The sequence below is a fragment of the Macaca fascicularis genome, chromosome 3 (assembly GCF_037993035.2).
Source record: "Macaca fascicularis isolate 582-1 chromosome 3, T2T-MFA8v1.1".
Classification (NCBI taxonomy): domain Eukaryota; kingdom Metazoa; phylum Chordata; class Mammalia; order Primates; family Cercopithecidae; genus Macaca; species Macaca fascicularis.
In genome coordinates, this window is record NC_088377.1 from 39264425 (window position 1) to 39395507 (window position 131083).

Sequence of the window (131083 nt, forward strand, 5' to 3'; positions counted from 1 at the left end):
GAATGGGCGGCAGGCTTGACCAAGAGAGATAAAGGCCTCTTCTGGGAGGCCAGTCCCCCTGGGTCCCAGGCGAGCCCCTGAGCGGTGAGCAGCGTCCCTCTGGGCCTGACACCTGGCACCTCCCTGTCTGGCTGGGACTTGGGAGACCACAGGGACCACTTCTGACCACCAGGTGTCGCCAGCACTGGGCAGAGGCCTCCCGGGCAGCCCCAGGCCTGCGGTGGGGGAAACGGGGCGGGGTCTTAGGGCTCCCGCAGCTCCCCATGTTGTTCTAAGGCCGCCAAGATCTCGGCCCCTGGACTGGAGCGCCCTGGCCCCTCAGCCCATAAGGAGCACTGACGCGGCGCCGGTGCGATGCTGAGGGGGAGCGGTGCCTGCTGGGCAGAGGGGTGGAGACACCCCAGGTCTGAGTCTGCCAGTCCCAGCTCTCCACCCCTGCAGGGCTGGGGGCAGAGGGAGCACAGCACCTTCCCTCGAGACAGACCCGACCCAGCAAGGCCTCAGCCTGGCTGGCTGGGGCCCCGCCCCACTGCACCTGCCCTGAGCTGGGGTTTCCCTGTCTGTGAACCCAATGGTAAGACACTGGGGTCCCACCCCACCCTTCCTGGGTGGTGTGAAGATTCAAGGTGTCTCGGGACTCCAGGAAGGAGTTGCTCAGTGCAGGCTGGCACCCTGGGCAGGCTTCCTAGAGGAGGTGCCAGGATTTGATCTTGCAACGTGGATTCAATGTGAGGATGATGCCGTCCTCCGAAATGTCCTTCTCCCAACCCTGTTTTCTTTGTTAAATGCAACTTGACACTTGACTGTCAAGACTCAGCTTTGGTGTCACCTCCTCCAGGAGGGCCCCCCTGACTACAATCCCCCTTCTTTACTCGGAGGCCACCATTGCACACTCATGTGTCAGCCTCCCTGGCTGAGACTGAGTTCCTGAGGGTGGGGCCTGGCCATCTTGGGAGCTGGGTTGTATCTGCTAAGCTTGCCGGCTCCTCCAGCTGGGTACAGAGCTTCAGGAGGCCACTGGGCCATTCCTAAGGAAGGCTGGAACCCAGGCCTCTGGGGTCTGGGTGGAGATCTCACTCCAAGGGGGCCGGGAACACCCCAAGCCCTGCCCCTCCTACCCACCTTCAGGTCGTAGAAGATGATGTCACCGAGCACCAGGTACACCTTCACGTAGTAGAGGGTCTCCTCGTCAAACTCCAGGGGCAAGTTGCAGAGCTACAGGGCCTTGAGGTAGAAGTGCTCCGCCAGCTTGCCATGGCCCAACCGGTGGTGCAGGGCTGCCAGCCGGTGGTAGTCCACGCGTTCGTTCAGCCGGTCCCCTGGGGTGCAGGCCAAAGGGGCAGGTGTGAGGACGCGGCTCCCTGGGGCAGGGAGGGCACAGGCCCCTCAGGAGCAGGTATGCAGACCCCGGGCAGCACATCTGGCTTGCCTCCAGGCACCTGTGGTCACCTGGGCAGCTCTGGCCATTCCCTTCCAGGTTCCCAGACTCACTTTCCCATCTGCAAAGCAGAACTAATAAGGCCTGCCCCTGTCTACTGTGAGGCTTTGGCAAAGTCGGACTTGGATGGCCCAGCTCTGTGCCTACACATAGCCACCTGCCTTTGCTCACTGGTTTTATGTCTTTTTTTTTTTTTTTTCCTTTTTGTGGAGAACGGGGTCTCGCTATATTACCCAGGCAGGTCTCGAACTCCTGGGCTCAAGCTATCCTCCCGCCTCTGCCTCCCTGAGAGCTGGGATTACAGGCGTGAGCCACCGCGCCCTTCTGCTCACTGGTTTTAACCAGGGGAGCCCAAAAGCCATGCAGTCCAGGTGCTCCCGGGACCCCGGCTCCAGGCAACCCAACGACGTGACATCTGACTCCTCCTGGGTGTGTCACGATCAGAACCCCTACCTTGGGGAGTCAGCTGCACACCTACTGTGTACTGGGCCACGGGGCACAAGGCGCTGGGGCATGTGGCCTGCCTAGGGTTCCCTGTCTCTGGAGGGGGACAGACGACCCTGGCACAGCACCAGGGGATACCTGGCCTTAAGGGGCAGACTGCTGGAAGGGGAACTGGGATTTTATCAGCCAGAGAGCCATGTGGTTGATAAGGGTGGGAAGGGCACAAGAGAAAGGGAATGTGCCACTCAGCCTGACACATACAGGAACCAACGAGATGCCTGGCATGTCTGGAAGGCAGAGGGCACACTGGGCGGCCCTTGTGGTCAGCAGCAGGAACAGGCAGAGGAAGCAGAGCTCAGTCAGGCAGGGAGCTCTGTACTGCGTGAGAGACCTCGGGCTGTGCCCCACAGCCAGACGGGGAAGCCAGTTGGGCAGATCTGCCTGCCTGGACAGGAGACCAGGGAAATCCAGCAGCTGTTTCAGCTCCTGGCCTGCAGACCTGGAGGCTGGGTTCTGGCAAAATGTGGGTCCTGGCAGGGTGGGGGCTCAGGGGACTTACCCAGAGTGATGCTGAGTGCTAGGGCCATGTAGGCAAACTCCAAGACCTCCTGGGGCTTCTCCAGCGTGGCCAGGAGTGCCACCAGCTTGTTGCACAGCTGTAGCTGCAGCTCCGCCTCGCGGTTGCCCGTAGTCACTGCCAGGGGCAGGGCCTGGTCCTACCACACAGGCAGGTGGGGTCAGGTTTCCCGCAGCACCCACCTTGCCCACAGCCCTCCTCAGAGCTCAAACATGTACTTGGAGCTTCCCACGCCCCAGCTACCCCTGCACCTCGACACAGCTCTGTGCTCTGGGATAACACACAGTTCAGACACCCAAGTTGGGGGCTGAAGAGTCACCTGAGGCCCATCCAGCTACACTCGACAGCCTCAGACCAGCCTCTCCCACCTGGGCACCGGGGGTCTGACTGGGGGGAGCCAGCACTCCTCTCTGCTCTAAAAACACCACATTTATCTGTGCCCAGGGCTGAGCCACACTGTGAGCTCAGAGGAAGGGAGAAGCCATCCCACTTCGGGGTACATGCAGACCTGGGCCTCCCACTGATGCTGTGTGTCCTTTGACATGTCCCTGTGCCTCTCTGAGCCTCAGTTTCCTCATCTGGAAGATGGGGACAGGACTTCCCACTCATGGTTGCTTGAGGTCATCAGGTACAAAGGTACAGCCATTGTCACGTCCAGAGCCCGAGCGTTTGTCCCGGGCAGGGGCACGGTCAATATCATTCCGGTGAGACCACTTGGAAACTCATCATGTGCATGGGTGGCCCTGCCTCCAGGTGGGAGACCTCTACCGTGCCACACCTGTACCTCAGCCTCCAGGTGCCCCACTGAGGCCCACCCACATCAGCCCACAGGCCAGCTCACCCGGTAGAAGGACATGCCTTCCTCCCGCTCCCAGGCCCCATTGAAGATGTCTCCAGCTGCCTCAAACAGCTCCAGCCCCAGGTTGGGGTCGCCTGTGTACAGGTCCACATTCTGTGCCACCTGAAAGGAGACAGAAGTTCCCTCAAGACCCACACCTAGCGAGGTGGCTACGCGCACCTTTGCCAGCCTCCTTCCTCTCACACACTACAGGTACACCTGAGCATTTTTCAAACCCTGTGCATGAGGGCTGCCCCCACCACTGGCATGAGGACAATGAACTGATGCACCTGAGTGCCAGGAGGTGACTGAGCAGCTGCAGCCCAGGAGCCCGATACCTGTGAATCCTACCAACAAGGCTAGCCCTAGCCCACTCCCCCTGCACTCAAAACAGTCTCCGTGGCCCCCAGATTGCTGGGAGCCCAGCCCCTGGCACCTTTCTGCGTTGCCACATCCCTGCCACATCAGCAGTGTTTGTGGGTGGGCCTGGTCCTCTCTTGGCCATGAGCTCTTGATCCCTCTCCTCAGCTCAAGGAGATATACAGCAGGTGCTCAATAATGAAAGCTTCACCAGGCTCGTGGGCTTCACAATTTGTTCCAGATCACACTGTGTTTGGAAAAGCCTCTGAAAACAGCCACTATGATAGATTCATTTTGTAAGGAGATGTGCCACGTGTCACTTGGAGCAAGCTCTTCTGTGTGTTAACTGAGTGGTCACATTATTTGAGCATGTGCTGTATACCAGCAGGTGCTGTGCACTGTGAGGGGCCACGCCTCTGCCCTCAGGGAGAAGATGCTGGCCACTGGGGGAGGATGTGAGGGAACCAGTTGGAGGGAGGGAAAAGGCACACAACAGGTGCTCAGCAGTGGTTTAGGAATGAGTGGATGGATGGATGAATGGATGAGGAGATGTAGACACATGGATGGATGGATGGGTGTGCGGATAGATGAATGCTTGGATGGATGGATGGATGGATGGGTGGATGGGTGGGTGGATGGATGGATGGGTGGGTGGGTGGGTGGAATTTTGTGTGTATGTCTGTATGTATGTATGGGTGGGTAGATAATGTATGGATGGGTGGAGGGTAGATGATGTATGTACATGTGGATGGATAGATGGTGGATAGACGAATGTGTGGATAAACAAATGGACAGATAGATGAATGGAGGGATGGATTAATAGGTAGATTGGTGGGTGGATGGATGAATGATGGATGGATGGACGAACGGTGGATGGATGGACGAACGGTGAATGGATGGATGGGAGAAAGGATGGATGATGGAAGGATGGAAGGATGAACAGGTGGATGGATGGATGATGGAAGCATGGATGGATGATGGAAGCATGGATAGATGATGGATGGATGGATGGATGGATAAGCAGATATGTGGATGGATGATGGATGGATGGAAGGATGAACAGGTGAATGGATGGATGATGGAAGGATGAATGGACACATGGATGGAACAACAGGTGAATGGATGGATAGACGGGTGAATGGATGGATAAAAGAATGGATGAATGATGGATGGATGAATGGACTGATGGATGAATGGACAGATGGATGGATGATGGATGGATGGATGATGGATGGATGGATGGATGATGGATGGATGGATGAACAGATGAATGGATGGATGATGGAAGGATGGATGGATGAATGGATAAATGGATAGATGGATGAATGATGGATGGATGGAAGGATGAACAGGAGGTGAGTAGATGGTTGATGGAAGGATGGATGGATGATGGATGGATATATGGACGAATGGATAAATGGATGGATAAATGGATGGATGGATGAATGATGGATGGATGAATGGTGGATGGATGAATGGTGGATGGATGGAAGGATGAACAGGTGGATGGATGGAAGGATGGAAGGATGAACAGGTGAATGGATGGTTGATGGAAGGATGAATGGACGGATGGATGGATGAACAGGTGAATGGATGGATAGACGGGTGAATGGATGGATGATAAATGGATGAAGGATGGATGATAAAAGGATGGATGGATGAATGGACAGATGGATGGATGATGGCTGGATGGATGATGGATGGATGGAAGGATGAATGGATGAATGGATGGATGATGGAAGGATGGATGATGGAAAGATGGATGGATGATGGAAGGATGGAAGGATGGATGGATGAATGAATGGATAAATGGATGGATGGAAGGATGAACAGGAGGTGAGTAGATGGATGATGGAAGGATAGATGGATGATAGATGGATTGATGGATATATGGATGAATGGATAAATGGATGGATGGATGAAGGATGGATGGATGGAAGGATGAACAGGTGAATGGACGGATGATGGAAGGATGGATGGATGAATGGATGAACAGGTGGATGGATGGTGGCTGAATGAATGAATGATGGATGGACGAATGGATGGATGGATGGATGATGGATGGATGAATGGAAGGATGAACAGATGAATGGAACGATTAACAGATGAATGGATGGATGATAGAAGGATGGATGGATGGATGGAAGGATGAGCAGACGAGTGGATGAATGATGGAAGGATGGATGGATGATGGATGGATGGAAGAATGAACAGGTGAATGGATGATGGAAGGATGGAAGAATGGATGGAGGGATGGATGAACAGGTGAATGGATGGATGGATGATAAAAGGATGGATGATGAATGAATGGATGGATGGATGGACAGGTGAATGGATGGATCATGGATGGATGGAAGATGGTTGGATGGATAATGGAAAGATGGATGGAAGGATGGATGGAAGGATGGATGGACAGAAGAATGGATGGATGGATGGATGGAAGGATGGATGGACGGACGAAGAGGTGAATGGATGGACGAAGAGGTGAACAGAAGAATGATGGATGGATAGATGGATAGAAGGATGAACAGTTGGATGGATGATGGAAAGATAGATGGAAGGATGGATAGATGGACGAACAGGTGAATGGATGGACGAACAGGTGAATGGATGGATGGATGGACAGGTGAATGAATGGATGATAAAAGGATGGATGGATGATAGATGGATGGACGGAGGGATGGATGATGGATGGATGGATGGATTCGTGGAAAGACGAACAGATGAATGGATGGATGATGGAAGGATGGAAGGATGGATGGATGGATGGATGATGGATGGATGGATGGAAGGACCCACAGGTGTATGGGAAGATGATGGAAGAATGGATGGATGGATGGATGATGGATTGATGGATAGAAGGATGAGCAGGTAAACAGATAGATGATGGAAGGATGATTGGATGGGTGGATGGACAGGTGAATGGATGGATAGACGGGTGAATAAATGGATGATAAAAGGATGGATGAATGGTGGATGGATGGATGATGGATGGATGGACAGAAGAATGGATGGATGGATGGAAGGATGAACAGGTAAATAAATGATGGAAGGATGAATGGATGGGTGGATGGACAGAGAGTGAACAGCACAGGGGTCCTCCTGCATCCCTTGCCACTCACCTGGATGTACAGGTCACCAGCTCGCTCTGCCGCAAGATGTAATAGATCTTCCCTGCTTGCAGCCAGGCATACGCCTCCTTCTCTTTCCTCTGGAGGTCAATGAAAATCCCCAGACTTCGTTTGGTGTAGTCCAGAGCAGATTTGTAGGCCCTGGAATCAGACACAGGTGTCAGAACAAGGGCTCTCATCCTCCTGGAACCAGTCTGCCTCCACCCGTGGGTGTGGTGACAGATGAACCTGGAATGTGGGGACTGGGAACGGCCCTCTCGTGTGTGCAGTGTTCTGCCCTTCCCAGGCTGCTGGGAGGGCCAGGGTGAACACACACGGCATGGAAAAGATGAAGGACATCCTTCTGAGGGAATCGAGCATCATGCTGCCCTGTGGCAGGAGGAGTGTGCTAGTCCATCTCCCCTGCCTCCCAGACATGGCCTGTGTCTTCTCCAGATGCACCAGGAGCCGTTAGTGTTCAGAGGCTATCTGGGCCGATGGTTCCCAAGGTGTGCAGGCATCACAGTCACCCGGAGGCCGGTCTGTACAGACTGCTGGCCCTGCCCCCAGAGCTTCTGGTTCCACAGGCCTGGGGCAGGCCCTAGAACTCCCACTTGCCACAAACTCCTAGGTGACATGGATGCTGCTCTACTGGTCGAGGGACTACACTTTGAGAAGCATGGCTCTAGCACACTGGCCCATTTCCTTCTGTGAACCTGAGGCCAAGACTGGAGCCAGTCTCCTGGGTCGCCATGGAATCTGGCTCCTTCCCTGCTCTCTCAGTAAGTCCAACACTCGAGGGGGTGTGACTGCAGCAATGTCACTGGGCCCTATGGGTGGGGTGGCCAGGGCCATGGTTACCCCACCAGGTCAGGATGCTTGGGGGAAGCCGAGTAGGCCACTTATGGGACGTGAGACCTTGGAAACCGTGCCCCAGGGAAGCAGGTGACACAACTGGCTCTGTCTTCTGTGGGAGAGAAGCCACAGGTGGCTGCTGTGGTCACATTTAAGGGGACAGATGAAGGCCAGGAGGGAAGATTCGGGGCAGGCAGAGGTCAGACGACAAAAGCCACCACAGTAGGAAGAACAGCCCAGAGTGCACGTACTGCCTCTGCTGGGGTTGAGATGACCTTTGACCTAACAAGGGAGGCTCAAGCTGGGACTCACGGGCCAGCAGCAGCCCTGGAACGACCCCAGGCCCACCAGCTCAAAGCATCTGATGCCAAAGAACCAAATGATCAAAAGGAGAGGGGCTGCTGGCGCCCTGGGCCAGCTTCCCTGTGCCCCTTTCCCTGCCCTGCCTGCCCCCACCTCCACCACTGCAAAGCCAGCCCTTACTGCTCCATGCCCAGGGACAGGTAGAGCTGACTGATGGTCTTCAGGATGTGCCCCTCCAGTACCTTGTCGGCCACCTTGCGGGCCAGGGAGAGCTGGAGCTCATGGTAGATGACACACTGGGCCTCGCTGGGCATGACGGCGCTGTAGAAGTAGCACAGCCGCTAGACGGCCTGCAGCTGGCCTGGGCAGAGGACAAAATGGAAGACGTTAGTCTCCCAGCATCGAAGCGAGGCTGGCTGGGGTCGGAGACCCCGGTGCCGTGCTTGCCTCTTTCATACCTCTGTGAGCCTGGGCCCCATAGGCGGGGAGCCTGAGTGCAGGCCGGCCATGTCTGCCAGGGCAGACACCGAGCACACCGTGACATGGGCACAGCTTGATGCAGATGCTCATGGTACAGGCCGGCCTTCTTTACAACTCCCAGGGCCGAGGTCCTGGCCAGGCTCGGCCCCTGCACCAGGCCATCTATTTCTGCTTCACAAAGCCCCTCTGGCCAGGAGCAGGGCCGCCTTCAGCCTGAGCTGATGAGGCCAGGGGCACAAGTAGCCCCTGTCGCAGATGGAACCCTGAGAGAGCAAAGCCAAGCGTCATGTCTGCCACACACGGCATCATGTTGGGGGAATGGGGTTCAAAGCCGGCCCCTGGCGTTCCCACACATGCTTCTCTCATGGCACCAGGCTCCAAACCCACAGGTTCACTGGCCTCTCCCAAAGCCAGGGCACTGGGAACGGTCAAAAGCTTCTGATTTTCTAGTGTCAGAAACATTCCGCAGATTAACACCGGAAACCAGGTACGCCGAATGGACATCTGTCACACACGCCACCCAACAACAGCTGAATACACCGTCCTCTCGAGCACCCATGGGACATTCCCCATGACAGACCATGTGCCAGGCCACAAAATGAGCCTCAGTGAATGGAGAAGGACTGAGACCAAAGCAGAGGTGTTCTTCAGCTGTACTGGCACGAAACTGGAAATCAACAGTGAAGGAAATGTGGGAGATTCAAAAATACGTGGAAATTACACACTGCTAAACAACCAGTGAGTCAAAGAGACCATCAGGGAAACCGAAAACTAATTTGAGAAGAATGCAAACAAATGCACAGCCCGGGCCAGCGCAGTGGCTCACGCCTCTCATCCCAGCACTGTGGGAGGTCGAGGCGGGAGGATCTCTTGAGTCCAGGAGTTTGAGATCAGCCTGGGAAACATGGTGAAATCCCGTCTCGCTCTATTAAAAAAAAAAAAAAAAAAAAATTAGCCAGGTGGTGTGGTGCACATCTGTAATTCCAGCTACTCGGGAGGCTGAGGCATGAGAATGGCTTGAACCTGGGTAGAAGGTGCAGCGAGCCAAGATTGCACCACTGCACCCCAGCCTGGGCAATAGAGCACAACTCTGTCTTTAAAACAAAAAAAAAATAGCGCAGCGTATCAAAAATTCCAAGATGCAGCTAAGGCAGCACTGAAAGGGAAATTTATAACTGTAAATGTCTACATTCAAAGAAAGAAGAAAAATCTCAAGTCAATAACTTAACCTTCCACCTTGAGAAACTAGAAAAAGAACTAAACCCAAAGTGAATAAAAGGAAGAAAATAATAAATGTGAGAGTGGAAATGGGAAGTAAAAATACAGAGAATGGAAAAACAAAAGAGATAATCAACAGAACCGAAGGTGGGTTTTTTGAAGATACTAACAAAATTGACGAATATTTCTCCAGACTGACCAAGAAAAGAAAGACGGGACACAAATGACTAAAATCAGAGACTGAGCACCATGGCTCACGCCTGTCATCCCAGCGCTTTGTGAGGCGGAAGTGGAAGGATCGCTGAGGCCAGCATTCAAGACCAGCCTGGGGGAACATGATGAGACCCCATCCCTAATAAAAATAAATAAATAAAAACCCAAGTTTCTAAAATCAGAAATGAAAGAGGAAACATTATTGCCGACCTGACAGAAATAAAAGGATTCCATGAAAACACTACGAACAATTGTACACCAAGAAATCAGACCATCCAGACACAACAGCCACACTCCTAGAAGGACACAAACTACCGAAAGTGACTCAAAAATGACCCCAAGGAAGCATGTGGGGTATCAGCGGCACCCTCGGTCTCCTCGACTGTTCAGCTCAGGGTGGGGAGACAGGGAAGCATGATCCCCGTTCCCTGGCCTGCATTTCCAAGTCTGAATCCCCCAGCACGCCGGGGAGGGCCTCGTAGGAGGAGGTGCCACAGGCTGTTGTGCCAGGAGCCACCGGAGGCTGCAGTGGGGGCTGGGGCGCTGGGTTCCTGGAGGGTCTCCTTCCAGTCAGAGAATGCCCCTGGGGAAGAAGCCTGGGTCAGAACCCCCCACCCCTCCTTGGGCAGATATATGGGACCAGGGCCCCTTCACATGGTCCTTTCCAAAATCTCATCCCTCCTGGGGCCAGGAGTGGGTGCCAGGCCTGTGCTGGGAAATGGGCAGGTTTGGTCACAGCCCCTGGGGCTCTGGCCCAGGCCACAGGAGGCACCTCTGAGTGGTCTCACGATGCCATGACAAAGCGCTGCAAGACAGAGGGGACTCAACAGTATCCCTCGACTCAGCCATTTTCCTGGACTCAACTTCCTCATCTATCCTCTGCGGCCTAGATTTCAGACAGCCCTGCCCACCTACTGTCCGTTCACTGCTCAGTCTGCAGTGACTGTTCGATAGCACCCCATGGCTCCCCAGTGCTCTTGGGGAAAAGGCCAAGCCACAGCCTGAGGCCCCAGGCCCTGCTTAGCTCTCCAGAAGAGCTTCTCACCATCCAGCACCCAACCCACCCGCTCCCAACTCTGCACCTCCCTGCATAAGCCCTGCTCACTCACCCCCGCTCATACCCCACTCATCCCTGCTCACACTCCCGCTCACTCACCCCACTCACTCATCCCCGCTCACACCCCACTCATCCCCGCTCACACTCCTGTTCACTCACACCCCATTCACTCACCCCCACTCACACCCCACTCATCCCCGCTCACACTCCCGCTCACTCACCCCCACTCACACCCCACTCATCCCCGCTCACACTCCCACTCACTCACCCCCACTCACGCACCGCTGCTCACAACCCACTCATCCCCGCTCACACTCCCGCTCACTCACCCCCATCTCACCTCCGCTCACTCACCCCAACTCACTCATCCCTGCTCACACTCCCGCTCACTCACCCCCACTCGCACATCCCTGGTGCTTCACACAGGCTACACCACCAGCCCCTCCCCCACCACCTATTACTTGACTAAATCCTCTCAACCCTCTGGTCCCACACTAAAGAGGCTTCCCTAACCCGGGGCCAACTGGTGCCCCGCCATCACGCCACTCACACTTTTGTGGCTTCTCTGGCCTGAAGCTCCCATTCCCACACTCAGTCCCTGCCACCCGAGGACTCCACAAGCCCCATTTGTGGGTGGGGCCTGACACACTCTGCATGAACTGCTCTGCGGCTTTGGGCAATCACCCACCCCCTGTCCCCTGTGAAGTGGGATGACAGGTGCGCAGGCTGCCAACATACCAAGCAGATCACACGGGCACAAGAACCGGTGTCAGGGCCTGGCTCATGGAGGGGCCCCAAGTCCCAGCACAGCAGAGCCTGCCTTGATCCCAGGGTTATGTCTAGGGATTCCCAGCAAGCAGGACTTTCCATGCTCAAGGCAGGATGGTCCCTGGGCAAACCAGGAAGAGCTGGCTGCCTCAGTAGGGCACAGAGGACCTGGCCCTGCATGGGAACCGCCTGTCTCCAGGGCGCTTGCCAACATCTGCTGCTGGCCATGACTCAGCACTTTTGATGGTGGAAAAACCACCACTTGTTTCCGAATCACAAACCCCAGGTGTGCCCTGACCTGAGTGGCCCCGGAAGGCGCACAGGGGGAACTGGGGCACTCACTCTCCACATGGCCCATCTCCACGGCGACCAGAAGGGCCCACTCATAGTAGCCCTTGTCCTGCTGGGCTGGGCCCTGGTGGGTGCAGAGGTGGCCCAGCTACAGGAGCACGTGGGTGAAGTCCTGGCCACACTCCCTGCAGGGCAGCCTCGGAACAGCCGCACGGCCTCCAGGAGGTAGTGCTGGGCCAGCCTTCTGGCACCCCAGAGCAGGCACAGGGTCCCGAAGTTGGCCAGCACCACTGCCTGGTTCCTCCGCTGGCCCAGGTACCAAGCCGCCCGTAGGGCGCAGTAGTAGCCCTCGGCTGCCTGCCTCGTCAGGCCTGTCCTCTTCAGAGCCACGGCCACCATGTTGGCAATCACACCCTCCTGGTCCTCGCTGGCCACCACTGCATCCTGGATAGACTGCAGGATGTTCAGGGCCACCGGGCTCTGTCCATGAAGCACGTGCAGCCAGGCCAGGGCCACCAGGGGGTCCACGATGGCACAGACTCCGGCAACAGCACTGGCTTCCACCGCCTGTGTCATGAAGGTGATGGCTGGGCCGTGATAGCCACGGTGGCTGTACAGTTGGGCCAGGCTGGCGTGGAGAAGGCCGCGCAGCACGTGGCCTGTGCCCGGGGTTAGGGAGGCCAGCGCTCGCCTGAGGTAGTGGGAAGTCTGGGTGGGGCGGCTGTGGGGCTGGAGGGCGTTCTGGAGCAGCAGGTTCACGCTTCTTAGTGAGCCGGCCAGCGAGTCCTGTGTCCTCAATGAGGCCACCATGACACAGGCTCAGCACGAGGTGGGGCAGGCACTTGCGGCCAGGAGTAGGAGCCAGGAGTAGATGTCAGCCAGCAGTAGGGAGCAGTCTGAGAGCCACGCAGCCTCTGGGGCTCCCGAGTCCCTGTGCAAAAGCAGCAGCAGCTCTAGGAAGGGCAGGGCCTCCTCGAGCTGCTTGAGGTGCACATGGTGCCTGGCCAGCAGGAAGCAGGCCCGGGCCGCGGCCTGCAGGCTCTGGCCACCCACCATCTGCTGCAGGGCCAGCTGCAGGAGCTCTCCCTCCACCTCGGTGCTGCAGATGTGACCCAGCGTCCCCAGGAGCAGGGCCATGGCTTTGGGAACCACCTGTGTACACTTCTCCGTTCTGCTTCCGGTAAATGCTGGCCAGGTTGGCGTACACAGCCACCACCAGGAACAGGTCCCCAAAGCTGCCCTCCAGGGACCCCAGTGCTTCCTCCAAGTACACCCGGGCCCGGGACAGCTTGAGCCTCCTGCTGCACAGCCGCCCCAGGAGGAAGCAGAGTCTGGCCAGGGCCATGAAGAGGCCAGCTTTCTTGGCCACCCCTCGGGCCTGTGCCAGGCGCCCAGTCAGCTCCTCCTCGTCGCTAAAGCTGCAGAACATGCCGCTCAGCCATGGCCATGCCACACCGTACAGGCCACAGAAGCTGGCCTTGTACCCGGGGGCGTTCAGGAACACAGCAGTGAGGTCAGGGCCTCTGGGTCCTCCCAGTCGTCCTCAGCTTCCAAGAAGAAGGAAGGCTCCTCGGGGTCCTGCAAGCTCATGTTGCTGGATGCCGCACAGAGACCCCAGGATGCTGGCTCCTGGGGGCAGCCTGGGCAGGTCTTGCATTGTTCTAGAACATTCTTCACCTTCGGCAGGGTCGCCTGTGGCTCCAGGCCCAGGCAAGGTGGAGGTATTTCTGCAAGTCACAAAAACACCTAGACAGATTAGAGTTCAGCATTGAGTCCTTGGTCCACTGGGGACAAGGTCCCCACATCCCCCCTCTCTGTGTCCCTGGCACAGCTTGCCATGAGCCCTTGAGAATTATGTGCAATGCAAACCCGGGCCTGGAGCACATAGGAACTCCGGCACTATGGGGACAGAGAGAACACGCAGGCCCGTGGCCCGACTCTCCTACAAAATCACCCTCCTGTCCTGCTTTGTCGCCCACCTCACAGCATGGTTTTAGGAGACTATGTCAGCTCAGTGATCCCTCAGAGATGCCTTTCCCTTTAGAAAGAATCAAAGCCTTCTAACTGGACCCATGTATATGCAGCACTACAACTACAAATGTAACTTTTGTCAGCATATTGGGCCCCCCGGTGGGGTACAGGAATCCATGAAATCCTCAACAGCCAATCAGAGCTATTGATCAGCTCAAAAGCTGCTATGCAAAATTGGTAAAGCCACTGACGGCACAGGACAGGGCTGTTGTACCCATGTACCCATCTCCGTGCAGGGAAACGGACCATCGCTGCAGGAAGGATGGGAAAGCTTCCAGGCCCCTGTGGCCACCTTCACCTTCAATGGTCTGAAAACCTGAAGCCCACAGTTCCTAAAGGGTTAACAAAGGCCAGCGTGCTCCAGCAGCCCACTGGTGCCTGCTGGCTTTGGTGGATTCCTAGCCAAAGCCCCCTCCTAGAGGTGAGCAAACAAGCGCATTTCCTGTTGGAAAACCTGGGATGAAAGGAGGCATTACTGGGAAGGAAAAAACTAGATTTAAACAGACTCTCTGTTTCAAGCTCACATGTAAAAAATATTTTCAGTACAAACTGCCTCCTTATTCATCTGTAAAGCCTTGGAATTAAAAAAATAAATATGATTTAGAGGCAAATGTCTGACTTGACTACACTAGATTAGCTAAGAAATCTCCCCAATCCGGCAGAGGCACACAGCCCCTCCCAGCCACTACCCTGGCCTCCGGGGCAGCTGGAGAGCCACGTGCCTTTGCTCCAGTGACTTTGGCAGAGGGTGGAACCACCCCCTCCCTGAGGCAAACCTACAACAGCCTTCCCTTCCCCACTGGCTCCCCTCAGGAAGGAGCAGACCCTTCAGGGACCTCAGTTGAGGCCCCTGCAACCTAAAGCTCTGCATTCTGCTACCCGCTGAGGGCAGTGTGGCCTCCCATCTCTGAGGCGGAGCACAGGGTGAACTGCAGCTTCTCCAGGTCATGAAGAAGGAACCCACAGCTACATGTGGTCTCCAGCAGTGGAAAGGATGTCCCACCTCGGTCGGTGACCAGGCAGGGGTCAGCATGTTCATTGGAAGAAGTGTGGGACCCCACGGCCTCCAGTGCCAGAGTAGACGGGAGGTTCAGGCCCACCTCAGGCGATGTCCCTCAAGTCCCCGGCCCACACCACAGAGGGGTGACAGCCACATCCAATGCCCACTGTACTCAGCTCTGTCCCCTCCCCCGGTGTTACTCCAAGACCCAGCTCATAACCAGAGGAAGCCTGAGCCACGGGCAAAACCTACCTTGTTCCTGCGGCTGCTCGGTCTCAGCTTCCTCTACTGAGTCTGGCAAGGGAGAAAAGAGAAGCAATGAACACCCCCAGCCAGCACCTCTCGTCCCATGTCAGATTGAGCTGGTGTCGGTGTTGCAGGGTGAGAGCATTGCAGGGTGCAGGGGTTGAAAGTCATATCATCCTCTTCCCTCCTGGATCATGGGAACAACATCACTGGGGGGTGTACACTTTCTGCGATATTGGGAGTAACATCGTCTTCTGTGCCTTGGAATATTAAGGACAATATCATGGGGGGGCGTGTACATCTTCTGCAATATTGGGAATAATATTATCCTCTCTCCCTCTGCATATTAGGAAAGATATCACAAAGTGGGTGTTCACCTCCTGCGATATGGGGATTAATACCATCTTCTCCCCTTCCAGATATCAGGAAGAATATCACATGGGGGTGTACGGTGTCTGCGATACTGGGAGTAGTATCAACCTCTCAGCCTTGGAATATTAAGAAGAATATCACAGGGTGGATGTACACCCCCTGCCATATTGGGAGTAACATCAGCCTCTCCTCTCCATGGATATTAGGAACAATATCCCAGGCTGGGTGTACGCCTCCTGCTCTATGGGGAATCATATCATCCTCTCCCTTCCAGAATATTAATAACAATATCACAGGGCGGGTGAACACAGCCTGTGATACTGGAATTATTATCATCCTCTCCCCCTCCAGATACTAGGAACCATATCACAGAGGAGCTGTACCCTCCCTGGGATATTGGGAGTAATATCATACGCTTCTTCTGTGTATATTAGGAGTAATATCACCAGGTGGCTGTCCATTCATTGCTATGTTGGGAGTCATGTCATATTCTACCCCCCTGGATATTAGGATCAGTTTCACATGGTGAGTGTACACCTACTGTGATATTAAAACTAAAATCATGCTCTCTGTCCCTGGATATTAGGAACAACATCACAGGTAGGTATACACCCCCTGCAGTATTAGGAGCAATAATATGATTAATTAGTAAACATCAATGATCGATTTTAATAATTATCAGGCTGGTCTCGAACTCTTGACCTCAGGTGATCTGCCCGCCTCAGCCTCCCAAAGTGCTGGAATTACAGGCGTGAGGCACCGCGCCCAGCCAACACTTCTTGATATCCCTTTTTGGACCTCAAATTTAGCATGCCGAAAACACACTTTTGATTCCCCCTGCTATAACCCACTCCTCCCATAGTCTTCCCGATCCCAATAACAGCATCTCTAGTCTTCCAGTTACTCAGGCCAAAATCCTTGACATCATCCTTAAAACTTCTTTTTCTCTCTCTTGTCATCCAACCCATTTAAACTCTCCTTTCAAAATATATGCCAGACCTAACCACTTCTCACCTTTCTCATCATTTCCAACCAGGTCCAGCCCTCATCATAGCGCTCTGGGTTACTGCAAAAGCCTCCCAATCGCCAGCCACAGTGGCTCACGCCTGTAATCCCAGCACTTTGGTAGGCCAAGGCAGGTGGATCATCAGAGGTCAGGAGCTCAAGACCAGCCTGACCAAAATGGTGAAATGCCCCTACTAAAAATACAAAAAATTAGGCAAGCATGGTGGTGGGCGCCTGTAATCCCAGCTATCCCAGAGGCTGAAGCAGGAGAATCACTTGAACTCAGAAGACAGAGGTTACAGTGAGCCAAGATCGTGCCATTGCACTCCAGCCTGGGTGACAAGAGTGAAACGCCATCTCAGAAGGTCAAAAAAAAAAAAAAGCCTCCCAACCCACCTCTCTCCTTCCGCCTTTCACCCTGCCTGCATGCTACCTTCCACTCTCAAACATTTCAGAAAAAAAAATTATATCCACAGAGAAAGAAAGTACAAATGGGGTGAAATGTTTGGGGAATCTGAGGGAAGAGTATATGGGAATTCTCTGTACTATTTTTGCAACTTTTCCATAAGTCTGGATTATTTCGAATTCAAGAGTTAAACAAAGGAAAAAAAACACACTATCTCCCTTTGTGAATCCATCCTGTCTTTCCCCTGGCAACTTAAGGACGCTCTCAACTAACACATCTATTTTTTCATGAACACTAAAAGAACTCTTGCCTAGTATTGACTTTCTGTGCTTGGCAGTAGAAGTGTGTGTGTGTGTGTGTGTGTGTGTGTGTGTGTGTGTGTATTTCATATATATGTGTGTATATATATGTGTGTGGTGTGTATGTATATATAGAGAGGGAGAAATATATATATGAGTATATATATAAATATATAGTATATTTACAATGGTAATGTGTATATATATAAATATATGTGTGTGTGTAGATATATATAATACATACCCCATAGCCTGTCCTTAACCAGTTCTAAACATAGTCAGAAAAACACATACCTAAGCAGAGAATTTCAAAATAATATGATGAATATTTTGATAGAGGGATGGGTTGCTATGGAACACGCTGCTAAGACACAAAACCTCCTAGATGGGACAATGAATGAACAAAGTTTTGTACCTATAGGCACCCCTCTGATATCCCCTCAAACGTTTATAGTTATATGCATTTGCTTCCCCCAGGACCCCTATTTCATAAGGGTTAGTCCTAGAGCCTAGCAAGTTCCTACTACAGCTGGCACACATATGCCATTCAAGAAACAGTGGCGGAGTGAATGATGAGTTAAGAACCATTTGTCAGCCAGTGCTCAGTAATACAACATGCACTGGTATGCAAATTATATTTTTGTTGAAAGCAACAGCAGGATCACAAATTATCTTTCCAGAGAAAGCAAATCTCAAAAGCTTCTTTACCCTACTAAAGCACATTATAAGAAGCTCCCCTTATATAAAAGAAAACCTCCTCATTTGTTATCAATGGCGTGTAACCCTAGTAAGCCTCCGACTCTGATGACACCTCTTCCGTCCCCAGGGCTAGATAAAGGAGGTTCCGGAAACCCTGGTAGTTGTGAAGGTGGCTCCCAGCTCTGACACTCTTGAACCCTGCGGGCACGGAGGTCACACAGCAGAAGAACAACCGAGGGAAGCATCATCAGGCTTCGAATATGTTTGAACCAGAGACGGCAAATAGGCTGCAGCCAACTGAAAACACCAGAGATTCATGGTGGCCACCTAAGGGGTTATGCTCTTAAAAAACAAAAATAAAAAATAAAAATTAAAAAATTAAGAAAGGAAGGGGTCAAGAATCCATCAGGTCTGACTGAGACGTGTATCAGTGACTAACACCCCGTATGGCAAAAGTACTCCAGTGCGCTTTGGGTACTCACAGCTTCAGCAGTATTCAAAGGCGTGTGCTGCCCGAAGACTAAGCCACGGGAATACCCCCAGCAACACTGCCAGGAGAAACGTCTCACATGGATTTGGCTAGAAATACAGTTGTCTTTAACAAATTAACACTGAATAAATCCTGACTTATTAGAGCCTGTGAGAATGACATTCTCAATGATAACAGTTATCACTAAAATCTCCAAACATCTGGGATCCTGCAGGGAGGAACTGTGACAGCGCAGGCCACATGTCCAGAATGCTTCCCAGACTGCTTGTTAAAGAATAAAAAAAATGAAACCCCCTCTAAGAATGTCTTCTCTCACATTTAGCCAGTTGTTCCTTTGTGTGCATCTCTGTGCTAAAATGGCCATTCTTCCCCACAGCCTGAAGTCATATGCTACAATAAATGAGACTCACATGAAGCCAGAAACGTGCAGATGCGAGGAAACCAACACAAACGAAATGGGCTGGAGAGTGTGGCCAGGAGGATGGTACTTCCCAGGAAGCAATTACTTCATCTCTGCCCATGAAGCAGGCAGTTGTCACTGTTCCCCAGGCCCACGCCAGCCACTCGAAGTACGTTCTAACCAAACTACCTCCAACAATCAACGTCAATACACCACACAATTGGCTTCTGAAAGGACACCTTGCAACCAACAAGAAACTGTTAGCACAACTTTGACAAACTGTGCAACTAAAAACCTTGGAAAGGGATAAACACTGCCACATTTTGACTCCAGTACTGTTACGGGGTAGCACTGCAATAATTCACTGAAACAAAAGAATGAATGAGGAATACGTTTATATAGGAATCAGAGGAAGCATGACTAATCATTTAAAGAAATAGGTCAAGAAACTGCTAGGTTCAAATGCTACCGTGAGACACTGTCAGGGCCTTAGGCAAATTCACTTCTCTTGGTCCTGTTTCTAGGTTCATCAAAAACCAGCTTTGGACTAGGGAATCTGTTGCTTCCCAAACCTTCCTTCTGTGATTCCAGCCCAGATTTTAGGACTGCTCTCCCGCTTGGTATATGAAAGCCCTTTCTATGTATAATAGCAAGAGTATATTTCTGTGTTGAATGCGGTTTGGGACCTACTCTATGAGGCAGAATATCATCATGTAACTTTAAGCATGACAAGGCGCACTCTAGATAAGGATGACACATAAGATGTGGCCATACACCTGTGCATGCCTGGCAGGGAGGTGGGGAAGTCTCATTTAATGAAGCCGGGGTGCCTGTTGCACCTGAACATCCTCAGTCCACATCAAGTTCACAACGTCCTTCTGACATCAAACCACAGGCATCACATACTTTTCCATACTTTCTACCCAAGATTAAAATATGCAGAGCACCGTGATAAAGACACCTCCATTCCCAGCATGTTGGCTCTCGTTCTGTAGAATTACGTACTTTCGGTGCAAAATGGTGACCAGGTTCCCGCCGCAAGCAAGACTGGGCTCCGTGGGGACAGCGGGCCCTGCAGGAGCCACCACTCCTGTCGCCACAGTCTGATGCAGCTGCAGAGAAGCTGTGGCTGAGGCCATTCACTTTGTGAGAGAACCGCACAGGAGGGAAAAGGTAGGGAAGGTCGGGAAGAGGGCAATGTCATGCTTCTGAGCCCAAGCCAAGCCATCGCATCCCCTGTGACTTGCAGGTATATGCCCAGATGGCCTGAAGTAACTGAAGAATCACAAAAGAAGTGCAAATGCCCTGTCCCACCTTAACTGATGACATTCTACCACAAAAGAAGTGAAAATGACGGGTCCTTGCCTTAAGTGATTATATTATCTTGTGAAATTCCTTTTCCTGGCTCATCCTGGCTCAAAAAGCTCCCACACTGAGCACCTTGTGACCCTCACTCCTGCCCGCCACAGAACCCCCTTTTGACTGTAATTTTCCTTTACCTACCCAAACCCTATAAAACGGCCCCACCCTTATAACCCTTTGCTGACTCTCTTTTTTGGACTCAGCCCGCCTGCACCCAGATGATTAAAAAGCTTTATTGCTCACACAAAGCCTGTTTGGTGGTCTCTTCGCGCGGACGCGCATGACAGGCAGGTGCAGAGCCAGGAAAGGACCAGTGATGAGAACAGAAAGGAATGCGTCTCCCTGTACACACACTCGGATTTTATGACAATGTGCGCAGGGGGCTGAACTGGATGCCTGAGAACATTCCTCCAAGTTCTTTTGCTGATTTTCTAAATATTGGTGTAAAATCTGAACTCAGAAAAAATTTTTTTAAATCGCTTCAATCAACATCTTTGTCTAGTGCTCAGCATCATATCTACGTGATCATCTAGAAAACCAACTTTTGTTCTAAGGCTCACATACTCCTATAAAGTCCCAGAGATTTTACAAGGGAATGCACCTCTCATTCGCATCAAGAACACACACAACTACCATTACAGAAATGCTTAATTTGCTTACATAATTTTTTAAACACCCAGATTTGAAATACAACAGAGAAGACAACTTTTTGATAGCTCTGCTTTTCAACTGCGAACTGCGGGTGGAGAAAATAACCTGCCATGATTTCTAACCAGTCAACAACCTGTCTTCCCTGGCTGCAGTAGGAGCAATCTTTCTGAGCTCAGGATGAAAAAGACCCCAGCTGTTCAGGGGACAGATAGTCATCAGTTCTCAGCGGGCTTCCCGAGTCCCAAATCCCCATGTGATACGTGGAAGTAAAAAGCTATCAATGACCAAGCATCTGAACGCTTATCCCACCTCACCATCTGATTCTCCTGCCATGCAAATTTAAAATTCTTAAGCCTACTATCAGAGAATAGAGTTGGTGCTGCATCTGTCTTCCTAAAATTACGGATAATTACCAGCCCACAATGGCTTCTAATCAGATTTGAGTAGTCCCTTAGACAGGAAGCTAAAGTGCCTCAGCCCTAAACTGAGAAGAAAACAGAAACTGGAATGTTCTAGATTTGATTTTTTCCCCCTTGTTCTAAAGTGGCTGTTCACGAATCTCCTTCTACTGTCTTGTTTATAAAATGTATGAGAAAGAGGGAAATTCAAAGATATGATAGAAATGGCCACGTTTTCTAGGTACAAACTTCGTGAACATTATTTTAGGTGCTGGGCTTTTTCTCCACAAATTGTGAGCCTGGAGGACATTTTCCCCCTCGTGGTTACACATTCAGAGTCAGGGAAAGTGGCTTTAGCAGTAAAGAGGGGAGTGCACTGAGAAGCGACCGGACACTGAGAAGGATAGACAGGGACTCTACCTCGGTGGCCTACAGCATTCCTGGGCCTCCACCTTTACTTTTCTATCTGTACAAGGGATCTAAAGGCCCGTGATTCTAGGCCACGACAGCTCTTCATACACACATACACTAACATCACACGCCTATGTGAAAAGTTGTGACACCTGGCTGATTTCCTGAAGAAGTTATCTTGTATCATTTCTACTCATGTACTCCACCTCCTTCCAGACAAGTATCTGAGGATGATGGGCTATCCCACAGCCACGTGTATAACCTCTGCTGCTTACGATCCCTGTTCACATAGCATTTTCCAAAAGCATTTGGTGTGAAGTGACAGAAGAAAGAATAAGGTTCTTTCAGCCCATTCATTCATTCATTCATTCAACAAATATTGACTGACTATCTACGTGCCAGGCACTGGTGATATAACAGCGAACATATATTTTTGTAGGTAGAGACAGATAACAAAAAAGTATGTTAAAGAGTGATCAACGCTGTAGAGGAAAATACACCAGGAAACAGGAAAGAAGAATACCCCTAGCCACCCTACACTGGGGTGACGCTAGTGTTTACAAAATGGAAACAGCGGCCGGGCGCGGTGGCTCACACCTGTATTCTCAGCTCTTTGGGAGCCTGAGGCAGGCAGATCACCTGAGTTCAGGAGTTCAAGATCAGCCTGACCAATGCGGCGAAACCTTGTCTCTACTAAAAACATAAAAATTAGCTGGACGTGGTGGCACACGCCTGTAATCTCAGTTACTCAGGAAGCTGAGGCACAAGAATCACTTGAACCTGGGAGGCAGAGGTTGGAGTGAGCTGAGAGCGTGCCACTGCACTCCAGCCTGGGTGACAGAGCAAGACTCTGTCTCAAAAAATGTAAAAATTAAAAAAAAATGTAAACAGAGAATAAGATACCAAAAGAAAGAACATGAACGATTAATTGTAACAAAAGCCTTTGTAAACTAATACTTTCCTTCCTGGATCCTTGTCCCTTACAAATGGAAAAAAAGGGCAGAGAGGGGGTAGCATCCAAATGATGTTTTAAGATGGCTTGGGGTTTCAGATGTCTGACAGTCATACTCACGTACTTCAAGGAAAAAGCTCTAGCTCTATAAGCCATCTGGGCAATGGTTTAATGTCTTTTTTTTTTTTTCCAGAGAGTTTTAAAATACAGGAAAACTTGTGTGTTTATTTGGCTGCTCTGTGCCTGCACACGTGCAAACTCTGCTAACAGGTTTTTCCATGTTTTGCTGAATTTACCAGCTTGCCATAAACAGGCTTCCAAGTCTTAATTGTCTATAAATAGCACAAACACCCAAAAATGCAAATCAAGACAAGCTGTCCCTTCAACTGCTGCTGCCATGATGATGGCGAGCGACCATTGGCCAAATCAATACGCGGAGACTGAAGCTGTCCGGCAGAGAGCACAAGGTCGAGTGCTTTCCCCATAACATTTAAAGAAACAAGCGGAAACGGCTCTCCACACAGGACAGACACATCCTTTGTTCTTTGAATAAATACTGCCAATGCCGAAAATACTTTCTCCATCACACTATCTATATGGAATTCAACTTCCTTCCAATACCATGAGTAACGCCAGTGATAGACTATGTTTAGCCATAGTGACCCATTAGCATTCTTTTTCCTCTAAAATGTTGAAATAATAACATTGAGTGTGCACTCACGAGGTGCCAGGCTCTGAGTTTGATCTCGTCTAGTTCTCATTGAAATCCTGTAAGATCAGTACCATATTCTCTCATTTTTCATAGATGAGGAAACTGAGGCATAGAAAGGCTAAGTAAGTTGTCCATGGTCACAGGTTATTTAGAAACTTTTCTTCAAACTTTCAAAAGTTAACTACTGCCACTATTACAAATGAATTTTTGTTTGTTTGTTTGTTTTTTTGGGGACAAGGTCTTGCTCTGACCAGACTGGAGTGCAGTGGCGTGATGATGGTTCACTGCAGCCTCGACTTCCCAGGCTCAAGTGATTCTCGAACCTCAGCCTCTCCAGTAGCTGGGATTACAGGCAGGAGCCACCACATCTGGCTAATTTTTTAATTTTTATTTTTTGTAGGAATGGGGTTTCACCATGTTGCCCAGACTGGTTCCAAACTCTGGGCTCAAGAGATCCTCCCAGGTCGGCCTCCCAAAGTGCTGGGATTACAGGTGTAAGCCGCTGTGCACAGCCCTACAAATGTGACTCATACAAAGTCAGAGCAGTGAGCAGGAAGAGAACAGAGACTTCAGCGAGCCTCCTGGCTGTGGCAACACCATATCCCTCCTCCATACCGTAATGTGTCTACACCCACCAAGCTCCTAGACATTGAAGGCAGGCCAGCTCAGAGACGAAACAGCAGTCAAGAAAGAGAAGATGCAGACACGCGTCTTGATTTCAGCTCGAGCGTGCCTCTCTGCCCTGCAGCTGCACAGGCAGAAACCAGGGGCTGTGAGTCTCAGGCAGTGTGTTTGGTTCCTGGCAGGTAATCTTTTGGGAGACCATCCCATACAATTAGTGTTACACTTCTCAAAAAGGAAGTGTGACTTTTATAGAAAAATCGATTGCATTTGGGAGAAAGGCCTAACAAAACCACAAAAGGATAATACATTCATACAACAACAAATTCAATTCATCTGTCACAAACTGAAATCCCAAATCCCTCTGGGCACACAGCTGCTTTTCTGAGCTGAAATTCAACTCCAGTTGAGAAACAGGTCAACTTTTCCAAAAAGATTTCTTTTTCACATGCCTTCAATAAAAATTCCTTTCCCTCACTTGTCATTTTCCAGATTTAATGGCTCTGTTGGCCTTCCTCTCATTCAGGCCGTGAACACTGACTGCATGTCTACTACCGCCCGAACTCCAAGGGAGGCACCCTAGGGAACACAGATGACCGCAGCACAGCGACACCCTCAAGGAGCACACACGGGGAAGGCAAGATGATACAATCGCAGACTTCACACAGAAAAGAACGTGGCATCCATACCCCGTCCCATTTCTAGAAAACAACGATGCTGACTTAGTAACATTTACCAAACAGCTTGCAGTGTGGAGGCAGGCACGAGGGGGCCCCGGGGCGTGCAAGCAACGTGGAGACAGGAGACGCCCCCACGCACAAGGGCCAGCCTGGGGGCCTGCAGAAATGCCCATGCATCTGGGAAGAGGGAGAGAGGACAAGATACTTAAATGCTCCAAAATGAATAGAAGCCTCCCAAGAACTTCCCCCGAAATGGGGCAAGGATTTACAAAAGACCAAACCGAGCATGTGCAGTTACCTGAGCACAGCGCCACCAGAGCAAGCTATCAAGGAAGAAACAGGGTCCCTAGAAGCCTGAGCCTCTACTCCCAGCTCTGCAACTCATTCACCCTATGACCTTGGTGAAGGCTCTTAGCTTCTGTGAGCCACAAGAGAATCATGGAAAAACAGAAGATATGAAAGTGCTCTACCTTTTTCACAGAACTGCTGAGGGAATAAAATCAGATAACAGATTTTAAAATTCTCTGTGAATTACAAAGCAAAATGCAAACGTATGAAATCATTCTTACCATTAATAACAGCACTGTAAAATTAAGAGCAGAGTTAAGACCACAGCATTTTCCACCCCCCGACTCCCGAGAGAAATAGTGAGTCCAGCTGATGTATTTGGGCAACCCCAGTATCTAGACTTTGAGAGCCTCAAACCGCTCATGAACTCTGACAGTATCACTCCAGTCCAGTGCTCATTAAGTTCTCCAAGACAGCCAACTGACATAGAATACTACAGCTTTTTCAGCTGGGCTTGAAGCCCTCCAAGCTCACAGCACAGCTAAACAATGAAGAGGTTTTCTGCCACTAGACTCAAAAGCTGGCTTTTGTAAATTCCCATAGAAAGAACATTCAAGGCCAGGCATCGCGGCACATGCCTGTAATCCCAGCAATTTGGGAAGCCGAGGCAGGAGGATCACCTGAGGTCAGAAGTTCAAGAACAGCCTGGCCAATATGGCAAAGCCTCATCTGTACTAAAAATACAAAAATTAGCCAGGCATGCTGGTGGGCACCTGTAATCCCAGCTACTCGGGAGGCTGAGGCAGGAAAATCGCTTGAACTCAGGAGGCCAAGGTTGCAGTGAGCTGAGATCACGCCACTGCACTCCAGCCTGGGCGACAAGAACGAAACTCCATCTCAAAGGAAAAAAAAAGAAAGAGCATTCTTTTTTGCTGATGTTAAATTTCCTGTGCTTAACACAGAGAAATCATACAACACTGAAATCCTGAAAAACATATCATAAAAAGCATTTAGTGACTGAAAAGACATTCAATATAACCTGTAACAGTGAGTTCCCCTCCTCTTTCCAGCCAGCTCCACTAACGCTGTGACCCTTAACAATGCTTTCACTAACACAGAGGAAAATTAATAGGACCGCTTACCCCTCTCAGCTGACAGCTAAACCACTGTTTCTCCCTGGGCTCACTAAAGATGACCTTACCCAAAACCAGGCTGCAATGACCCTGTAGATGTTGACTAACGATTTCAAAATTCCCATATTCTTTGTCCACTCCTAAGGAAGATGAACGGAAGCCAGGTGTCTCCAAGTCAGAACTAACAGAGGCCTTAAACATCAGATGGCCCATTCCCTTCTTTGACAACCGGGGAATCTAAAGCTGAGATTATGGAATAAAACAGCCCGTTTAATAACAAAGCGAAAACCAAAGCCTAGTCACCCAACCTCTGGTCCAAAACTCCTGCAACAACCCAGCACCCATACAGGATGAGTCTCCCTAACCAGAAACTCCGAAATCCTCAACTTTTGAGTGTCGAGGTGATGCTCAATGAAATGTTCATTGGAACAGCTCAGACTCTGGATTTTTGAATTCAGGATGCTCAACCAGCAGGTATAATGCAAATATTCAAAAATCCAAAAAAGGAAAAAAATCTGAGACACTTCTGATTCCAAGAAGTTTGGATGAGGGATATTCAACCTGCATTTTTTTTTTCTCTCTAATGAAGGAAATTAAAAACGAGGCCCGAGCAAAGTCATTCAATCCATACTAAAGTCATTCAATAGTTTAATTAGTACCCATTTAAAGTTAAATGCTACCCGCAGATATTTAAAAGGATGAATACATACATGACTATAATCCCAGAACTTTGGAAGACCGAGGCGGGAGGATCACCTGATGTCAGGAGTCCAAGACCAGCCCAGCCAGCATGGTGAAACTCCATCTCTACTATAAATGCAAAAATTAGCCAGGCGTGGTGGCGCACACCTGTTATCCCAGCTACTCGGGAGGCTGAGGTACGAGAATCGCTTGAACCTGGGGGGAGCACGTTGCAGTGAGCCGAGATCACACCACTGTACTCCAGCCTGGACCACAGAGCAAGACTCTGTCTCAAAAAAAAAAAAAAAAAAAAAAAGAAAGAAAAAAGAGAATTTAAATTGTGTTTTCACATGGAGCCCATGTTCCCAGAACACAAGCCCTGCTCTATGCTCCAAGGGCACACAGGGTGCCCCTTTATCTAATACTCACCGTATTCCATGGCAGCCATTAGCACGCATCTGTCCATCGCACTAGACTTCCTGCACATGAGGCAGGGATCATATATTATTACCTTTCTGTCCCCAATGTCTGGCCTAGAAGACACTCAGCAAATGATTCCTGAACTAAGTCAGTTACTAAGATATGTTAAACTTGTATTAACAAAATTGATTTACTAAGTTTGCCAATGCAGCCTTCATACCACACAGCTTAAATCTCAACCTGCGGATTTATCTTGTGTACTGCTAGATTATCACCTATTAACATTCAGGAGGCACCTAGTATGTGCTAGGCATTACTAATTGCTGGGGACCTAGCAGTGACAAAACAACATTCCTTGTTCAAAGAGAAGTTCTAATATAAAGAGGAATAGAAGGAACATGCTAGATTGATGAGAGAGATAAGAAAAGGACAGGCTGCCCTGGGAAGCACCTGGTCTTGTCTGGATGGTACATAGTTAACGAAGTCTGAGTGCTTCATACAGCATAAGGTCATCTCCTCCAAAAAGCGAATGAAGCTTTGATTCCCCAGTACCAAAAGTCATCATAAAGATGTGCACAGCCATATGCTTAGTGTAGGAAGTGAAACCAAACAAACAAAGCTCCAACTTCCAGAGGCAACGGTCCAATTATGAAATCCTCTGGTTACGTTCAATTGAAATTCAAGGTATTCAAGAGGCCAATATTTAAGTGATAAATTAACCCAACCACTTAAAACTAAAGTAGTCTTTGGTTCAAGGGGTAAGGGTATACTACCTTTTACAAATTTATTAGCTCTTAATATTTACATTTAAATATGATGATGATGGTGTAATAATAACTTTACTGAGTAGTTACTATGTGTTAGGCACCAAACTAAGCACTTTACACACACATTTGCATGATCCTGTGAGATGATCATGACCCCCTGTCATCCCATTTCATAGATGAAAGTCAGGTTTATATAAGCTTAAAAAGTTGCCCCAAATGACACAGCTAGTTAGCAAAACCCAGGCAGCCTGACTCCATAGGCCTTGTTTAAAGAAGTAATATTTATAAACTGTCCAGCACAGCGGTGGTACAAACAAGAGTTCAATAAATGCCTAAAGAGTACTTCCTACCATGAAGAAAAGGTGGAATGGGTAGAGATCAGAGTAGAGTGAGTAACCGGTAAATATACTTCATGACAGGTAGTAACAGGATGTGACATTTAGGCTGTTTCCACATTTGTTTGCATAACACTTTTTCACAGTTCTAAAGCACAAGAACCATTCTAAGCTGGTGAAAGCATAAGGCATGTCTATGATCCAGGACTCCAATTCACTGTGGATCAGGGCATCTCAACCTTTACTCAACCTTTACAGTATATCAGAACCACCTGGGGGTTTTTAACAGCACTATACCTGCCCAGGCTCCATTCCTGCAGATTCTATTTCAACTGGTCGGGAGTAAGCACACATGCTTTTTTCACAGCCCCCCAGACGCAGCTAGGTTTGCAAACCACTGTCCAAGATGCTCTCACACTTCCGCTCAGTTCAACACACACTCACTGAGATTCTAAGCACTATGAATTGGGCTAAGTTAACAAGTCAGGCTCCACTCCCTAATAATATAGACAAAGAAACCAAGATCAGAGATTTATTCCAGTCCAAACCAAACAAATTGCCGGGTGAAAAAAATGCCCTGGCATAGTTTGTCATACAAAACAACTTCCTGCATCTTCCCAGTCAGTAGCCTAGAGACTGACTCTGAGCCATGAGAATTCAGAATCAGGGGGAAATGCCAGTCTGAGGCATCTGCCACACTCCTAGCACACCCCCAAAAGCACCCAGCTACATTTCACATCCACTGTCCTAACAGGGGTCGAAATAGAGAAGAGCAGTGCAATACAGAAAACAGAGCCTGCTGGGCGCCAAAAGGCTGGGGAATTCCAGTCCTAGCCCTGCTACCAATCGGTCTACTCACGTCTCTCTGGTTCTGGTGTGGCCAACAGTTACGCGAGAGGTTGAGACATAAAAGCACAGATGTCAGGCACGCTCCAACATCCAAAATACATAGAAATTAAAAAGCATTAAGGTGATATCAAGGAATGTATAGCATCAACCAGAAAAGTATCTGAAGTATTCGTTTTCCCATTCTTAAGAAATCAAAAGTGGAAGCAGAAAATTGAGCAATCAGCCTACCAGGTTGACTGGGGCAACAGAATACACTCACGGATTCTGCTCACAACAGCGGGGGTGACAGACCAAAAGGAGAACTGCAGAGCGTCCCTCTCTCCTCTGTCCACCCATGCCACCAGTACGTGAGTGCGTCCACACGCAGCGCCCAGTCTCCTGTTCCACTGACGCCAGCGTCCACTCACCACAAGCCTACTAAGTGCCACATGTGCTACGATGCTCCCTCATCTCATCACCATAGACATCCCTGCTGGAGGTGAGTATGTGACAGACGAAAATCACGGAGGCCTAGGGAGGTTGAGACCCGCGTTCCCACTGCAGTGAGGGTGTGCTTGAGAGGGACCCCACGGCTGGGCCCTCCATGCCGCTCTACTCACTAATCACTCCCAGACCAGAGCAGCGAGGGTGAATTTTCTTCCTCTCACTATTTTCAGCCCCTTGGCTGACCCAGCATTCCCCAGAAAGCTATCGAGTTCTGGCAGCTCTGAGACCACAAAGCCATAAACGCAAGGGACACACAGCCCATCTGTCTCTAATGGGTCTTTTACTTGTCATGCTGGTCATTTCTAAGAGCAGATGGGTTAAGAAAGACTTGGCAAGTTACCACGAAATGACCCCTCCACTCTTCCCTGGGGGAAGGCTGACTAGCGAGCAGTCAGGCCGGCTTTCTTCCCCCACTCCCTGCATTCCTGTCCCCAAGGAGCCACAGACAATCCCACCAAATATAAGCAGGAGACAGCCGCCTCCTTCCTACAGCTGGAGGGGGGAAGGGTCCTCTCGGGCCTTTCTAACTGCATGAAAACCAAACTGTGAGCTGTACTGACCTGGGCCTCACCCATGTTGCAGGCGTGTACAACCCAGGTGCCCAGTGGTATCATCAGACAGAACAACGAATGTGCTTTCCATCGTTTTCATACAATGATTCCAGAACCGCTATCCACACAGCTCCACTTCTCACACATACGACGTGCTTCACGGATTACACAGCATGTTCACCATGGCCCTCATCTGCTCCTCCCAGCAGCCTTGTGTGATCCCTTGAGGATGCTTCCTCATACTGAGGTTTGAAACCAAAACTTTCCCAAGAACATCCAGCTAGTGTTAGAACCAGGATATGAGGGCTTCTGATTCAAGAACCAGTATTTGTGCCACTATTCCACATGGGCCCCTCCAGGGATTTCTGCCTGATCTTAAAATGCAGACAGCAAATCTGTCTCTCTACAGTCCTGGGGTTCCCTATAGACAAGACGTCAAACTTCTAACAGAAAGCTTATACTTATTTGGAAGGCTACCTGGGATATTTCTTTTAAGTTAGTTTGTTCATGTTTTGGAAAGATTGTTCCAATGGCAATGCGGGGCATGAAGTGTAGAAAGGATTCCATGATGAGGCAGAGAAACAATTCGGTGGCTCTTACAATGGTTCCAATGAGGCATGAGGCTCAAGCAGAAAGGACAGAGGGAAAATGCATTAGAAAGAAATGCAAAATGAAGTCCACTCAGACCCAGGATGGAAAAAAGGGGATTAAGCATGATGGTGGTTTCGAGGTTGAAAGACTGATGAACAAGGACGTCATTAACTACTGCAGAGTGGTATCTGGGGCCTGGGTGCACCAGTTTGTTTAACCATTCACCTGCTGAGCAGTCTCCGGGCTGTGTCCAGTTTCTAGACTTTATAAATAATGCTGCTATGAACAGATACATATAGGTTTTTGTGTGAACATAAGTCCTCATTTCTCTGGGATAACTGCCCATGAATGTGAGTGCTGCCTCCTACAGCAATTGCACGTTTAGTTTTTTAAGAAACTGTCAAGCTGTTTTCCAGAATGGCTGTACCATCTTCCATTCCCACCAGCCAAGTGTGAGTGATTCCGTTTCCCCGCATCCTCACCAGCATTGCTCTTGTTACTACTTTTTATTTTAGGCATTCTGATAGGTGTGTAGTGACGTGGCTTTAGTGTGCATTTTTCTGATGGCTCATGATGTTGAACATCTTTTCATGTGCTTATATGTTATCTGAAATGTCTCTTCAGGTTTTTTATTCATTTTCAAACTAGATGACTTGGTTTCACTGCTGAATTTGGATAGTTGTTTATATATTATAGATATGAGTCCTTCATCAGACATGTGGTTTGCAAATAGTTTCTCCCAGTCTCTAGCTCCTCTTTTCATCTTTATTTTGCATTTTACATTTTAGTCCATGATCCATTTTGAGTTAAATTTTGTACAAGGTATGAGGTTTCGATCAGAGTTCAGGTTTTTTTCCTATGAATAATCAGGTAGCCAGTAACTTTTTTTTAAGAGACAAGGTCTACTCTGTCACCCAGGCTGGAGTGCAATGACAGGATCAGAGCTCACTGCAGCCTCGACTCCTAGGCTCAAGTTATCCTCCAGCCTCGACTCCTGGGCTCAAGTTATCCTCCTGCCTCAGCCTCCTGGAGTAGCTGAGACCACAGGCAGGTGCCACCATGACCAGTTAATTTTGTTAGTTTTTGTAGAGACAGGGTCTTGTGCCATGTTCCCCAGGCTGGTCTGGAACTCCTAGGCTCAAGTCATCATCCCACTTATATGGGGCCAGGCAGTGGCACATGCCTGTAATCACAGCACTTTGGGAGGATGAAGCAGGAGAATCACTTGAATCCAGGAATTCCAGACCAGCCTGAGCAACAGACGGAGGCCCTATCTCTGCAAAAAATTTTAAACATTAGCTGGGCATGGTGTTGTACACCTGTGGTCCCAGTTACTTGGGAGGCTGAGGTGGGAGGATCTCTCAAGCCTATGGGGCTGAGGCTGCAGTGAGCCGTGATCGCACCACTACACTCCAGCCTGGGAGAAAGTGAGACCCTGTCTCCAAAAAAAAAAAAAAAAAAAAAAAAAAAAAAAAAAAAAAAATAGAGCATCACCCATATTAAAGACACACATTGTCTTTTTGAAAATTTAATTACAGTTATATAATGGACATGTAAAATGTCCAGTTTGAAAGGTTGAAACATATATAACTCTAAGTATTCTTACCTTAAAATTCTGATTCCTGCCTAAGGTATCGCATACTGTTTACATAAGTATCACAATCCCTGGACAACAACTAAAAATGTGTACGAGGGAGAAAAATGATCATATATGCCTATTAATTAAGGTACATTTCCCCCTTATTACATAAAAAAGTCATCACGGCAAACCCCTGTGACTGTATCTAAAGCAAGCCTACAGTTTTACTTCTCCGTATTATAAAATGCAAGGCTACAATTCAAATACTAAGCACTTCCTGAAGCCAACTGTAGTTTACTTAAAATAAATGCCTAGGGTCTATATCAAAAATACGAAAAAGCTAGCTACTTCATAGCCATTCCAATCTAAGTTCAGCTTTTCTTTTTTAATTGACACATAATTGTGTACTGTACATATGTATGAAGTACACATAGTGATGTTATAATACATGTAATGTATGTGATCAGCATAATTAGCATATCCACCATCTCAAACATTTATCATTTCTTTGTGTTGGAACGTTCAATTCCCTTTCTCCAATTATCTGGAACTATATATATATATATTTTTTTTTTTTGAGACAAAGTCTGGCTCTGTTGCCCAGGCTGCAGTGCAGTGGTGTGATCTCAGCTCACTGCAACATCTGCTTCCTAGGTTGAAGCTATTCTCCTGCCTCGGCCTCCTTGGTAACTGGGGTTACAAGGCACCCACCACTATGCCTGGCTAATTTTTGCATTTTTAGTAGAGACGGGGTTTCTCTACACATTGGCCAGGCTTGTCTCAAACTCCTGACCTCAGGTGATCCACCCACCTCAGCCTCCCAAAGTGCTAGGATTACAGGTATGAGCCACCACACCCAGCCTGAAACTATATATTCTTGTTAACTATAGTCATCCTATGTTATAGAACACTAGAACTTTTTCCTATCCAGCTATAATTTTGTATTCTTTAACAAATTTCTCCCTATCTGCCTCTTCCCCGACCCTTCTCACCCTCTAGGATCCTCTGTCTACTTTCAAATTCCATGAGATCCACTCCTTTTTGCCTTCCACATAAGTGAACATGTGCTGTGTAACTTTCTGTCCCTGGCTTATTTCATAATATCTTCCAGTTCCATCCACGTTGCTGAGAATAACAGGACTTCTTCCCGTGTTATGGCTGAATAGTACTCCACTGTGTATAAAGACCACATTTTCTCTATCCATCATCTGCTGTTGGACACCGAGGCTGATTCCTTATCTTGGCTATGGTGAACAGTGCTGTAGGAATAGAGGTGCGGATGCCCCTCCGACACTGATTTCCTTTTCTTTGGGTATCTACACTGTAGTGGGACTGCTGGATCACACTGTAAATTCATTTGCAGTTTTCTGAGGAACCTCCATACTGTTTGCCATAGTGGGTGCCGTAGCTTACTCTTACTCTTTTTCTTTTTTTCTCTTCGAGACAGAGTCTCACTGTTGCCCAGGCTGGAACACAGTGGTGCAATCTCGGCTTGCTCACTGTAGCATCCGCCTCCAGGGTTCCAGTAGTTCTCATGCCTCAGCCTCCTGAGTAGCTGGGATTATGGGCGCCCACCACTGCACCTGGTAAATTTTTGTATTTTTTAGTAAAGATGGGGTTTCACCACGTTGGCCAGGCTGGTCTTGAACTCCTGGTCTCAAGTGACCCACCCACCTCAGCTGCCCAACGGTGCTGGGATTACAGGTATGATCCACCGCTCCCAGCTAATTTTTGTGTTTTTAGTAGAGACGGGGTTTCACCATGTTGGCCAGGCTGGTTCAAACTCCTGACATCAGGTGATCTGCCCGCCTCGGCCTCCCAAAGTGCTGAGATGTCAGCGTGCGCCCCGCGCCCAGCCAGCTGCTCTAGTGTACAGCCCCCTACAATGTGTAAGAGCTCCTTTGTCTCCATATCCTCACCAGTACTGGTTATTTTTTGTCTTTTTAATAATACCCATCCTAACAGGTGAGATGATACCTCAGTGTGGTTTTGCGTTTCTCTGATTATAAGTGATACTGAGTATTTTTTCCACATATTTTTTGACCATTTGTATGTCTTCTTTAAAGAAATGTCTGTTCAGTTGGGTGTGGTGACACAGACCTGTAAGCCCAGCACTCAGAACGCTAAGGCAGGAGGACAACTTGAGCCTAGACCAGCCTAGGCAGCATAGCAAAACCCTAGCTCAAAAAAAAAAAAAAAAAAAAGAGAAGAAGAAAAAAGAAATATATGTGTCTGTTCAGCTTTTTAACCTCCAAAAATTAAGAGCCCATATTGGAATCTGACTACCTGCCTGATTCAGAGACAATCTGTGTTTGGTTCTACTCTGCTACTTCCTATGTGACTTGGGAAGTTCCCTTGGCCACTTTGAGTTCAACTTCCCCAACATTAACCAGGAATAAGTACCGCCTGCCTCTGCTGGTTAATGCTGAGGACTGAAAGGAGAACCTCCACAACGCCACTTGACAATGCCGCCTGGCGGAAGCCCTTCAATGCGGGGCTGGTAGGATCATCTGAAGCTAAGTACAACTTTCCTTTCCACTGTCCCAGGCTCACTCTGCGTACGATTAGCAAGGAATAGCGAATAAAGGAAACCAAAATAGTTGCTTAATTTTTAATAAGAAATTTTTCAAAAGTGGGGGTGGTGGCAAAATAGGACGGAGAGGAGGGGAAGGAAAAGCAGCCGGTCACAAGTTCTAGTCCAGGGCTCATCCCCGGCCTCCTCACTCAGGCAATCACCAGTCCCCACCTCCTGGGGTGGGGTACTTTCTCGGCTGGCTTCACCCACATGGAAGGCACTGCCACAGGTGTTCAGAAACCAGGAGCACCTTGAAATGGGCAATGTGCTTTGGGTAGGAGACCTACAATTTCCCCAAAGAAACCACGGCACAAAAGTGACCCACACAGGAGGTACCAACGGCTGTAAATACTTGGTGGCAAAAACTGATGTCATACCTTCTGTAAAGGAGACACACACACAAATAAAACTTGCCAAAATAGCAGAGAAAAAAATACAGCAGACAGCCAGTGCCATTCTGTTACAGAAATATTTATATCCCAAAGCCAGGGACCTCTCTGGAACACTGTCTTTATTTCCACGTTTCATGGAAGATGTTTGAGTGCACTCACGTGTGTCTCAACAAACTTCCAGTCCCTGCTCTAAACCCTGTGGCTCCTCAGCAAAACCCAAAAACAAGTATCAGTTTTCCTTCTAAATGGGAAATTTCCTGACCTAGCGAACCCAGCATCAAATCCACTTATTATGAGATAGCTGATTACAGGCGAAGCCCTCTAGTCCCAGGATGACTCCCCTCCTGCAGGAGCGGGAGGGATGGGCATAGCACTGGCCTGCCAGACCACATCTCCAGGCAGTTTGCAACCATGGCTGCTCAGCTGAGCCATGATAAAAATCAAAACCAAGTATCTCTGAAAAGTGTACATGTCAAGAACCAGACCTCGGACCAGACTCAGCAGAAATGGATGTTGCAAGGTTTGTTCAGAGACCTCCTCTCCATGCCCCCTCTCCCCGGAACCTCCCTCCTTGCACTAGGAGCCCAGGGCCAATGGATCGCTCCCTTACCTCTAGCGCAGAGCATTTTCAGAAACAGCTCCCAGACTGTACCAGACCCTGAAATGTATTCACTGAATGCACTATTTCTTGAAATGATGATAAATCAACTGACTATAACAACAACTGTTTTAAAAGTGTTCTCTCTCTCTCTCTCAGGAATCGTGCCATGAGTTTGAGCAAGCAGCTTTGCTTCTCTCTACTGCAATTCTATCATTTGCAAAATGTTAACAATTACTGTGTTCACCCATAGCATTGTTGTAAAAAGCCTTAAGACCCACTTCATGTAGCCTGCCTGGAGCACAGACCCTGTCACATGGTAAATGCCCACTGAAGGTGAGTTATCTGTAGCTATTATTACCTGCCACTCCAGCGAACAAAAGGAGTCGATCAGGCCTCATCGTATCACCATGAAAGGATGTCCATGTCGACTACGCAGTGAGAATAGGGGAACTCAATGTTGATCAGGTACTATTTTGTTTTTTATAGTGTGTACATACATATTTGTAGGCACACTGGAAAAGATCTGGAAGGAAATACACCCAGTGTTAATAGTGACTACCCCAAAGACACATTCATCCAAACACACAACAGAAAAACACTCACTATCTTTCTGACTTCCATATCATTTGAACTATTTTCAATAAGCGTCTATGGCTTTTGTAAAGTTTTTGAAAGGAATTTATTGCATTTTTTTCTGGAGAAACAAGCAGGAGCATGAAAAAGGTGGAAACAGAAGGTTAAATGGAATGGGACTCAATGGAATTGAGTCCCAGCCAGGTTCAGCAGGTACAGGAACCACGCACCTCTCACTACAACTCAACACCAGCTCTCTCTTCTCTTGGTCCAACGGCCCAAGACTTAGAGATAAAATGTTTATTGTGATCACATCAATCACACCAAGGAGCTTGGAACCACCCTTCCAAACTCCTCTGGTTCTGTGTACCTGCCCGGGGCTGTTAGCTTTCCTCCTGTGTCTTGGGCTGGCCTGTAATCCCCTAGTGGTGGAAATGCACCCTGACACTTAGCCATCATCCCCACAACACTCAGCACCGCATAGAGACCAGGGCAGTGATGCCCACTCGGACTGTGATTCTACTTATAAAGAAAAGGACCAGGGGCCAGATGCGAATTGTCTTTGGTAACTCACCAGCTGTTGCTTGAACCAGAACAAAGCCAGGTCTCCTGATGCCCAGAAAAGAGCTAGTGCCTGTCCCACTGGAAACGTGGTGAAAATGTTTTGCTTGCTGTGAAAAGATGCACTACTGGAGAAGATGGGTGCAACTTCTCATGGAGACACTCAGCCCAGATCACCAGGAAACAGGGCTGCTGGATGAGACACTTGGCCCAGATCACCAGGAAACAGGGCTGCCGGAGGAGACACTCGGCCCAGATCACCAGGAAACAGGGCTGTTGGATGAGACATGGGGCCCAGATCACCAGGAAACAGGGCTGCCGAAAGAGACACTCAGCCCAGATCACCAGGAAACAGGGCTGCCGAATGAGACACTCGGCCCAGGTCACTAGGAAACAGGGCTGCCAGATTAGACACTAAGCCCGCCCACCGGAAAGGAAATCTGGATGGGCAATGGAGGGAAATTCACACAGCCCAATGACAGCAACAGCATGAACAAAACAAAAAATACCTGACTGGAAATCCATAGCCTGGCTAGCAGATTCGAAACAGAGCCACAATCCTAGCAGCACATATCACTGCAACACAGAGCTTCAATCAGTGTATGCACACTTTAAGTAGATATGTAAAATGTCCATGTTTTTGGAACAAGGGGTATTTGTGTGTGTGTGATGTCAAAGAAAACAGCTGAGAAGAAACTGTGGCAAGGAAATAGAAATAGTCGCCCTTACACATTGACAGTGAGATAACGGTATGGCCCCAACGGAAGGGAATCCAGCAACACCCATCAAAATTTAAAATGCGCAGAACCCTGGATCCCTCAATTCCATTTCTAGCAATGCATCCTATGAACATATTCACGCAAATATGCAAGAATTATGTACAACTCAGCATTGATTAATCCAAACGGTTGGGAACAACCTAAATACTTACCGGCGGACAACCGTGTTTATCTTATGCCAACATCTGTGTTTTTAAAAACAAGACACATAGGCTCGGCGCAGTGGCTCACGCCTGTAATCCCAGCACTTTGAGAGGCTGAGGCAGGTGGCTCACGAGGCCAAGATATCCAGACCATCCTGGCCAACATGGTGAAACCCCATCTCTTCGAAAAATACAAAAATTATCTGGGCGTGGTGGCGCACGCCTGTAGTCCCAGCTACTCAGGAGGTTGAGGCAGGAGAATCCCTTGAAACCGGGAGGCAGAGGTTGCAGAGATCTGAGATCACGCCAGCCTGGTGACAGAGCAAGACTCTGCCTTGGAAAAACAAACAAACAAACAAAAACTGGCAACAGTGGTCACAGGGCAGTGATGGGAGTAGGACTGCCTTTCACTCTCCAGGACCTTTTGAATGTCACTCACATTACATATTCAAAATACATGACTACAGCAAATATTTTCAAAGAAACTATGAAAAACTGGGAGAATAAGAATATCTAACACACAGGACTGCTGTATAATTAAAGAATGAAAAATACTAAGCACTATCAGAGTTCAAAGGAAGAAAGATTAATTCTAGCTTGGATGTCAGAGTAGGGATCATGTAAAGGAAATGAGTATTTCAAGTCTTGAAGGATAGAGAAGATTTAAAGAGGCGGAAGTGTGGAGATGATGTCCCAGATGGAGATAAGAACATAGGCGAAGACGATGTCCCAGATAGAGATTAGAACATAGGCGAAGACGATGAAGAGATGAGAAGGTATAAATTCTAAGTGCAGCTCTGAGGCTGGGCTTCAGAACAGAGCTTAGGAAAGAAGCTGGAACGCAAGGCTGATGGTGGGAATGGAAACACTGAAACCCAAACTTGCATATCACGCCCTGATCATGAGCCTTGAATGCCAAGCCAGGGAACCCGTCCTTGATCTTAATAATGAAAAATCAGGCCGGGCGCGGTGGCTCACGCCTGTAATCCCTGCACTTTGGGAGGCCGAGGCGGGCGGATCACGAGGTCAGTAGATCGAGACCATCCTGGCTAACACGGTGAAACCCCGTCTCTACTAAAATACAAAAAATTAGCCGGGCGCGGTGGCGGGCGCCTGTAGTCCCAGCTACTCCGGAGGCTGAGGCAGGAGAATGGCGCGAACCCGGGAGGTGGAGCTTGCAGTGAGCCGAGATGGTGCCACTGCACTCCAGCCTGGGTGACAGAGTGAAGACTCCGCCTCAAAAAAAAAAAAAAAAAAAAAAAATGAAAAATCACTGGGCTGGGTGTGGCGGCTCATGCCTGTAATCCAGTGCTTTGAGAGGCTGAGGCGAGAGGACTGCTAAGGATAGCACACCTGTAGTCCCAGCTACTCAGGAGGCTGAGGCGGGAGGATCACTTGAGCCCAGGAATTTAGGGTTACAGTGAGCTGTGATGGTACGCCTGCATTCCAGCCTGAGCAACAGAGCAAGGGCATGTCTCAAAAATCAAATCAAATGAAATAAAATCACTAAAAGTTTGTATAGACATGAAGTATAAAATCATACCATATATGAATTAATTCAGATATATAATATAAATTAGAGGGGGAAAAGAGAATTTAGGAAGCTATTATAAGAAAACAAGACTCAACTAAGACATGAGCAAAGGCCCTGGGCTCACAGCGCTATCTTCATATAAAGGAATGAACTACCACATTTATTTTCATGGTATCACCAACTTAGATACAGGCTACAGTATTCTGGAACCATCTCTGTATCAGTCAAATCAGATGGCCATAATACCATAGGGAAATACCATAAAAAACGCCATAGGCTGTGTGGTTTAAACATTAGTTTATTTCTCACAGCTCTGGAGGCTGGAAGTCCAAGATCAAAGTGTTGGCCAACTCAGTTCCGGGACAGGGACCTCTTCCTGGCTTGCAGACAGCCACCTTTCTTCTTGTTTCCTCACACCAGGGCAGTGGGAGCTGCCTGCTTTCTCTTTCTTTTTTTTTGAGACAGAGTCTCGCCCTGTCACCAGGCTGGAGTGTAGTGGCACAATCTCAGCTCACTGCAACCTCTGACTCTCTGGTTCAAGCAACTCTCCTGCCTCAGCCGCCCGAGTAGCTGGGATTACAGGCACGTGTCACCAAACCCAACTAATTTTTGTATTTTTAGTAGAAACAGGGTTTCAGGATGGTCTCAATCTCCTGACCTCGTGATCTGCCCACCTCGGCCTCCCAAAGTGCTGGGATTACAGGTGTGAGCCACCACACCCGGCCTGGTTTCTCTTCTTCTAAGGGCACTAATCCTGTGAGACAAGGGCCCACGCTCATGACCTCCTCTAACCCTTATCACCTCCCAAAGGTCCTACTCCCTAATACCATCACACTGGCAGTTAGGGCTCCAGTACAAGAATCTGGGGGAGACATAAACATTCAGTTTAGAACAATGTCTTTTCAATCCTGTTGAAAAAAACAACCAAATGAGTAGGCAAAGAAGTACCTTATATGTAAACAAGTCAGGACTTTTCATATTTCTGCTAACACATTAAGGTCAATTTAAAATGTCTGATAACAAGAGTCAGAAGCAGAGATAAATGAAAGTTAGTTACTCTGAATTTTAGACCCACATTGAGCTGTCTTTCAATGACATTGTGGCACAAAGAACACTGCTTTCTATTCCTGGTTTTGCCACCAAAAAAGCTGGAACATTTCCCTGTATTTCCGTTTATCTTGAAAATCACTGGGCTGACCTAGCGGACCTCCAAGGTCCCTTCCATTCACAAATTCCACAAATAACTTCCTACCAACAGATGCTACACAAATAAACTACACTGACGAAGGGGAAAGCTAACACTAGCAAACAATGAGATGCACACAAGACAAGACGTATAGAGAACTGGATCAACCACAAACTGGTGGACGATGAGCCGGGGGTGGGTAAAAACACATTCCCTAAAGACAGACAGAGAGGCAATGGCGCCGAGGTAGTATTGTGGAAGATTTCCTATTTTAAATCTTAAGATAAATGCCCAATTGTTTATATTCATTCTGATTAAATGTGAACATGAAAACTTCCTCCAGGGGACACAGACATCTAAAAAGTTCCCAATGTATCCAATTTGTCATTTGATATTTTTACTGACAAGAAAAATGAGGGACTGAATATACAAACAGACCATGCCTGATCATATGTATAAAGACAGAACTCAGACCACAACCTGTAGCTGCCCACCCAGGAAACCAATCCCCTATCTACAGTCAACAGCCAGGAGGCCAGCCAGGCTAGCACATCAGGCAGGAAGCCAGACTGCTCTCTCTCCACAACCCAGAAACTAAACCACAACTCTGTCCATGTGGCCAGGACTTGACTCAAAACTGACAGCTACCCTAATTTTGGCCCCTGTTTCCAGTTAGGATCATTCAGAGAAAGCCAAATACGCCCCTAACCAATCACATAGGACAACCCACTTCTGCACAGCCACCTCCAGTCCCCACAACAGCCTCCACTGGGAGCCGTTCTTTTCCATCCTGAAATTTCCCCACTCTTCATCAGCCACTCACTTGCATGTCAGTCTCTGCCACACGCAAGTAATGGTGCTGACTCTCTTGCCACAGCAGTTCTGAGAAAATCACCTCTGCCTGTCTCATGCGGGCGGCCTTCCTTTATTTCCCCCAAAGAATAAGTCTTAAATGAGGGGCTTCTCTCTATATGGCCAAGCTATACAATTCAGAAGCCCAGCATGGCAGATTCCAAGCCTGGAAAGACCATACACCCCTCAGGTCTTCTTTCCACAAAACACAGCTTCCTTGAGTTCTTCAGTCACTCCCACCAACCAGGGAAGGAACCACGTGTTATGGAAAGATGAAGGGCCTTGAAGTCAAACTTCTGAGTTCATCAAGTACTTCATCTTTCCACTTAACAAATTACATGGCCTCGGCCAGGTGTGGTGGCTCACACCTGTAATCCCAGCAGTTGGGGAGTCCGAGTTGGGCAGATCACTCATGGTTGGGAGTTCAAGGCCAGCCTAACCAACATGAAAAAACCCCGTCCCTACTAAAAATACAAAATCAGCCTGGCGTGGTGGTGCATGCCTGTCATCCCAGCTACTCAGGAGGCTGAGGCAGGAGAATCACTTGAACCAGGGAAGTAGAGGTTGTGGTGAGCCGAGATCGTGCCATTGCACTCCAGCCTGGGCAAGAAGAGCAAAACTCTGCCTCAAAACAAAACAAAACAAAACAAATGACGTGACATTGAACAATTTTCTTAACTTCTCTAAGCCTCTATCTTCATCTTCAATAAAATCATTTTACCTCCAAGATTGCATTAAATGGAATCCCACATGTAAACCAGCTGACAAATATTAGGGACCCAACAGCTGTGCGCTCCTACTGCCGCCCCACTTTACCCCAAGGGAGAAGCACAAGATGTCCAGAAAAAGCCTGTTGGTCCCTACACCTCAGCATCCTGTCTTCACACAAGGCGCAGTGGCATCCAGACTTACCGGGGTCACCCAAATACAAGACATGTTTTGATTTTTCAACTTAGGTACATATGGCTTCTAACGTTCACCATATATCATCCATAATTTAGAAGAGATTTTCCTACTCTACCCCGTGGTTCTATTTTAGCAGACTTAGATGTGCCATAATAGCTCACTCTCTTAAGCCCTCTTCAGTATCAAAAACAAAACTTTAATCTGTAACACAGTTATCAGCAGTGAAAGTGGAAAAGGTACCTATGAGTCAAAATGACCCTCTGCCCCGCCCCGCCCCACCCTACAAAAAGCTGTTCAGGAGTATTTGGGCTGCTTATGAGAATGCTGTCTGTATTCCCAGGGACAGACAAACGCCTACCCTGGTTGGAAGCTGCGCTGCTCAGCCTCCAGGGTAGAAAGCTCCCCACACCCTCTACCCAAGGAGAAGAGAAGCAAATGGGGTGGCCAGGCTCCAGGATGTGGATATTTAGTGTGGTTTCTGCAGTCCAGGTCACCGCCATGGGTGAAGCTCTTCCTTCCTTCTTTTCCACCCAAGTGGCCAAGGTCCTACGGCCGCTCTAGGGCCTCTACCCTATGAGTTAGCCCAGCCATTCTCCTTCCCCCTTCTTCTTCTTCTTCTTTTTTTTTTTTTTTTTTTTTTGAAATGGAGTCTCACTCTGTCACCTAAGCTGGATGCAGTGGCGTAATCTTAGCTCACTACCACCTCTGTAAACCGGGTTAAAGCAATACTCCTGCCTCAGTCTCCCAAGTACCTGGGATTACAGACACCCGATACCACGCCCAGCTAATTTTTATATTTTTAGTAGAGACGGAGTTTCAACTTGTTGGCCAGGCTGCTCTCGAACACCCGACCTCAGGTAATCCACCTGCTTTGGCCTCCCAAATTGCTGGGATTACAGGCATGAGCCACTGCATCTGGCCGAGTCAGCCCAGCCATCCTGACATTTTGTTCTGGCAAAATTACTCTCTTCTACATCTACCTTCCAAGTAGCTAAATCAGAGATCTGGCCCCTGGGGCAGGCTTGAAGAATCCCTGTTTTTGGTCCTCAAGAGGTCCTTCCAGGGTCTGGGACAATTTCAAGGCTTGTGTTCTTAAAGAGGAAAGAAACCTCACGTACACGGCTCTCGCAGAGCTCAGGCGAGCCCGTATCGGAGGCAAGGCTTGGGAGGTGGCCCTAAGGTTTGGGTGTGCCATCTATGATAACAGCTAAGAGATCTGAAGCCAGCTGTCTGGGTTCAAACCTCAATTCCAACAGCACTGGCTGTGTGATGTTAGACAACGTCCCCAGCCTCTCTGTGGTTCAGTTTCCTCACTGTAAAAGGGCCACAATAATAGAGCTGCTCTAAAAATTAAGTGAATTGGTGCATATAAGGTATTCAGAACAATGCTTGGCACATGGGGAGTTCAATAGACACGTATTGAACAGAGTAACTTAGCAATTAGTAAATATACTCATGCAGGCCAGGCGCTGTGGCTCACGCCTGTAATTCCAAAACTTTGGGAGACTAAGGCGAGAGGGTCCCTTGAGCCCAGGAGTTTGAGACTAGCATGGGCAACACAGCAATATTCCATCTCTAAAAATGTGTGTAACATACATGTATATATACACTCAAATGTTCACAGTGTATTTATAATATACAAAATAGCTGGAATACAGAGTTAACTATTCACAATGGTTACTTCTAGAGAAGGGGGAATGCAAATTTCAGCTTTTTACACCACACATATATTCTTGTATCATCTGAAATATTTAAGCAAATTGTATGCATAAATCTGCCCCGAAACACATACCAGAACAATGTAGTTTTGACTCCCAAATCTTCAAATCATGATGGAATTGTCCTGTGAAAGCAAATTTATAGAGATGAAAAGTCTCCCTGCAGCCTAAATGCTCTTCCATGTGACCTATATTACACAAACCAATGCAGAGGCCCAATCCTTGTCCCACTGTCATATGAATTTTTCAGTGAACTGCATTCCCCTTTACAAACTAGATGATAATTAGAGTTACCAGGCAAGAACGTGGATCCAGTTCTGCTTTTTCAAAGCCCAATGTTCCTCACATAATAACAATGCATTCTTCAACCGGTCAACTGCCCCCAACACCTGAGCTCTCTGTTGTACACAACTCAGCAAGGCCTGGGAGAAAGCAGGTGCAAATTTCACTTACTCAGTAGCAACACATCCCGCCTGATTCTTCTGCTGGGCTAGTTCTCAAGTCATCTTTTTCTAAGCTTTCATTTGGCTCTGCCACACGTACCTAGGCTGGGTAAAACACTTTACCAGATTTTTTTTTTTTTTCGAGACAGAGTTTCACTCTGTCGCCCAGGCTGGAGTGCAGTGACGCCATCTCGGCTCACTATAACCTCTGCCTCCTGGGTTCAAATGATTCTCCTGTTTCAACCTCCCAAGTACTTGGGAATACAGGCATGCCACCACACCCAGCTAGTTTTTGTATTCTTAGTAAAGATGGGGTTTCACCATATTGGTCAGGCTGGTCTCAAACTCCTGACCTCATGATCCACCTGCCTCGGCCTCCCAAAGTGCTGGGATTACAGGCGTGAGTCACTGCACCTGGCCTACTTTACCGGTTTTGTTCCTGAATGAAACCTGTTATTACTATCAATAATGTCAATCAGTGCCATTTCATTCACCGTGTGACACACACACAAAGCACTTCATACTCGCTCCACCTATCTGCTTTTCTGCAATGGTCGCAGTGTTCCCCATCTTACATGAGAGGCACAGAGAAAGACAATGACTTCTCCAAGGTTTTGTAATTCACAATCAGTGGCAGAACCAACATATCCAACCAGGTCTGGCCAAGGCCTGTGTTTCAGCCACACCACTTGGTTGCTGCCCCTAAGGCTCAATGGGCAAGTGACAGATCACTCCAATTGCAGAGGCTGCAGAAATGCCTTCCGCCATAGTACAATGGACGGTTCGCTCTCAGGAGGGGAGGCAGGGGTGGGAATCAGCACACGGTTCTGCTCGGTTTCTCATGCAGGGCACAGACTATGTATTTTGTGCCTTGCTTTGGAGGTGAAATGTCTCCTGCCCCCTGTACCACAGCTTTCTTTGGCCTCTCCACATAAAAGTACAACTGAGTTCCTCAGGGGCAGGCAGTGATCACTGCCCTGTGCCACACCTGACTGCTGTCCCAATAGGTGGACACACAGGCTCTTCTCTTATGGCCCAGGCTGCCCCCATCTGCTAAGCATCGAAAACTACACACAGGATTTGCAGAACATTAATGACATGGAGGTGACTGCTTCATCTCTGTTGAAAACTTACTGCAGTGTTGTAAAGAAGAGAATTCAGGAAAAGCTGAACATTTGAGGCTGGCTGGCTGTAATCTTCAGCTGCTGAGAAAGCCTCAGCTGCTCGGTTCCACTGTGGAAATGCAACTCCTCCCTCAAAGTCCAACTCAAGTACACCTCCTCTGCGGTGCCTGCCCCTTCCTCCCTTTCACAAGCACGTGCTCCCTCTGCAGTCCCAGAGCATTCTATCGCCACCTCTGGAGCCACACTGTCCCAGCCGACAGCCAGCTCAGTGCACAGCTGCCTCTCCCTGTGTGTACCTGCAGGCCCCACCTGGGCTGGAAGGCTGCCTCCTTCTCCTCCACACGGAGGCGGCACTCAGGACCTACTGAATGAGGGAGGCAGTGGATGAGCAAGATCAGCCAAGGGCCACAGGGAATGAATGGCCTGCGGCTCCCAGCAGGAACAGCCCCTGCCCTGCCAATCCGGAGGTGCTGGCTCTGTTCTCAGCAGGGCTGCTAAAAGCTCCCTTATAACAGCTCTAGGCCACAACGACCAACTTGGTGTCAGGCCCTAAAGACACCAAAAATCCTAACAAATAAAGAGGCGGCTATGCAGCATGCTGGTTAAAAGCACAGGCTTTGGAGTCAGAGCTTGAATTCCACTTATTATGTGACCTTGAGCAAGTTACTCAAGGCATCAATCTCATTTTGTCACCAGCAAAATGAGGACATTATCCGCCACACAGTGTTGCTGAAAAAGTAAGAGAGGTGACAGACGCAAAGTGCTTGGCACTTACTTACTCTTACTGGTTTATTACAAAGAAGAGAACACACGAGCAGCCAAATGCAAGAGATGCACAGGGCACACCACGGGGCAGAGAGGTCAGGGCTCCCATGCCGTCCCTGGAAGTGCCACCTCCCCAGCACCAAATGAGTTCACCAAACCAGAAGCTCTCCAAACCCAGTATTTAGAGGGTTTTATGGAGTTTTCATAACATAGACATGATGAAGCCATTGGCCACCCATGACTAGCTCAATCTCCAGCCTGTCTCGTCTCCCCTCCCAGAGGTAGGGGTGGGGCTGGTATGTCCAACTCTTTACTCATGACTCATCTTTCTGGCAACCAGCCCCAATCCTGAACCTGTCCAGGGGCCCGAAGCCACCTGTCATCTCATTATCATACAAAAGACACTCCTATCACCCCAGAGATTCCAAAAGTCTTAGAAGCTCTTGTGTCAGGTATTGAAACCTAAGACCAAATATTATAACCAATGATGTTCCTATCACTCAGGAAATTACAAGGGTTTTAGAAGCTCTGGGCCAAAAACCAGGAAGAACACTAAATATATACACTATTGTACTATGTATCCCACTATCACGCTACTTTTTTTTTGAGACAGCGTCGACCTCTGTTGCCCAGGTTGGAGTACAGTGGCGTGTACAGCTTATGATGCGATCTCAGCTCACTGCAACCTCCACCTCCCAGGTTCAAGCAATTCTTGTGCCTCACGCTCCTGAGTAGCGGGACTACAGGTGTGCGACACTACAACTGACGAATTTTTGTATTTTTTAGTAGGACAGGGTTTCACTGTGTTGGCCAGGCTGGCCTTCAACTCCTGGCCTCAAGTGATTTGCCTGCCTCGGCCTCCCAAAAATCTGGGATAAGTCACAAGCCACCATGCCTGGCCTCACTATCACAATAATTATACTGAGAGGATGGGGGAGAAAAACGTGGGCAACAGGAGGAGGGGAGAGGGTAAGCAACCTGAATCCTTGTCTTCCACACAATCTAGAAGAACCAGCTAAAACATAAACATAGTAACCTCCAAGGAGCAGGGATCAGGGTGGAGAAGGGTAAGGTGGGGGATTGCTGGGTTTTATTGTAAGCCTTGTTAATTTCTGACTCTTAGAGCTGTATGCCTGTACAACTTTGCAAAAATGAGTATTTACCTGTAATCCCAGCACTTTGGGAAGCCAAGGTGGGCGGATCACGAGGTCAGGAGATCGAGACCATCCTGGCTAACACGGTGAAACTCCATCTCTACTAAAAATACAAAATATTAGCCAGGCATGGTGGTGGGCACCTGTAATCCCAGCTACTCAGGAGGCTCAGGCAGGAGAATGGTGCGAACCCAGGAGGCAGAGCTTGCAGTGAGCTCAGACCATGCCACTGCAATCCAGCCTGGGCGACACAGCGAGACTCCATCTCAAAAAAAAAGACAGAGTATTTAATTTTTAAACAAAATCTGATACTTGACCAACAACAATAGTATATTAAGTGATATAGTTTTTTGTTTTTGTTTGAGAGGGTCTTGCTCTGTTGCCCAGGGAGGAGTGCCATGGTGTAATTCTAACTCACCACAGCCTCAGATTATTGGGATCAGGTGATCAACCTCCCGAGCAGCTAGAACCGCAGGTATGCACCCCCACGCCCAGCATTTTTTTTTTTTTTTGGTAGAGGTGGAGGTCTCGTTATGTTGCTGGTCTTAAACTCCTGATCTCAGTGGATCTTACTGCCTCAGCCTCCCTAAGTGCTGGGATTACAGATGTGAGTCACCACACCAGACCCAAGTGGCGTATTCTAAAATTTTTTGGAATCCAACCACTTTGAAAATGTATGGAGAGCTATAAATCGTCTCCCCATAAACACACATGGATGCATATACACAAAATTGTTGCACAGGATTTTGGGGACTTCATACATTTCTGAAAGCCAGGTTAAAAACGTTAGGATTATAGATTCTGGTTTCTTTTTTTTTCTTTTTTTTTTTTTGAGACAGAGTCTCGCTTTGTCGTCCAGGCTGGAGTGCAGTGGCGTGATCTCGGCTCACTGCAAGCTCCGCCTCATGGGTTTACACCATTCTCCTGCCTCAGCCTCCTGAGTAGCTGGGACTACCACCACCATGCCCGGCTAATTTTTTGTATTTTTAATAGAGGCAGGGTTTCACCATAGCCAGGTTGGTCTCAATCTCCTGACCTCGTGATCTGCCCTCCTCGGCCTCCCAAAGTCTGGGATTACAGGCGTAGCCACCGCGCCCAGCCCTAGATTCTGGTTTATTAAAGGAAATGTATTTCAAGTCAGAGCTTGTCATTTATTGCACAGGAAAATAAAAACTTCATTTAAAAAATCAAAAACACCCACATGATAAAATGAGGTCCTGCTTGGTTTTAAACTACTTGGCCACCATCAGTTGTTTTCTTGACCACAGGATGCACCTAAGTCCTAACTATGAATAAAGGTACAAACATTGTTTATCGGGCTTTTGGCTTCAGCCTTGAAATAGTCAGATTCTCTCAAACTCAGGAATGTGAATCGCTGTTGGGCTGATGCAGCTGTTTCCATTCTAGAAATGGACCTGGAATCACGTACTTTTCACTCATAGAGAGTCCTTTGTGTAAAACTTGAAAAGGCAAGGTCCCAAATTCCCCATATGGGTGTTTCTTCCAGTAGAGGAATGACTCTAATGACTTCTTAGCAAAACTTACATAATCAGGGCAGGCCATCAAAATACTCCAAAACACAAAGTTTAGCTCCATTTCTAATGGACCTGTCTCCATTGCTATCAATCTCACCAACAGCCTCACATCAAGTCAGAGGAACGGTTTTTTCACTTAAGAAGGATCTTCATGGCTGGGTGTGGTGGCTCACGCCTGTAATCCCAGCACTTTGGGAGGCCAAGGTGGGCAAATCACAAGTTAACGAGTTTGTGACCAGCCCGGCCAACATAGTGAAACCCTGTCTCTACTAAAAATACAAAAATTAGCCGGGCCTGGTGGCACATGTCTGTAGTCCCAGCTACTCATGAGGCTGAGGCAGGAGAACTGCTTGAACCCGGGAGGTGGAAATTGTGGTGAGCCAAGATTGCACCACTGCACTCCAGCCTGGGCAAGAGAATGAGACTCCGTCTGGAAAAAAAAAAAAAAAAAAAAAAAGAGGGATCTTCATGTTCTTGCCAATTTGCAAAAATGAAAAAAAAAATTGGTATCTGTTAACCAGAGGCAATGAAAAGCACCTCCCAGGCTGCTGTAGTAACTGGATCAGTAACTGTGATGGGAGATTCCAACCCCCCCGAGACCTGTGACTATGTCACACAGCAAAAGGGCTTTGCCACAGGCCTTAGGAGGAGTATCCTGGGCTATCCAGGGAGGTCCAGTCTAATCCCATGAGCCTCTAAGAGCATAGAACTGGCCAGGCATGGTGGCTCTTGCCTGTAATCTCCACACATTGGGAGGCTAAGGCAGGCGGATCACGAGATCAAGAGATGGAAACCATCCTGGCTAAAATGGTGAAACCCCATCTCTACTAAAAATACAAAAATTAGTCGGGTGTTGTGGCGGGCACCTGTAGTTCCAGCTACTCAGGAGGCTGAAGCAGGAGAATCACTTGAACCTAGGAAGTAGAGGTTGCAGTGAGCTGAGATCACGCCACTGCACTCCAGCCTGGGCAACAGTGTGAGACTCCATCTCAAAAAAAATTTTAAAATAGGGCATAGAACTTTCTCCGAGTGGAAGAAGAGAAAGGCACACAGGGGAACTGGAGAGGCTGACCAGGTCCCTGGCCTAGCTAGTCCTGAGCTGATGGGACCACGTGCAAAGACCAGATAGAGGTCTCAGGAGCTGTGGGCAGCCCCCAACAGATGGCCAGCAAGGGAACAGACACCTCAGTCCTGCAACCACAAAGAACTATGTTTGGCCAAAAGTGCTTGGAAACAATTCTCCAATGAGGAATGCAGCCCAGCCCACATGGTGATTTTTGCCCAGTGACACCCACGTCAGACTTCTGTCCCACAGAACTGTGAGATGATACAATTTCAATTGTTTTAAGCCCCGAAATTTGTGGAAATGTGGTAAAGCAGCAACAGAAATGAATACAGTGATTTACATGGAAACCCCTAGAAGAGTGTCTGGCACGGTGTTGACACCTGACAGGCGTTTCCGGACTTCCTTACATCGCAAGACAGGGCTGGCCACACTCCATCCAAAACAATAGATGATAGACTTGTTCTGACAAAACAGATTCAGTGAATTATAAATGGCCCAGAACACCTACAAATTTCAGGTTTCAGGTAAGTGATTGCCTTTCCTTTCACTTAGAAACCTCCCAATGCTCATCTTACTGATAAACTCTAAGTACCAAGCAGGAGACTAAACACCAGACAAACCCAGCCCCAGATGCCCCGAGGGAGCCCATCCCAGCACTCACTCCGCTGCACTGAAATGATGTCCAGGTCAGTTTATCCCACTAGACCAAGAACTCCAGCTCTCCATGTGTGAGTCACCAGTGCTGCCTCTGCATCTCTGCTTCCAGGATGGTGCTTCTGCACTTCACAGGAAATCTGTATCAATGTCTGTCAACACTATATATGACAGTGTAACTTAATGTCTGCACCGAAAACATCAATTCTTTGAGGACCAGGGCCGGGTTTATTAGCCTTTGTCCTCCCACTGCCACTGTCTGGGACACCAGAGGCACTCGGTAGAAGTTGGTGAAGAGAAGGAAAAGGCAGAGGAGAGACAGGAAAGCAGGACCAACACTGCAGACACAGATTCCGAGGTGGTTGGAGGAGAGGCAGGGCAGAGAAACTTCCTGGATGCTGGAATGGGGTTCACTGTGATACCTGCTGCTGAATTTCAAATGTCAAAGGTGGTGCTTTGCTGACCTTGACCTCTGACTGCCCTTTAGCTTTCCCGACCTCAACACAGGGCACTTAGAAACTGCAATGTCAAGAAATTATGCTTCATTAAAGCATGGGAATGTTATTTACATGGACGTCCATTACTGCATTTTTTTACATGGGAATGTAAATAATTGAAGAGATTGGTAAAGACTAAATCATGCACATTCAATAACTTTGTAAAATATTAATGATAACTGAAACACAAATTTTGATGTTCCCCAAAAATGCTAAAATATAAAACAATACTGGCCAGTTAAAGATAGAAAACAATCCTAATGAAGCTCCCCAACAGACACATTAAAACTTCTCTGTACATTAAACATTTGGGATTTCAAAGGAAAACCCAGATTCATTCCATTCTTAATAGGGCATTAAAAAAAAATTCTTAGGTAATACAATATTTCATTTAAAATTTACAAAATTCCATCACATTCATGATTTCATTTGATCCTCAAAACAATCTCCTGAGTTAGGCAGAACAGGTATTACTAACAACTAACTCCATTCTACAGGTAAGGGAATTGAAGTTCAGAAAGCACTTGGACTTAACAAAAGCTTTAATAGGGCCACATGTAGAAACCAAATCTTCTGCTCAAAAGAACTAGAAGAAGTTATCTTTTACATATTATTCATACTTATATCCTGTCAATATCCAAAAACGTTTTGAGGTAGCCTGCAATAATAGACACCTATCCAATAAAAACATTAAAATGAAAAACGGGGGGAAAAACAGCAGGTAACATGGGAGACAGACAAAGGTACATAGCAAAGACTGAGACTTACAATCTAAGAAAACTTCATCTCTGACCTTCCAGTTCCAGGCAGATAATACTAAAGGAAACAACATGGTTCATAGACTCATCAACTGACAAAAGAGAGGTTGCATCAGTTCTTAACTATGAAACACTCCTAGTAGCCACAGCAAATCTCTAGGACAACATATCAATGGTATCAAAGCAAGAGAATACTTCAGTGATAGAGTGAATTAAGTTCCCTGCTTGGGACCCAGGCCAGGGCTAGAGAAAAGAACTCTGAAATGTAGAGCTCAAAAATATATCCTCTGTCGGCCAGGCACAGTGGCTCACACCTGTAGTCCCCAGCGCTCTGGAAGGCCGAGGCAGGCAGATCACGAAGTCAGGAGATGGAGACCATCCTGGCTAGTAAAGTGAAATCCTGTTTCTACTAAAAATACAAAAAATTAGCCGGGCGTGGTGGCAGGCGCCTATAGTCCCAGCTGCTTGGGAGGCTGAGGTAGGAGAACAGAGTGAATCCAGGAGGCGGAGCTTGCAGTGAGCCTAGATCCTGCCACTACACTCCAGCCTGGGCAACAGAGCAAAACTCTGTCTCCAAAAAAAAAAAAAAAAAACCCCAAAAAACATATATACACACACACACACACACACACACATATATACACACACACATATTTATATATATATACACACACATATTTATATATATATATATATATATATATATACACCCTCTGTCTTCTCCATACCCATGTGTTCCCTTCTGTGAGAGAATTCCTTACACCATTACGGGGAAGAGAATTTTTCTCTGCTCTATTTGCTTGAAAGAATTAAAGGTGTAGGGCAAAAATCTTGGAAATTATGTAGTTTACGATCCTCAAAAGTGAGAAAAATGAAGCCCAGAAGAGAAGGCCTTCCAGGAAAATTCCAGAGCCGGAGGTAGACCCCGTACATTGTTTTTGTTTTTGTTTAGAGAGAAAGTCTCACTCTATGGCCCAGGCTGGAGTGCAGTGGAGCCATTTCACTCGCTGCAACCTCCGCCTCCTGGGTTCAAGCTATTCTCCTGCCTCAGCCTCCTGAGTAGCTGCAATTACAGACGCCCACCACCACGCCCAACTCATTTTTGTATTTTTAGTAGAGACAGGGTTTCACCATGTTGGCCATGTTGGTCTCGAACTCCTGATCTCAAGTGATCAGCCTGCCTAGACCTCCCAAAGTCCTCGGATTACAGGCGTGAGCCCCCGTGCCCGGCCGACCTGGTAAGTTTTAATCAAGTACTCTGAATTATGCAACAAACACTAGGGAGTAACAGAAAAAAGAATTAATCTAAAAATCCTCTGGAGAGTCAAAGAATTGCAGACTTAAAATAGCATGAATACTTGGATTCATGGTTTTGAAAAAGGACCTCGCATTTACCCGCATGTACAAACTGCCTGCCCACCTCTATCAGAGCATTTTTCAAGCTGTGCTACAGTTAACTATGTACTGCCCAAATCCAATCTGTCCCTGCAGATCATAAGCTCTTCAAGACCAGGACTTCAGGAGAAAGAGCAAAACTTCAGAGAGAAGAGAGCCACCGAAACAGAGTTCATAGCAATGGGTCGGCAGGAGCTGATGACTGGAGGTGCGCGGTAGCGTTGGGGTCTGGGACAGCGGAGGGAAGAGAAGGCAAAAGGGCCTGCATGACACGCTACAGGGCTAGGAGCCACAGCTGCGGTGATTAGTTCAGGTTTGTCTCCTATGCCTGTTACTTATACACCATCTCTTGTTCAGAAAGAACTTCAGGTTGAGTATTTGGACTCCTTGAGCCTTCTGCTGTTTGTCTCCGGGACGTTTAACACTCTTAAAAGGGGAAAACTGTCCAGTTCGATTTTCCTTCCTGGAACATTACAGGTTTTTCAAAAGTCTGATGAAAGCATTCACTAAGGAGTGATTCCACTTTCTCTGGTGCCTGAGAAATAGGCGTCTGAGGGGCAGCATCACGTCTTCCCATCAAGCTGAGGTCAGAATCTCCCCACCCACGGACCTCACCCTCGCTCTCCCCTCATAAATCTGACCTCTAACTGTAACTGCCTTGGCCTCATTCCATGGGTGTGGATGCTCCTGCTTGAAACGCATTTTCCAGCGCGCCAAATTCTTGGGAGAGCTTCTTCCACTCTCCAAGCGCTGAGAGTTACAAAGTTCAATCTGGCTTTCCAGATTTTTTTTTCTTCCCATTACTAACGGAAGAAATCAAGAAGCGCCCGGCAGAAGGGCCCTGCTCCCTCCAATCAGAGCCCAGCTCGGGGCCAGAGCAGGAAGTGCGGCGGTGGGACGCCTGGTGGGACGCCTGGTGACAGCCCCTCGCCCCCCGGGACCCGCCGGCCGGGACACAGGTCGGTGCGGCCGCTGTGCGACAGCTCCGGGCCCGCGCCTCTCGCTTCCTCCCTCCGGGCAAGTGAGAGGACAAACCATGCGGCGGGGGCGGTGCGACCCCACCAACCGCGACCCTCGCGCACGGACCCCCACTACACGCGTCCCAGGCGGGGTCGACCTAGACGAGCCACGGGGGGGCGCACAGCCCCACTAGCAGGGCGGCCAGGACCCAAGCGCGTGGGTCCACGCAGCCACCTATATAGGTGACAAAACACTCAGGAAACTGTCATGCGGGGCCAGGAAAAAGCCCCCACCCAGAGTCACGGACTCCCTCGTCCGAGGGTCCGCGCAGTCCCCTCGGTGAGTCTAGCGAAGCAGTCTCGCTGAGAGGGAAGGCGGGGAGGGTGGCGGAGTCTCCCACTCGCGGTGACCCGGGCCCCGCCCCACGAGTGGGTTCTCGCAGGGCCCCCTCTGCGCACGCGGGGACCAGCCACGCCGCGGAGGACCGGGCAGAAGCCAGCGCCCGGGTCCATGAAGTCCCCTCCGCGGCAGGCGCGGGGAGCTGGGGAGCAGTGGGGACCGGCCCCCACCCGCAGGGCGACCGGCACCGCCGCGCGGGCCCACGCATTATCGCAGCAGGGGCGAAGCCCCCGGTGCCACACGAGGCCGAGACAAAGCCCAGGCGCAAGGACTCCGGATCCCGAACTCGGACCCTGCGGAGCCCAGCTCGGAGCCGCCACGCCCGGGGCAGAGACCCCCGCCCGGTCCGGAGAACCCGTCGCCCGTCGCGCCCTCTCACCTAAGGCCGCCGCCTCGCATCGCTCGCTCCTGGCCGCGGAGCCTGGGCCCACTGGAGCGCAGCTGAGCAGCCGACAGAGACGCGGCAGCCTCAACAATGGAGCCCCGGGGCGGGGCAGCCGCGCCGCTTCAGCCCGTGTTCCCCGTTCAGGATCCGGCTCGGATCAAGGAGCTGCAGCTGGCGCGGGGCTGCGGCCAGGAAACACACCGTGCAGGTGCACACGGACCCGCCCACCGCCCGCCGCCCGCCGCCCGCCGCCCCGCCCCCAGCGGAGCCGGGCGCCTAGGGCCCCCTCCGGCCAATGGGGAGCAAGCCGCGCGGAGAGGGCGGGGCCTGGGGGAACAAAGGCAGGTTGGGCGGGGCGGCGCTGGGATTGGGCGTGCGGGGTCCCGCGGGAGGACCGGACCCAAGAGCTGGCCGGATCCTGGCCCCCTAGAAGACCCAGCTCAACGTCCACCTGCAGTCTGCTCTACAGGACGCGCTCATCTCAAGGCCAGAACTCAGGCTTTTAGGGCAGACAGCGAGAGACAGGCTTGCTTTACAAAAAGTGAAACTGAGGTCCAAGGAATAGGATTGCCTGTTGCCCGAAGTCACGTAGTCCCATTCACTCGTTCACCTTCTCATTCAGCAAACATTTGGAAGCACTTATGGTGGGCGTTAGGAGTGAAGTAGGGCCGGGCGCGGTGGCTCCCGCCTGTAATCCCAGCACTTTGTGGGGCCGAGGCAGGTGGATCACTTGAGGCCAAGAGTTCGAAACCAGCCTGGCCAACAAGATGAAACCCCATCTCTGCTAAAAATACAAAAACTTAGCCGATCGTGGTGGCGCGTACCTGTGGTCCCAGCTACTGGGAAGGCTGAGGCAGGAGAATCGTTTGAACCCTGGATGTGGAGGTTGCAGTGAGCTGAGATGGTGCCACTGCATGCGCTCCAGCCTGGGCGACAGAGTGAGACTCTGTCTCCAAAAAAAAAAAATTAATAGATGGGAAGTAGAAGCGAACTTAGGCCTTCCCTGAAGGAGCTCGGCCAAGGAGTACCTGAAATGTCTCTGCATCTCTTTAAGGTCTGATAAAGGAACCAGGAGCGAGCACTAATCACTTCCCTTTCCTGCCTCAGAGCTTTCATATGTTTGCTGTTCCCCGCCTGAAATGCCAAGTACCAATGGAATTTATTTATTTATAGAAATGGGGTCTCCCTATGTTGCCCAGGGTGGTCTCAAACTCCTGGCCTCAAGGTATCCTCTCGTCTCAGCCTCCCAAACTGTTGGGATTACAGGCATGAAGCACTGTCCCCAGCCCTGATCGTCTTTAAAACCTCTTTCCTCATCTTATTTGAGCTTCCTGATTCATGTGCCCCCACACCCTTGGTTTTCCTGTACTTCCATAGCTGCTCTGCCAAACTTGTATATGTCTGGGCTCAGGCCAAATGCCCTTCCATTTGCAGTGGGCACTGCCACAGGAAATCTCATGCCCTTCCGGGCTTCACAAACCATCCACATGCTCTGCTGCCTGCCAGAGACATCCATCCCAGTCAGATGCCCAGCCCTGACCTTTCCCAAAGCCCCAGCTGGACACAGGGAAGCATCTCAAATTGTCCGCGGCCAAAACAGAGTGGTTTATTAGTGCCCTAACCTGCTCATCCACATTCTCGTGATTCTCTGTAAACAGCCCCTCCATCCACCCAGTTGCTCAGGTGAAAATCTCAAATCCTCCTCCAGTCCTTCCTCCCCGAACCTCTCATGCAGCCCTCTGCCTTCCTAGGACGCTGGGCACCCCTCACTCCCAGCACCAGCTGGGGTGCTGTCTGAGTCGCTGCCACCCACTTGGCATGAAGTGTGACCTCTCGCCCGGTGTGGTGGCTTACGCCTGTAGTCACAGCACTTTGGGAGGCTGAGGTGGGCAGATCGCTTGAGGCCAGGAGACTGGGACCAGCCTGGTCAATATGGTGAAACTAAAATACAACAATTAGCCAGGCATGGTAATGCGTGCATATCATCCCAGCTACCCTACCCAGGAGGCCGAGGCAGGAAAATTGCTTGAACCTGGGAGGCAGAGGTGGCAGTGAGCCAACATCACAGCACTGCATTCCAGGCTGGGCAACAGAGTGAGACTCTGTTGCAAATTAAAAAAAAAAAAAAAAGAAGAAGAAGTGTGACCTCTCTAAGGCAAGGCAGTGTCCCACTCTGATTCACTTCCATGTGCAAAACAGGACCTGCACCCTGAAGGCATTCACTCAGGGAGGCTGCTGGGATGGGTGGATGCACGGTTAAGGTCTTCATGGTGGCTGGGGCTGACCCCATCCCCATCGCTCTTCCCACACACACCTGCACACTCATCACTCCCACGCTCGCACCCACCACTGAAAGCCTGGCCCCTAATCTGATTTGCCTAACAAGGTCCCCGGATGAACAACACAGGCTTCCCTACCTCTCCCCTGCTAGGGCCCCACCGTGTTCTGGGATGTACTCAGGGATCAGGAGAACAAAACCTCAGGGAGTGAAAGGACATTCCAGGGTGCAGGCCTCTGCATCCCCCTCCATGCCCTCACCCCTGCCTGACACACCCTCCCCCCTGTACCTGGCCAGCTCCTACCAACCCTTAAAGTCTCACCAAGTTCTGTGGTGACAGCCACACCCTAAAGTGACTGACCCCCCAATGACCTATGCCCTTGCATAGTCTTCCTGACCTTAGATACGAGCAAAACCGGTGACTGGCTTCTAAGCCATAGGCCCTGGCAAAAGCAATGGGATGTCACTGTCACAGTGCATCACCTTCGCACACTAGAGAGAAATGTTCCACCTGCAGGTGCTGCTGGAGGGAGATGCTGTGCTGAGAAAGACCTTTGGAGGGGCCCCGTAGGCAAGGAAGCAAAAAGCTGGGCCCTTGCCAAGCGGGTCTGAGGAAATGAATTCTGCCAGTAACCTCAGCGGACCTGAAAATGGATTCTGCCCTGGGGGAGCCTCAGATGAGGATGCAGCCCAGCTGCTTAGCATGAGATCCCAAGCACAGGACCCACTTAAATAGGCTCAACTCCTAGCTTGCCAAAATTGGCTTGTGTTGTTTTAAGCTTCTACATTTTTAGTTATTGCCTATGAAAGTGTTAAAATGTGAGACAATAACTTAGGTCCCCTCCCCATCACACACATTCTTCCTTCTGGCATTCATCACAATTCTACTTATTGATTTAAAATCTCCCTCTTGACTGGGTGCAGTGGCTCAGGAGTTCCAGACCAGCCTGGCCAACATGGTGAAACCCCATCTCTACTAAAAATACAAAAATTAGCTAGATGTGGTGGTGCAATCCTGTAATCCCAGCTACTCCGAAGGCTGAGGCAGGAGAATTGCTTGAATCCAGGAGGCAGAGGTTTCAGTGAGCCATGATGACACCATTGCACTCCAGCCTGAGTGACAAGAACAAAACTCTGTCTCAAAAAAAAAAAAAAAAAAGTCTCTTGCCACTAGTATGAAGGTCCCATGAGAAGAAAAATGGAAACTCTTGCTCATAACAGTGTCCCAAATGCCCAGCACGGTGTAGTTCTAGGGCAGTTGGTCGATGGTGGACGCTGCTGGTTGGAGGGCCCAGCTGGCCCTCCCAGCTGCCTTCTCCCTGGTCAGGTTCCATTATAGAAAACAGAACAGTTTCATGCCTTTCCGGAGTCCCTCTTAGTGGGGATTGGCCAAGTGACATTGTCCTGCCCCGGGAGACATAAGTGGAAGTTGGCTGAAAGGTTTGTAGCCGTGGTGTGCTGGGGCGATTTGAACCAGGACATGAGAGCTGACCGTCCATTGTTCAGGAATTCTGCAAGTTGATTGTTCAACACATTCAGTACTTAAAAATATCAAATAATATAAACTCGCAAATTAAAAAATGCATTAAACCAGATGCAGTGGCCCACGTCTAACACATTGGAAGCCTGAGGCAGGAAGATCACTTGAGCCCAGGAGTTCAAGACCAGCTTAGGCAAAAAAGGAAGAGCCTGTCTCCACAAAAAATTTAAAATTAGCTAGGCATGGTGGTGTGTGCATGCAATCCTAGCCACTCAGGAGGAGCCACTCAGGAGGCTGAGGTGGGAGGATCGCTTGAGCCACCTGTTAAAGGCTCCAATGAGCTATGATAGTGCCACTGCACTCCAGTCTGGGTGACAGAACCAGACCCTGTCTCAGAACTAAACACATTTCATATATTAACAAATTTATAATAAATGTATATTTACATATACATGTATGTATTATAATTATATATTTAGACATAAATATATATTTCTTGTTTTATTTATTTATTTATTTATTTATTTTGAGTTGGAGTTTAACCCTTGTCACCCAGGCTGGAGTGCAATGACACAATCTGGGCTCACCGCAACCTCCACCTCCTGGGTTCAAGGGATTTTCCTGCTTCAGTCTCCTGAGTAGCTGGGATTACAGACACACACCACCATGCCTGGCTAATTTTTGTATCTTTAGTAGAGATGGGATTTCTCCATGTTGGTCAGGTTAGTCTCGAACTCCTGACCTCAGGTGATCTGCCCACCTCGGCCTCCCAAATTGCTGGGATTACAGGTGTAAGCCACTGTGCCCAGCCTATATGATATATTTATATATTATAATTATGTTTATTAATTTTATATAATTATATATAAATATCAATATAAAAACTTTCCTTGCCTTCTCTTGTTTCTACCTTCAGTCAGTCCCATGACTTCAAATACTATCTACATGTAGTAATTTTAAATGTATGTTTATATATATATATATATATTTTGTTGTTGTTGAGACGGAGTCTTGCCCTGTCGTCAGGCTGGAGTGCAATGGCGCAGTCTCAGCTCACTGCAACCTCTGACTCCCGGGTTCAAGCGATTCTCCTGCCTTAGCCTGCCAAGTAGCTGGGCTTATAAGCGCCCACCACCACGTTCAGCTAATTTTTGTATTTTTAGTAGAGACAGGGTTTTGCCATGTTGGTTAGGTTGGTTTTGAACTCCTGACCTTAACTGATCGCCCACCTCGGCCTCTTAAAGCGCTGGGAATGCATGTGAGAGCCACCTTGTCCAAAATATTTTTCTGTTTCCAAACATTTTACAAGAGAGGAAAGCCGAGAATAAATCATCTGACATACTACTATAAAAAGAAAATCTTTGTGCCTCTCTTCTTTTCATCTTTCCTAAGTGTACATATTACCAAAATGTCTTTAGGTTGAAGTCCCCCCCTGAAAACTTTACAGGGTGTTGTGTCCTCAGATACCCTCCTGTCTTTTCCTAGTCCTGGCATTTTAGAACTGTCTGGAGATGATCCAGGATACCCGCTGTGGCCATGTCTATTGGAGGGTCTAGTGAGCATCAGCCCCGGGGTCATCTCATCCCCAAGGACAGCCTGAGGTAGGGGGTAGAGTCTCTCAGGGGAGCAGCTGGATGCTCTTGGCCTTAGAGGAATCTCCTGGTATAGTTTCATCTAAAATGGTGACCCCTTAGGGTTATTAAAATTTTACGACATTAAAATGAATGGACAATACAACGTAATGTCATTAAAGCTAGGTCATTAAAACTGTTCATCCAGCCGGAGCTTTTATTCCTCAGAGACACATTGACGGTCTGCCAATGGGATGCTGATATTGAAGGGAAAAGGCAGAAATGATTTCTGCTCTCTAGATTGTCTCAGACTTGTGAAGAGAGAAAAACTGTCCCAAAGGACAAGGAAAACCCACCCCAGAGAGGATGTGCAAGAACCTGAATATGAAAATGCACTGAAGGCACACAGGAGGACAAAGAGCAGTGCCAGTGCCTCCTAGGTGGTCACTGAGGACTTTACTGAACAGGATGGGTGTCCCGAGGGATAGAATGCCTGCCGTGACACTTAGAAAGGTCTGTGTTGGAGTCAGTGCTGCCTCTCCCTGAGTTTGTTACCTTGATAAGGCTTGTCCGCTTATATGAGTTTCAGTTTTTCATTGACTGTAAGATACATGTTGTCAGTACAGTTTGAAAGATAAAGGTACTATTTCCAAAGTAGCAAGGTAAAATGACGTATTTTATTTGCTAAAAGTTCATATTTATTTCTTCCCCAGAGTGAGTGTAGTAAGATTTAAAGGTCTGTTCTTTTCAAGGGTAATTTCAAATGGAATTGTAGGACTTAGCTTTGTGAATGCTACTGGTGAAATAAAAGTATGATAGATAAATTGATGATAGATAAATTGATGATTTACAAGGATTCACCAAAATGTCAGTTCCCCTCTTGTAGCATGGTGAAGAATTTATGACAGTGGACACATCTGTGTCCTCTTATCTGGATATCTGAGGGGTTTTTTGGTGTTGTTTTATGTTTTTTTTTTTTTGGAGACACTGCCTTGCTCTGTAGCCCGGCTGAAGTGCAGTGGCACTATCTCTGCTTACTGCGACCTCTGCCTCCCGGGTTCAAGTGATTCTCCTGTGTCAGCCTCCCGAGTTACTGGGATTATAGGCACCCACCATCACACCCAGCTAATTTTTGCATTTTTAGTAAACACGGGGTTTTAGGCCTGGCACTGTGGCTCAGGCCTGTAATCCCAGCAATTTGGAAGGCCAAGGTGGGCGGATCACGAGGTCAGGAGTTCCAGAGCAGCCTGGCCAATATGGTGAAACCCTGTCTCTACTAAAAATACAAAAAAAAAAAAAAAATTAGCTGTAATCCCAGCTACTTGGGAGGCTGAGGCAAGAGAATTGCTTGAACCCGGGAGGTGGAGGTTGCATGAACCAAGATCTTGCCACTGCACCTCAGCCCAAGTGACAATGCAAGACTCCGTCTCAAAAAACAAAAAATACAAACGGCAAAAAGGCGGGGTTTGGCCATGTTGGCCAGGCTGGTCTCAACATCCTGACATCAGATGATTGCTCACCTCATCCTCCCAAGGTGCTGGGATTACAGGCGTGAGCCACCATGCCTTGCCCACACTATTTTCTTTTTATTCCCTAAATTTTAATATATTTGAGTTTGTCTGTTCCTTTATCACTGTTTTCTTACATAAAATAAATTCTGCCTAATCCTTCGTTAAAAAAAAAAAATCTTTCTGTGACTTCTGAAACTGTTCTGGTTTTATCTTTCATTTTTGAATATATAATAAGTTGATTATGGATCATGGAATAGAGAAGAATGCAATGCATCTTCCTAAGCAGATGCCAGCCTGGTTTGCCTCATATTTTAAAGTGCATGTGATTTCTTTTTCTATTCTACAGTGCCTACTCTATCATTCATCAACTTTCCATTTAAATGCTGGGTCATTAAGACTTTTCTTCCCGTTGGTCTGCTTGCTCATCTCTCTGCTAATACTGTGCTGTCCTGAGTATTTTCGCTTGAAAATCTTAGAAGTATGTTAGACAAGCCATCACTCTTTTTTTAGATGACTAAAAAGCATTAGACATTTGTCATTTTTACTATGCATGAAAAAGTAATTTTTCCTGCCTAAAAAAAACCTGATTTGGGAATTTATGTGATTTCATAGGAATAGCATCTGGAAGTGGTGACATTAATGTCCTTTTTTAAAAACAGGTGTCGTATTTCCTCTTATTCCTTTCTACCTTGACATTGTGCAATAGAAATTTGAAAAATTATTGTATTAATATTGTCCAATATCAATTATTGGTTTTATTTACTACTCAATTAAATTTAATAAGCCTACTCTCTTTTGGTATAATCACATGGAATGGGCTCAACTCCCCAGTTAATAAGTGACAGCACATGTAAAATATTGTCTACCAGGGAACCTCATTGAACACTTAGTGTTCAGACTGTGTTTTGGTGTCTGGTTCCCTAAGCACCACTGCAGTGAAAATAATAGACCTTCGGCAGAAAAAGTTTTGGCAAATATATTGCATAAGCCATTTAGAGCAGTGAGTCATTCTTATTACTTGGGTTGGTGGAATCCCTTTCAAAATGTAAGTTACTAATACAAACAAAGATGGAACTTTGTGAGCAGGCATTTTTAAGAATAAGTAGTCTCAGGACTGATAATATTAACTCCTTTATACACATCAGGTAGGACTTTATTATGACAGATACTAGAAATGTACAAAGTGAAGTTAAAAGGTGACTCCTAGCAGCACATCTTACTCCCTGGATTTTCTAATGAGATGGGTGTTTCTACTTTGCTGTTGCCTTTTTGAATAGTTCAATTCTCGCATTAGTACTGCTGTGTGGGAGGGAGTATGTGTGAACAGAGTAAGAGTTGTGACAATCAAGTCATAGAATAAATGCTTGGAAATTTTAGAATCATGTAAACAGCTTATGGATTGAGTATAGATTCCCAGTGCTGTCAGTCTCACCCGTCCTTCTATCCACATGTGTGGAATGTTCTAGGACTCCATGGCTTTTGAGGAAGTGGCTGTGAACTTTACCCAGGAGGAATGGGCTTTGGTAGATTCTTCTCAGAAGAATCTCTACAGAGAAGTGATGCAGGAAACCTGCAGGAACCTGGCTTCTGTAGGTAAGAATGACAACACATTTCACTTAATTACAGAAGTATTTCCCTATCATCAGTGCTATTTGTGATTTGGAATGTGGTAAGGGAATGATTTGGTGAAGAAATCAGGCATGGGCACTGTGTACAATGAACATGAAATCTAGTAACGTTTCTGTAGTTTGTAATAATTCATGATAATTTTGTGGGTCTGCATTTTAGGAAACAAATGGAAAGACCAGAATATTGAAGATCACTTTGAAAAACTTGGGAAAGATATAAGATAATTTGCACTGAGAAGAGGAAATAAAGTCCTCTGAAGGAATCTTAGCTTGTCATGAACTTAAAAACAAGCAATCAAAACAAATAGAGTCACTTGAAATTTATTTTTTTTTAGAAAAATTTCACCCAAAATGTAACGTACTTCAAGGTAGCAGTCAGTGTTTGGAAAACAGTTTACTTGAAAATAGCACTACAAAATTGTGTATATGAATGTTACTAATTTGGTCATAGCCATGCAGGTGGTAGCTGTGTTTTCAGTAGTAACCCATTTACTTTCAAATAATTCAATCATGGCAAAAATAATAATAACAATAATAATAATAACAATGCTTTTTCCTTGGTATTGGTAGCAGTGTAAGGCCAAGACCTATTAGTAAGTGGAAAGTTCTTAAACCAACCAATAATAATGTGCTTGTCATTTTTTTACAGAAATCATGTGGTACAGAGACTGTGTGAAAGCAAAGAAGGTAGACAGTATGGACAAGTAGTCAGCCAAATTCCAAATCTTGATCTGAATGAGAACATTTCTACTGGATTAAAACAATGTGAAAGCAGTGTTTGTGGAAAAGTCTTTGTACATCATTCCCTCCTTAATAGGCACATCCTGGCTCACTCAGGATACAAACGATATGGAGAGAAGCAATATAAATGTGAACAATGTTGGAAATTCTTCGTTTCTGTTCCAGGTGTTAGAAGACACATGATAATGTACAGTGGAAATCCAGTTATACATGTACGATATGTGGGAAAGTGTTTTATTTTCTCAATTCATTTGAAAGACATCAGAGAACTCACACAGGAGAAAAACCCTATAAATATAAACAATGTGGTAAAGCGTTCACTGTTTCCGGTTGTTGTCTAATACATGAACGAACTCACACTGGAGAGAAACCCTAGGAATGTAAGGAATGTGGGAAAATATTTAGATTTTCTTGTTGTTTTAAGATGCGTGAAAGGACTCACACTGGAGAAAGACCCGATACATGCACCAAATGTGATAAAGCCTTCAGCTGTTCCACTTCCCTTCGTAACCATGGAGCATTCATACTGGAGAGAGACCCTATGAATGTAAACAATGTGGCGAAGCCTTTAGTCATTTGAGTTCCCTTTGTAACCATAGAAGTACTCATACTGGAGAGAAAGCCTATGAATGAAAACAATGTGACCAAGCCTTCAGTCATCTCAGTTCCCCTCACCTCCACGAAAGAATTCATACTGGAGAAAAACCCTATGAATGTAAGAGATGCGGTAAAGACTACGCTCGTTCCAGTCATCTTACTCGCCATGAAAGAAGTCATGATATAGAGGCTGGGTGTAGTGACTCAGCCTATAATCCCAGCACTTTGGGAGGCCAAGGTGTGTGTATTGCTTGAGCCCAGGAGTTCATAACCAGCCCGGATTAAAACAGTGTGAAACAACCTGGGCAACACGGTGAAACCCTGTCTCTAGAAAAAATAAAATAATGCCAGGCACGCTGGCTCAAGCCAGCTACTCGGGAGGCTGAGACAGGAGAAGGGTGTGAACCTGGGAGGCAGAGTTTGCAGTGAGCCGAGATCGCACAACTGCATGCCAGCCTGCGCGACAGAGCGAGACTCCATCTCAAAAAGAAAGAAAAAAAGAAAAAAGAAAATAATTAACTGGGCATGGTGGCACATTTCAGTTGTCTTAGTTCTTTTTCAAGGACATAAAAAGCCACAGGGGGTTGGGGGAAAGCCCTGTGCATGCGGATCACGAGGTCAGGATATCGAGACCATCCTGGCCATCATGGTGAAACCTCGTCTCTACTAGAAATACAAAAATTACCTGGGTTTGGTAGCATATGGTTGCCATCCCAGGTACTCAGGAGGTTGAGGCAGGAGAATCACTTGAACCCAGGAGGCGGAGGGTGCAGGGAGCCGAGATTGTGCCACTGCACTCCAGCCTGGTGACAGAGTGAGATTCCATTTCAAAATTAAAGAAAATAAATAAATAAATAAATAAATAAATAAAGCCCCTTGAATGTAAGAAATGTGGTAAAACATATACTCTTTCCCATTCCCTCATAAGCATGAAAAGGCTCACATTGCACAGAAACCTTAAGAATGTAGGAAATGTGGTCAGGCCTTCAGATTTTCCTGTTTTTGAAGATTTGGGAGGACTCAGGGTGGAGAAAAGCCTTTTGAATCTAAATTTGTGGTAAGGCCTTCAGTTATGTTAGTTCCATTTGAAGACATCAGCTGATTCCTGAGAAAAACCCTATGAATGTCCAGAATGTGGGAATGTTTCATTTCTCTCATACCCACTCAGGGACATATGAAAATGCACACTGTAGCTGGCTGGACCTTGTAAATACAAGAACGTACACAGGATTAAGACTCTAATAGTTTAGAAACTGCAAGAATATTTTCAGTTTTCACATTTACTTGAAAAGTCATGTGAAAACTCCCATGGGAAAGAAGTTCTATAAGTGAAGCTTTTCTAATTTGGAAAGCCTGATGCAAATTAATTATGGTGCAGTGCTTGAAAAAAATGTATGAAATGTTACAGAAGTTACAAGTATATTGCTTTTATCAGTGGCTCATTCTTAAAGAGTCTTGAGTAGGCATTTCACCTTGTTTTGCGGGAAACCTTGAGGTGAGAGTTCTGTAAATGCTCTTTAAGCAGTAGTACTTGAGTTTCATAGATAATGATATTAAGTTTGTTGATAGAATTTTTGTCTATTCATTTGATAATGTGCTGGATTCATGGTTGAATTTAATTTTTCTAATATGTAGGTACGTTTAATTTTTTTATTTCATTATTTTTTTTTTTGAGATGGAATCTCCCTCTGTTGCCCAGGCTGGAGTGCAGTGGTGCAATCTCGGCTCGCTACAACCTCCGCCTCCTGGGTTTAAGTGATTCTCCTGCCTCAGCCTCCCGAGTAGCTGGGCATACAGGTGCCCACCACTATGTCCAGCTAATTCTTTGTATTTTTAGTAAAGACAGGATTTCACCATGTTGGCTAGGCTGGTCTTGAACTCCTGGCCTCATGATTTGCCCACTTTGGCCTCCCAACGTGCTGGGATTACAGACATGAGCCACTGCACCCGTTCAGGTAAGGTTCATTTGTATGTATTGTCCTGTGATTAATGGACCAGTGAATAATGATTGTGAATTGTTGGGATAGTCTTACTAGCCTCATTTGGTAAATTTTGATTATCCCTTGTTCATTATACACATTCCACCTTTCTTTTTTAAAGGAAAAACTACTCTTGATGTAAAGATGTTTATTTCTTGCTAATAATGACTTGGTATTAATTCCTAAGTACATAAATTTTACCATAGAGTATCATCTCGTGAGTTCTTTGCATGTGTTGCCCTTTATTCTTTATTATTTCTGTCTATTATTTGGATCATTCACTTTGAATGAAGGAGAGAGGACTGTGATAGGACAACATGTTGTAACCAATCTGAGGGAGGAAGCATTCAATCTCTCAGTCACATATGATATCATTCGGCTTTTCATCGATGCCTTTCTCATTGTAGTAGATAGTATTGCACCATTATGATATGATAGTTTATATATTGTTTTTTAGAGTATTACAGTCTTACCAGTCTGTGTGACATGATTCAGTTCCCTACCAGCCAACAGACAAAGCAATCACGTACTCCTGTAGGAACAAAGGAACATCCTCGGCCGGGGGTGTGCAGTGGATCACGCCTGTAACCCCAGCACTTAGGGAGGCCGAGGCCGGTGAATCATGAGGTCAGGAGATCCACACCATCCTGGCTGACACGGTGAAACCCCATCTCTACTAAAAATACAAAAAATTAGCCATGTGTGGTGATGGGTGCCTGTAGTCCCAGCTTCTAGAGAGGCTGAGGCAGGAGAATGTTGTGAACCTCGGAGACGGAGCTTGCTGTCTCCAAAAAAAAAAAAAAAAAAAAAAAAGGAACATCCTCACTTTTTTCATGCTATACCACTCTCTGCTCCTAAGTTAATCCCTGTTTGGGCCTATGGGAGCTTACACCATCCTCCTATATGTAATTAATAACTGATGTCTGGTTTTTCTGTTTAGTAATAGATGTTATGTGTTTAACGGTGCCAGTAAACGTAGGGTACTCATTCCTTTCTCACCAGTGGGGTGCATGAGATGCTATTGAAATAATTGGCAACACAAATGGAATGGACCAGCCCTCATGCAGGACACCTGCTCAACTTGACCTACCTGCTGTCGGCTGACGGTTCCGTAACACATCAGCAGTCACCTGAGTCAGAACTGTGAGGTGACGATGGGCCTTCCCTTTGGCCTGCACAGCGTTCTGTGGTCTTCAGGTGTTTTCATCTTCTCCCACACTAAAATGCTCTCATCTCCTAGACATGAATGTTTCATTGCACCCCAGCATGACATTTGGCCTTTGCTTAGCAGGCAGTTTTGAGGCCCTGACTTATTAATGTACAAAAGCGCAGCACATAAGCCAACACTTAAGTCCTAATTAGCAAGGATCAGGCTGTATCTCTGTAGTCCCTGCATCTACTCTGGTCACCATCTCTGTATGCTGAGGGCAGCCATGTGAACATTATTAATTATTGTACACTCCAAGATAATAGTTATTATGTAGGCAGAAGTAGTGGCCTTGTTTGTTTCTTGTGCTGCTGCTCCCCTTGCCGCTTTTCCATACACCCTCCTGATGAGGTGTACATCTATGGTTCCTCATGGTTCAGGCACTGATGAGTAAAGAAAATGGGAAGAAAGAGTTTGACATTAGCCCCTATCGAAGGATATGAAGAAGAGTCTCAGTTGCTTGCATTGAAAAATTCCTAGCGAGTGTGTGGGCTTTTCTTATCACTGCTGCTTATCAGCATGTCAAAAGTCGAATCTTCGGACGGCAAGTCTTGCTGGCCTTAGACATAATGGCCTTACTGCGTGTGGAGCTAACGCCAGGAAGATAGAGTGACAGTCTCTGGAGGATTAGGTGGTCTCCTCCAATGTGACTTGATGGGTTCCTGAACTCTTTCCTGTAACCATGCAGAGAGTCTACACTGCCAGTGATCATGTGCCTCAACTCTGTAGATGTAGAAACTCAAAATATTCAAAATATTCTGAAACAGTTTCCATTGAAAGGAAAGAGAAAGACAGGTGCCATGCTCCGGTCAAGAGAACTAGTAGATGGCTCACAAGAACACTCTGTTGCTACTGTCTGTGCTTCTGTCACAACAAATATCCTGATCCTTCAGTTTTAAGGGTGTAGGGCCATTTTCCTTCCTTTCTTACTGGTAGTTCTCAAGATAACTGTATGATATGCTGAGAAGGCAATATCCTGATAATCAGGTGACATTGGTCAGAACAGCCCAGGCTCTGTTATAGTCCCTGCTCGAAACAGAATGGCCTTTAACACTTGTGTCCAGCAAACCACATCATTTGAGAAAACCCAAGGTGGGCTGCTTTCTGGGGTCCCTCAGTTGTGGTGCAAGTGAAGCATTTACAGTCAAAACTCCATCCATCTGTTCTAGGTAGCCTTCCTGATCTTGTGGTAGCGGTTCATATTGAATCCTAGACTTCTGTTGTCTTTTGTTTGCTATTTGTAAGTAATAAATTCACTTCATGGAATTTATGTATGAATGTGTTTGGTCTCATTGTACTCAGAAAAGTTGGTAGCCATTGCACAGTGAACCCGCTTCATAATTGGTGGAAACACCTATGCTCCCCTTGTGTCACAGTAAGGAGGTTAATTCAGCCAAACATAAACTTCATGTTTGTAAAACCCTGTAGCACAATTATTACCATGCGGGAGGCCTTTAACAATGGTGATGCTGATTTGAAGAAGTCTGAAGGAAGAAATTTACACAAATGGGTTGGGTACACGGGAGTCCCTCCTAACTTAAAGAAAACCTTACTCCCCTCTGCCTAAAAAGAGTGGAGAGGCGAGGCACCGTGGCTCAGACCTGTAATCCGAGCACTCTAGGAGGCCGAGGTGGGCAGATAATAAGATATCAGGGGTTCAAGACCAGCCTGACCAACATGGGGAAGCCACATCTCTACTAAAAATACAAAAATTAGCCGGGCGTGGTGGTGGGCACCCGTAATCCCAGCTACTTGGGAGGCTGAGGCAGGAGAATTGCTTGAACCTGGGAGGCGGAAGTTGAAGTGAGTCAAGACCACGCCACTGCACTCCAGCCTGGGTGACAGGGCAAGACTCCATCTCAGGGAAAAAAAAAAAAAAGTGGATAAGAACTGAAACAGGTTTAAAATTTCACCTAATTGGAAATGAAAACTTTACAAAAATAATATTTCAAATAAAATGCTAAATGAGTGCTCATTGAATTTTATGCCTCCACAAAGTAGGTTGTGAATTAACTTCCACATCTGTTGCAAGCCACCAAAGTTGGGCAGCCTCCGTGTCTGAAATTCACATGTGGCTCAAATAAGAATTATACCTGGGGATACCCCAAAATTTAAATATGGTATCCCCTGTGATATTATGAGGAATTACTGTACATAAAACAGGTTGTCTTCCTTTAACTCTGAAAATCATATTATCTTGCCTAAATTCTCCAAAACGCATCGCTCTCCAGTATCCTATGGTGGACATAGGTTTCCTGACCAATGAACACTAAAAGTCAGTGTGTGCGACTCACCTATGTTCTTATCAAAATGGAAATCCCCGAATCCCACCAGTTAGAATAACATGACAGAATGTCAGATTTTTGGAATCTATAGGTTTTCTGTAAGGTTATTAGGTATTGATTCCATTTTCAAAATAGTTATCAATATATTTAGATTACCTATTTCTCCTATGTTTTAGTATTAATAGATTGTGTCTTTTAATTCATCCAGTTGGTCTAAGTTACCAAGTTTGCAGGTTATGGAGATTGTAATATTCTTTATTATTTTATCATCCATGGGTTCTCTAATATAAAGGCCTCTTTTAATTCTTCTATTATTAGGTTGGTGCCAAAGTAATTGTGGTTTTGGACCGTGAATTTTAAATTTTTATAATTAGGCTGCAACACATCTTTATTAATCAAAATAGAACCCATTACAATGGACTGGGCACAGTGGCTCACGCCTGTAATCCCAGCACTTTGGGAGGCTGAGGCGGGCGGATCAGGAGGTCAGGAGTTTGAGACCAGCCTGACCAACGTGGTGAAATCCCGTCTCTACTAAAAACACAAAAAGTAGCCGGGTGTGGTGGCATGTGCCTGTAATCCCAGCTATTCAAGAGGCTAGGCAGGAGAATCTCTTGAACCCAGGAGGCAGATGTTGCAGTGAGCCGAGATTGCACCTTTGCACTCTGGCCTGGGTGACAGAGTGAGACTCGGTCTTAAAAAAAGAAAAGAAACCATTACATTGAACACATTTTTGTCAATGAGAAATAAACTTGTTTATTCCCTGCTTTCAGCGTTCGATGAACTCTTGGAAAGCATTTTCTTCATCCTGCTGGTTGTGTAAGTGTTTTCCCTGCAAAAAGTTGTCAAGATGCTTAAAGAAGTAGTAGTTGGTTGACGAGAGGTCAGATGAATATGGCAGATGAGACAAAACTTCATAGCCCAGTTTATTCAACTTTTGAAGCCCTGGTTGTATGACATGTGGTCATGGGTTGTGGAGAACTGGGCCCTTCATGTTGACCAGTGCCAGCTCCAGGTGCTGCAGTTTTCCATGCATCTCATCGATTAACTTGGCATACTTCTCAGATGTAATGATTTCATCAGGATTCAAAAACTGTAGTGGATTTAAAAACTGCCAGAAGACTGGCAGCTGACCACCAAACAGTGACCATGACCTTTTTTTGGTACAAGTTTGACTTTGGGAAGTGGTTTGGAGCTTCTTCTCAGTCCAACCAGTGAGCTGGCAGTTGTATGAAATCCACTTTTCATGGCATGTCACAATCTGATCAAGAAATGTTTCATTGTTTCATAGAATAAGAAAAGATGACACTTCAAAGGATGATTTTTAAAATATTTGGTCAGCTCATGAGGCACCCACTTATCAAGATTTTTCAGCTTTCCAATTGGCTTCAAATGCTGGATGACCATAGAATGGTCGACATTCAGTTTTTCACCAACTTCTCGTGTATCTGTAAGAGGATTGAATTCAGTGGTTGCTCTGAATTGGTCGTTATCAACTTCTGGCCCAGAGCCTGGGGCTGAGGCTGCCATAACCACCCTGTTCTCTTCCTTTTGGGGTCCCCAGGAACCTCCCAGGGCTGAATGATCCCCACAAAATACAGTGGCCAGGATGGGAGGGCTGGAGGTCAACTACTCCCCCGCCCCTGCCACCACAACCAAGAGGCCCCCATGGAGGTAGACCCCCAGATGTGAGTCCCTGTGGGATGCAGGCTCTCACGGATATTTCAGGGGATGAGCACTGGTCCTCCTGGCTGACAGGAGCCTGGTGGGCACCGGGTGTGTGGGGCCTGTATAGGTGGGTTGGACAGAACTGGGCCTAACCAGGGAGCCAGAGACTGGTGTGTCTTCCAGATTTCCTATGAGATCCCCTATCTGGTCATAGATGATGGTGATTTTTCTTTAAGTACTGAATCCCTGCAAGGTGTTAGGCACTCCGTTCTTACCAAGTTTATTTTGTTACCTGGTAGAACTTGGCTCATAAACAAAATGGTGAAAAGGAGGACAGGAATCCTCATGGCTGAAGAAAGAAGAAAGTTTGGCTTCATTTCCAGGAGGCAGAGAAAACTTCCGTCTGTGGCTCTCCAGCAGCAGTGGAATGTCTCTGTTTGGATAATAAGAGTCTTTCTGTACCTCATTAGGGATATTCATAGATAGAGGTGTTCTATGCATGCAAAATTGCTTTTATGGGAGGACTGACGTGGGTGCACAGTTTTGGCCAGAAAACCTTGTTAAATGGGAATATAAGCTACAAACATTTTGGCAAAAGATGAAAGTTTATGAACAAACAACCATTTATATTGTTACAATAAGTTAGACTGTGTTGAGAAACCCGTTGCTTTCGTTAATGATCAGACATTTTTGTAGCGAACACTTCCCAGACTTTACTAGCCCTGCTAAGAATTAATCACCCCACTTGCTCCTGGTCTGAAACCCCAAAGTGCTTTGTTGATGTTACGGTGCTTACTGCCTTGTATGTTAGATTAGTGAATGTATATTTGCCTCTTCCACTACTGTATGATTTTCTTGCTTGCTAGGACAAGGCTATATTCCTCAGAGCAGAGGAGGGATTTGAATCATGAGGCCATTTATTCTCTAATCCTCTTCACCAAGTGGAACAAAACAGAACAGCGAAAGACCACTGCACATGGAAGCAGGAGGTCTGGATTTGGGTTCTAGATCTCCAGATTTATTACTAACTGGAGGTATGGTTATAGTCAGGAAAATTGTCTTCCTTAGGTGCTTCCTTGATAGCACCTATAAAGGTTGAGATCTGTTGGATGTAGATCAGGGGATTCTCAATCATTACTATGCATAAAATCAACTGGGAGAGTTGCTTTGCAATATAGATGCTTAGTTCCATCTCATGATATTTTTACTGTTTTTTAAAATTGATCTAGTATTTTTCATTAAATAATGTAAACTTTCTTAGTCTACATCTAATAAAACTCCCACCGGCATACAAATACATTGAATGATATTAGCAGCAGAATCTTTAAATAAAGTATCTATATACAACTATTAACCCAAACCACTTTTTTTCATTCCTTATTATTTCATGCTGTTTGTCACCATTGTCATCATAATCAGGATCATCCTACATTGCTGAACACCCATTATGAACCATATGGCATAAACATTTTTCCTACTCGTAAGGAGCATATATTCTCTATATGCATATGAAATTAATGTCTGAACAAAGTGGCTTAAACGAGGCAGAAGTTTATTTCTTTCTCACTTAAATCTATAGTTACACCTATCATGGCTGGTACAGATGCTTGCCAAATTCATTAGGGACGCAGGCCCCTTCCAGCTGTCTGCTCTGCTGTACTTTAGAAGAGGCTCCAGTTTGGCTGCTAAATACCCACCTATCATTTTTTTTTTTTTTTTTTTGAGACGGAGTCTCGCTCTGTCGCCTGGGCTGGAGTGCAGTGGCCGGACCTCAACTCACTGCAAGCTCCGCCTCCCGGGTTCCCACCATTCTCCTGCCTCAGCCTCCCGAGTAGCTGGGACCACAGGCGCCCGCCACCTCGCCCGGCTAGTTTTTTGTATTTTTAGTAGAGACGGGGTTTCACCGTATTAGCCAGGATGGTCTCGATCTCCTGACCTCGTGATCCGCCCGTCTCGGCCTCCCAAAGTGCTGGGATTACAGGCTTGAGCCACCGCGCCCGGCCTACACCTATCATTTTTTAATTCCAGACAGCAGGAAAGAAAATAGCCAAGAGAGAAAAACAAGGGAACATCTACCCCTCCTTTTAAATTTTTTAACCAACCCCCCCTTTTTTTAACCCAATTTGTTGAGTTATGATTACATTTAAAAAGCTGTGCATGTTTAAGGTATGCATCTCAGTGAGTCTGGGGATAAGTATACATCATGAACACCACTACCCTTAAGATTATAAACATATCCTTCACCTCCTAAAGTCCCCCCCATCATTATTGTTATTATTATTACTGGTAAGAAATTTTGGTAAGAACACAAAATCCACCCTTTTAGCAAATTTTCAGTATGCAATACAGTATTCTTAGCTATAAGCACTGTGCTGTAAATGAGACCTCCAGAACTTACTTATATGGTATATGTGAAACTTTGTGCTCTAACCACATCTACCCATTTCCCCTGCACCACAGCCCCTGGCAACCACCATTCTACTCTCTGCTTTTGTGAGTTTGTCTATTTTAGATTTCAAATGCAAGTGAAATCATATAGTAATTGTCATTCTGTGGCTGGCCTATTTCATATAACGTAATGCCCTCGAAGTCTACCCATGTTGTCATAAATGACAGGGATTCATTACTATGTAACACTGAATAATATTCCAATGCATATATGTATTACCCATTTATCCTGATACTCTCCCTCCACCTGCCTCCCAACAGACCCCAGTGTGTGTTGTTCCCCTCTCAGTATCCATGTGTTCTCATTGTTCTGCTTCCACTTGTCAGTGAGAACATGCAGTGTTTGATTTTCTGTTCCCAGGTGAGTTTGCTGAGGATAATGGCTTCCAGCTCCATCTATGTCCCTGCAAAGGACATGATCTCATTCCCTTTTACGGCTGCATAGTATTTCATGGTGTATATGTACCACATTTTCTTTATCCAGTCTATCATTGAGGGACATTTGGATTGATTCCATGTCTTTGCTATTGTGACTAGTGCTGCAATGAACATGTGTGTGCATGCATCTTTATAACAGAATGATTTATATTCCTTTGGGTATATACACAGTAATGAGATTGCTGGATCAAGTGATATTTCTGGTTCTAGGTCTTTGAGGAATCACCATACTGTCTTCCACAATGGTTGAACTAATTTACATTCCACCAACAGTGTAAAAGTGTTCCTATATCTCAACAGCCTCATCAGCAGGTAGTTTTATTTAACAATTTTTTGAGAAACCTTCATACTATTATCCAAAATGGCCACAGTAGTTTGTATTTCCGCCACGAGTATACAAGGGTTATCTTTTATCCACATCCTCACTAATACTTGCTATTCATCTTTTCGATAACAGCTATTCTAAGAGGTGTCAGGTGACATTTCATGGTGGTTTTTATTTGCATCCCCCTGACAATTAGAGATGGTAAGAATTTTGTCATATATTTGTTGGCCATTTGTATCTCTTCTTCTGGGAAACGTTTATTCAGATCTTCGCCTATTTAAAAATAATTTCAACTTTTATTTTAGATTCACTGAATGCATGTGCAGGGTTTTACATTGGCACATTGTGTGATGCTGAGGCTTGGAGTATGAATGATCTTGTAACCCAGGTAGAAAACATAATATTTCATGGTGTGTATATTTTTCAGGTCTTGGTCCCCACCTTCCCTTCCCCTTCTTGTAGTCCCCAGTATCCATGTTCCCATCTTTACATCCATGTGCAATCAGTGCTTTGTTGTTACTTATAACTAAGAACATATGGTATTTGGTTTTTTCTTCCTGCATTATTTTAGAATAATGGCCTCTAGCTGCATCCATGTTGGTGCAAAGGACATAATTTTTTAAATGGTTGCATAGTATTCCATGGTGTACATACACTACATTTTCTCTATCCAATGATAGAGGAAATATTCATGTCTTTGCTATTGCAAATAATTCTATAATAAATATATGAGTGCACATGTCTTTATGGTAGAACAATTTATTTTCTTTTGGATACAAGGGTCAGTCCCCATGGCTGCAGTCAAGGGCTAGCGTTGAGTGCCTGCAGCTTTTCCAGGCTCATGGTGCAAGCTGTCAGTGGATCTATCATTCTGGGGTCTGGAGGATGGTGGCCGTCTTCTCAGAGCTCCACTAGGCAGTGCCCCAGTGGGGACTCTGTGGGGGCTCCTACCCCATATTCTCCCCCTGCACTGCTGTAGTAGACATTTGCCATGAGGTCTCCACCCCAGCAGGCTTCTACTGGACATACAGACTTTTCCATACATCTTTTGAAATCCAGGTGAAGGCTTCTGATATGGTTTGGCTCTGTGTCCCCGCCCAAATCTCAACTCAAATTGTACTCCCACAATTCCCACATGTTGTGGGGGGACCCAGTGGGAAATAATTGAATCATGGGGACAGTTTCTCCCATATCGTTCTCGTCGTAGTGAATAAGTCTTATGAGTTCTGATGGTCTGATAAGGCGAAACCAGTTTTGCTTGGCTCTCATTCTCTCACTTGCCTGCTGTGATGTACGACATGCCTTTCGCCTTCTGCCTCCCCCAGCCATGTGGAACTGTAAGTCCAATTAAGCTTCTTTCTTTTGTAAATTGCCCAGTCTCGGGTATGTCTTTATCAGCAGCGCACTCCTGTACTTTGTGCAACTGCAGGTTTAATATCCCCTGGAAATTGCCAAGGCTTATGGCTTGCACCCTCAAAGCAGTGACCCAAACTGTGTTTGGGGCCTTCTTAGCCATGGCTGGAGCTGGAGGGGTTGGGAGGTAGAATGCTGTGAGCACTGTCCTGCGCTTGCCTGGGGTGGTGCAGCCTTAGGCCCAGCCCACAAAACCAGTCTTCCCTTATAAGCCTCCAGACCTTTGAAGGGAGGGGCTGCCACCAGCCAAGGTCTCTGAAATGCCTTTCAGGCTCTTCACTGTCTTCTATTAGTATCTGCTTTCCTTTTAGTTATGCAAATGTCTTCAGCCTGCTTGAATTTCAGAGGATACCAATGGCCTTAAAAGTACCATATGACCCCTAACACTTCCTGACTTCATTTCTGCAATATATTTTATTTTTTTACATCATCATGAATATTGAAACTTTTTATATCTATTCACTTTCCATTTGTTTTCAAGTCCAGTTTACTTCCAAATAATTTTAGAATATAGAGTCTCCATAAGACTCTAGTTTGTCTGGTTTCTTGCTGTACCCCATGACTGCGAATGCTTTCTAGTACATACAATACACTCAAAAGTACTTATGAGGCCGGATGCAGTGGCCCACGCCTGTAATCCCAGCACTTTGGGAGGCCGAGGTGAGCGGATCACGAGGTCAGGAGATGGAGATCACCCCGGCTAACACGGGTGAAACCCCGTCTCTATTAAAAAAAATACAAAAAAATAGCCGGACGTGGTATCAGGCGCCTGTAGTCCCAGCTACTTGGGAGGCTGAGGCAGGAGAATGGCGTGAACCCGGGAGGTGGAGCTTGCAGAGAGCCGAGATGGTACCACTGCGCTCTAGCCTGGGCAACAGAACAAGACTCCATCTCAAAAAAAAAAAAAAAAAAAAAAGTACTTATGAATGAAAAAAAGGAATGAATCTTCCTATTTTTCCTTCAAAATAGCCTTAACTCTTTGGTTTCCAAGTTTATGTGGGGTTTTTAGTAGCTGTCTCAAAAATCCAATCAAATTGACCCGGGTGTGTCTCCAGAATGAAGTTTTGATTAGGTTCAATATCTGTGCAGTCAGGGCATGTCTCTTGGAATGTAGTGCTAATTAGGTTTATTAATTGTTTTTTCCTATATAAGGGGAAGCCAATCAGAGGATGCGTTTTCCCAGAGAAGGAGCATCAGAAGAGTTTAAGACCTTGGGGGAAGAGAGTTTTACTGCTTGCTTGTGGGACTTTCCTTGGAAGGTAGATAAGTTCACAGCATCCTCCAACTTTTTATTTTTGGTGAGTTCTCCGAGCACTGAGAAGTGAACTGGCCTCATTCCCTTACAATGATACTGTTACCAGTAGAAGAGATTTGAGTTACTGGCAGCATATCTGCATGGGTCCATAAGCAACTTCAGTCCTTGCCTCCTCAGAAGAAAGAATTCGACTGAGGGGCATACAGCGGAAAAAGAGACTAAGTTTCAGAGCAGGAGTGGAAGTTTATTTCAAAAGCCTTTAGAACAGAAAGGAAAGGAAAATTCTCTTGGAAGAGACCCAAGTGGATGCCTGAAGGTCCAAGAGAGAAAAGAGAAGGGCCTTTAACCTTGATCCTGGGATGGCCTTGCCTCTTTCCCATGATTCTTTCTTTAGGGAGAGTTTCCGGCATGCACAGTGCTTTCCTTACCCTTCGGAATTGAGCATGCACGGTGTGTTTAGGGAGTTATATGCGTGTCCATCTGAGGCTTTCTTTCCTCTTCCAGTGGAGTGTGTCCCCGGAAGATTATACTTTGCCATTTTTGTCTCTTAACATGCATGCCCAAGAAGTTGCTTCTTCCTGGGATCTGCATTTCATTAACGTTTTTGATGTTAACAGGTGTAGACCACCATGAAATGGCCTTTCTCTGGCGCTGCCTAATTATCGTTTTTAGAGAGGCAAAGTGATCATTAACAGGCCATCACCTGACATTTCTAGTGGGTAGGGGAAGAGCCCTCTCCTGCCCTGCTCCTGCTCTTCTACCTGTAACAAGACAAGCCTTGAATATCATTAGACATGTGTCCCATCAAGGCAGCATCTCATTAGTAAATTTTACTGTGTGAATTGTTACTTCACATTCTCATATTCTGTGTTCACTATTTGGGTGCCTTTTCCATGTTTGTTTTGACCATATCTCATTATTTTAACTGCCTTCTCCAAGATTCTAGATCTGCATTGACCAATAGAGTAACTACTAGTCACATGTGGCTATAAACTGTAAATTAATTATAATTAAATAACTAAATGGCATATCTTTAGTAGTAATAGCCAAATTGGTAGCCAAATTAGAAATTCTGTAACTACATATGTGTGGTAGTTACTGCATTGGATAATGTAGATGCAGAGAATTTCTTTCATCACAGAAAATCATGTTGGGCATGTTGGCTGCCACTTATTTTTATTTTTATTTTTATTTTTTATTTCTTTGAGACAGAGTTTTGCTCTTGTTGCCCAGGCTGGAGTGCAATGGCGTGATCTCAGCTCACCGCAACCTCCACCTCCCAGGTTCAAGCGATTCTCCTGCCTAAGCCTCCCTAGTAGCTGGGATTACAGGCATGTGCCACCACGCCCGCCTGGTTTTTTTTTGTGTGTTTTTTTTTTTTTCTATTTTTAGTAGAGACGGGGTTTCTCCATGTTGGTCAGGCTGATCTCAAACTCCTGACCTCAGGTGATCCGCCTGCCTCTGCCTCCCAAAGTGCTGGGATTACAGGTATGAGCCACTGTGCCCGGCCTTATTTTTAAATTCTATTTGTGTGCTTTATAGTTAAATTATATTCTGCTTCTCTATATTCATTTCCTTTCACAGAATTTCTCAGGCAATTTTAAAATTTCATTCATCTACCTTCTTGAGGAAAGTACTTAGATCATTTTTTAAAAATAATATACAGCAAATAATTTTTCCACGGATATTGTTTTAGCTTTATTGTGTTGGTACTTTTACATACTATATTCAGGTATTACTATTTTTCATAACTTACTTTAAAAATTGTGCCAAGTTTATTTAAAAGAGATTTCTCCCTTGATTTTCCGTGATCAGATTGTGTCTTCCATTGCTGTTATTTTAGTTTAATTTTATTTTATTATATGTAAATATGTTGCATATTCCTTTTTTAAAAATGTGAGATTTTTTTCTCTCTCTTGTTACACAAACTTTGTATGCAGTGTTCATTATGCACTTTAAAAATAAATATTTTGTTTCAGGGCATGGTGCTTTCACACATGCAACCTTAGAATAATTTTAAATTCCATTCCACTTTCACCATTCCTGAACTGCTTTGAATATATTGGATGTTGGAGGCCATGAGAGGTTTTGACTTGCAATCCAGTCAAGATAATAGGATTTTCCATTTATAGTGTAATCTGATATATATTCGTTTTGGTTTCATACTTTTAAAAAATCTATTCTCTTTTACTCTGTGGTGATCTTTGCTTTTCTATTTGTGCATTGCTAGAATGTCAGCTGCTGTTTCCCTAGCACCTGAGATGTTACTCAACACTGTATAGTGCTGGTGTTGAGAATTGAGAGAATCTACTAAATAATAGCACTTTCGAGACCACAATTCTGAATTAAAAGGAAGGGAAAAGACAGGCAAAAGAATATAGACATCAGCTATTTTTACTGAAGATCTGTTGGAGAACATGGTTTTGGTGTCCAGAAACTTGAGACCTAACACTGCATTCCTAATACTTCACTAAGGTGTGCCTAAATAGCCCTGAAAGGGCTAGGAAGTCACAAGTCAGCCTCTTAATTGTTATGGGTGTCCTTAAAATATTAAGGTAATATTGAGGATGCAGAATGGCTCCTTCCTCATGTCTTTTTAAGAGATCTGGGCCGGGCGCTGTGGCTCACGCCTGTAATCCCAGCACTTTGAGAGGCTGAGGTGGGTGGATCACCTGAGGTCAGGAGTTCCAGACCAGCCTGACCAAAATGGAGAAACCCTATCTCGACTGAAAATACAAAATTAGCCAAGCGTGGTGGCGCATGCCTGTCGTCCCAGCTACTTGGAAGGCTGAGGCAGGAGAATAGCTTGAACCTGGGAGGTGGAGGTGGCAGTGAGCTGAGATTTCACCATTGCACTCCAGCCTGGGCAACAAAAGCGAAACTCTGTGAAAAAACAAAAAAGGAGAGAGAGAGAGAGAGATCTGGAGGGAGATACTAAGCTGTGCAGGCTCTCATCTTGCAGTCACCAAATACGTAAGTTGTTATTCCTGCTCTGGTGAGAAGTTTGTCAATACATTTTTTCCATGAATTAATGAAAATTTTAGACCCATAACATAAGTTTGAAAAAATTTATCCTAAAGATTGCTTGTGTATGTATGTGTTTTGAAATATATTTAATCTCTATATCTTGAAATAGTTTTTATAGATTCCACACAAGACTCCTTTAGGAAATAAGTGTGCTTTAATTTTCTTATAATATTTGTCCTTTTTTGTCCCTGGCACAGTCTGTATATGACCATTTAAATTACTTTTAGTTCATGTTTGGATTATAATCACACACAAATATTCTCTAAAGTCCAAATCTTATTTTGATATTCTAGGAAGAGTTTACATGGTAATAATATTAAGGGTTACAGCTGGTTTCACTGAAGCTTTGTAGGCATTCTCTAATACCTTATTTTTTTGAAGGAATATCTGTTCTGCTTGAATTATAGACAACATAATACATGTACTGTCAGGTACATTCATGGAAGGGACAGGCAGATGGAGTCGTATGTTACTGGAGTCTTGATGAACAGATGTAGGAAATAGTCCAAGGAATAAGAAAAAAGTTGATACTGAAAAGTGCTTGTTGAAGTCTGAAAATGTGCATTAAAATGTGGCAGTAAAAATAGACACAGTGAAGTTTGGGAACTGGGGTCTAAATCCTGGAGTCCCCAGAATCACAGAGAACCTTGGTTAGGGGAGTAATTTTGTAAAAAAGCAAGAAGAGGCAGTGACAAGGCAGAATATAATTAAAAGTATTGCTGTGTCATTTTCTAGTTTTGTAATTTTGTCATATTTTTCAAACTTTGTTGATCATTTATTAAACTAGTAAATAAACTATAATCAGCAGGGTTATTATAAGGGTTAATAAGGGAATTTATGTATATCTGTAAGCACAATGTCACAATTAATACAAAGTTACCCTTTTCATTTTTCCTGGACTTCATGTACAAATGGGTCAGTTAATTTTTTATGACACATAATTATCAGTGGTACATAAAATATATTTAATTATTTTTATATTTTTAGCAGGGAAATAATACATGCATGTTTTCCGCCATCTCAAACACATGCATTCATATAAACATACCCATCTATATACCTACATATCTATGTATGAATATACACACGGACATCAGTATTTCTCAGCAAATATGTATCATGATAATCAGAGAAATTGCAACTAACGGAGACTAATATGAATCATGATTGCAGGAATTTTAGATACCACCTTAGTAAAATATCAGACTGAGCTGCTAAATTTCTCTCAGCCCTAAGTCATTTTGTATTTTCTGAGCATCGTAGAGGATTGTGACTGTATACACAGGATAGAAACACCATGACCGAGGGTACTGCTGTGAATTTCTGATGCAGGGGATTTTAAGGGCCACATCAGCAGGATGGGAGTGTTGACCCTCCAAGTGAAATAAATTCCTGAATTGATTATCCCCATTATAAAACAGATTTTTTTTTTTTTTTTTTTTTTTTTTTTTTTTTTTTTTGGTGATACAGAGTGTTGCTCTGTCGCCCTGGCTGGAGTGCAGGGTTAGGATCTGGGCTCACTGTAATTGTCTCCTGGGTTCAAGCAATTCTCCTGCTTCAGCCTCCTGAGTAGCTGGGATTACAGGCAAGCACCACCATGCCCAGCTAATTTGTGTATTTTTAGTAGAAATGGGGTTTCACCATTTTGGCCAGGCTGGTCTCAAACTCCTAACCTCAGCTGATCCACCTGCCTTGGACTCCCAAAGTGCTGGAATTACAGGTGAGAGCAACCGCACTTGACCCTAAAACAGATTCTTACTTGATTGATTTCCGAGTTCCAAGGGGAAATACAAAAGTCGAAATTGAGAGAAAGTAAAAGTGGAGTAAGGCTTCAGAAGGCTGTGATTGGTGTTGGAGAAACATTGCTAGGGCATAAAGCTGAGATAATACATTCTGAGAAATCCCACAGTGTTTATATACAGGTAGAAATCATATTCCACATGTGGGCAGAGTCAGGGATCCCTGTGTTTTAAAATCAGTGAGGGAATTGAATATCTGGACTTGTGTCAATTAACATACAAAACTCAGTGCTTTTGATGTTCTCATTCACAAGATATCTGTGTTCCTTCTTTGTCAGAAACCATCGTCATAGGCTTCCTAATTTTGACCATGGGAAAAGAGGAGAGGCCTCTGCGTGTTTGTGTCTGTTGGTTAGGCTGTGGTGCAGGTGGTGTCACACTTCAGTGAAGGTCCGACTTTTCATCACAGGTTGGTCTGAAAATGATGTACAAGGCTGGTGTCTCACGTGTTCTTTCTCCAACCTCAGTTTTTCTTAGTGCCTGAGGTGTCTGCAAGTGGAAATCCAGAAGAAGACAGAGAGAAACTGAGTTCTTGACAATGCATTCACTAGTGAGTAGGGGATGCCTCTTTCTACTGAAATTATACCCATATTGCTGGCAAATGGGCAGTTTTCTCCAGTTTGCATGGGTGTTTCATTTTTTTGTTTGTTTGTTTTTGTTTTTATGATGCAAAATCCACCCAGCCTGGGTGTTCCAATTGCAATCAGGAGACTTTCAGGTATCTGGCCTCCAATTAAGTTTTCTAAGGACTCTAGGTTGGGTATCATGTGTCAAAGATTCCTAAACTATCAATATAATTTCTACTATTACACTACTTTATTCCAGTCTCTATGGAGGGCACGTGTGATGTGAGCTTCCATCGTACACAGCATGCAGAACTTGTGACGATGACAAAGTTGAGAGTGCTCCCGGGACAACATGTAGTTGGCAAGGGGTGGTGTGTATGTCAGGCACTGCAGGGAAGCATTCACATAGCAAGTATTTCCCATATTCTGGAGCCCAGCCCCCACCGCAGCAGGTCTCCTGCTACTGAGAGGAAGCTTCTCCCCAGGGGCAGGCTGTCTTGCCACAGGAGCCAAACCATCACAGAGGTCGACATGGGTCTCAGATGACAGTGGTGACTTCTCAGGTAGAGAAGTCCGCTGGATTTCAGCAAAAGCTGCATCTGGCCCAGAAGATGTGAGTTTTGAAAAGTGGTTGAACTGCCACTCACCTCCCAAGTGGAGTGAATCGGCCTCCATGTCGCCAGGAGCAAGGATCACAAGCTTTCTCTGCTGGGACTGCACGTTGCAGAAAGACGCTATCTCTTCCGAGAGAGTCTTCAAATGACACGCCATCTGGCCGCATCAGCCGTTGTATAACTCACTCCCGCCTACCTCGAACACCCCACCCACCCATCAGGTACGCGATCCACCAATCAAACCTCAGCACTCAATTAAGGAATGAGTCATTGGGTGTGTCCCCTTGTATTCCCCAGAGAGTTCAACAGACACAGCCCACATGGTGATTTATAGAACACCTGAAGCAAATTGACGTCTCAGGATGATAGGCACATATAATAGGAGTGCAACCAAGGCTTAGGACAGTGGCCACACATTTGCCTTAGTTTAGGTAAAACAATGCCAGGGAAGAATTGTGTACATATGAAACAGTGTGTGTATGCTTGCGTGTGTGTGTGTGCGTGTGTGCGTGCAGGCGAGAGCACACGAGCACTATCAAGCACGCCCGCGTGAGTGTGTCTCTGTGTGTGTTTATGTCTGTGTGTGTGTGTGTTTGTGCTGGGATGTACTTCCATGTATGTGCATTTGGCAGATACCATCATCCTTTCGGCGACTGAAGGACAGGAAGTCGGACGTGCGCTTTCTGACTTGAGTACAGTCAAGGAAGTACAGTAATTAACACAGCGTATTTGCTTCCTTAATAACAATGGAGGGATCCGAGGAATCCAATAGACATTGCAGCCTCCTGATTTTTTCCATGTTCAGCCTCTTGATTCTATATCCCAGTGAAATGACTTGCCAATGCGGAACAAGATAAGTTCTTTGCAGGAAGTGTTCTGGTGGGAGCTAGATACCCAAATTATAAAGCATCGAGTGTTGGAAACATGCACTGAAGTTAGACGAAATACTCAGTGCACAATTTAGACGGTGAAAGTCTTTCGGGTAATCATGTGATCACCGAGAGGCTGATTGATGACATTCCCCGAATTTATGATTGCAAGAAGAGAGAAATACTCATGACATTCTATTTCCGGTGGTTGGGGACGTACGAAGGCAATTGAAGAAATCATGAAATCAAGAAACTTGAGTAATCGGAAGCTATGCCAACTAAAACCTTCGGTTCCTTTAACAAAGTATGAAAATAAAAACCACATATCACACAGCATGGGAGATGACGTTTTCATATGTATGTGATAATGGATCAACATTTGAGAGAGATGCAATAAAAAGTTGTAAATTTGACAAAAGCAAACAACCAGAATTAAACACTGGAAAAGCCTGGGTGACGGGAGTGGGGCGCCCTGTCTCAAGAAGAAACAGAGAGATTTAAAAGCAGGGAGTGGAACAGAGGTTTGTACACCCTTGTTACTACTGGCCCTTGTTTCAGGAGGAAAAGGCGAAAAGAAGGCTTTTATCTCATGGATTCTTGCATGGATTGTTCAGGATCTGCGATGTTGCCTCCGTTTCCAGTTAGGCATTGTGTGGTGGACTGGCAGTTGCCACATTTGGTGCAAAATTTAAAGCTGATGAACATAGACATGATCCCCAAACTAGGAGGGGAAGAATTTGGGTGTGTCTTCAGGTCCTTTGGCTTACCAGGAATGAAGATCCTGGCTCCAGGGATTTTGTCCAAATGTCTTAGAGAGTGAGAAACGGGGCAGATTTTAGGCCCGGCGACAAGGCCTCAGCGAGGTGTAAAGAAACACGCTGGCCTCAGGGCCCATGAAATCAGGATGATTTTAGGGAGGATGGTGGAATGAGACGACTGTGACCTTTGGCCCCGTTTCTTTCCATTGTCTTTTCATGGAGCAGGTGTGTTGAATCAGAAGGCTTCCCGGGCCCGATGAAATGAGTCCTGGGGGAGGAAAGAAGCGCTGCGTAGAGCGTTGCTCCACAGGGAGAAAGGAGCCACCATTTTCAGGAGAATGATCCCCAGAAGCATGAGCAGTCCAGATACTGAGGCTTCACACAAAATGCTGGAGGGTGTTATGTCTGAAGCGGGGACCTGGGCGTCAGTGTTCTTTCATGCTCATAACTGATATTCAGGTGAGCCCAATGGATCACCTGTCTGCCAGTCATGCTCATCACACTGTACTTTGCACACACGTCACACAGAGACACTGTTAATACGCACATTTGTGTGCTTGAGCAGGGTTGCACCCAAGATTCTGTGGTTGTATGGAGCCCTGAGTTATGCCCTGGACATCTTTCCTCTCGGATTGGTCAACTTGGATCACTGTACCGAACGAGAAACGGAGCCCAAAATCCAATCAGCGAATACACAAAAGGAAGCGGCCATTTCCCACAATCATTTCCACTGCAACACCACCTCGGATGAACAAGTCTCATTGCAGGTCAGGTACTGTGCTTCAGAGATGCACCTTTCGCAGCTGGACGATTGACCCGGAATCTCCCAGACGCCATTTTGATACACACCGAATGAGATTTATTTCAGTGCTTGCTGATTTTATTTTAGTTGAATACACAGACGCTCCTGCGTTTGATTTCCTTTATCAATACGACTTACTTTCAAATGACTCACATACCAGTGGGATGATTTTCTGCTTCAATTCATTGGAAATGGACACCATTCAATAGGCAAGTGTGTCTGTCTGTCTGTCTCCAGCATTCTGTGGGTTCCACCAAGGGCACAAGTCCTAGGGCGCCTGACGTCCATTCAACAAGCAATGTAAAAACGGCGAGGCAGGTTCAAAAGAAGAACACCCTTCCTCTCTTCAAATGCGTTCCAGTTTCCACTACTCAAGGTAGGGAGAAGGATCCACAGAAGTCCCACGTTCGCAAAATTTCAACTTCTGGTGCTCACCAAAAACTAAACAATGAAACACACCCCAAGAGAAAATAGTCAACCCCGTCCCCTGCAATAACCTCTCACGCAACCCTACACCGCAATATGTCATATTCAGAAATTCACACTGAATGACACCTACCGTGAACACAAACACACAGACAATCCCTCCACAGGTTCACAAGACTCACGACTGCGATGTTTCCCATGTCTGGGCTCATCCTGAAACGCAGCCATCACTATCCAGTTGTCCCTCTTGTGTAGACAGAAACCTGGGCTCCTCATTACTTTATGTCGGATTGACTGCGTATGTGATGGTGTGTGTGTGTGCGTGCGCGAACCCCCTCGTGGGTGCGTGTGTGAGTACGTGTATGTGTGTGTGTCAGTGTGTGTGCGCATGCACTCCTGCGTTTGCATGGAGACTTTTCCTGAGATCACTGGCACACAAACAGAGCCCTCTTGCTGTGTTTGTTCCTCCCTTTGGATCTCCTGGTCCTCCCTTGCAGAGAAGTGAGTGTGCCAGTGTTCATGGACTCCTGAGGTGTCAGGTTCCTTGAAGAGAGGTTCAGCAGGGAGCTTTGCTGTTCAGGATGACGGTTGTTCATCCCACTCTTGTATTTTGATGGATGAATCACAAGCACGTTGGGAGGAAGGGTACACTCGACTTTTCTGACGTTGAAGTCAGGCTTGGTTTTGTTTTTCTCTTGGAGGAACTTCCAGTGATCTAAGGTGCTTTCCTGAGTGGCTCTTTCCACCAAGTGCTCCTCCAAGTCGGGTACCTGGAGGCAGGGTTCTCTCTGGAGCTCTCCTTGCGTTGCTCGCCTGTCTTTGTGTTCAGCGCCAAGGGCTCCTGGTTCCCTGCCTATTGACACACTCTCACTGCATCTTTCCAGTTGACTCTTCTGGATGTAAAAGAGGACATAGGCCTGTTGACTCAGGACAGAAGCGATGCTACAGGCAGTGACCTCGGCGTCATCCATTTTATACCACTGGCCTCCTGGAGCTTTGACATAAGAGAGGTAATGTCCGTTGTGACAACTCCACCCAGCATGGACCAGCACAGCATAGAGGACATAGACAAGAGGTCCTGTGTTCTGCTGAGACATGTATGGCTGCATGTCAAGGCACTCAGGGTATTGCACATTCTTGGCAAGTTTGTTGCCTGTGACATCGGAGAATCTCTTCAATACAAGGATGAGGACCTTGGCAGAAGTGTGTAGAGTGAACGTCTTGGAGGCAGGCGCCTTCTGGAGACAAAGACCACAATGATAGGCATTCTCTCCATTGAGTTCTTCGGGCTTCACCACCTGTTCCAAAGCTTGCTTCACACTCTGAGCTGCCTGGATATCCAGGGCAATGTCCAGGTAAGGGTCAAAGGTGTCCGAAACGCCCTGGCAGTGGAGACACTTGATTTGAGATCTCCAGCAGCCTCCAAATATCTGGTGGATGAGGGTGGTGTCCTCAGAGTCATGATCTACCTGCTTGTGCCCGGGAAGGCATGCCTTTTTCATGGCATCCACAATGAACATCAGAAATTCATGGGCATCTTCCTGCTTGCCTCGATGGAAGCCAGCAACCAATGCCTGTGAGGGCTGGATGACGTGGCCAGGACGGTGGAGGGCCCGTGTGATGTGAGCTTCCATCGTACACAGCATGCAGCACTTGTGATGATGACAAAGTTGAGAGTGCTCCCGGGACAGCATGTAGTTGGCAAGGGGTGGTGTGTATGTCAGGCACTGCAGGGAAGCATTCACATAGCAAGTATTTCCCATATTCTGGAGCCCAGCCCCCACCGCAGCAGGTCTCCTGCTACTGAGAGGAAGCTTCTCCCCAGGGGCAGGCTGTCTTGCCACAGGAGCCAAACCATCACAGAGGTCGACATGGGTCTCAGATGACAGTGGTGACTTCTCAGGTAGAGAAGTCCGCTGGATTTCAGCAAAAGCTGCATCTGGCCGAGAAGATGTGAGTTTTGAAAAGTGGTTGAACTGCCACTCACCTCCCAAGTGGAGTGAATCGGCCTCCATGTCGCCAGGAGCAAGGATCACAAGCTTTCTCTGCTGGGACCGCACGTTGCAGAAAGATGCTATCTCTTCCGAGAGAGTCTTCAAATGACACGCCATCTGGCCGCATCAGCCCTTATATAACTCAACCCCGCCTACCTCGAACACCCCACCCACCCATCAGGTACGCGGTCCACCAATCCAATATCAGCACTCAGTTAAAGAATGAATCATAGGGTGTGTCCCCTTGTATTCCCCAGGGAGTTCACTTAAAACTCCTGGGGAATGCGTTAGTTTACTTAAAACAGTGGTGTTTACTTAAAACAGTAAACTTAAGTGGTAGTTTACTTAAAATGCGTTAGTTTCCTTAAAACATGCAGAATCATGCCCATGTGAGTGTTTCTTTGTGTTTGTTTATATTTCTGGGTGTGTGTGTGTTTGAGCTGCGATGTGCTTCTAACTATGTGCTTTTGGCAGATACGATCATCCTTTCAGGCATTGAAGGACAGGAAGTCAGACCTGTACTTTCTGACTTGAGAATCATCAATGAAGTACAGTTAATAACACGGTGTATTTGTTTCCTTAATATCAAAGAAAAGATCCATGCAGTCTAATAAGTATTCTAGCAGTAACCTTTCCATGTTCAGCCTATTGATTCTGTGTTCGAGTGAAATGACTTACCAGTGGGGACCGAGACATGTCTTTGCAGGAAATGCTCTTGTGGAAGCTGTATACCCAAATCATAAAGCATCAAGTGTTGGAAACATGCACTGAACCTAGACGAAATACTTAGTGCCCAAATTAGACTGTGAAAGACTTTCAGGAAATCATGCAATCACCGACATACCAATTGATGACATTCCCCGAATTTATGATTGCAAGTAAAGAGAAATACTCGTGACATTCTATTTCCAGTGATTGAGGTCGTATGACCGCAATTTAAGAAATCATGAAATCAGAAAACTTGACTAATCACAATCTAATCCAACTAAAACCTTTGGTTCATTTAAGAAAGGATGAATATAAAAACAACATATCACGCAGCATGGGAGATAATATTTTAATACGTATGTGATAATAGATCAACATTTGAGAGAGATGAAATAAATAGTTGAAAGTTTGAGAATAGCATATAACCAGAATTAAACACTGTAAATGCCTGGGTGTTGGGAATGAGTCCCTGTCTCAGGAAGAAACATAGAGATTTAAAAGCAGGGCGTCTAAAAGAGATTTGCATACCATTGTTAATACTGGCAGTTGTTTTAGTAAGAAAGGGAAAAATAAACCATTTGTCTTAGGGATTCTTGCATGTATTTTTCATCGTCTGAGATGTTGCTTCCAATTCCAGTTAAGCATTGTGTGGTGGACTTGCAGTTACCACATTTGGTGGAAAATGTCATGCTGATGAAGGTAGACTTGTTTCCCAAACTAAGAGGGACAGAATTTGGGTGTTTCTTTGGGACTTTCGGCTTACTAGGAATAAAGATCCTGGCTCTAGGGATTTTCTTAAAATTTTTCAGATAATGAGAAAGAGAATAGAATTTGGGCCAGGCGCCAAGGCCTCGAGGTGTACAGAAGCATCCCCGGTCTCAGGGCCCATGAAATCAGGATGATTTTAGGGAGGATGGTGGAATGAGGAGAGTGTGACCTTTGGCCTCCTTTCTTTCCCTTTCCTTTTCATGGGTCAGGTGTGTTGAATCAGAAGGCTTCCCGGGCCCGATGAAATGAGTCCTGGGGGAGGAAAGAAGCGCTGCGTAGAGAGTTGCTCCACAGGGAGAAAGGAGCCACCATTTTCAGGAGAATGATCCCCAGAAGCATGAGCAGTCCAGATGCCGTGGCTTCACACAAGACGCTGGTGGGTGTTATGTCTGAAGCGGGGACCTGGGCGTCGGTGTTCTTTCATGCTCATAACTGATTTTCAGGTGAGCCCAATGGATCACCTGTCTGCCAGTCATGCTCATCACACTGTACTTTGCACACACGTCACACACAGAGACACTGTTAATACGCGCATTTGTGTGCTTGAGCAGGGTTGCACCCAAGATTCTGTGGTTGTATGGAGCCCTGAGTTATGCCCTGGACATCTTTCCTCTCGGGTTGGTCAACTTGGATCGCTGTACCGAACGAGAAACGGAGCCTGAAATCCAATCAGCGAATACACAAAAGGAAGGGGCCATTTCCCACAATCATTTCCACTGCAACACCACCTCGGATGAACAAGTCTCACTGCAGGTCAGGGACTGTGCTTCAGAGATGCACCTTTCGCAGCTGGACGATTGACCCGGAATCTCCCAGACGCCATTTTGATGCACACCAAATGCGATTTATTTCAGTGCTTGCTGATTTTATTTTAGTTGAATACACACACGCTCCTGTGTTTGATTTCCTTTATTATCAATACGACTTACTTCCAAATGACTCACATACCAGTGGGATGATTTTCTGCTTCAATTCATTGGAAATGGACACCATTCAATAGGCAAGTGTGTCTGTCTGTCTGTCTCCAGCATTCTGTGGGTTCCACCAAGGGCACAAGTCCTAGGGCGCCTGACGTCCATTCAACAAGTAATGTAAAAACGGCGAGGCAGGTTCCAAAGAAGAACACCCTTCCTCTCTTCCAATGCGTTCCAGTTTCCACTACTCAAGGTAGCGAGAAGGATCCACAGAAGTCCCACGTTCGCAAAAGTTCAACTTCTGGTGCTCACCAACAACTGACGAATGAAACACACCCCAAGAGAAAATAGTCAACCCTGTCCCCTGCAATAACCTCACGCGCAACCCTACACCGCAATATGTCATATTCAGAAATTCACACTGAATGACATCTACCGTGAACACAAACACACAGACAATCCCTCCACAGGTTCAGAAGACTCACGACTGCAAAACTCGATGTTTCCCATGTCTGGGCTCATCCTGAAACGCAGCCATCACTATCCAGTTTTCCCTCTTGTGTAGACAGACACCTGGGCTCCTCATTACTTTATGTCGGATTGACTGCGTAGGTGATGGTGTGTGTGTGTGCGCGCGCGAACCCCCTCGTGGGTGTGTGTGTGTGTACGTGTATGTGTGTGTGTGTGTCAGTGTGTGTGCGCATGCACTCCTGCGTTTGCATGGAGACTTTTCCTGAGATCACTGGCACACAAACAGAGCCCTCTTGCTGTGTTTGTTCCTCCCTTTGGATCTCCTGGTCCTCCCTTGCAGAGAAGTGAGCGTGCCAGTGTTCATGGACTCCTGAGGTGCCAGGTTCCTTGAAGAGAGGTTCAGCAGGGAGCTTTGCTGTTCAGGATGACGGTTGTTCATCCCACTCTTGTATTTTGATGGATGAATCACAAGCACGTTGGGAGGCAGGGTACATTCGACTTTTCTGACGTTGAAGTCAGGCTTGGTTTTGTTTTGCTCTTGGAGGAACTTCCAGTGGTCTAAGGTGCTTTCCTGAGTGGCTCTTTCCACCAAGTGCTCCTCCAAGTCGGGTACCTGGAGGCAGGGTTCTCTCTGGAGCTCTCCTTGCGTTGCTCGCCTGTCTTTGTGTTCAGCACCAAGGGCTCCTGGTTCCCTGCCTACTGCTATTGACACACTCTCACTGCATCTTTCCAGTTGACTCTTCTGGATGTAAAAGAGGACATAGGCCTGTTGACTCAGGACAGAAGCGATGCTACAGGCAGTGACCTCGGCGTCATCCATTTTATACCACTGGCCTCCTGGAGCTTTGACATAAGAGAGGTAATGTCCGTTGTGACAACTCCACCCAGCATGGACCAGCACAGCATAGAGGACATAGACAAGAGGTCCTGTGTTCTGCTGAGACATGTATGGCTGCATGTCAAGGCACTCAGGGTATTGCACATTCTTGGCAAGTTTGTTGCCTGTGACATCGGAGAATCTCTTCAATACAAGGATGAGGACCTTGGCAGAAGTGTGTAGAGTGAACGTCTTGGAGGCAGGCGCCTTCTGGAGACAAAGACCACAATGATAGGCATTCTCTCCATTGAGTTCTTCGGGCTTCACCACCTGTTCCAAAGCTTGCTTCACACTCTGAGCTGCCTGGATATCCAGGGCAATGTCCAGGTAAGGGTCAAAGGTGTCCGAAACGCCCTGGCAGTGGAGACACTTGATTTGAGATCTCCAGCAGCCTCCAAATATCTGGTGGATGAGGGTGGTGTCCTCAGAGTCATGATCTACCTGCTTGTGCCCGGGAAGGCATGCCTTTTTCATGGCATCCACAATGAACATCAGAAATTCATGGGCATCTTCCTGCTTGCCTCGATGGAAGCCAGCAACCAATGCCTGTGAGGGCTGGATGACGTGGCCAGGACGGTGGAGGGCCCGTGTGATGTGAGCTTCCATCGTACACAGCATGCAGCACTTGTGATGATGACAAAGTTGAGAGTGCTCCCGGGACAGCATGTAGTTGGCAAGGGGTGGTGTGTATGTCAGGCACTGCAGGGAAGCATTCACATAGCAAGTATTTCCCATATTCTGGAGCCCAGCCCCCACCGCAGCAGGTCTCCTGCTACTGAGAGGAAGCTTCTCCCCAGGGGCAGGCTGTCTTGCCACAGGAGCCAAACCATCACAGAGGTCGACATGGGTCTCAGATGACAGTGGTGACTTCTCAGGTAGAGAAGTCCGCTGGATTTCAGCAAAAGCTGCATCTGGCCGAGAAGATGTGAGTTTTGAAAAGTGGTTGAACTGCCACTCACCTCCCAAGTGGAGTGAATCGGCCTCCATGTCGCCAGGAGCAAGGATCACAAGCTTTCTCTGCTGGGACCGCACGTTGCAGAAAGATGCTATCTCTTCCGAGAGAGTCTTCAAATGACACGCCATCTGGCCGCATCAGCCCTTATATAACTCAACCCCGCCTACCTCGAACACCCCACCCACCCATCAGGTACGCGGTCCACCAATCCAATATCAGCACTCAGTTAAAGAATGAATCATAGGGTGTGTCCCCTTGTATTCCCCAGGGAGTTCACTTAAAACTCCTGGGGAAGGCGTTAGTTTACTTAAAACAGTGGTGTTTACTTAAAACAGTAAACTTAAGTGGTAGTTTACTTAAAATGCGTTAGTTTCCTTAAAACATGCAGAATCATGCCCATGTGAGTGTTTCTTTGTGTTTGTTTATATTTCTGGGTGTGTGTGTGTTTGAGCTGCGATGTGCTTCTAACTATGTGCTTTTGGCAGATACGATCATCCTTTCAGGCATTGAAGGACAGGAAGTCACACCTGTACTTTCTGACTTGAGAATCATCAATGAAGTACAGTTAATAACACGGTGTATTTGTTTCCTTAATATCAAAGAATAGATCCATGCAGTCTAATAAGTATTCTAGCAGTAACCTTTCCATGTCAAGCCTATTGATTCTGTGTTCGAGTGAAATGACTTACCAGTGGGGACCGAGACATGTCTTTGCAGGAAATGCTCTTGTGGAAGCTGTATACCCAAATCATAAAGCATCAAGTGTTGGAAACATGCACTGAACCTAGACGAAATACTTAGTGCCCAAATTAGACTGTGAAAGACTTTCAGGAAATCATGCAATCACCGACATACCAATTGATGACATTCCCCGAATTTATGATTGCAAGTAAAGAGAAATACTCGTGACATTCTATTTCCAGTGATTGAGGTCGTATGACCGCAATTTAAGAAATCATGAAATCAGAAAACTTGACTAATCACAATCTAATCCAACTAAAACCTTTGGTTCATTTAAGAAAGGATGAATATAAAAACAACATATCACGCAGCATGGGAGATAATATTTTAATACGTATGTGATAATAGATCAACATTTGAGAGAGATGAAATAAATAGTTGAAAGTTTGAGAATAGCATATAACCAGAATTAAACACTGTAAATGCCTGGGTGTTGGGAATGAGTCCCTGTCTCAGGAAGAAACATAGAGATTTAAAAGCAGGGCGTCTAAAAGAGATTTGCATACCATTGTTAATACTGGCAGTTGTTTTAGTAAGAAAGGGAAAAATAAACCATTTGTCTTAGGGATTCTTGCATGTATTTTTCATCGTCTGAGATGTTGCTTCCAATTCCAGTTAAGCATTGTGTGGTGGACTTGCAGTTACCACATTTGGTGGAAAATGTCATGCTGATGAAGGTAGACTTGTTTCCCAAACTGAGAGGGACAGAATTTGGGTGTTTCTTTGGGACTTTCGGCTTACTAGGAATAAAGATCCTGGCTCTAGGGATTTTCTTAAAATTTTTCAGATAATGAGAAAGAGAATAGAATTTGGGCCAGGCGCCAAGGCCTCGAGGTGTACAGAAGCATCCCCGGTCTCAGGGCCCATGAAATCAGGATGATTTTAGGGAGGATGGTGGAATGAGGAGAGTGTGACCTTTGGCCTCCTTTCTTTCCCTTTCCTTTTCATGGGTCAGGTGTGTTGAATCAGAAGGCTTCCCGGGCCCGATGAAATGAGTCCTGGGGGAGGAAAGAAGCGCTGCGTAGAGAGTTGCTCCACAGGGAGAAAGGAGCCACCATTTCCAGGAGAATGATCCCCAGAAGCATGAGCAGTCCAGATGCCGTGGCTTCACACAAGACGCTGGTGGGTGTTATGTCTGAAGCAGGGACCAGGGCGTCGGTGTTCTTTCATGCTCATAACTGATTTTCAGGTGAGCCCAATGGATCACCTGTCTGCCAGTCATGCTCATCACACTGTACTTTGCACACACGTCACACACAGAGACACTGTTAATACGCGCATTTGTGTGCTTGAGCAGGGTTGCACCCAAGATTCTGTGGTTGTACGGAGCCCTGAGTTATGCCCTGGACATCTTTCCTCTCGGGTTGGTCAACTTGGATCGCTGTACCGAACGAGAAACGGAGCCTGAAATCCAATCAGCGAATACACAAAAGGAAGGGGCCATTTCCCACAATCATTTCCACTGCAACACCACCTCGGATGAACAAGTCTCACTGCAGGTCAGGGACTGTGCTTCAGAGATGCACCTTTCGCAGCTGGACGATTGACCCGGAATCTCCCAGACGCCATTTTGATGCACACCAAATGCGATTTATTTCAGTGCTTGCTGATTTTATTTTAGTTGAATACACACACGCTCCTGTGTTTGATTTCCTTTATTATCAATACGACTTACTTCCAAATGACTCACATACCAGTGGGATGATTTTCTGCTTCAATTCATTGGAAGTGGACACCATTCAATAGGCAAGTGTGTCTGTCTGTCTGTCTCCAGCATTCTGTGGGTTCCACCAAGGGCACAAGTCCTAGGGCGCCTGACGTCCATTCAACAAGTAATGCAAAAACGGCGAGGCAGGTTCAAAAGAAGAACACCCTTCCTCTCTTCCAATGCGTTCCAGTTTCCACTACTCAAGGTAGCGAGAAGGATCCACAGAAGTCCCACGTTCGCAAAAGTTCAACTTCTGGTGCTCACCAACAACTGACGAATGAAACACACCCCAAGAGAAAATAGTCAACCCCGTCCCCTGCAATAACCTCACGCGCAACCCTACACCGCAATATGTCATATTCAGAAATTCACACTGAATGACATCTACCGTGAACACAAACACACAGACAATCCCTCCACAGGTTCAGAAGACTCACGACTGCAAAACTCGATGTTTCCCATGTCTGGGCTCATCCTGAAACGCAGCCATCACTATCCAGTTTTCCCTCTTGTGTAGACAGACACCTGGGCTCCTCATTACTTTATGTCGGATTGACTGCGTAGGTGATGGTGTGTGTGTGTGCGCGCGCGAACCCCCTCGTGGGTGTGTGTGTGTGTACGTGTATGTGTGTGTGTGTGTCAGTGTGTGTGCGCATGCACTCCTGCGTTTGCATGGAGACTTTTCCTGAGATCACTGGCACACAAACAGAGCCCTCTTGCTGTGTTTGTTCCTCCCTTTGGATCTCCTGGTCCTCCCTTGCAGAGAAGTGAGCGTGCCAGTGTTCATGGACTCCTGAGGTGCCAGGTTCCTTGAAGAGAGGTTCAGCAGGGAGCTTTGCTGTTCAGGATGACGGTTGTTCATCCCACTCTTGTATTTTGATGGATGAATCACAAGCACGTTGGGAGGCAGGGTACATTCGACTTTTCTGACGTTGAAGTCAGGCTTGGTTTTGTTTTGCTCTTGGAGGAACTTCCAGTGGTCTAAGGTGCTTTCCTGAGTGGCTCTTTCCACCAAGTGCTCCTCCAAGTCGGGTACCTGGAGGCAGGGTTCTCTCTGGAGCTCTCCTTGCGTTGCTCGCCTGTCTTTGTGTTCAGCACCAAGGGCTCCTGGTTCCCTGCCTACTGCTATTGACACACTCTCACTGCATCTTTCCAGTTGACTCTTCTGGATGTAAAAGAGGACATAGGCCTGTTGACTCAGGACAGAAGCGATGCTACAGGCAGTGACCTCGGCGTCATCCATTTTATACCACTGGCCTCCTGGAGCTTTGACATAAGAGAGGTAATGTCCGTTGTGACAACTCCACCCAGCATGGACCAGCACAGCATAGAGGACATAGACAAGAGGTCCTGTGTTCTGCTGAGACATGTATGGCTGCATGTCAAGGCACTCAGGGTATTGCACATTCTTGGCAAGTTTGTTGCCTGTGACATCGGAGAATCTCTTCAATACAAGGATGAGGACCTTGGCAGAAGTGTGTAGAGTGAACGTCTTGGAGGCAGGCGCCTTCTGGAGACAAAGACCACAATGATAGGCATTCTCTCCATTGAGTTCTTCGGGCTTCACCACCTGTTCCAAAGCTTGCTTCACACTCTGAGCTGCCTGGATATCCAGGGCAATGTCCAGGTAAGGGTCAAAGGTGTCCGAAACGCCCTGGCAGTGGAGACACTTGATTTGAGATCTCCAGCAGCCTCCAAATATCTGGTGGATGAGGGTGGTGTCCTCAGAGTCATGATCTACCTGCTTGTGCCCGGGAAGGCATGCCTTTTTCATGGCATCCACAATGAACATCAGAAATTCATGGGCATCTTCCTGCTTGCCTCGATGGAAGCCAGCAACCAATGCCTGTGAGGGCTGGATGACGTGGCCAGGACGGTGGAGGGCCCGTGTGATGTGAGCTTCCATCGTACACAGCATGCAGCACTTGTGATGATGACAAAGTTGAGAGTGCTCCCGGGACAGCATGTAGTTGGCAAGGGGTGGTGTGTATGTCAGGCACTGCAGGGAAGCATTCACATAGCAAGTATTTCCCATATTCTGGAGCCCAGCCCCCACCGCAGCAGGTCTCCTGCTACTGAGAGGAAGCTTCTCCCCAGGGGCAGGCTGTCTTGCCACAGGAGCCAAACCATCACAGAGGTCGACATGGGTCTCAGATGACAGTGGTGACTTCTCAGGTAGAGAAGTCCGCTGGATTTCAGCAAAAGCTGCATCTGGCCGAGAAGATGTGAGTTTTGAAAAGTGGTTGAACTGCCACTCACCTCCCAAGTGGAGTGAATCGGCCTCCATGTCGCCAGGAGCAAGGATCACAAGCTTTCTCTGCTGGGACCGCACGTTGCAGAAAGATGCTATCTCTTCCGAGAGAGTCTTCAAATGACACGCCATCTGGCCGCATCAGCCCTTATATAACTCAACCCCGCCTACCTCGAACACCCCACCCACCCATCAGGTACGCGGTCCACCAATCCAATATCAGCACTCAGTTAAAGAATGAATCATAGGGTGTGTCCCCTTGTATTCCCCAGGGAGTTCACTTAAAACTCCTGGGGAAGGCGTTAGTTTACTTAAAACGGTGGTGTTTACTTAAAACAGTAAACTTAAGTGGTAGTTTACTTAAAATGCGTTAGTTTCCTTAAAACATGCAGAATCATGCCCATGTGAGTGTTTCTTTGTGTTTGTTTATATTTCTGGGTGTGTGTGTGTTTGAGCTGCGATGTGCTTCTAACTATGTGCTTTTGGCAGATACGATCATCCTTTCAGGCATTGAAGGACAGGAAGTCACACCTGTACTTTCTGACTTGAGAATCATCAATGAAGTACAGTTAATAACACGGTGTATTTGTTTCCTTAATATCAAAGAATAGATCCATGCAGTCTAATAAGTATTCTAGCAGTAACCTTTCCATGTCAAGCCTATTGATTCTGTGTTCGAGTGAAATGACTTACCAGTGGGGACCGAGACATGTCTTTGCAGGAAATGCTCTTGTGGAAGCTGTATACCCAAATCATAAAGCATCAAGTGTTGGAAACATGCACTGAACCTAGACGAAATACTTAGTGCCCAAATTAGACTGTGAAAGACTTTCAGGAAATCATGCAATCACCGACATACCAATTGATGACATTCCCCGAATTTATGATTGCAAGTAAAGAGAAATACTCGTGACATTCTATTTCCAGTGATTGAGGTCGTATGACCGCAATTTAAGAAATCATGAAATCAGAAAACTTGACTAATCACAATCTAATCCAACTAAAACCTTTGGTTCATTTAAGAAAGGATGAATATAAAAACAACATATCACGCAGCATGGGAGATAATATTTTAATACGTATGTGATAATAGATCAACATTTGAGAGAGATGAAATAAATAGTTGAAAGTTTGAGAATAGCATATAACCAGAATTAAACACTGTAAATGCCTGGGTGTTGGGAATGAGTCCCTGTCTCAGGAAGAAACATAGAGATTTAAAAGCAGGGCGTCTAAAAGAGATTTGCATACCATTGTTAATACTGGCAGTTGTTTTAGTAAGAAAGGGAAAAATAAACCATTTGTCTTAGGGATTCTTGCATGTATTTTTCATCGTCTGAGATGTTGCTTCCAATTCCAGTTAAGCATTGTGTGGTGGACTTGCAGTTACCACATTTGGTGGAAAATGTCATGCTGATGAAGGTAGACTTGTTTCCCAAACTGAGAGGGACAGAACTTGGGTGTTTCTTTGGGACTTTCGGCTTACTAGGAATAAAGATCCTGGCTCTAGGGATTTTCTTAAAATTTTTCAGATAATGAGAAAGAGAATAGAATTTGGGCCAGGCGCCAAGGCCTCGAGGTGTACAGAAGCATCCCCGGTCTCAGGGCCCATGAAATCAGGATGATTTTAGGGAGGATGGTGGAATGAGGAGAGTGTGACCTTTGGCCTCCTTTCTTTCCCTTTCCTTTTCAGGGGTCAGGTGTGTTGAATCAGAAGGCTTCCCGGGCCCGATGAAATGAGTCCTGGGGGAGGAAAGAAGCGCTGCGTAGAGAGTTGCTCCACAGGGAGAAAGGAGCCACCATTTCCAGGAGAATGATCCCCAGAAGCATGAGCAGTCCAGATGCCGTGGCTTCACACAAGACGCTGGTGGGTGTTATGTCTGAAGCAGGGACCAGGGCGTCGGTGTTCTTTCATGCTCATAACTGATTTTCAGGTGAGCCCAATGGATCACCTGTCTGCCAGTCATGCTCATCACACTGTACTTTGCACACACGTCACACACAGAGACACTGTTAATACGCGCATTTGTGTGCTTGAGCAGGGTTGCACCCAAGATTCTGTGGTTGTACGGAGCCCTGAGTTATGCCCTGGACATCTTTCCTCTCGGGTTGGTCAACTTGGATCGCTGTACCGAACGAGAAACGGAGCCTGAAATCCAATCAGCGAATACACAAAAGGAAGGGGCCATTTCCCACAATCATTTCCACTGCAACACCACCTCGGATGAACAAGTCTCACTGCAGGTCAGGGACTGTGCTTCAGAGATGCACCTTTCGCAGCTGGACGATTGACCCGGAATCTCCCAGACGCCATTTTGATGCACACCAAATGCGATTTATTTCAGTGCTTGCTGATTTTATTTTAGTTGAATACACACACGCTCCTGTGTTTGATTTCCTTTATTATCAATACGACTTACTTCCAAATGACTCACATACCAGTGGGATGATTTTCTGCTTCAATTCATTGGAAGTGGACACCATTCAATAGGCAAGTGTGTCTGTCTGTCTGTCTCCAGCATTCTGTGGGTTCCACCAAGGGCACAAGTCCTAGGGCGCCTGACGTCCATTCAACAAGTAATGCAAAAACGGCGAGGCAGGTTCAAAAGAAGAACACCCTTCCTCTCTTCCAATGCGTTCCAGTTTCCACTACTCAAGGTAGCGAGAAGGATCCACAGAAGTCCCACGTTCGCAAAAGTTCAACTTCTGGTGCTCACCAACAACTGACGAATGAAACACACCCCAAGAGAAAATAGTCAACCCCGTCCCCTGCAATAACCTCACGCGCAACCCTACACCGCAATATGTCATATTCAGAAATTCACACTGAATGACATCTACCGTGAACACAAACACACAGACAATCCCTCCACAGGTTCAGAAGACTCACGACTGCAAAACTCGATGTTTCCCATGTCTGGGCTCATCCTGAAACGCAGCCATCACTATCCAGTTTTCCCTCTTGTGTAGACAGACACCTGGGCTCCTCATTACTTTATGTCGGATTGACTGCGTAGGTGATGGTGTGTGTGTGTGCGCGCGCGAACCCCCTCGTGGGTGTGTGTGTGTGTACGTGTATGTGTGTGTGTGTGTCAGTGTGTGTGCGCATGCACTCCTGCGTTTGCATGGAGACTTTTCCTGAGATCACTGGCACACAAACAGAGCCCTCTTGCTGTGTTTGTTCCTCCCTTTGGATCTCCTGGTCCTCCCTTGCAGAGAAGTGAGCGTGCCAGTGTTCATGGACTCCTGAGGTGCCAGGTTCCTTGAAGAGAGGTTCAGCAGGGAGCTTTGCTGTTCAGGATGACGGTTGTTCATCCCACTCTTGTATTTTGATGGATGAATCACAAGCACGTTGGGAGGCAGGGTACATTCGACTTTTCTGACGTTGAAGTCAGGCTTGGTTTTGTTTTGCTCTTGGAGGAACTTCCAGTGGTCTAAGGTGCTTTCCTGAGTGGCTCTTTCCACCAAGTGCTCCTCCAAGTCGGGTACCTGGAGGCAGGGTTCTCTCTGGAGCTCTCCTTGCGTTGCTCGCCTGTCTTTGTGTTCAGCACCAAGGGCTCCTGGTTCCCTGCCTATTGCTATTGACACACTCTCACTGCATCTTTCCAGTTGACTCTTCTGGATGTAAAAGAGGACATAGGCCTGTTGACTCAGGACAGAAGCGATGCTACAGGCAGTGACCTCGGCGTCATCCATTTTATACCACTGGCCTCCTGGAGCTTTGACATAAGAGAGGTAATGTCCGTTGTGACAACTCCACCCAGCATGGACCAGCACAGCATAGAGGACATAGACAAGAGGTCCTGTGTTCTGCTGAGACATGTATGGCTGCATGTCAAGGCACTCAGGGTATTGCACATTCTTGGCAAGTTTGTTGCCTGTGACATCGGAGAATCTCTTCAATACAAGGATGAGGACCTTGGCAGAAGTGTGTAGAGTGAACGTCTTGGAGGCAGGCGCCTTCTGGAGACAAAGACCACAATGATAGGCATTCTCTCCATTGAGTTCTTCGGGCTTCACCACCTGTTCCAAAGCTTGCTTCACACTCTGAGCTGCCTGGATATCCAGGGCAATGTCCAGGTAAGGGTCAAAGGTGTCCGAAACGCCCTGGCAGTGGAGACACTTGATTTGAGATCTCCAGCAGCCTCCAAATATCTGGTGGATGAGGGTGGTGTCCTCAGAGTCATGATCTACCTGCTTGTGCCCGGGAAGGCATGCCTTTTTCATGGCATCCACAATGAACATCAGAAATTCATGGGCATCTTCCTGCTTGCCTCGATGGAAGCCAGCAACCAATGCCTGTGAGGGCTGGATGACGTGGCCAGGACGGTGGAGGGCCCGTGTGATGTGAGCTTCCATCGTACACAGCATGCAGCACTTGTGATGATGACAAAGTTGAGAGTGCTCCCGGGACAGCATGTAGTTGGCAAGGGGTGGTGTGTATGTCAGGCACTGCAGGGAAGCATTCACATAGCAAGTATTTCCCATATTCTGGAGCCCAGCCCCCACCGCAGCAGGTCTCCTGCTACTGAGAGGAAGCTTCTCCCCAGGGGCAGGCTGTCTTGCCACAGGAGCCAAACCATCACAGAGGTCGACATGGGTCTCAGATGACAGTGGTGACTTCTCAGGTAGAGAAGTCCGCTGGATTTCAGCAAAAGCTGCATCTGGCCGAGAAGATGTGAGTTTTGAAAAGCGGTTGAACTGCCACTCACCTCCCAAGTGGAGTGAATCGGCCTCCATGTCGCCAGGAGCAAGGATCACAAGCTTTCTCTGCTGGGACCGCACGTTGCAGAAAGATGCTATCTCTTCCGAGAGAGTCTTCAAATGACACGCCATCTGGCCGCATCAGCCCTTATATAACTCAACCCCGCCTACCTCGAACACCCCACCCACCCATCAGGTACGCGGTCCACCAATCCAATATCAGCACTCAGTTAAAGAATGAATCATAGGGTGTGTCCCCTTGTATTCCCCAGGGAGTTCACTTAAAACTCCTGGGGAAGGCGTTAGTTTACTTAAAACAGTGGTGTTTACTTAAAACAGTAAACTTAAGTGGTAGTTTACTTAAAATGCGTTAGTTTCCTTAAAACATGCAGAATCATGCCCATGTGAGTGTTTCTTTGTGTTTGTTTATATTTCTGGGTGTGTGTGTGTTTGAGCTGCGATGTGCTTCTAACTATGTGCTTTTGGCAGATACGATCATCCTTTCAGGCATTGAAGGACAGGAAGTCAGACCTGTACTTTCTGACTTGAGAATCATCAATGAAGTACAGTTAATAACACAGTGTATTTGTTTCCTTAATATCAAAGAATAGATCCATGCAGTCTAATAAGTATTCTAGCAGTAACCTTTCCATGTTCAGCCTATTGATTCTGTGTTCGAGTGAAATGACTTACCAGTGGGGACCGAGACATGTCTTTGCAGGAAATGCTCTTGTGGAAGCTGTATACCCAAATCATAAAGCATCAAGTGTTGGAAACATGCACTGAACCTAGACGAAATACTTAGTGCCCAAATTAGACTGCGAAAGACTTTCAGGAAATCATGCAATCACCGACATACCAATTGATGACATTCCCCGAATTTATGATTGCAAGTAAAGAGAAATACTCGTGACATTCTATTTCCAGTGATTGAGGTCGTATGACCGCAATTTAAGAAATCATGAAATCAGAAAACTTGACTAATCACAATCTAATCCAACTAAAACCTTTGGTTCATTTAAGAAAGGATGAATATAAAAACAACATATCACGCAGCATGGGAGATAATATTTTAATACGTATGTGATAATAGATCAACATTTGAGAGAGATGAAATAAATAGTTGAAAGTTTGAGAATAGCATATAACCAGAATTAAACACTGTAAATGCCTGGGTGTTGGGAATGAGTCCCTGTCTCAGGAAGAAACATAGAGATTTAAAAGCAGGGCGTCTAAAAGAGATTTGCATACCATTGTTAATACTGGCAGTTGTTTTAGTAAGAAAGGGAAAAATAAACCATTTGTCTTAGGGATTCTTGCATGTATTTTTCATCGTCTGAGATGTTGCTTCCAATTCCAGTTAAGCATTGTGTGGTGGACTTGCAGTTACCACATTTGGTGGAAAATGTCATGCTGATGAAGGTAGACTTGTTTCCCAAACTGAGAGGGACAGAATTTGGGTGTTTCTTTGGGACTTTCGGCTTACTAGGAATAAAGATCCTGGCTCTAGGGATTTTCTTAAAATTTTTCAGATAATGAGAAAGAGAATAGCATTTGGGCCAGGCGCCAAGGCCTCGAGGTGTACAGAAGCATCCCCGGTCTCAGGGCCCATGAAATCAGGATGATTTTAGGGAGGATGGTGGAATGAGGAGAGTGTGACCTTTGGCCTCCTTTCTTTCCCTTTCCTTTTCAGGGGTCAGGTGTGTTGAATCAGAAGGCTTCCCGGGCCCGATGAAATGAGTCCTGGGGGAGGAAAGAAGCGCTGCGTAGAGAGTTGCTCCACAGGGAGAAAGGAGCCACCATTTCCAGGAGAATGATCCCCAGAAGCATGAGCAGTCCAGATGCCGTGGCTTCACACAAGACGCTGGTGGGTGTTATGTCTGAAGCAGGGACCAGGGCGTCGGTGTTCTTTCATGCTCATAACTGATTTTCAGGTGAGCCCAATGGATCACCTGTCTGCCAGTCATGCTCATCACACTGTACTTTGCACACACGTCACACACAGAGACACTGTTAATACGCGCATTTGTGTGCTTGAGCAGGGTTGCACCCAAGATTCTGTGGTTGTACGGAGCCCTGAGTTATGCCCTGGACATCTTTCCTCTCGGGTTGGTCAACTTGGATCGCTGTACCGAACGAGAAACGGAGCCTGAAATCCAATCAGCGAATACACAAAAGGAAGGGGCCATTTCCCACAATCATTTCCACTGCAACACCACCTCGGATGAACAAGTCTCACTGCAGGTCAGGGACTGTGCTTCAGAGATGCACCTTTCGCAGCTGGACGATTGACCCGGAATCTCCCAGACGCCATTTTGATGCACACCAAATGCGATTTATTTCAGTGCTTGCTGATTTTATTTTAGTTGAATACACACACGCTCCTGTGTTTGATTTCCTTTATTATCAATACGACTTACTTCCAAATGACTCACATACCAGTGGGATGATTTTCTGCTTCAATTCATTGGAAGTGGACACCATTCAATAGGCAAGTGTGTCTGTCTGTCTGTCTCCAGCATTCTGTGGGTTCCACCAAGGGCACAAGTCCTAGGGCGCCTGACGTCCATTCAACAAGTAATGCAAAAACGGCGAGGCAGGTTCAAAAGAAGAACACCCTTCCTCTCTTCCAATGCGTTCCAGTTTCCACTACTCAAGGTAGCGAGAAGGATCCACAGAAGTCCCACGTTCGCAAAAGTTCAACTTCTGGTGCTCACCAACAACTGACGAATGAAACACACCCCAAGAGAAAATAGTCAACCCCGTCCCCTGCAATAACCTCACGCGCAACCCTACACCGCAATATGTCATATTCAGAAATTCACACTGAATGACATCTACCGTGAACACAAACACACAGACAATCCCTCCACAGGTTCAGAAGACTCACGACTGCAAAACTCGATGTTTCCCATGTCTGGGCTCATCCTGAAACGCAGCCATCACTATCCAGTTTTCCCTCTTGTGTAGACAGACACCTGGGCTCCTCATTACTTTATGTCGGATTGACTGCGTAGGTGATGGTGTGTGTGTGTGCGCGCGCGAACCCCCTCGTGGGTGTGTGTGTGTGTACGTGTATGTGTGTGTGTGTGTCAGTGTGTGTGCGCATGCACTCCTGCGTTTGCATGGAGACTTTTCCTGAGATCACTGGCACACAAACAGAGCCCTCTTGCTGTGTTTGTTCCTCCCTTTGGATCTCCTGGTCCTCCCTTGCAGAGAAGTGAGCGTGCCAGTGTTCATGGACTCCTGAGGTGCCAGGTTCCTTGAAGAGAGGTTCAGCAGGGAGCTTTGCTGTTCAGGATGACGGTTGTTCATCCCACTCTTGTATTTTGATGGATGAATCACAAGCACGTTGGGAGGCAGGGTACATTCGACTTTTCTGACGTTGAAGTCAGGCTTGGTTTTGTTTTGCTCTTGGAGGAACTTCCAGTGGTCTAAGGTGCTTTCCTGAGTGGCTCTTTCCACCAAGTGCTCCTCCAAGTCGGGTACCTGGAGGCAGGGTTCTCTCTGGAGCTCTCCTTGCGTTGCTCGCCTGTCTTTGTGTTCAGCACCAAGGGCTCCTGGTTCCCTGCCTATTGCTATTGACACACTCTCACTGCATCTTTCCAGTTGACTCTTCTGGATGTAAAAGAGGACATAGGCCTGTTGACTCAGGACAGAAGCGATGCTACAGGCAGTGACCTCGGCGTCATCCATTTTATACCACTGGCCTCCTGGAGCTTTGACATAAGAGAGGTAATGTCCGTTGTGACAACTCCACCCAGCATGGACCAGCACAGCATAGAGGACATAGACAAGAGGTCCTGTGTTCTGCTGAGACATGTATGGCTGCATGTCAAGGCACTCAGGGTATTGCACATTCTTGGCAAGTTTGTTGCCTGTGACATCGGAGAATCTCTTCAATACAAGGATGAGGACCTTGGCAGAAGTGTGTAGAGTGAACGTCTTGGAGGCAGGCGCCTTCTGGAGACAAAGACCACAATGATAGGCATTCTCTCCATTGAGTTCTTCGGGCTTCACCACCTGTTCCAAAGCTTGCTTCACACTCTGAGCTGCCTGGATATCCAGGGCAATGTCCAGGTAAGGGTCAAAGGTGTCCGAAACGCCCTGGCAGTGGAGACACTTGATTTGAGATCTCCAGCAGCCTCCAAATATCTGGTGGATGAGGGTGGTGTCCTCAGAGTCATGATCTACCTGCTTGTGCCCGGGAAGGCATGCCTTTTTCATGGCATCCACAATGAACATCAGAAATTCATGGGCATCTTCCTGCTTGCCTCGATGGAAGCCAGCAACCAATGCCTGTGAGGGCTGGATGACGTGGCCAGGACGGTGGAGGGCCCGTGTGATGTGAGCTTCCATGGTACACAGCATGCAGCACTTGTGATGATGACAAAGTTGAGAGTGCTCCCGGGACAGCATGTAGTTGGCAAGGGGTGGTGTGTATGTCAGGCACTGCAGGGAAGCATTCACATAGCAAGTATTTCCCATATTCTGGAGCCCAGCCCCCACCGCAGCAGGTCTCCTGCTACTGAGAGGAAGCTTCTCCCCAGGGGCAGGCTGTCTTGCCACAGGAGCCAAACCATCACAGAGGTCGACATGGGTCTCAGATGACAGTGGTGACTTCTCAGGTAGAGAAGTCCGCTGGATTTCAGCAAAAGCTGCATCTGGCCGAGAAGATGTGAGTTTTGAAAAGCGGTTGAACTGCCACTCACCTCCCAAGTGGAGTGAATCGGCCTCCATGTCGCCAGGAGCAAGGATCACAAGCTTTCTCTGCTGGGACCGCACGTTGCAGAAAGATGCTATCTCTTCCGAGAGAGTCTTCAAATGACACGCCATCTGGCCGCATCAGCCCTTATATAACTCAACCCCGCCTACCTCGAACACCCCACCCACCCATCAGGTACGCGGTCCACCAATCCAATATCAGCACTCAGTTAAAGAATGAACCATAGGGTGTGTCCCCTTGTATTCCCCAGGGAGTTCACTTAAAACTCCTGGGGAAGGCGTTAGTTTACTTAAAACGGTGGTGTTTACTTAAAACAGTAAACTTAAGTGGTAGTTTACTTAAAATGCGTTAGTTTCCTTAAAACATGCAGAATCATGCCCATGTGAGTGTTTCTTTGTGTTTGTTTATATTTCTGGGTGTGTGTGTGTTTGAGCTGCGATGTGCTTCTAACTATGTGCTTTTGGCAGATACGATCATCCTTTCAGGCATTGAAGGACAGGAAGTCACACCTGTACTTTCTGACTTGAGAATCATCAATGAAGTACAGTTAATAACACGGTGTATTTGTTTCCTTAATATCAAAGAATAGATCCATGCAGTCTAATAAGTATTCTAGCAGTAACCTTTCCATGTTCAGCCTATTGATTCTGTGTTCGAGTGAAATGACTTACCAGTGGGGACCGAGACATGTCTTTGCAGGAAATGCTCTTGTGGAAGCTGTATACCCAAATCATAAAGCATCAAGTGTTGGAAACATGCACTGAACCTAGACGAAATACTTAGTGCCCAAATTAGACTGTGAAAGACTTTCAGGAAATCATGCAATCACCGACATACCAATTGATGACATTCCCCGAATTTATGATTGCAAGTAAAGAGAAATACTCGTGACATTCTATTTCCAGTGATTGAGGTCGTATGACCGCAATTTAAGAAATCATGAAATCAGAAAACTTGACTAATCACAATCTAATCCAACTAAAACCTTTGGTTCATTTAAGAAAGGATGAATATAAAAACAACATATCACGCAGCATGGGAGATAATATTTTAATACGTATGTGATAATAGATCAACATTTGAGAGAGATGAAATAAATAGTTGAAAGTTTGAGAATAGCATATAACCAGAATTAAACACTGTAAATGCCTGGGTGTTGGGAATGAGTCCCTGTCTCAGGAAGAAACATAGAGATTTAAAAGCAGGGCGTCTAAAAGAGATTTGCATACCATTGTTAATACTGGCAGTTGTTTTAGTAAGAAAGGGAAAAATAAACCATTTGTCTTAGGGATTCTTGCATGTATTTTTCATCGTCTGAGATGTTGCTTCCAATTCCAGTTAAGCATTGTGTGGTGGACTTGCAGTTACCACATTTGGTGGAAAATGTCATGCTGATGAAGGTAGACTTGTTTCCCAAACTGAGAGGGACAGAATTTGGGTGTTTCTTTGGGACTTTCGGCTTACTAGGAATAAAGATCCTGGCTCTAGGGATTTTCTTAAAATTTTTCAGATAATGAGAAAGAGAATAGCATTTGGGCCAGGCGCCAAGGCCTCGAGGTGTACAGAAGCATCCCCGGTCTCAGGGCCCATGAAATCAGGATGATTTTAGGGAGGATGGTGGAATGAGGAGAGTGTGACCTTTGGCCTCCTTTCTTTCCCTTTCCTTTTCAGGGGTCAGGTGTGTTGAATCAGAAGGCTTCCCGGGCCCGATGAAATGAGTCCTGGGGGAGGAAAGAAGCGCTGCGTAGAGAGTTGCTCCACAGGGAGAAAGGAGCCACCATTTCCAGGAGAATGATCCCCAGAAGCATGAGCAGTCCAGATGCCGTGGCTTCACACAAGACGCTGGTGGGTGTTATGTCTGAAGCGGGGACCAGGGCGTCGGTGTTCTTTCATGCTCATAACTGATTTTCAGGTGAGCCCAATGGATCACCTGTCTGCCAGTCATGCTCATCACACTGTACTTTGCACACACGTCACACACAGAGACACTGTTAATACGCGCATTTGTGTGCTTGAGCAGGGTTGCACCCAAGATTCTGTGGTTGTATGGAGCCCTGAGTTATGCCCTGGACATCTTTCCTCTCGGGTTGGTCAACTTGGATCGCTGTACCGAACGAGAAACGGAGCCTGAAATCCAATCAGCGAATACACAAAAGGAAGGGGCCATTTCCCACAATCATTTCCACTGCAACACCACCTCGGATGAACAAGTCTCACTGCAGGTCAGGGACTGTGCTTCAGAGATGCACCTTTCGCAGCTGGACGATTGACCCGGAATCTCCCAGACGCCATTTTGATGCACACCAAATGCGATTTATTTCAGTGCTTGCTGATTTTATTTTAGTTGAATACACACACGCTCCTGTGTTTGATTTCCTTTATTATCAATACGACTTACTTCCAAATGACTCACATACCAGTGGGATGATTTTCTGCTTCAATTCATTGGAAGTGGACACCATTCAATAGGCAAGTGTGTCTGTCTGTCTGTCTCCAGCATTCTGTGGGTTCCACCAAGGGCACAAGTCCTAGGGCGCCTGACGTCCATTCAACAAGTAATGCAAAAACGGCGAGGCAGGTTCAAAAGAAGAACACCCTTCCTCTCTTCCAATGCGTTCCAGTTTCCACTACTCAAGGTAGCGAGAAGGATCCACAGAAGTCCCACGTTCGCAAAAGTTCAACTTCTGGTGCTCACCAACAACTGACGAATGAAACACACCCCAAGAGAAAATAGTCAACCCCGTCCCCTGCAATAACCTCACGCGCAACCCTACACCGCAATATGTCATATTCAGAAATTCACACTGAATGACATCTACCGTGAACACAAACACACAGACAATCCCTCCACAGGTTCAGAAGACTCACGACTGCAAAACTCGATGTTTCCCATGTCTGGGCTCATCCTGAAACGCAGCCATCACTATCCAGTTTTCCCTCTTGTGTAGACAGACACCTGGGCTCCTCATTACTTTATGTCGGATTGACTGCGTAGGTGATGGTGTGTGTGTGTGCGCGCGCGAACCCCCTCGTGGGTGTGTGTGTGTGTACGTGTATGTGTGTGTGTGTGTCAGTGTGTGTGCGCATGCACTCCTGCGTTTGCATGGAGACTTTTCCTGAGATCACTGGCACACAAACAGAGCCCTCTTGCTGTGTTTGTTCCTCCCTTTGGATCTCCTGGTCCTCCCTTGCAGAGAAGTGAGCGTGCCAGTGTTCATGGACTCCTGAGGTGCCAGGTTCCTTGAAGAGAGGTTCAGCAGGGAGCTTTGCTGTTCAGGATGACGGTTGTTCATCCCACTCTTGTATTTTGATGGATGAATCACAAGCACGTTGGGAGGCAGGGTACATTCGACTTTTCTGACGTTGAAGTCAGGCTTGGTTTTGTTTTGCTCTTGGAGGAACTTCCAGTGGTCTAAGGTGCTTTCCTGAGTGGCTCTTTCCACCAAGTGCTCCTCCAAGTCGGGTACCTGGAGGCAGGGTTCTCTCTGGAGCTCTCCTTGCGTTGCTCGCCTGTCTTTGTGTTCAGCACCAAGGGCTCCTGGTTCCCTGCCTATTGCTATTGACACACTCTCACTGCATCTTTCCAGTTGACTCTTCTGGATGTAAAAGAGGACACAGGCCTGTTGACTCAGGACAGAAGCGATGCTACAGGCAGTGACCTCGGCGTCATCCATTTTATACCACTGGCCTCCTGGAGCTTTGACATAAGAGAGGTAATGTCCGTTGTGACAACTCCACCCAGCATGGACCAGCACAGCATAGAGGACATAGACAAGAGGTCCTGTGTTCTGCTGAGACATGTATGGCTGCATGTCAAGGCACTCAGGGTATTGCACATTCTTGGCAAGTTTGTTGCCTGTGACATCGGAGAATCTCTTCAATACAAGGATGAGGACCTTGGCAGAAGTGTGTAGAGTGAACGTCTTGGAGGCAGGCGCCTTCTGGAGACAAAGACCACAATGATAGGCATTCTCTCCATTGAGTTCTTCGGGCTTCACCACCTGTTCCAAAGCTTGCTTCACACTCTGAGCTGCCTGGATATCCAGGGCAATGTCCAGGTAAGGGTCAAAGGTGTCCGAAACGCCCTGGCAGTGGAGACACTTGATTTGAGATCTCCAGCAGCCTCCAAATATCTGGTGGATGAGGGTGGTGTCCTCAGAGTCATGATCTACCTGCTTGTGCCCGGGAAGGCATGCCTTTTTCATGGCATCCACAATGAACATCAGAAATTCATGGGCATCTTCCTGCTTGCCTCGATGGAAGCCAGCAACCAATGCCTGTGTGGGCTGGATGACGTGGCCAGGACGGTGGAGGGCCCGTGTGATGTGAGCTTCCATGGTACACAGCATGCAGCACTTGTGATGATGACAAAGTTGAGAGTGCTCCCGGGACAGCATGTAGTTGGCAAGGGGTGGTGTGTATGTCAGGCACTGCAGGGAAGCATTCACATAGCAAGTATTTCCCATATTCTGGAGCCCAGCCCCCACCGCAGCAGGTCTCCTGCTACTGAGAGGAAGCTTCTCCCCAGGGGCAGGCTGTCTTGCCACAGGAGCCAAACCATCACAGAGGTCGACATGGGTCTCAGATGACAGTGGTGACTTCTCAGGTAGAGAAGTCCGCTGGATTTCAGCAAAAGCTGCATCTGGCCGAGAAGATGTGAGTTTTGAAAAGCGGTTGAACTGCCACTCACCTCCCAAGTGGAGTGAATCGGCCTCCATGTCGCCAGGAGCAAGGATCACAAGCTTTCTCTGCTGGGACCGCACGTTGCAGAAAGATGCTATCTCTTCCGAGAGAGTCTTCAAATGACACGCCATCTGGCCGCATCAGCCCTTATATAACTCAACCCCGCCTACCTCGAACACCCCACCCACCCATCAGGTACGCGGTCCACCAATCCAATATCAGCACTCAGTTAAAGAATGAATCATAGGGTGTGTCCCCTTGTATTCCCCAGGGAGTTCACTTAAAACTCCTGGGGAATGCGTTAGTTTACCTAAAACGGTGGTGTTTACTTAAAACAGTAAACTTAAGTGGTAGTTTACTTAAAATGCGTTAGTTTACTTAAAACATGCAGAATCATGCCCATGTGAGTGTTTCTTTGTGTTTGTTTATATTTCTGGGTGTGTGTGTGTTGGAGCTGCGATGTGCTTCTAACTATGTGCTTTTGGCAGATACGATCATCCTTTCAGGCATTGAAGGACAGGAAGTCACACCTGTACTTTCTGACTTGAGAATCATCAATGAAGTACAGTTAATAACACAGTGTATTTGTTTCCTTAATATCAAAGAATAGATCCATGCAGTCTAATAAGTATTCTAGCAGTAATCTTTCCATGTTCAGCCTATTGATTCTGTGTTCGAGTGAAATGACTTACCAGTGGGGACCAAGACATGTCTTTGCAGGAAATGCTCTTGTGGAAGCTATATACCCAAATCATAAAGCATCAAGTGTTGGAAACATGCACTGAACCTAGACGAAATACTTAGTGCCCAAATTAGACTGTGAAAGACTTTCAGGAAATCATGCAATCACCGACATACCAATTGATGACATTCCCCGAATTTATGATTGCAAGTAAAGAGAAATACTCATGACATTCTATTTCCAGTGATTGAGGTCGTATGACCGCAATTTAAGAAATCATGAAATCAGAAAACTTGACTAATCACAATCTAATCCAACTAAAACCTTTGGTTCATTTAAGAAAGGATGAATATAAAAACAACATATCACGCAGCATGGGAGATAATATTTTAATACGTATGTGATAATAGATCAACATTTGAGAGAGATGAAATGAATAGTTGTAAATTTGAGAATAGCATATAACCAGAATTAAACACTGTAAATGCCTGGGTGATGGGAATGAGTCCCTGTCTCAGGAAGAAACATAGAGATTTAAAAGCAGGGCGTCTAAAAGAGATTTGCATACCATTGTTAATACTGGCAGTTGTTTTAGTAAGAAAGGGAAAACTAAACCATTTGTCTTAGGGATTCTTGCATGTATTTTTCATCGTCTGAGATGTTGCTTCCAATTCCAGTTAAGCATTGTGTGGTGGACTTGCAGTTACCACATTTGGTGGAAAATGTCATGCTGATGAAGGTAGACTTGTTTCCCAAACTGAGAGGGACAGAATTTGGGTGTTTCTTTGGGACTTTCGGCTTACTAGGAATAAAGATCCTGGCTCTAGGGATTTTCTTAAAATTTTTCAGATAATGAGAAAGAGAATAGCATTTGGGCCAGGCGCCAAGGCCTCGAGGTGTACAGAAGCATCCCCGGTCTCAGGGCCCATGAAATCAGGATGATTTTAGGGAGGATGGTGGAATGAGGAGAGTGTGACCTTTGGCCTCCTTTCTTTCCCTTTCCTTTTCAGGGGTCAGGTGTGTTGAATCAGAAGGCTTCCCGGGCCCGATGAAATGAGTCCTGGGGGAGGAAAGAAGCGCTGCGTAGAGAGTTGCTCCACAGGGAGAAAGGAGCCACCATTTCCAGGAGAATGATCCCCAGAAGCATGAGCAGTCCAGATGCCGTGGCTTCACACAAGACGCTGGTGGGTGTTATGTCTGAAGCGGGGACCAGGGCGTCGGTGTTCTTTCATGCTCATAACTGATTTTCAGGTGAGCCCAATGGATCACCTGTCTGCCAGTCATGCTCATCACACTGTACTTTGCACACACGTCACACACAGAGACACTGTTAATACGCGCATTTGTGTGCTTGAGCAGGGTTGCACCCAAGATTCTGTGGTTGTATGGAGCCCTGAGTTATGCCCTGGACATCTTTCCTCTCGGGTTGGTCAACTTGGATCGCTGTACCGAACGAGAAACGGAGCCTGAAATCCAATCAGCGAATACACAAAAGGAAGGGGCCATTTCCCACAATCATTTCCACTGCAACACCACCTCGGATGAACAAGTCTCACTGCAGGTCAGGGACTGTGCTTCAGAGATGCACCTTTCGCAGCTGGACGATTGACCCGGAATCTCCCAGACGCCATTTTGATGCACACCAAATGCGATTTATTTCAGTGCTTGCTGATTTTATTTTAGTTGAATACACACACGCTCCTGTGTTTGATTTCCTTTATTATCAATACGACTTACTTCCAAATGACTCACATACCAGTGGGATGATTTTCTGCTTCAATTCATTGGAAGTGGACACCATTCAATAGGCAAGTGTGTCTGTCTGTCTGTCTCCAGCATTCTGTGGGTTCCACCAAGGGCACAAGTCCTAGGGCGCCTGACGTCCATTCAACAAGTAATGCAAAAACGGCGAGGCAGGTTCAAAAGAAGAACACCCTTCCTCTCTTCCAATGCGTTCCAGTTTCCACTACTCAAGGTAGCGAGAAGGATCCACAGAAGTCCCACGTTCGCAAAAGTTCAACTTCTGGTGCTCACCAACAACTGACGAATGAAACACACCCCAAGAGAAAATAGTCAACCCCGTCCCCTGCAATAACCTCACGCGCAACCCTACACCGCAATATGTCATATTCAGAAATTCACACTGAATGACATCTACCGTGAACACAAACACACAGACAATCCCTCCACAGGTTCAGAAGACTCACGACTGCAAAACTCGATGTTTCCCATGTCTGGGCTCATCCTGAAACGCAGCCATCACTATCCAGTTTTCCCTCTTGTGTAGACAGACACCTGGGCTCCTCATTACTTTATGTCGGATTGACTGCGTAGGTGATGGTGTGTGTGTGTGCGCGCGCGAACCCCCTCGTGGGTGTGTGTGTGTGTACGTGTATGTGTGTGTGTGTGTCAGTGTGTGTGCGCATGCACTCCTGCGTTTGCATGGAGACTTTTCCTGAGATCACTGGCACACAAACAGAGCCCTCTTGCTGTGTTTGTTCCTCCCTTTGGATCTCCTGGTCCTCCCTTGCAGAGAAGTGAGCGTGCCAGTGTTCATGGACTCCTGAGGTGCCAGGTTCCTTGAAGAGAGGTTCAGCAGGGAGCTTTGCTGTTCAGGATGACGGTTGTTCATCCCACTCTTGTATTTTGATGGATGAATCACAAGCACGTTGGGAGGCAGGGTACATTCGACTTTTCTGACGTTGAAGTCAGGCTTGGTTTTGTTTTGCTCTTGGAGGAACTTCCAGTGGTCTAAGGTGCTTTCCTGAGTGGCTCTTTCCACCAAGTGCTCCTCCAAGTCGGGTACCTGGAGGCAGGGTTCTCTCTGGAGCTCTCCTTGCGTTGCTCGCCTGTCTTTGTGTTCAGCACCAAGGGCTCCTGGTTCCCTGCCTATTGCTATTGACACACTCTCACTGCATCTTTCCAGTTGACTCTTCTGGATGTAAAAGAGGACACAGGCCTGTTGACTCAGGACAGAAGCGATGCTACAGGCAGTGACCTCGGCGTCATCCATTTTATACCACTGGCCTCCTGGAGCTTTGACATAAGAGAGGTAATGTCCGTTGTGACAACTCCACCCAGCATGGACCAGCACAGCATAGAGGACATAGACAAGAGGTCCTGTGTTCTGCTGAGACATGTATGGCTGCATGTCAAGGCACTCAGGGTATTGCACATTCTTGGCAAGTTTGTTGCCTGTGACATCGGAGAATCTCTTCAATACAAGGATGAGGACCTTGGCAGAAGTGTGTAGAGTGAACGTCTTGGAGGCAGGCGCCTTCTGGAGACAAAGACCACAATGATAGGCATTCTCTCCATTGAGTTCTTCGGGCTTCACCACCTGTTCCAAAGCTTGCTTCACACTCTGAGCTGCCTGGATATCCAGGGCAATGTCCAGGTAAGGGTCAAAGGTGTCCGAAACGCCCTGGCAGTGGAGACACTTGATTTGAGATCTCCAGCAGCCTCCAAATATCTGGTGGATGAGGGTGGTGTCCTCAGAGTCATGATCTACCTGCTTGTGCCCGGGAAGGCATGCCTTTTTCATGGCATCCACAATGAACATCAGAAATTCATGGGCATCTTCCTGCTTGCCTCGATGGAAGCCAGCAACCAATGCCTGTGAGGGCTGGATGACGTGGCCAGGACGGTGGAGGGCCCGTGTGATGTGAGCTTCCATCGTACACAGCATGCAGCACTTGTGATGATGACAAAGTTGAGAGTGCTCCCGGGACAGCATGTAGTTGGCAAGGGGTGGTGTGTATGTCAGGCACTGCAGGGAAGCATTCACATAGCAAGTATTTCCCATATTCTGGAGCCCAGCCCCCACCGCAGCAGGTCTCCTGCTACTGAGAGGAAGCTTCTCCCCAGGGGCAGGCTGTCTTGCCACAGGAGCCAAACCATCACAGAGGTCGACATGGGTCTCAGATGACAGTGGTGACTTCTCAGGTAGAGAAGTCCGCTGGATTTCAGCAAAAGCTGCATCTGGCCGAGAAGATGTGAGTTTTGAAAAGCGGTTGAACTGCCACTCACCTCCCAAGTGGAGTGAATCGGCCTCCATGTCGCCAGGAGCAAGGATCACAAGCTTTCTCTGCTGGGACCGCACGTTGCAGAAAGATGCTATCTCTTCCGAGAGAGTCTTCAAATGACACGCCATCTGGCCGCATCAGCCCTTATATAACTCAACCCCGCCTACCTCGAACACCCCACCCACCCATCAGGTACGCGGTCCACCAATCCAATATCAGCACTCAGTTAAAGAATGAATCATAGGGTGTGTCCCCTTGTATTCCCCAGGGAGTTCACTTAAAACTCCTGGGGAAGGCGTTAGTTTACCTAAAACGGTGGTGTTTACTTAAAACAGTAAACTTAAGTGGTAGTTTACTTAAAATGCGTTAGTTTCCTTAAAACATGCAGAATCATGCCCATGTGAGTGTTTCTTTGTGTTTGTTTATATTTCTGGGTGTGTGTGTGTTGGAGCTGCGATGTGCTTCTAACTATGTGCTTTTGGCAGATACGATCATCCTTTCAGGCATTGAAGGACAGGAAGTCACACCTGTACTTTCTGACTTGAGAATCATCAATGAAGTACAGTTAATAACACAGTGTATTTGTTTCCTTAATATCAAAGAATAGATCCATGCAGTCTAATAAGTATTCTAGCAGTAATCTTTCCATGTTCAGCCTATTGATTCTGTGTTCGAGTGAAATGACTTACCAGTGGGGACCAAGACATGTCTTTGCAGGAAATGCTCTTGTGGAAGCTATATACCCAAATCATAAAGCATCAAGTGTTGGAAACATGCACTGAACCTAGACGAAATACTTAGTGCCCAAATTAGACTGTGAAAGACTTTCAGGAAATCATGCAATCACCGACATACCAATTGATGACATTCCCCGAATTTATGATTGCAAGTAAAGAGAAATACTCATGACATTCTATTTCCAGTGATTGAGGTCGTATGACCGCAATTTAAGAAATCATGAAATCAGAAAACTTGACTAATCACAATCTAATCCAACTAAAACCTTTGGTTCATTTAAGAAAGGATGAATATAAAAACAACATATCACGCAGCATGGGAGATAATATTTTAATACGTATGTGATAATAGATCAACATTTGAGAGAGATGAAATGAATAGTTGTAAATTTGAGAATAGCATATAACCAGAATTAAACACTGTAAATGCCTGGGTGATGGGAATGAGTCCCTGTCTCAGGAAGAAACATAGAGATTTAAAAGCAGGGCGTCTAAAAGAGATTTGCATACCATTGTTAATACTGGCAGTTGTTTTAGTAAGAAAGGGAAAACTAAACCATTTGTCTTAGGGATTCTTGCATGTATTTTTCATCGTCTGAGATGTTGCTTCCAATTCCAGTGAAGCATTGTGTGGTGGACTTGCAGTTACCACATTTGGTGGAAAATGTCATGCTGATGAAGGTAGACTTGTTTCCCAAACTAAGAGGGACAGAATTTGGGTGTTTCTTTGGGACTTTCGGCTTACTAGGAATAAAGATCCTGGCTCTAGGGATTTTCTTAAAATTTTTCAGATAATGAGAAAGAGAATAGAATTTGGGCCAGGCGCCAAGGCCTCGAGGTGTACAGAAGCATCCCCGGTCTCAGGGCCCATGAAATCAGGATGATTTTAGGGAGGATGGTGGAATGAGGAGAGTGTGACCTTTGGCCTCCTTTCTTTCCCTTTTCTTTTCATGGTTCAGGTGTGCTCTATCAGAAGGCTTCCCCTTTCTGTTGGACCGAGTTCTGGAAAAAGAAATGAGCGCTGCTGAGAAAGATGCTCTACAAGGAGGAAGGAGTCACCGTTTTCAGGAGAATGATCCCCAGAAGCCTGAGAAATCCAGATGCCGTGGCTTTACACAGGATGCTGGAGTTTCTTTCCTCTGGATCTGGGAACTTGGCATCAGTGTTCTGTAATGCCCATAACTGATTGAGGTGAGTCCACTTGATAACCTGTCTGTGTGTCATGCTCATTACGCTGCAGTTCACACATGTGTCACACCGAAACACTCTGAATGAGCATATTTATCTGCTTCAACAGTGTTGCACCCAAGATTCTGTGATTCTACAGAGTCCTGAGTTCTGTCCTGGACATCTCTACTCTTGCGTAGGTCAACTTTGATCACTATACCTAATGATAAATGTACCATTAAATCTAATCAGCAAATACACTAAAGGAAGAGGCCATTCTCCACAATTGTTTAACTCTGGTAGGTCAATTTTAATAACTGTACCTAAGAAGAAATTGATCCGCGATGATTCCACATCAAAGAACCTGTTGATTTTTTGCCATTTGAATGAATTATGTTAACATTTAAATAGAGTTTAAAACCCCAGATTTCCCATGAAATCTAATCAGCCATGAAATCTAATCAGCAGATACACAATAGGAAGAGGCCATTCTCCAAAATCGTTTCCACTGGAACACCACCACCAATAAACAAGTCTCATTGCAGGAAAGGGATCCTGCTTCCAAGATCCAGTTTGCACAGTTGGACGATTGACCCAGAATCTCCCCTAATGCCATTTTTTTACACCCCAAGTGAGATTTATTTCTGGGTTTTCTAATTTTATTTCAGCTGAATACACACACTCCTGTGTTTCAATTTCTTTCCAACACCTTTTAATAATGAAGTATCTTGCTGCTTCACCCCTTATATAACTAATGCCCACCCACCGGTTCCACTACATTTACCCACCAATTACCCAATTTAGCAATGAAATATCAGCAGTCAATTAAGTTTTGTGTCTTAGGTTGTATCCTTTTGCATTCCTCAGGGAATTTAATGGACACAGCTTAAATTGTGATTATAGAACAGTTGAATCAGATTTACTAATCAGTGTTATGGGCAAATATGATAGGAGTGGAAGTGGGTTAGGACAGTGGCTACACATTTGCCTTATTTCATGTAAAACAATGCCAGTTAACAATTGTGTACATATTAAACAGTTTGTGTCTGTGTGTGTATTTGTATCTTTGTGTCTGGATGTGAGTGTGTGTGTGTGTTGAGAAGTACTTCCAAGCATGTGCATCTGGGAGATAAGATCATTCTTTCCGCGATTGAAGGACAAGAAGTTGGAACTACACTTTCTGATTTGAGAATGTGCAGCAATGTTATGTAATCAACACAGCATATTCTGTCTTAATTAAAATGGAGAGATCAATGGAGTCAAATAGACATTCCAGAGATAACCTTCCCACTTTTGACCAATTGATTCTATATCATGTTGCAATGATCTGGCTGTGGGGAGAAGACAAGTCTTTGCATGAAATGGTCTTGTGGAAGCAATATATGCAAATAATAAAGCATCAAAAGGGACTATTCCTTCGATTTGTAGAAATATTCACTTAAGTTTGATGAAATTCTCAATGCCCAAAATAGACTGTGGAACACTTTCAAGAAAACATGCTATAACCCAGAGATTAATTGATGACATCCACCGAAGTTATGACTGCAAGAAAAGAGAAATATTCATGGAATTTTACATCCAAGGGTTTCTTGTATATGACAGCATATTTTGAAAAGTCAAAATCAGAAAAATTTGACAAACAGAAGATATCTAAGCTAAAACCTTTTGTTCATTAAAGGAGCCATGAGAGGCAGTTCCAAGATGGTTGAATAGGAACAGATCCAGCCTCCAGCTCCCAGCGTGAGCAACACAGGAGACGGGTGATTTCTGCATTTCCAACTGAGGTACCGGGTTCATCTCACTGGGGCTTGTTGGTCAGTGGGGGCAGGACAGTGAATGCAGCACACAGAGCAACAACCAAAGCAGGGCGAGCCATCACCTCACCCAGGAAGTGCAAGGGGGAAGGGAATTCCCTTTCCTAGCCAAGGGAAACCGTGATAGACAACACCTGGAAAATTGGGTTACTCCCACCCTAACACTGTCCTTTATCAAGGGTCTCAGCAAACGTCACACCAGGAGATTATATCCCGCATCTGGCTTGGAGAGTCCCACGCCCACAGAGCCTCCCTCATTGCTAGCACAGTAGTCCAAGACCTAACTGCAAGGAGGCTGCAAGGCTGGGGGAGGGGCGCTCGCCATTGCTGAGGCTTGAGTAGGTAAACAAAGTGGTGGGGAAGCTCGAACTGGGTGGAGCCCACGACAGCTCAAAGAGGCCTGCCTGCCTCTGTAGACTCCACTTCTGGGGAGAGGGCATAGCCAAACAATAGGCAGCAGAAACCTCTGCAGATTTAAATGTCCCTGTCTGACAGCTTTGAAGAGAGTAGTGGTTCTCCCAGCATGCAGTTTGAGATCTGAGAACAGACAGACTGCCTGCTCAAGTGGGTCCCTGACCCTGGAGTAGCCTAAATGGGAGACACCCCCACTAGGGTCAGATTGACCCCTCACACCTCACAAAACCGGGTTCCCCTCTGAGATGAAGCTTCCAGAGGATAATCAGGCAGAAACATTCGCTGTTCAGCAATATTCACTCTTCTGTAGCCTCCACTGCTGCCACCCAGGCAAACAGGGTCTGGAGTGGACCTTGAGCAAACTCCAACAGACCTGCAGCTGAGGGTCATGACTATTAGAAAGAAAGCTAACAAACAAACAGAAAGGACATCCACACCAAAACCCCATCTGTACATCAACATCATCAAAGACAAAAGGTAGATAAAATCACAAAGATGGGGAAAAAGAAGTGCAGAAAAACTGAAAATTCTAAAAATCTGAGCACCACTCCCCCTCCAAAGGAATGCAGCTCCTCTCCAGCAATGGAACAAAGCTGAACAGAGAATGACTTTGACGAGTTGAGAGAAGAAGGCTTCAGACGATCAAACTTCTCCGAGCTAAAGGAGGAAGTTCGAAACCATAACAAAGAAGCTAAAAACCTTGAAAAAATATTTCCTGAATGGCTAACTAGAATAACCAATGTAAAGAAGTCCTTAAATGACCTGAGAGAGCTGAAAACCATGACACAAGAACTACATGACAAATGCGCAAGCTTCAATAACCGACTCGGTCAACTGGAAGAAAGTGTGTCAGTGATTGAAGATCAAATAAATAAAATGAAGTGAGAAGAGAACTTTAGAGAAAAAAGAGTAAAAAGAAATGAACAAAGCCTCCAAGAAATATGGGACTATGGGAAAAGGCACAATCTACGTCTGATTTGTGTACCTGAAAGTGAGGGGTAGAATGGAACCAAGTTGGAAAACATCTGCAGGATATTATCCAGGAGAACTCCCCCAACCTAGCAAGGCAGGCCGAAATTCAAATTCAGGAAATACAGAGAATGCCACAAAGATACTCCTCTAGAAGAGCAACTCCAAGACATATAATTGTCAGATTCACCAAAGTTGAAATGAAGGAAAAAATGTTAAGGGCAGCCAGAAAGAAAGGTCGGGTTACCCACAAAGGGAAGCCCATGAGACTAACAGTGGATCTCTCGGCAGAAACTCTACAAGCCAGAAGGGAGGCATGGGGCAATATTTAACATTCTTAAAGAAAAGAATTTTCAACCCAGAATTTCATATCGAGCCAAATTAAGTTTCATAAGTGAGGGAGAAATAAAATCCTTACAGACAAGCAAACGCTGAGAGATTTTGTCACCACCAGGCCTGCCTTACAAGAGCTCCTGAAGGAAGCACTAAACATGGAAATGAACAACTGGTACCGGCCACTGCAAAAACATGCCAAAATGTAAAGACCATCGATGCTAGGAAGAAACCGCATCAACTAATGAGCAAAATAACCAGCTAACATCATAATGACAGGATCAAGTTCACATGTAACAATATTAACCTAAATGTAAATGGGCTAAATATTCCAATTAAAAGACACAGACTGGCAAGTTGGATAAAGAGTTAGGAGCTCTTGTAGGGCAGGCCTGGTGGTGACAAGACCCATCAGTTTGCTGTATTCAGGAGACCCATCTCATATGCAGAGACACACATAGGCTCAAAATAAAGGGATGGAGGAAGATCTACCAAGCAAATGGAAAACAAAAAACGGCAGGGGTTGCAATCCTAGTCGCTGGTAAAGCAGAGTTTAAACCAACAAAGATCAAAAGAGACAAAGAAGGCCATTACATAATCGTAAAGGGATCAATTCAACAAGAAGAGCTAACTATCCAAAATATATATGCACCCAATTCAGGAGCACCCAGATGCATAAAGCAAGTCCTTAGAGACTTACAAAGAGACTTAGACTCCCACACAATGATAATGGGAGACTTTAATACCCCACTGTCAACATTAAACAGATCAATGAGACAGAAAGTTAAGAATATACAGGAATTGAACCCAACTCTGCACCAAGCAGACCTAATAGACATCTACAGAACTCTCCACCCCAAACCAACAAAATATACATTCTTCTCAGCACCACATCACACTTATTCCAAAATTGACCACATAGTTGGAAGTAAAGCACTCCTCAGGAAATATAAAAGAACAGAAATTATAACAAACTGTCTCTCAGACCACAGTGCAATCAAACAAGAACTCAGGATTAAGAAACTCAATCAAAACTTCTCAACTAAACGGAAACTAAACAACCTGCTCCTGAATGACTACTGGTTACATAACGAAATGAAGGCAGAAATAAAGATGTTCTTTGAAACCAATGAGAACAAAGATACGTCATACCAGAATCTCTGGACACATTTAAAGCAGTGTGTAGAGGGAAATTTATAGCAATAAATGCCCACAAGAGAAAGCAGGAAAGATCTAAAATTGACATAATAATATCACAACTAAAAGAACTAGAGAAGCAAGAGCAAATACATTCAAAAGCTAGCAGGAGGCAATAAATAACTAAGATCAGAGCAGAACTCAAGGAGACAGAAACACAAAAAGCCCTCCAAAAAATCAATGAATCCAGAAGCTGGTTTTTTGAAAAGATTAACAAAATTGATAGCTAGCAAGACTAATAAAGAAGAAAAAAGAGAAGAATCAAATAGATGCAATAAAAAAAATGATAAATGGGATATCACCACTGACCCCACAGAAATACAAACTACCATCAGAGAATACTAAAAACACCTCTACATAAATAAGCTAGAAAACCTAGAATAAATGGATAAATTGCTGGACACATACATTCTCCCAAGACTAAACCAGGAAGAATTTGAATCCCTGAATAGACCAATAACAGGCTCTGAAATGGAGGAAATAATTAATAGCCTACCAACCAAAAAAGTCCAGGACCAGACAGATTCATAGCCGAATTCCACCAGAGGTACAAGGAGGAGCTGGTACCATTCCTTCTGAAACTATTCCAATCAATAGAAAAAGAGGGGATCCTCCTTAACTCATTTTACAAGGCCAACATCGTCCTGATACCAAAGCCTGGCAGAGACACAACAACAAAAAAGAGAATTTTAGACCAATATCCCTGATGAACATCCATGCAAAAATCCTCAATAAAATACTGGTAAACCAAATCCACAGCACTTCAAAAAGCTTATCCACCATGATCAAGTGGGCTTCATCCCTGGGATGCAAGACTGGTTCAACATACACAAATCAATAAACGTAATCCAGCATATAAACAGAACCAAAGACAAAAAACACATGATTATCTCAATAGATGCAGAAAAGGCCTTTGACAAAATTCAACAGCTCTTCATGCTAAAAACTTAATAAATTCGGAATTGATGGAACATATCTCCAAATAATAAGAGCTATTTATGACAAACCCACAGCCAATGTCATATTGAATAGGCAAAAACTGGAAGCATTCCCCTTGAAAGCTAGCATAAGACAGGGATGCCCTCTTTCACCACTCCTATTCAACATAGTGTTGAACTTCTGGCCAGGGCAACCAGGCAAGAGAAAGAAATAAAGGGTATTCAATTAGGAAAAGAGGAAGTCAAATTGTCCCTGTTTGCAGATGACATGATTGTATATTTAGAAAACCTCATCATCTCAGCCCAAAATCTCCTTAAGCTGATAAGCAACTTCAGCAAAGTCTCAGGATACAAAATCAATTTGCAAAAATCACAAGCATTCTTATACACCAATGACAGACAAACAGAGAACCAAATCATAAGTTAACTCCCATTCACAATTGCTTCAAAGAGAATAAAATATCTAGGAATCCAACTTACAAGGGATGTGAAGGACCTCTTCAAGGAGAACTACAAACCACTGCTCAATGAAATAAAAGAGGACAGAAACAAATGGGAGACCATTCCATACATTCCATGCTCATGGATAGGAAGAATCAATATAGTGAAAATGGCCATACTGTGCAAGGTAATTTATAGATTCAATGCCATCCCCATTAAGCTACCAGTGACTTTCTTCACAGAATTGGAAAAAACTACTTTAAAGTTCATATGGAACCAAAAAAGAGCCTGCATTGCCAAGACAATCCTAAGTCAAAAGAACAAAGCTGGAGTCATCACGCTACCTGACTTCAAAATATACTACAAGGCTAGAGTAACCAAAACAGCATGGTACTAGTACCAAAACAGAGCTATAGACCAATGGAACAGAACAGAGCCCTCAGAAATAATACCACACATCTACAACCATCTGATCTTTGACAAACCTGACAAAAACAAGAAATGGAGAAAGGATTCCCTATTTAATAAATGCTGCTGGGAAAAGTGGCTAGCCATAAGTAGAAAGCTGAAACTGTATCCTTTCCTTACATGTTATACAAAAATTAATTCAAGGTGGATTAGAGACTTAAATGTTAGACCTAAAACCATAAAAACCCTAGAAGAAAACCTAGGTGATACCATTCAGGGCACAAGCGTGGGCAAGGACTTCATGTCTAAAACAACAAAAGCAATGGCAACAGAAGCCAAAATTGACAAATGGGATCTAATTAAACTAAAGAGCTTCTGCACAGCAGAAGAAACTACCATCAGAATAAACAGGCAACCTACAGAATGGGAGAAAATTTTTGCAATCTACTCATCTGACAAAGGGCTAATATCCAGAACCTACAAAGAACTCAAAGAAATTTACTAGAAAAAAAAAAAAAACAATCCCATCAAAAAGTGGGCAAAGGATATGAACAGCCACTTCTCAAAAGAAGACATTTATGTAGTCAACAGACACATGAAAAAATGCTCATCCTCACTAGCCATCAAAGAAATGCAAATCAAGACCACAATGAGATACTGTCTCACACCAGTTAGAATGGTGATCATTAAAAAGTCAGGAAACAACAGGTGCTGGAGAGGATGTGGAGAAATAGGAACACTTTTACACTGTTGGTGGGACTGTAAACTAGTTCAACCATTGTGGAAAACAGCATGGTGATTCCTTAAGGATCTAGAACTAGAAATACTATTTGACCCAGACATCCCATTACTGGCTATATCCCCAAAGGATTATAAATCAAGCTGCTATAAAGACACATGCACACATATGTTTATTGCATCACTATTCACAACAGTAAAGACTTGGAACCAACCCAAAGGTTCATCAATGATAGACTGGATTAAGACAATGTGGCACATATACACCATGGAATACTATGCAGCCATAAAAGAGGATGAGTTCATGTCCTTTGTAGGGACATGGATGCAGCTGGAAACCATCGTTCTCAGCAAACTACTGCAAGAACAGAAAACCAAACACCACATGTTCTCACTCATGGATGGGAACTGAACAATGAGAACACCTGGACACAGGAACGGGAATATCACACACCAGGGCCTGTTGTGGGGTTGGGGGAGGAGGGAAGGATAGCATTACGAGAAACACCTAATGTATATGACGAGTTAATGGGTGCAGCACACCAACATGGCACATGTATGCATATGTAACAAACCTGCACTTTGTGCATATATTCCCTAGAATATAAACTATAATAAAATAAAATAATAAAATAAAAAAGGGACGATGAAAATAAATGAAACGTAACACACAGCGTGTGAGATCATGTTTTAATACATATCTAAAAATGCCTTAAAATTCAATAGAAATAAAATAAAATCTTCTAAAACTTGACAACAGGAAACAACAAAAATTACAGACTGGAAAAGCCTGGCTGACTGGAGTGATGTCCTGTCTCAAGAAAGAACAAACAAACACACAAACAAACAAAGAATTCTGAAAGCAGAGAATCAAACAGATATTTGTACACCGTTCTTTCTTCTTCCTACTGGCACTCTTCATAGTAGGAAAAGGCAAAAACAACCCAAATGTGTCACGAATTGCTTCATCAGTTTTTTAGGATCTGAAATACTGCCTCAATTTTCAGTTACTCATTGTGGGGTGGACCTGTAGTTACCACATTTGGTCCAAAATTTTATGCTGATGAAGGTAGACCTGTCCTGCATTTTCAGAGGGACAGAATTCTGGTGTTTCTCCAGGTTCCTTGGCTTACCAGGAATGAAGATCCGGGAAGAATGTATGTGTTTATGTATGTATGTATGTACATAATTATTTCCTGTTTTTAAATTGAAAAAATATGGGATACATGTGCAGAACGTACAGGTTTGTTATATAGGTATCCTTTGCCATGGTGGTTTGTTGCACCTATTGACTCAGCCTCTAAGTTCTCTTCCCTCACCCCCAGTCCCCAGCGGGCCGTGTTGTGTGTTGCTCCCCTCACTGTGTCCTTGTTTTCTCAATGTTCCACTTTCACTTATTAGTGAAAACATGCGGTGTTTGATTTTTTTGTTACTGTGTTAGTTTGCTCAGTATGATGGCTTCATCCATGTGTCTGCAAAAGACATGATCTCATTCCTTTTTATGACTGCATAGTATTTTATGGTGTAAATGTACCACATTTTCTTTATCCAGTCTAGCACTGAAGGGCATTTGGGTTGGTTTCATGTCTTTGCTATTGTATATAGTGCTGCAAAAACTTACATGTGCATGTGTCTTTATAGTGGAATGATTTATATTCCTTTGGGTATATAGCCAGTAATGGGATTACTGGGTCAAATGGTGTTTCTGGTTCTAGATCCTTGAGGAATCACCATACTGTCTTCCACAATGGTTGAACTAATTTACAGTTTCCCCAACAGTGTAAAAGCGTTCCTCTTTCTTCTCAGCTTCACCAGCATCTATTGTTTCTTAACTTTTTAGTAATCACCATTCTGATGGGTATGAGATGGTATCTCATTGTAGTTTTGATTTTCACTTCTCTGATGAGCAGTATTGTTGAGCTTTTAAAAAATATATTTGTTGGTTAGATAAATGTCTTCTTTTGATAAGTTTCTGTTCATATCCTTTGCTCACTTTGGATGGGGTTGTTTGTTTTTTTGCTTGTAAATATGTTTAAGTTCCTTGTCAATTTTTGTTATTAGACCTTTGTCAGATGGGTAGGTTGCAATAATTTTCTCCCATCCTGTAGGCTGATTGCTCATGCTGATGATAGTTTCTTTGCTGTGCAGAAGGTCTTTAGTTCAATTAGATCCGAGTTGTCAATTTTGGCTTTTGTTGCAATTGCTTTTGACATTTTTGTCATGAAGTCTTTGTCCTTGCCTGTGTCCTGAATGGTATTGCCTAGGTTTTCTTCTAGGGTTTTTATGGTTTTGGATTTTACATTTAAGTCTTTAATCCATCTTGAGTTAATTATTGTATAAGGTGTAAGGAAGGGGTCAAGTTTTGGTTTTCTGTATATGGCAAGCCAGTTTTCCCAGCATCATTTACTGAATAGGAGATCCCTTCTCCCTTGCTTGTTTTTGTCAAGTTTGTCAAAGATCAGGTGGACATAGATGTGTGGTGTTATTTCTGAGGTCTTTGTTCTACTCCATTGGTCTATATGTCTGTTTTGGCAGCAGTAGCCTGCTGTTTTGGTACCGTAGCCTTCTAGTACAGTTTGAAGTTAGCATAATGCCTCCAGCTTTGTTATTTTTGTTTATCATTGTCTTGGCTATATAGGGTATTCTTTGATTCCATATGACATTTAAAATAGTTCTTTCTAATTCTGTGAAAAATGTCAACGGTATTTTGATGGGTATAGCATTGAATCTATAATGTTTGGGCAGTATGGCCATTTTCACAATATTGATTCTTCCTATTCATGAGGATGGAATGTTTTCCAATTAAATCTGTGTCCTCTCTTATTACCTTGATCAGTGGTTTGCAGTTGTCCTTGAAGAGGTCCTTCACATCCCTTGTACTCCTAGTTGTATTCCTAGGTATTTTACTCTCTTTGTAGCAATTGTGAATGGGAGTTCATTCTTGATTTGGCTCTCTGCTTGAGTATTGTTGGTGTAATGGAATGCTTGTGATTTTTGCACAATGATTTTGTATCTTGAGACCTTGGTGAATTTGCTTATCAGTTCAAGAAGTTTTTCAGTTGAGATGATGGGGTTTTCTAAATATGAAGTCATGTAATCTGCAAACAGAGGCAAGTTGACTTTCTCTCTTCCTATTTGAATACCCTTTATTTCTTTCTATTGCCTGATTGCCCTGGCGAGAACTTCCAATACTATGTTGAATAGAAGTGGTTACAGAGGGCTTCCTTGTCTTGTACCAGTTTTCAAATGGAATGCTTCCAGCTTTTGCCTATTCTTTATGATATTGGCTGTATGAAATAGCTCTTATTATTTTAAGGTATGTTCCATCAATACCTAGTTTATTGAGAGTTTTTAACAGGAAGGGATGTTGAATTTTATCAGAGGCATTTTTGCATGTATCAAAATAATTGTCTGGTGTTTGCCTTTGGTTCTGTTTATGTGATCAATAACATTTAATGATTTGTGTATGTTGAATCAGCCTTTCATCCCAAAGATACAGCCCACTTGATCCTGGTGGATAAGCTTTTTGATGTGCTGCTGGATTCGGTTTGCCAGTATTTTATTGAGAATTTTTGCATCGATGTTCATCAGGGATAATGGCCTGAATCGAGCAGGGGTGTGTGTGTGTGTGTGTGTGTGTGTGTTTACCTCGGTTTGCCAGTAGGTTGATGTGTGTGTGTGTGACGTGTGTGTGTGTGTGTGAATGTGTGATAGAGAGCCAAATTAGGGCAGAGGAGGCTCCCCGGCCTGCCATGACATTGAATGTTCTGAATTCAAGATGCTCCAATGGACTGTGTCAGTTGGCCTTCAGCCAGGAGGTGGTGCTTGAAAAGGACTGGCAGCTGTGGTGGTAGTGGTGAGATTTGGACTTGCCTTATGTTACCCATGGGAGGTACTCTGGTGTCTCAGGGAATGGGTAGAGCCAAAGGGCTTCTAAAAGTTTCTTCTGTTATTTGTGTTAATCTACCAGGGTAGGTGGTTGAGCAAAACCAGGTGGGAACTAGGTCAGGTAAAGTGATGCTCTGGCTCTCTACATGTGGGACAAGCAGTGGCTCCAGTGGGAATTGGAAGGCAGTTCTTGGGCCACTGGGGTAATTTTCCAGAGAGAAGTGAAGCTGCCTCTGCCTCTGTACAAGGAGAGTCCATATGAAGAATGGGGAGTAGCAGCTTGGCAGTAAGCCCCATCCAGCTCCCACACCCTTGGCAAGGCAGGTCTCACACCCACAGTGTTCCACTGGGAGTAGCTAGCTAAGTTTCAAGAAGTCTGAACTCAGAGCTCAAAACTGACCCATACCATAAGCCTCTCCTATTGAGACAGCAACTGCAGCTTTCAGGCCACATCCCTCCTGATCCACCTGCAGAGCAGGGGCATCCAGCTCCTGTGCTTGCTGCTGCATCACACGTCCCACTCACCTCTCAGTTCTGGCCTGGGGAGTTTGTCCCCTCACAAGATTATATCAAACATTTCAGTTGGAAGGTTCTCTCAACCTGTGACCACCATTTGAGTTAGCTGGCAGACTTCTGGGAGGTCCTCTCTGAGGTAGAATCGGAAATGGCTTCCCTCCATCCTGCCAGAAACTGGGAACGTGCTGGAGACTCAAAGCACATCCCAATGCCACTCCTCATATACTCATCACTCTTCACTAAATCAACTCCAGCCCTGAGTAGGATTAAGGCCTTCCCCTATGGCCTAGATTGATAGGTTTCCGAATG

At 46.2% G+C, this 131083-nt stretch overlaps 1 pseudogene; it reads right to left on the reverse strand.

Annotated features, from left to right (window-relative positions):
• Window positions 1-242: 242 nt before the first annotated feature.
• On the reverse strand, window positions 243-56989 carry LOC135969936 (SH3 domain and tetratricopeptide repeat-containing protein 1-like; annotated as a pseudogene).
• Window positions 56990-131083: the final 74094 nt, after the last annotated feature.